This window comes from Leuresthes tenuis, unplaced genomic scaffold (assembly GCF_036924035.1).
Source record: "Leuresthes tenuis unplaced genomic scaffold, fLeuTen1.0.hap1 SCAF_22, whole genome shotgun sequence".
NCBI classification, from domain to species: Eukaryota; Metazoa; Chordata; class Actinopteri; order Atheriniformes; family Atherinopsidae; genus Leuresthes; species Leuresthes tenuis.
Genome location: NW_027325376.1, coordinates 23,416,973 through 23,561,151, shown reverse-complemented (window position 1 = coordinate 23,561,151; position 144,179 = coordinate 23,416,973).

Here is a 144,179-nt window from a genome sequence, read left to right as displayed (position 1 = left end):
GCTGGACATTCACACCTACTTGCAGCCGAACACCACCTCTCCCGCTTTTGATGATGTATTGTCCGGCATTCTAGTCTCTTCTAACACATTTTTCAGCAATTATGGTCGGACATTCACACCTACTCACAGCCGAACACTTCCTCTCCCGCATTTGATGGTGTATAGCAGGGCATTCTCACCCTTTCTCATCAGCTTTTTGCAAATTATGATCTCACATTCACACCTACTTGCAGTCGAACAGCTCTGCTCCCGCTTTTGATTATGTTTGGTTGGATATTCGAACCTTTTCTTAACTGCTTTTTACAAACTTTGGTCGGACGTTCACACCTTCTTGCAGCCGAACACCTCCACTTCCACTTTTGATGGTATATATTCGGGCATTCGAACCTTTTCTTACCCGCTTTTTACAAACCATGGTCGGACTTTCACACCTTCTTGTAGCCGAACAACTCCGCTCCCGCTATTGATTGTGTACAGTCGGGTATTTTAACCTTTTCTTACCCGCTTTTTACCAACTATGGTCGGACATTTACACCTTCTTACAGCGGAACACCTCCGCTCCCTCTTTTGATGGTCTATGTTTGGGCATTCGAACCTTTTCTTACCCGCTTTTTACAAACTATGGTCGGACATTCAAACCTTCTTCTAGCCGAACACATCCACTCCTGCTTTTGATGATGTATGGTTTGGCATTCGCACCCTTTTTTTACCCATTTTTCAGGAATTATGGGTGGACATTCAGACCTTCTTGCAGCCGAAAACCTCCGCTCCCTCTTTTGATCATGCATTGTCGGGCATTCGCACCTTGTCTTACCCGCTTTTTATAAACTTTAGTTGGACATTCACACCTTCTTGCAGCTGAACGACCTCCGCTCCCTGTTTTGATCATGTATGGTCTGGCAATACTACCTTTTCTTACCCGTTTGTGAGTAATTAATCCCAAAATATTGAGCATAAAATAAGTCTTTATGCTGATGATGTATTACTTTTCCTTCAGAACTCACAGACGTCTCTCACTCACACGATCACACTCATAAATAAATTCTCAACACTTTCTGACTACTCTATCAACTGGTCTAAGACCACAGTTCTGCCCATTAACTGTAGGGTCCATAATATACCTGCGATCACTTTACAGTCAGGAAATATTAGATATTTAGGCATAAACATTTCCTCCAGGCTCTCAGAGCTAACAAAGCTAAATTATGTGCAATTATTAAAGACAGTAGAGGACGATCTCTCTCGTTGGAAGTCCTTACCTATATCACTTATGGGGAGAATTACATCCATTAAAATGATGATACTACCAAAAGTTAACTATTTGTTCTCAATGATCCCCATAAAACCATCTGCTACTTGGTTTAAGTAACTAGATTCATGCATCTCCAAATTTCTGTGGAAAAACAAACCACCACGTATTAGTTTAAAAACCCTACAGAAGACCAAGGACAATGGTGGATTAGATTTACCTCATTTTCAGCACTATTCCTTAGCCAATAGGTTACAATATATATCAAAATGGTTTAAACCTTGTTTTTGTCACAGTTCCCAGAGACGTTGTAATCGTTGAGGATTCTATATTCACCCCCTCATTAGAGGCACGTGTTGCAGATTGATGACACTGAATCTTCTTCTCTGTTCATTGCTGGCATCATTCCCAGCATCGTAAGTGTTCGTGGCATTGTTAGCCTCTTCTTCTGGATTTTGATATCGAGAATCCTTTTGTATTTCTGGTTTGTCAGTACTCTCTCTTCGTTCACCGGCGTCTTCGTCTTTTTGTCCTTGAGTTTGGTGATTTTTTCTTCTTTTGATGCCTTGACACAATGTGACAGGTGATACCACGTGGGAGATCCTGTAACTTGGACTGCTGTCCCTGTGCTGCGAAATGGCTGTGCTGCTCAAATGGTCTCTCCTTCATCATGGTTACATGCTGCCATTCCGACATCTCGCCATTCCGACATGGGTCTCCAATTGTCGGAATGGCGACACTTAATTTTTTATCAAACGTCCCACCATTCCGACACTTTTTTCCTCCTATGGTCGGAATGGCGGTATGTTTTTTTTTTTTTTAACATACCGCCATTCCGACAGTTCCTTTTAATAGCCTATTTTTTACCCAAAACATTTTGCACTAATGATATGCCGGCGCAAATACGCCCTAAAGTTTGGCGCACAAGCTCTGCACATGCAGAGGCCACAGCCTCGCAAACAAACTTTAATAATCTATTATCAAAATCCCCTGAATTTCAAATATAAAAATACAGATATTAATGTAACTCTGGCGAGACTGAAACTGATTAAGCAGAAATACATTGTCAGTGAGCTGTCACAGCAGCCAGCTGGAGCGGAGCTCTCCACAGAGCCCATGCGTCTTTTGCACGCTGTCATCATATGCAAAAGTAATAATTGCAATAACAGATATCACGGCTACGGCACAGGACACAGTTGCGAGCACTCTGCCTTGCCTTGCCAATAGGAGAAGAGAGAAATGACAGCATAGAACGTATAAAACACAACAAAATGCAGTAAAACCGTTTATTCATGTTATTCACGTGATTTATGAGTACTCGCTCCAATTTTGGGAAGCGCGGATGGGCTTTGCGCATTTGGCACAAACACACAGCCGTTGCGCAAGGCTTTATACAGCCTGTTGATATCTTAAGGACGTAACTGGTCACACCTGGGAGTAAATGTCATGTAGAGATTGTTTTTACATGACATTACAGCTGAACATATAGCTTTCATCCACAAACCAATGTGGGAGAGCCCGAAGACGCATGTGCCAGACATAGGCATGCGTAAAACCAATTTTGACCACTTCATACTGTTTATTTGCTTTCTTTTAGTTAATTTTCATTTCTTTTGGATTCTTGTGCGTGTTATGGAGCCGTTTTGGTCCATGTTTGTAAGCCTTTTTTTCCTGGATTAAATTTTCGGAAGTTGAAACAAGTGGCATTGGAGTGTGTGATTGAAAACCACCGCGGACTGCTTCTCCTCCTCCAGTTGCCGAGACTTTGTGTTTTTAATAACGCTTGTCTATAAACATGTGTTAAACATATAAATTGCATGAACAGAAAGAAGGGACTCACCTGTTGAGTAACACACATTTCCTTATACAGAAAGCCTTGTCGGAATGGTGGGACATTTGAATGTCGGAATTGTGGGACGTTTGCATGTCGGAATGGTGGTATGTCGGAATGGTGGTATGTCGGAATGGTGGGATGTCGGAATAGCGGGATGTTGGAATGGCGGGATTTCGGAATGGGTGTTGCCACCCCCTTCATCATATACACTTTTATTTATACATCACCTTCCACCATGAAGCGTTGTCCCTTTTTGTTTCTCTCTTTGTTCTTAAAATGCTGCTATGCATGTCTAAACCAATCCATTAAATTAGATCATTTTGTCAGTAAAGCGATCTACATTGTGCTTGGTCGCAAAGCTGCTCATCTGTGGTAAACAGCTCTTCAGAAAGGCATTCTTCAATTGATTTCACTAATTTCATGTAATAATTTTGTGATTTCCTACAAAACTACACTTCTTATCCCATCTGTCTGAGTATTTAATATTGTCTGGATCCCGTTAAAACATGTATTTTTCCCATCTAATTCCTTGTTTGCTTTAAAACAAGAATTCCCCATTTTCTATCCCTTCAGTAGCCAACCAGTTTGTATGGAGTACACTGGAGCAACTTGACTGATCAGTAAAACACTGCTTTTGTTGTCACCGCAAGGCATCCCCCGTCGGTTGTTTCACTGAGACACTACTGAGTAACTATAACTCAACACAGTTTATACACATAACATTCATATACATACTAACAAACAAACAAACAATTATTTATCGCGATTTTCTCATCTCTGTTTGAACGTACACCCAGGTAAATATTCCTGTAGTCTTCTCATACCGACTATGGACCCATTCATTGTTTAACTTCACTGTTTTGCAAATCCTAATTGAATATTACACATTGACATTGAACTTTACTGGATAAGCAGGTCTTCATTGCATTCAGCAACCTATATGTGAGCATCTATTACACATCTTCTTTGCATTTATCAGCAGCAAGCAATTCTTCATTGCACATGCATATGAAAATAGTAAAACAATTCCAATGCGTTAGCGAAACCTTCTATATCAGGAGTGTCCATCATGATGCTGGGAATAGAACCTCTTTCCCATATAGTTCAACCTTCATTACTCAACTGATCATAACTCCGCAATGAGCACATTTCAAAGTATCATTCCTCTACATGTATTCAAAAATCTATGTGTAAATGTTTAATATTTCTTATATTTGTTGATGTCATTCTGTGTGCATGTGGCCTAAACCCAATCTCTGTGTGGCAATTTTAATTAAAACAAGTTGAACTCTGCCTCTGATCATTTAAAAAAGGTGTGTACCAATATCAACCTTTCTCAGGTAATTACTGATCCTACAAAACCAAAGAGATCCTTCAAGGTTGTCCCTGATTGGCTCAATCTTAACAAATCAAAGGTAGAATATCCGCAGTATCTGAACTTGGTGTTAGTTATCACTGCTCAATAGCCTGTATCAGAATTGCAAAAATGAAAACATTAGGTCCACGCTTGGTATCCAGATCCTGAAACATCTCCATGAGCAGGCTTTTTTTTAACTGATCTGTTGAATAGTTATATGACACTGTTAAAATCTCAGATGAAGATCTAGCACTTGACCATTTTTGTAAATCTTCTAATTCCATAGTTGATAAACATACCCCTTTTAAAAAGTATAGAACTTAGAACACGTCTAGTCCCTGACTTTCGGCAGAACTGTCTTCTTTACTTTTTTTTTTTTTTCCCCTTGTCCTGTTCAGCATTATGTCAGAAGAATTGTAGTCTGAATACCTTTGATGCCAAACAGATTTGCTTTGCCAAGGGAAGTTTTATAAATGTAAAGCTCCCCTTGATGCCCATTTATTTATTTCTGTTTACAATATATGACATGAACTGAACTGAACCGGACCGGGGGACAAGGAAAGAAGAAGAGGAAAGAAGAGGAAACAGAACAAAAATAGAATCCAGGGGAATCCAGCCTTAGCGCCACCAGGAGCACCTGAAAGCAGACAAGCAGAGAAAAAACAAACACACTAACAAACAAAAACAAGCACAAGAAGCGGCAATCGCATACAACACAGCTGTGGATATAGATGACCTGAGACGACATGATAATACATCAACTGCTTAGCGACCATGCTACTGGACTAATGAATGTGTGTGTGTGTGTGTGTGTGTGTGAGAACATGCAACACCCATGGCACAGGACCTACATGATAACCGTGCTTAGTTATGAGTGTATAAGCGTACAGGGCCACAATCCACAGCCCCCCCCAAGCAATCAGAAGCAGGCAGAGAGGGCCACAAGACCCAGGCCACCAGCAGCCCCCACAGAGCACAGAACCCAGGCAGCCCACCGCAGGGGCAACCACGCATCCACCCAGAAGACTGCAGAGGAAGCCCCCGGAAAGAGCCCCCATAAGCATAGGGCAGAGGCCCTCCGGGAGCCAGGGGCAACAGCCCACCGACCCCGCCAGGCCCCAGCCGCCCAGACATGGGCCGTGCACTGGACCCGGGCCCCAGGGGCCCGAGCGCCCCCAAACCCCCCGGCAGAGGCCCCACCCAATACCCAGGAGGGCAAAGCGCCCCAGACAGCCACAAAGTGGGTCAGCGCCTGCCCCAGCGCCCCTTGCCAAGTGCCCTGGGAGTCAAGACGTGCCCACAGGTGGGTGAAGTCGCGAGCAGTGGGGAGAGGCAACGCTGACGCCCCATCGGGAGAAGCACAGGCAGGCCAGGCGACAGCAAGTCCCAGATCCAGGCCCAATCATTACCACACACACTTTCACGTCCCATACATCCACACATCCACACGTCCTACCTCCCTCGACTCTGCTGGGGTATAGTGCAGCGGGCACACCAGGAGGCCAGCAACCCCCCAGCCACCACAGACCCCGAACCAGCAGAACAATTAATTAATCCTCCTGGCCCCTCCTGCCCCGAGCAGACACCAGGAAGCAGGGGTGTGCGAAGAAGACCCCTCCCCTCACCCTTCTGGCTCTTCAATATTTTCTAATAGTGAGCAATTAAAATTGAGGGGCAGCCAAACTTGTAGAACTGGGAGCGCGGCACTCTGGGCAGCCTACATACCCAAAGAGCCCCGCCCACCAGATGCCACTCAGTGTAACCACCCCCCAAGACCTAATGTGTGTGTGTGAGTGTGTTTGATAAGTAGTAATGTCTAAGGTGTAATTAAAACAGGGGCAGGGAACTGCAGAGTGCAACCAAAGGGGACCACCTACGTGGCCCCATCCACTACACCCCACCGAACACACACGCCCCCAAAACCCTTCATGTGTGAGTGTGTGCTGTGTACAGGAGCCAGAAGGGAGAGGGGTATGGGGATATATACCGGGGGAGCTACTCTCCCCCAGAGAGGGCAGCCAGGGACTGGCTGCAATAGGCATCCCCGCTACCTGGGAGCCAACAATGGGCAGGAGGGCCTGATGTCCACCAGGCTCGGGGCCTGCAGCGACCATATTCCGGGAGCTACTGTACCCCCAGAAGGTACCCATACCGCCCCACCCCACTCAACCCAACCCCACCCAGGAGGACCACTACAAAAAACAAACAAACAACATCAAAAAACAAACAAACTAACAACCCGGTCACACCAGTCGCAGCAGCCCGGGCCTGAGACCCACCATCACCCAGCAACCCACCACCACCACTATGTGATAAAACTAATCAGAGGGGACCAGAGAGAATGAAATTCAGCCAATTGATGTTTTGAGGAGGCAGACATTGTTTCCATGCTAATATAATCTAAAAGAAAATTTCTAAACTGGTTAATACACAGATTGTTCTTCGCTTTCCAGTTCATGAGAATAGTTTTCTTTGCGATACATAACACTGTGACAACCATGTGTGCTGAGTTAATTTCCATGTTGATGTTGTCTAAGTCACCCAGTATGCACAGTGTGGGGCATGCAGGGATGCTACACTTTAGCCATGTTGATAGGTCCTCACAGACTTCAAGCCAGAACTTCTGGACAGGCGCAGAAAACCACAAAGCGTGTGCATAATCATCAGGTGTGTTATCTGTGCAATGTGAGCAGATGTTTGAGTGTGTTAGACCCATCCTGAACATCCTTTGTCCTGTATAGTGTGTTCTATGAAGGATTTTGTATTGTATGAGCTGTAAATTAGGATTTCGAGTCTTTATGAAGGTGTTCAAACATATTTGTGGTTAGAAGCTATGACCAGAACTGATGGATAAATCTGCCTCCCATTTTGAGGATGGAAGAGACATTGTGTCATCTATCTTAGACAATAATTTATATATTTTTGATAGTAGTTTTGGGGTACAGATGCTTAGAAATTCTGCTACCCTAGTCGGGGGTTGTAAGTCTGGTTGGTGGAGGATATATCCATCCATCCATCCATCATCTGCCGCTTATCCGGGGGTCGGGTCGCGGGGGCAGCAGTTTGAGCAGAGAAACCCAGACGTCTCGGTCCCCGGCCACTTCCTCCAGCTCTTCCGGGGGGACCCCGAGGCGTTCCCAGGCCAGCCGAGAGACATAGTCTCTCCAACGTGTCCTGGGTCTCCCCTGGGGTCTCCTCCCAGTGGGACGTGCCCGGAACACCTCCCCAGGGAGGCGCCCAGGGGGCATCCTAACCAGATGCCCGAGCCACCTCATCTGACTCCTCTCAATGCGGAGGAGCAGCGGTTCTACTCCGAGCCCCTCCCGGATGACTGAGCTTCTCACCCTATCTCTAAGGGAGAGCCCAGACACCCTGCGGAGGAAACCCATTTTGGCCGCTTGTATTCGCGATCTTGTTCTTTCGGTCACTACCCACAACTCGTGACCATAGGTGAGGATGGGAACGTAGATTGACCAGTAAGTAGAGAGCTTCGCCTTCTGGCTCAGCTCCCTCTTCACAACGACGGGTCGGTGCAGAGCCTGCAACACTGCAGGCGCCGCACCGATCCCCCCGTCAATCTCCCGCTCCATTCGTCCGTCACTCGTGAACAAGACCCCGAGATACTTGAACTCCTCCTCTTGGGGAAGGATCTCATTCCCGACCCGAAGAGAGCATTCCACCCTTTTCCGGCTGAGAACCATAGTCTCGGATTTGGAGGTGCTGATTCTCATCCCAGCCGCTTCACACTCGGCTGCGAATCACTCCAGTGAGAGCTGAAGGTCACGGCCTGACGACGCTAACAGAACCACATCATCTGCAAAAAGCAGAGACCCGATTCTGAGGTCGCCAAATGGGACACCCTCAACGCCCTGGCTCCGCCTAGAAATTCTGTCCATAAAAGTTAGGAACAGAATCGGTGACAAAGGGCAGCCCTGACGGAGTCCAACTCTCACCGGAAACGTATCCGACTTACTGCCGGCAATGCGGACCAAACTCTGGCACCGGTCATACAGAGACCGAACGGCCCCTATCAAGGGGTCCGGCACTCCATATTCCCGGAGCACCCCCCACAGGACTCCACGAGGGACACGGTCGAACGCTTTCTCCAAGTCCACAAAACACATGTAGACTGGTTGGGCGAACTCCCATGCACCCTCCAGGATCCTGCCGAGGGTATAGAGCTGGTCCACTGTTCCACGGCCAGGACGAAAGCCACACTGCATCTCCTGAATCCGAGGCTCGATTATCCGATGGATCCTCCTCTCCAATACCCCCGAATAGACCTTACCAGGGAGGCTGAGGAGTGTGATACCCCTATAGTTGGAACACACCCTCCGGTCCCCCTTTTTAAAGAGGGGGACCACCACCCCAATCTGCCAGTCCAGAGGCACTGTCCCCGATGTCCACGCGATACTGCAGAGGCGTGTCAGCCAAGACAGCCCTACAACATCCAGAGCCTTGAGAAACTCAGGACAGACCTCATCCACCCCCGGGGCCTTGCCACCGAGGAGCTTTTTAACCACCTCGGCAACCTCAGCCCCAGAAATGGGAGGCCCCGTCTCCGAGCTCTCCGACTCTGCCTCTTCCGAGCACGTGTTGGTAGGATTGAGGAGTTCCTCGAAGTACTCCCCCCACCGACTCACAACATCCCTAGTTGAGGTCAGCAAAGCCCCGTCCCCACTGTAAACAGTGTTGACTGTGAGCCGCTTCCCCCCCCTGAGACGCCGGATGGTGGACCAGAATCTTTTCGAGGCCGTCCGGAAATCGTTCTCCATGGTCTCACCGAACTCCTCCCAGGCCCGAGTTTTTGTCTCAGCAACCGCCGAAGCCGTGGCCCGTCTGGCCCGTCGGTACCTATCAGCTTCTTCCAGGGTCCCACTGGCCAAAAAGGCCCGATAGGACTCCTTCTTCAGCTTGACGGCTTCCCTCACCACTGGTGTCCACCAGCAGGTTCGAGGGTTGCCGCCACGACAGGCACCGACCACCTTACGGCCACAACTCCGACCAGCTGCCTCGGCAATGGAGTCACGGAACATGGCCCATTCAATGTCCCCCACCTCAAATATGGTTGAAGCTCTGCCGGAGGTGGGAGTTAAAGCTCCTTCTGACGGGGGATTCTGACAAACGCTCCCAGCAGACCCTCACAATACGTATGGACACCCTTATACCTGAACATGGTGTTCGTTATGGACAGTCTATGACTGGCACAGCAGTCCAACAACATAACACCACTCTGATTCAGATCGGGGGGGCCGTTCCTCCCAATCACACCCCTCCAGGTCTCACTGTCATTGCCCACGTGAGCATTGAAGTCCCCCAGCAGAATGAGGGAGTCTCCGGTAGGAGCATTCTCCAGTGCCTCCCCCAGAGACTCCAAAAAGGATGGGTACTCTGAACTGCTGTTTGGCGCATAGGCACAAACAACAGTCAGGACTCGTCCCCCCACCCAAGGCGGAGGGAGGCTACCCTCTCGTTCACTGGGGTAAACCCCAATGTACTGGCACACAGCCGGGGGGCAATAAGTATGCCCACACCTGCTCTGCGCCTCTCACCACGGGCAACTCCAGAGTGGAAGAGAGTCCAACCCCTCTCAAGAGTACTGGTTCCAGATCCCAAGCCGTGCGTCGAGGTGAGTCCGACTATATCTAACGGTCTGATGAAGTTTCAACAATAAACAACAAACTTTGTATTATGAGAAAGAACCAGACTCATTCTTCAGGAATCCGAAAATAAGCTCTATTTTACGAGTTATGCACGAATTCGGATTCTCCTATAAAACGAATTCCTTAACTCAAACCAAGTTAAGACTGCTTTGTCCTTCATATTTATTCATGTCTAATCAAGTTTCAATGATAAACAACGTTGTACTTTGTAGAATGAGAAAGAACTTCTTCAGCAATAAGCATCTCTCGACAAATGATGAAATACAGATTTTGCTATAAAATTAATTGCTATCAGCCTGACTTAAAACTGTTTGTCTTCCTTATTTATCCACTTCAAATCAAGTTTCAACAATTAAAAAAAATTTGTAGTTTGAGAAAGAACAACTTAATCTTGAGCAATCAGTATAAAAAGAGGGTAAGCAAAGGTGCGAATGTCAAACCATACATGATCAAAACAGGGAGCGGAGGTGTTTGGCTGAGACAAGGTGTGAATGTCCACCCATAATTAATGAAAAGCGGGCAACAAGTAGGTTCGAATGCCAAACCATACATCATCAAAAGCAGGAGTGGATATGTTCGGCTACAAGAAGGTTTGAACGTCTGACCATAGTTTGTAAAAAGCGGGTAAGAAAAGGTTCGAATGCCCGAACATACACCATCAAAGGAGGGAGCGGAGGTGTTCCGCTGTAAGACGGTGTGAATGTCCGACCATAGTTGGTAAAAAACGGGTAAGAAAAGGTTAAAATACCCGACTGTACACAATCAGTAGCGGGAGCGGATGTGTTTGGCTACAAGAATGTGTGAAAGTCCAACCATAGTTTGCAAAAAGCGGGTGAGAAAAGGTGCGAATGTCCAACCATACATGATCAAAACAGGGAGCGGAGGTGTTTGGCTGTGACAAGGTGTGAATGTCCACACAAAATTAATGAAAAGCGGGTAAAAAGTAGGTTTGAATGCCCAAGCATACATCATCAAAAGAAGGAGTGGATGTGTTCGGCTACAAGAAGGTTTGAATGTCCGACCATAGTTTGTAAAAAGCGGGTAAGAAAAGGTTAAAATGCCTGACTATACACCATCAAAAGCGGGAGCGGAGATGTTCCGCTGTAAGACGGTGTGAATGTCCGACCATAGTTGGTAAAAAGTGGGTAAGAAAAGGTTAAAATACCCGACTGTACACAATCAATAGCGGGAGCGGAGTTGTTCGGCTACAAGAAGGTGTGAAAGTCCAACCATCGTTTGTAAAAAGCTGGTAAGAAAAGGTTCGAATGCCCGAATATATACCATCAAAAGCGGAAGCGGAGGTGTTCGGTTGCAAGAAGGTGTGAACGTCACACCAAAGTTCCTAAAAAGCAGTAAAGAAAAGGTTCGAATATCCAAACATAATTAAAAGCGAGAGAGATTGTGTTCAGCTGCAAGTAGGTGTGAATATCCAGCCATAATTACTCACAAACGGATAAGAAAATGTAGTATTGCCAGACCATACATGATAAAAACAGGGAGCGTAGGTGGTTTAGCTGCAAAAAGGTGTGAATGTCCAACTAAAGTTCAAATATATTAACAAAAGCGGGAGGAGAGGTCTTCGGATTAGAGTGGTTGAGAATTTCCAACCATAATCTATAAAATGCGGTGAAAAAAAAAGGTGTGAAGGAATGAATTCTATAGCAAAATCCGAAATCATGCATAACTCCGCAAAAGGAACGTATTGCTCAACCAAAGGGATGCTTCTTTCTCATTCAGGGTAATATGAGGAACTTTATGCTTGATACATTTTAGACATGGATAACTATGAATGACAAAGCAATTTTAACTTGGTTAGAGCAAAGCAATTAATTTTATAGGAAAATCCGAAATCGAGCAGGACTCATGAAAGTAAGCTTATTCTCGGATTCCTGATCCTCCAGTGTTGCTCTTTCCTATACTGCAAAATACAGCCTTGTTCTTTGTTGAAATCGATATAGACATTGATAAATATGAAGGACAAAGCAGTTTCCACTTTGTTTGAGTAAAGGAATTCATTTTATAGCAAAATCCCAAATCAAGCAGAACGTATGAAAATAAGTTTGTTTTCGGATTCCTGATCCTTCAGTGTTGCTATTTCTTCTACTGCAAAATACAATGTTGTTCTTTGTTTAAGTAAATCTAGACATTGATAAATATGAAGGACAAAGCAGTTTTGACTTGGTTTGAGTGAAGGAATTCATTTTATACATAAAATCCCAAATCATGCAGAACGTATGAAAATAAGCTTATTCTCTGATTCCTGATCCTTCAGTGTTGCTTTTTCTTCTACTGCAAAATACAATGTTGTTCTTTGTTGAAGTCGATCTAGACATTGATAAATATGAAGGACAAAGCAGTTTTAACTTGGTTTGAGTGAAGGAATTCATTTTATACATAAAATCCCAAATCATGCAGAACGTATGAAAATAAGCTTATTCTCGGATTACTGATCCTTCAGTGTTGCTCTTTCTTCTACTGCAAAATCCAGTGTTGTTCTTTGTTGAAGTCAATCTAGACATTGATAAATATGAAGGACAAAGCAGTTTTAACATAGTTTGAGTGAAGGCATTCATTTATAGTAAAATCAATAATCGTGCAGAACTCATGAAAATAAGCTTATTCTCGGATTCCTAAAACTTTTGATTTGCTCTTTCTTTACTGCAAAGTACAATGTTGTTCTTTGTTGAAGTCGATCTACACATTGATAAATATGAAGGACAAAGCAGTTTTCACTTGGTTTGAGTGAAGGATTTGCAGCTGAAAACCTCCCGCTCCCGCTTTTGATTGTGTATAGTCGGGCTTTCGAGCCTTTTCTTACCCGGTTTTTAGAAATTATGGTTGGACATTCAGACCGTGCAGCCGAAGACCTCCACTCCCTCTTTTGATCATACATTGTCGGGCATTCGCACCTTGTCTTACCCGCTTTTTACAAACTATAGTCAGACATTCACACCTTGCAGCTGAACCACCTCAGCTCCCTGTTTTGATCATGTATGGTCTGGCAATACTACCTTTCCTTACCCGTTTGTGAGTAATTATGGCTGGACATTCACACCTACTTGCAGTCGAACAGCTCTGCTCCCGCTTTTGATGGTATATATTCGGGCATTCGAACCTTTTCTTACCCGTTTTTTACAAACCATGGTCGGACTTTCACACATTCTTGTAGCCAAACACATCCGCTCCCGCTATTGATTGTGTACAGTCGGGTATTTTAACCTTTTCTTACCCACTTTTTACCAACTATGGTCGGACATTCATACCTTCTTACAGCGGAACACCTCCGCTCCCTCTTTTGATGGTGTATGTTTGGGCCTTCAAACCTTTTCTTACCCGCTTTTTACAAACTATGCTCGGACATTCAAACCTTCTTCTAGCCGAACACATCCACTCCTTCTTTTGATGATGTATGCTTGGGCATTCAAACCTAATTTTTTGCCCGCTTTTCATTAATTTTGGGTGGACATTCACACCTTGTCACAGCCAAACACCTCCGCTCCCTGTTTTGATCATGTATGGTTGGACATTCGCACCTTTTCTCACCCGCTTTTTGCAAACTATGGTTGGCTGTTCACAGCTTCCTCTCCACCATACTTGTATGTTGGGATGTTCACACCCAGTTGCATCCGAAGACCTCCGCCCCCACTTTTGTTGATATTTAGTTGGTCATTCGCAGCTTACCCGCTTTTGGCAAACTATGGCCTTCTTGCAGCCAAACACCTCTGATCTCGCTTTTGATGATGTAAGGTTGGGCATTCAGACCTTGCTTCACCTGCTTTTCACCAAATATAGTCGGACATTCACACCTTTCTTGCAGCCGAACACTTCCGCTCCACCTTTTAGTGTTCTATCACACCTTTTTTTCACTGAATTTTATAGATTATGGTTGGAAATTCTCAACCACTCTCATCCGAAGACCTCTCCTCCCGCTTTTGTTAATATATTTGAACTTTAGTCGGACATTCACACCTTCTTGCAGCTGAACCACCTCCGCTCCCTGTTTTGATCATGTATGGTCTGGCAATACTACCTTTTCTTACCCGTTTGTGAGTAATTATGGCTGGACATTCACACTTACTTGCAGCCGAACACCACCTCTCTCGCTTTTGATGATGTATGGACCGGCATTCTTACCTTTTCTAACACATTTTTCAGAAATTACAGTCGGAGATTCACACCTACTCACAGCCGAACAACTCCGCTCCCGCATTTGATGGTGTGCAGTCGGACATTCTCACCCTTTCTCATCAGCTTTTTGCAAATTATGATCTGACATTCACACCTACTTGCAGTCGAAAAGCTATGCTCCCGCTTTTGATTATGTTTGGTTGGATATTCAAACCTTTTCTTAACTGCTTTTTACAAACTTTGGTAGGACGTTCAAACTTTCAAGCAGCCGAACACCTCCGCTTCTGCTTTTGATGTTGTATATTCGGGCATACAAACCTTTTCTTACCCACTTTTTACAAACCATGGTCAGACTTTCACTCTTTGTTGCTGAACAACTCCGCTCCCTCTTTTGATTGTGTACAGTCGGGTATTTTCACCTTTTCTTACCTGCTTTTTACAAACTTTGGTCGGACATTCAAACCTTCTTGTAGCCGAACACATCCACTCCTGCTTTTGATGATGTATGGTTGGGCATTCGCACCTTTTCTTACCCATTTTTCAGTAATTATTGGTGAACATTCAGACCTTCTTGCAGCTGAACACCTCTGCTCCCTCTTTTGATCATACATTGTCGGGCATTCGCACCTTGTCTTACCCGCTTTTTACAAACTTTAGTCAGACATTCACACCTTGCAGCTGAACCACCTCCGCTCCCTGTTTTGATCATGTATGGTCTGGCAATACTACCTTTTCTTACCCATTTGTGAGTAATTATGGCTGGACATTCACACCTACTTGCAGCCGAACACCACCTCTCCCGCTTTTGATGATGTATTGTCCGGCATTCTAGTCTCTTCTAACACATTTTTCAGCAATTATGGTCGGACATTCACACCTACTCACAGCCGAACACTTCCTCTCCCGCATTTGATGGTGTATAGCAGGGCATTCTCACCCTTTCTCATCAGCTTTTTGCAAATTATGATCTCACATTCACACCTACTTGCAGTCGAACAGCTCTGCTCCCGCTTTTGATTATGTTTGGTTGGATATTCGAACCTTTTCTTAACTGCTTTTTACAAACTTTGGTCGGACGTTCACACCTTCTTGCAGCCGAACACCTCCACTTCCACTTTTGATGGTATATATTCGGGCATTCGAACCTTTTCTTACCCGCTTTTTACAAACCATGGTCGGACTTTCACACCTTCTTGTAGCCGAACAACTCCGCTCCCGCTATTGATTGTGTACAGTCGGGTATTTTAACCTTTTCTTACCCGCTTTTTACCAACTATGGTCGGACATTTACACCTTCTTACAGCGGAACACCTCCGCTCCCTCTTTTGATGGTCTATGTTTGGGCATTCGAACCTTTTCTTACCCGCTTTTTACAAACTATGGTCGGACATTCAAACCTTCTTCTAGCCGAACACATCCACTCCTGCTTTTGATGATGTATGGTTTGGCATTCGCACCCTTTTTTTACCCATTTTTCAGGAATTATGGGTGGACATTCAGACCTTCTTGCAGCCGAAAACCTCCGCTCCCTCTTTTGATCATGCATTGTCGGGCATTCGCACCTTGTCTTACCCGCTTTTTATAAACTTTAGTTGGACATTCACACCTTCTTGCAGCTGAACGACCTCCGCTCCCTGTTTTGATCATGTATGGTCTGGCAATACTACCTTTTCTTACCCGTTTGTGAGTAATTAATCCCAAAATATTGAGCATAAAATAAGTCTTTATGCTGATGATGTATTACTTTTCCTTCAGAACTCACAGACGTCTCTCACTCACACGATCACACTCATAAATAAATTCTCAACACTTTCTGACTACTCTATCAACTGGTCTAAGACCACAGTTCTGCCCATTAACTGTAGGGTCCATAATATACCTGCGATCACTTTACAGTCAGGAAATATTAGATATTTAGGCATAAACATTTCCTCCAGGCTCTCAGAGCTAACAAAGCTAAATTATGTGCAATTATTAAAGACAGTAGAGGACGATCTCTCTCGTTGGAAGTCCTTACCTATATCACTTATGGGGAGAATTACATCCATTAAAATGATGATACTACCAAAAGTTAACTATTTGTTCTCAATGATCCCCATAAAACCATCTGCTACTTGGTTTAAGTAACTAGATTCATGCATCTCCAAATTTCTGTGGAAAAACAAACCACCACGTATTAGTTTAAAAACCCTACAGAAGACCAAGGACAATGGTGGATTAGATTTACCTCATTTTCAGCACTATTCCTTAGCCAATAGGTTACAATATATATCAAAATGGTTTAAACCTTGTTTTTGTCACAGTTCCCAGAGACGTTGTAATCGTTGAGGATTCTATATTCACCCCCTCATTAGAGGCACGTGTTGCAGATTGATGACACTGAATCTTCTTCTCTGTTCATTGCTGGCATCATTCCCAGCATCGTAAGTGTTCGTGGCATTGTTAGCCTCTTCTTCTGGATTTTGATATCGAGAATCCTTTTGTATTTCTGGTTTGTCAGTACTCTCTCTTCGTTCACCGGCGTCTTCGTCTTTTTGTCCTTGAGTTTGGTGATTTTTTCTTCTTTTGATGCCTTGACACAATGTGACAGGTGATACCACGTGGGAGATCCTGTAACTTGGACTGCTGTCCCTGTGCTGCGAAATGGCTGTGCTGCTCAAATGGTCTCTCCTTCATCATGGTTACATGCTGCCATTCCGACATCTCGCCATTCCGACATGGGTCTCCAATTGTCGGAATGGCGACACTTAATTTTTTATCAAACGTCCCACCATTCCGACACTTTTTTCCTCCTATGGTCGGAATGGCGGTATGTTTTTTTTTTTTTTAACATACCGCCATTCCGACAGTTCCTTTTAATAGCCTATTTTTTACCCAAAACATTTTGCACTAATGATATGCCGGCGCAAATACGCCCTAAAGTTTGGCGCACAAGCTCTGCACATGCAGAGGCCACAGCCTCGCAAACAAACTTTAATAATCTATTATCAAAATCCCCTGAATTTCAAATATAAAAATACAGATATTAATGTAACTCTGGCGAGACTGAAACTGATTAAGCAGAAATACATTGTCAGTGAGCTGTCACAGCAGCCAGCTGGAGCGGAGCTCTCCACAGAGCCCATGCGTCTTTTGCACGCTGTCATCATATGCAAAAGTAATAATTGCAATAACAGATATCACGGCTACGGCACAGGACACAGTTGCGAGCACTCTGCCTTGCCTTGCCAATAGGAGAAGAGAGAAATGACAGCATAGAACGTATAAAACACAACAAAATGCAGTAAAAACGTTTATTCATGTTATTCACGTGATTTATGAGTACTCGCTCCAATTTTGGGAAGCGCGGATGGGCTTTGCGCATTTGGCACAAACACACAGCCGTTGCGCAAGGCTTTATACAGCCTGTTGATATCTTAAGGACGTAACTGGTCACACCTGGGAGTAAATGTCATGTAGAGATTGTTTTTACATGACATTACAGCTGAACATATAGCTTTCATCCACAAACCAATGTGGGAGAGCCCGAAGACGCATGTGCCAGACATAGGCATGCGTAAAACCAATTTTGACCACTTCATACTGTTTATTTGCTTTCTTTTAGTTAATTTTCATTTCTTTTGGATTCTTGTGCGTGTTATGAGCCGTTTTGGTCCATGTTTGTAAGCCTTTTTTTCCTGGATTAAATTTTCGGAAGTTGAAACAAGTGGCATTGGAGTGTGTGATTGAAAACCACCGCGGACTGCTTCTCCTCCTCCAGTTGCCGAGACTTTGTGTTTTTAATAACGCTTGTCTATAAACATGTGTTAAACATATAAATTGCATGAACAGAAAGAAGGGACTCACCTGTTGAGTAACACACATTTCCTTATACAGAAAGCCTTGTCGGAATGGTGGGACATTTGAATGTCGGAATTGTGGGACGTTTGCATGTCGGAATGGTGGTATGTCGGAATGGTGGTATGTCGGAATGGTGGGATGTCGGAATAGCGGGATGTTGGAATGGCGGGATTTCGGAATGGGTGTTGCCACCCCCTTCATCATATACACTTTTATTTATACATCACCTTCCACCATGAAGCGTTGTCCCTTTTTGTTTCTCTCTTTGTTCTTAAAATGCTGTTATGCATGTCTAAACCAATCCATTAAATTAGATCATTTTGTCAGTAAAGCGATCTACATTGTGCTTGGTCGCAAAGCTGCTCATCTGTGGTAAACAGCTCTTCAGAAAGGCATTCTTCAATTGATTTCACTAATTTCATGTAATAATTTTGTGATTTCCTACAAAACTACACTTCTTATCCCATCTGTCTGAGTATTTAATATTGTCTGGATCCCGTTAAAACATGTATTTTTCCCATCTAATTCCTTGTTTGCTTTAAAACAAGAATTCCCCATTTTCTATCCCTTCAGTAGCCAACCAGTTTGTATGGAGTACACTGGAGCAACTTGACTGATCAGTAAAACACTGCTTTTGTTGTCACCGCAAGGCATCCCCCGTCGGTTGTTTCACTGAGACACTACTGAGTAACTATAACTCAACACAGTTTATACACATAACATTCATATACATACTAACAAACAAACAAACAATTATTTATCGCGATTTTCTCATCTCTGTTTGAACGTACACCCAGGTAAATATTCCTGTAGTCTTCTCATACCGACTATGGACCCATTCATTGTTTAACTTCACTGTTTTGCAAATCCTAATTGAATATTACACATTGACATTGAACTTTACTGGATAAGCAGGTCTTCATTGCATTCAGCAACCTATATGTGAGCATCTATTACACATCTTCTTTGCATTTATCAGCAGCAAGCAATTCTTCATTGCACATGCATATGAAAATAGTAAAACAATTCCAATGCGTTAGCGAAACCTTCTATATCAGGAGTGTCCATCATGATGCTGGGAATAGAACCTCTTTCCCATATAGTTCAACCTTCATTACTCAACTGATCATAACTCCGCAATGAGCACATTTCAAAGTATCATTCCTCTACATGTATTCAAAAATCTATGTGTAAATGTTTAATATTTCTTATATTTGTTGATGTCATTCTGTGTGCATGTGGCCTAAACCCAATCTCTGTGTGGCAATTTTAATTAAAACAAGTTGAACTCTGCCTCTGATCATTTAAAAAAGGTGTGTACCAATATCAACCTTTCTCAGGTAATTACTGATCCTACAAAACCAAAGAGATCCTTCAAGGTTGTCCCTGATTGGCTCAATCTTAACAAATCAAAGGTAGAATATCCGCAGTATCTGAACTTGGTGTTAGTTATCACTGCTCAATAGCCTGTATCAGAATTGCAAAAATGAAAACATTAGGTCCACGCTTGGTATCCAGATCCTGAAACATCTCCATGAGCAGGCTTTTTTTTAACTGATCTGTTGAATAGTTATATGACACTGTTAAAATCTCAGATGAAGATCTAGCACTTGACCATTTTTGTAAATCTTCTAATTCCATAGTTGATAAACATACCCCTTTTAAAAAGTATAGAACTTAGAACACGTCTAGTCCCTGACTTTCGGCAGAACTGTCTTCTTTACTTTTTTTTTTTTTTCCCCTTGTCCTGTTCAGCATTATGTCAGAAGAATTGTAGTCTGAATACCTTTGATGCCAAACAGATTTGCTTTGCCAAGGGAAGTTTTATAAATGTAAAGCTCCCCTTGATGCCCATTTATTTATTTCTGTTTACAATATATGACATGAACTGAACTGAACCGGACCGGGGGACAAGGAAAGAAGAAGAGGAAAGAAGAGGAAACAGAACAAAAATAGAATCCAGGGGAATCCAGCCTTAGCGCCACCAGGAGCACCTGAAAGCAGACAAGCAGAGAAAAAACAAACACACTAACAAACAAAAACAAGCACAAGAAGCGGCAATCGCATACAACACAGCTGTGGATATAGATGACCTGAGACGACATGATAATACATCAACTGCTTAGCGACCATGCTACTGGACTAATGAATGTGTGTGTGTGTGTGTGTGTGTGTGAGAACATGCAACACCCATGGCACAGGACCTACATGATAACCGTGCTTAGTTATGAGTGTATAAGCGTACAGGGCCACAATCCACAGCCCCCCCCAAGCAATCAGAAGCAGGCAGAGAGGGCCACAAGACCCAGGCCACCAGCAGCCCCCACAGAGCACAGAACCCAGGCAGCCCACCGCAGGGGCAACCACGCATCCACCCAGAAGACTGCAGAGGAAGCCCCCGGAAAGAGCCCCCATAAGCATAGGGCAGAGGCCCTCCGGGAGCCAGGGGCAACAGCCCACCGACCCCGCCAGGCCCCAGCCGCCCAGACATGGGCCGTGCACTGGACCCGGGCCCCAGGGGCCCGAGCGCCCCCAAACCCCCCGGCAGAGGCCCCACCCAATACCCAGGAGGGCAAAGCGCCCCAGACAGCCACAAAGTGGGTCAGCGCCTGCCCCAGCGCCCCTTGCCAAGTGCCCTGGGAGTCAAGACGTGCCCACAGGTGGGTGAAGTCGCGAGCAGTGGGGAGAGGCAACGCTGACGCCCCATCGGGAGAAGCACAGGCAGGCCAGGCGACAGCAAGTCCCAGATCCAGGCCCAATCATTACCACACACACTTTCACGTCCCATACATCCACACATCCACACGTCCTACCTCCCTCGACTCTGCTGGGGTATAGTGCAGCGGGCACACCAGGAGGCCAGCAACCCCCCAGCCACCACAGACCCCGAACCAGCAGAACAATTCATTAATCCTCCTGGCCCCTCCTGCCCCGAGCAGACACCAGGAAGCAGGGGTGTGCGAAGAAGACCCCTCCCCTCACCCTTCTGGCTCTTCAATATTTTCTAATAGTGAGCAATTAAAATTGAGGGGCAGCCAAACTTGTAGAACTGGGAGCGCGGCACTCTGGGCAGCCTACATACCCAAAGAGCCCCGCCCACCAGATGCCACTCAGTGTAACCACCCCCCAAGACCTAATGTGTGTGTGTGAGTGTGTTTGATAAGTAGTAATGTCTAAGGTGTAATTAAAACAGGGGCAGGGAACTGCAGAGTGCAACCAAAGGGGACCACCTACGTGGCCCCATCCACTACACCCCACCGAACACACACGCCCCCAAAACCCTTCATGTGTGAGTGTGTGCTGTGTACAGGAGCCAGAAGGGAGAGGGGTATGGGGATATATACCGGGGGAGCTACTCTCCCCCAGAGAGGGCAGCCAGGGACTGGCTGCAATAGGCATCCCCGCTACCTGGGAGCCAACAATGGGCAGGAGGGCCTGATGTCCACCAGGCTCGGGGCCTGCAGCGACCATATTCCGGGAGCTACTGTACCCCCAGAAGGTACCCATACCGCCCCACCCCACTCAACCCAACCCCACCCAGGAGGACCACTACAAAAAACAAACAAACAACATCAAAAAACAAACAAACTAACAACCCGGTCACACCAGTCGCAGCAGCCCGGGCCTGAGACCCACCATCACCCAGCAACCCACCACCACCACTATGTGATAAAACTAATCAGAGGGGACCAGAGAGAATGAAATTCAGCCAATTGATGTTTTGAGGAGGCAGACATTGTTTCCATGCTAATATAATCTAAAAGAAAATTTCTAAACTGGTTAATACACAGATTGTTCTTCGCTTTCCAGTTCATGAGAATAGTTTTCTTTGTGATACATAACACTGTGACAACCATGTGTGCTGAGTTAATTTCCATGTTGATGTTGTCTAAGTCACCCAGTATGCACAGTGTGGGGCATGCAGGGATGCTACACTTTAGCCATGTTGATAGGTCCTCACAGACTTCAAGCCAGAACTTCTGGACAGGCGCAGAAAACCACAAAGCGTGTGCATAATCATCAGGTGTGTTATCTGTGCAATGTGAGCAGATGTTTGAGTGTGTTAGACCCATCCTGAACATCCTTTGTCCTGTATAGTGTGTTCTATGAAGGATTTTGTATTGTATGAGCTGTAAATTAGGATTTCGAGTCTTTATGAAGGTGTTCAAACATATTTGTGGTTAGAAGCTATGACCAGAACTGATGGATAAATCTGCCTCCCATTTTGAGGATGGAAGAGACATTGTGTCATCTATCTTAGACAATAATTTATATATTTTTGATAGTAGTTTTGGGGTACAGATGCTTAGAAATTCTGCTACCCTAGTCGGGGGTTGTAAGTCTGGTTGGTGGAGGATATATCCATCCATCATCTGCCGCTTATCCGGGGGTCGGGTCGCGGGGGCAGCAGTTTGAGCAGAGAAACCCAGACGTCTCGGTCCCCGGCCACTTCCTCCAGCTCTTCCGGGGGGACCCCGAGGCGTTCCCAGGCCAGCCGAGAGACATAGTCTCTCCAACGTGTCCTGGGTCTCCCCTGGGGTCTCCTCCCAGTGGGACGTGCCCGGAACACCTCCCCAGGGAGGCGCCCAGGGGGCATCCTAACCAGATGCCCGAGCCACCTCATCTGACTCCTCTCAATGCGGAGGAGCAGCGGTTCTACTCCGAGCCCCTCCCGGATGACTGAGCTTCTCACCCTATCTCTAAGGGAGAGCCCAGACACCCTGCGGAGGAAACCCATTTTGGCCGCTTGTATTCGCGATCTTGTTCTTTCGGTCACTACCCACAACTCGTGACCATAGGTGAGGATGGGAACGTAGATTGACCAGTAAGTAGAGAGCTTCGCCTTCTGGCTCAGCTCCCTCTTCACAACGACGGGTCGGTGCAGAGCCTGCAACACTGCAGGCGCCGCACCGATCCCCCCGTCAATCTCCCGCTCCATTCGTCCGTCACTCGTGAACAAGACCCCGAGATACTTGAACTCCTCCTCTTGGGGAAGGATCTCATTCCCGACCCGAAGAGAGCATTCCACCCTTTTCCGGCTGAGAACCATAGTCTCGGATTTGGAGGTGCTGATTCTCATCCCAGCCGCTTCACACTCGGCTGCGAATCACTCCAGTGAGAGCTGAAGGTCACGGCCTGACGACGCTAACAGAACCACATCATCTGCAAAAAGCAGAGACCCGATTCTGAGGTCGCCAAATGGGACACCCTCAACGCCCTGGCTCCGCCTAGAAATTCTGTCCATAAAAGTTAGGAACAGAATCGGTGACAAAGGGCAGCCCTGACGGAGTCCAACTCTCACCGGAAACGTATCCGACTTACTGCCGGCAATGCGGACCAAACTCTGGCACCGGTCATACAGAGACCGAACGGCCCCTATCAAGGGGTCCGGCACTCCATATTCCCGGAGCACCCCCCACAGGACTCCACGAGGGACACGGTCGAACGCTTTCTCCAAGTCCACAAAACACATGTAGACTGGTTGGGCGAACTCCCATGCACCCTCCAGGATCCTGCCGAGGGTATAGAGCTGGTCCACTGTTCCACGGCCAGGACGAAAGCCACACTGCATCTCCTGAATCCGAGGCTCGATTATCCGATGGATCCTCCTCTCCAATACCCCCGAATAGACCTTACCAGGGAGGCTGAGGAGTGTGATACCCCTATAGTTGGAACACACCCTCCGGTCCCCCTTTTTAAAGAGGGGGACCACCACCCCAATCTGCCAGTCCAGAGGCACTGTCCCCGATGTCCACGCGATACTGCAGAGGCGTGTCAGCCAAGACAGCCCTACAACATCCAGAGCCTTGAGAAACTCAGGACAGACCTCATCCACCCCCGGGGCCTTGCCACCGAGGAGCTTTTTAACCACCTCGGCAACCTCAGCCCCAGAAATGGGAGGCCCCGTCTCCGAGCTCTCCGACTCTGCCTCTTCCGAGCACGTGTTGGTAGGATTGAGGAGTTCCTCGAAGTACTCCCCCCACCGACTCACAACATCCCTAGTTGAGGTCAGCAAAGCCCCGTCCCCACTGTAAACAGTGTTGACTGTGAGCCGCTTCCCCCCCCTGAGACGCCGGATGGTGGACCAGAATCTTTTCGAGGCCGTCCGGAAATCGTTCTCCATGGTCTCACCGAACTCCTCCCAGGCCCGAGTTTTTGTCTCAGCAACCGCCGAAGCCGTGGCCCGTCTGGCCCGTCGGTACCTATCAGCTTCTTCCAGGGTCCCACTGGCCAAAAAGGCCCGATAGGACTCCTTCTTCAGCTTGACGGCTTCCCTCACCACTGGTGTCCACCAGCAGGTTCGAGGGTTGCCGCCACGACAGGCACCGACCACCTTACGGCCACAACTCCGACCAGCTGCCTCGGCAATGGAGTCACGGAACATGGCCCATTCAATGTCCCCCACCTCAAATATGGTTGAAGCTCTGCCGGAGGTGGGAGTTAAAGCTCCTTCTGACGGGGGATTCTGACAAACGCTCCCAGCAGACCCTCACAATACGTATGGACACCCTTATACCTGAACATGGTGTTCGTTATGGACAGTCTATGACTGGCACAGCAGTCCAACAACATAACACCACTCTGATTCAGATCGGGGGGGCCGTTCCTCCCAATCACACCCCTCCAGGTCTCACTGTCATTGCCCACGTGAGCATTGAAGTCCCCCAGCAGAATGAGGGAGTCTCCGGTAGGAGCATTCTCCAGTGCCTCCCCCAGAGACTCCAAAAAGGATGGGTACTCTGAACTGCTGTTTGGCGCATAGGCACAAACAACAGTCAGGACTCGTCCCCCCACCCAAGGCGGAGGGAGGCTACCCTCTCGTTCACTGGGGTAAACCCCAATGTACTGGCACACAGCCGGGGGGCAATAAGTATGCCCACACCTGCTCTGCGCCTCTCACCACGGGCAACTCCAGAGTGGAAGAGAGTCCAACCCCTCTCAAGAGTACTGGTTCCAGATCCCAAGCCGTGCGTCGAGGTGAGTCCGACTATATCTAACGGTCTGATGAAGTTTCAACAATAAACAACAAACTTTGTATTATGAGAAAGAACCAGACTCATTCTTCAGGAATCCGAAAATAAGCTCTATTTTACGAGTTATGCACGAATTCGGATTCTCCTATAAAACGAATTCCTTAACTCAAACCAAGTTAAGACTGCTTTGTCCTTCATATTTATTCATGTCTAATCAAGTTTCAATGATAAACAACGTTGTACTTTGTAGAATGAGAAAGAACTTCTTCAGCAATAAGCATCTCTCGACAAATGATGAAATACAGATTTTGCTATAAAATTAATTGCTATCAGCCTGACTTAAAACTGTTTGTCTTCCTTATTTATCCACTTCAAATCAAGTTTCAACAATTAAAAAAAATTTGTAGTTTGAGAAAGAACAACTTAATCTTGAGCAATCAGTATAAAAAGAGGGTAAGCAAAGGTGCGAATGTCAAACCATACATGATCAAAACAGGGAGCGGAGGTGTTTGGCTGAGACAAGGTGTGAATGTCCACCCATAATTAATGAAAAGCGGGCAACAAGTAGGTTCGAATGCCAAACCATACATCATCAAAAGCAGGAGTGGATATGTTCGGCTACAAGAAGGTTTGAACGTCTGACCATAGTTTGTAAAAAGCGGGTAAGAAAAGGTTCGAATGCCCGAACATACACCATCAAAGGAGGGAGCGGAGGTGTTCCGCTGTAAGACGGTGTGAATGTCCGACCATAGTTGGTAAAAAACGGGTAAGAAAAGGTTAAAATACCCGACTGTACACAATCAGTAGCGGGTGCGGAGTTGTTCGGCTACTAAAAGGTGTGAAAGTCCGACCATGGTTTGTAAAAAGCGGGTAAGAAAAGGTGCGAATGCCCGAAAATGTATGATCAAAAGAGGGAGCGGAGGTGTTCGGCTGCAAGAAGGTGTGAATGTACACCCATAATTACTGAAAAATGGGTAAGAAAAGGTGCGAATGCCCAACTATACATAATCAAAAGCAGGAGTGGATGTGTTCGGCTCCAAGAAGGGTTGAATGTCTGACAATAGTTTGTAAAAAGCAGGTAAGAAAAGGTTTGACTGCCCGAACATACTCCATCAAAAGAGGGAGCGGAGGTGTTCCGCTGTAAGACGGTGTGAATGTCCGACCATAGTTGGTAAAAAGCGGGTAAGAAAAGGTTAAAATACCTAACTGTACACAATCAATAGCGGGAGCGGAGTTGTTCGGCTACAAGAAGGTGTGAAAGTTCAACCATGGTTTGTAAAAAGCTGCTAAGAAAAGGTTCGAATGCCCAAATATATACCATCAAAAGCGGAAGCGGAGGTGTTCGGCTGCAAGAAGGTGTGAACGTCCGACCAAAGTTTGCAAAAAGCAGTTAAGAAAAGGTTCGAATGCCCGAATATATACCATCAAAAGCGGGAGCAGAGCTGTTCGACTGCAAGTAGGTGTGAATGTCCAGCCATAATTACTCACAAACGGGTAAGGAAAGGTAGTATTGCCAGACCATACATGATCAAAACAGGGAGCTGAGGTGGTTCAGCTGCAAGGTGTGAATGTCTGACTATAATTTGTAAAAAGCGGGTAAGACAAGGTGCGAATGCCCGACAATGTATGATCAAAAGAGGGAGTGGAGGTCTTCGGCTGCAAGGTCTGAATGTACAACCATAATTTCTAAAAACCGGGAAGGAAAGGCTCGAAAGCCCGACTATACACCATCAAAAGCGGGAGCAGAGTGGTTCAGCTGCAAGAAGGTCTGAGTGTCCATCAATAATTGCTTTAAAACATGAAAGAAAATTTTCGAATATCATCCGCACATGATCATAAGAAGGAGAGGAGGTGTTCAGCTGCAAGAAGGTGTGAATGTCCACCCATAATTACTGAAAAATGGGTAAAAAAGGTGCGAATGACCAACCATACATTATCAAAAGCAGGAGTGAATGTCAGATCATAATTTGCAAAAAGCTGATGCGAAAGGGTGAGAATGCCCGACTATACACCATCAAATGCGGGAGCGGAGGTGTTCGGCTCTGAGTAGGTGTGAATGTCCGACCATAATTGCTGAAAAATGTGTTAGAAAAGGAAAGAATGCCGGACCATACATCATCAAAAGCGAGAGAGGTGGTGTTCGGCTGCAAAAAGGTGTAAATGTTCGACTAAAGTTTGTAAAAAGCGGGTAAGACATGGTGCGAATGCCTGACAAGGTATGATCAAAAGCAAGAGCGGAGGTGTTCAGCTGCAAGAAGGTCTAAATGTCCATCAATAATTGCTAGAAAACATGAAAGAAAATTTTCTAAAATCAAACCGCACATGATCATAAGTGGGAGAGGAGGTGTTCAGCTGCAAGAAGGTGTGAATGTCCACCCATTATTCCTGACAAATGGGTAAAAAAAAGGTGCGAATGCCCAACCATACATCATCAAAAGCAGGAGTGGATGTGTTCGGCTACAAGAAGGTGTGAAGGTCCAACCAAAGTTTGTAAAAAGCAGTTAAGAAAAGGTTTGAATATCCAACCAAACATAATCAAAAGCGGGAGCATAGCTTTTCGACTGCAAGTAGGTGTGAATGTCAGATCATAATTTGCAAAAAGCTGATGAGAAAGGGTGAGAATGTCCGACTGCACACCATCAAATGCGGGAGCGGAGTTGTTCGGCTGTGAGTAGGTGTGAATCTCCGACCGTAATTTCTGAAAAATGTGTTAGAAAAGGTAGGAATGCCGGTCCATACATAATCAAAAGCGAGAGAGGTGGTGTTCGGCTGCAAGTAGGTGTGAATGTCCAGCCATAATTACTATCAAACGGGTAAGAAAAGGTAGTATTGCCATACCATACATGATCAAAACAGGGAGCGGAGGTGGTTCAGCTGCAAGAAGGTGTGAATGTCCGACTATATTTGGTGAAAAGCAGGTGAAGCAAGGTCTGAATGCCCAACCTTACATTATCAAAAGCGAGATCAGAGGTGTTTGGCTGCAAGAAGGCCATAGTTTGCCAAAAGCGGGTAAGCTGCGAATGACCGACTAAATATCAACAAAAGTGGGGGCGGAGGTCTTCGGATGCAACTGGGTGTGAACATCCCACCATACAAGTATGGTGGAGAGGAAGCTGTGAACAGCCGACCATAGTTTGCAAAAAGCGGGTGAGAAAAGGTGCGAATGTCCAACCATACATGATCAAAACAGGGAGCGGAGGTGTTTGGCTGTGACAAGGTGTGAATATCCACACAAAATTAATGAAAAGCGGGTAAAAAGTAGGTTTGAATGCCCAAGCATACATCATCAAAAGAAGGAGTGGATGTGTTCGGCTACAAGAAGGTTTGAATGTCCGAGCATAGTTTGTAAAAAGCGGGTAAGAAAAGGTTCGAATGCCCAAACATACACCATCAAAAGAGGGAGCGGAGGTGTTCCGCTGTAAGAAGGTGTGAATGTCCGACCATAGTTGGTAAAAAGTGGGTAAGAAAAGGTTAAAATACCAGACTGTACACAATCAATAGCGGGAGCGGATGTGTTTGGCTACAAGAATGTGTGAAAGTCCAACCATGGTTTGTAAAAAACGGGTAAGAAAAGGTGCGAATGCCCGACAATGTATGATCAAAAGAGGGAGCGGAGGTTTTTGGCTACAAGAAGGTTTGAATGTCCAACCATAGTTTGTAAAAAGCGGGTAAGAAAAGGTTAAAATGCCTGACTATACACCATCAAAAGCGGGAGCGGAGATGTTCCGCTGTAAGACGGTGTGAATGTCCGACCATAGTTGGTAAAAAGTGGGTAAGAAAAGGTTAAAATACCCGACTGTACACAATCAATAGCGGGAGCGGAGTTGTTCGGCTACAAGAAGGTGTGAAAGTCCAACCATCGTTTGTAAAAAGCTGGTAAGAAAAGGTTCGAATGCCCGAATATATACCATCAAAAGCGGAAGCGGAGGTGTTCGGTTGCAAGAAGGTGTGAACGTCACACCAAAGTTCCTAAAAAGCAGTAAAGAAAAGGTTCGAATATCCAAACATAATTAAAAGCGAGAGAGATTGTGTTCAGCTGCAAGTAGGTGTGAATATCCAGCCATAATTACTCACAAACGGATAAGAAAATGTAGTATTGCCAGACCATACATGATCAAAACAGGGAGCGTAGGTGGTTTAGCTGCAAAAAGGTGTGAATGTCCAACTAAAGTTCAAATATATTAACAAAAGCGGGAGGAGAGGTCTTCGGATTAGAGTGGTTGAGAATTTCCAACCATAATCTATAAAATGCGGTGAAAAAAAAAGGTGTGAAGGAATGAATTTTATAGCAAAATCCGAAATCATGCATAACTCCGCAAAAGGAACGTATTGTTCAACCAAAGGGATGCTTCTTTCTCATTCAGGGTAATATGAGGAACTTTATGCTTGATACATTTTAGACATGGATAACTATGAAGGACAAAGCAATTTTAACTTGGTTAGAGCAAAGCAATTAATTTTATAGGAAAATCCGAAATCGAGCAGGACTCATGAAAGTAAGCTTATTCTCGGATTCCTGATCCTCCAGTGTTGCTCTTTCCTATACTGCAAAATACAGCCTTGTTCTTTGTTGAAATCGATATAGACATTGATAAATATGAAGGACAAAGCAGTTTCCACTTTGTTTGAGTAAAGGAATTCATTTTATAGCAAAATCCCAAATCAAGCAGAACGTATGAAAATAAGCTTGTTTTCGGATTCCTGATCCTTCAGTGTTGCTATTTCTTCTACTGCAAAATACAATGTTGTTCTTTGTTTAAGTAAATCTAGACATTGATAAATATGAAGGACAAAGCAGTTTTGACTTGGTTTGAGTGAAGGAATTCATTTTATACATAAAATCCCAAATCATGCAGAACGTATGAAAATAAGCTTATTCTCTGATTCCTGATCCTTCAGTGTTGCTTTTTCTTCTACTGCAAAATACAATGTTGTTCTTTGTTGAAGTCGATCTAGACATTGATAAATATGAAGGACAAAGCAGTTTTAACTTGGTTTGAGTGAAGGAATTCATTTTATACATAAAATCCCAAATCATGCAGAACGTGTGAAAATAAGCTTATTCTCGGATTACTGATCCTTCAGTGTTGCTCTTTCTTCTACTGCAAAATCCAGTGTTGTTCTTTGTTGAAGTCAATCTAGACATTGATAAATATGAAGGACAAAGCAGTTTTAACATAGTTTGAGTGAAGGCATTCATTTATAGTAAAATCAATAATCGTGCAGAACTCATGAAAATAAGCTTATTCTCGGATTCCTAAAACTTTTGATTTGCTCTTTCTTTACTGCAAAGTACAATGTTGTTCTTTGTTGAAGTCGATCTACACATTGATAAATATGAAGGACAAAGCAGTTTTCACTTGGTTTGAGTGAAGGATTTGCAGCTGAAAACCTCCCGCTCCCGCTTTTGATTGTGTATAGTCGGGCTTTCGAGCCTTTTCTTACCCGGTTTTTAGAAATTATGGTTGGACATTCAGACCGTGCAGCCGAAGACCTCCACTCCCTCTTTTGATCATACATTGTCGGGCATTCGCACCTTGTCTTACCCGCTTTTTACAAACTATAGTCAGACATTCACACCTTGCAGCTGAACCACCTCAGCTCCCTGTTTTGATCATGTATGGTCTGGCAATACTACCTTTCCTTACCCGTTTGTGAGTAATTATGGCTGGACATTCACACCTACTTGCAGTCGAACAGCTCTGCTCCCGCTTTTGATGGTATATATTCGGGCATTCGAACCTTTTCTTACCCGCTTTTTACAAACCGTGGTCGGACTTTCACACCTTCTTGTAGCCAAACAACTCCGCTCCCGCTATTGATTGTGTACAGTTGGGTATTTTAACCTTTTCTTACCCGCTTTTTACCAACTATGGTCGGACATTCAAACCTTCTTGTAGCCGAAAACCTCCGCTCCCTCTTTTGATCATACATTGTCGGGCATTCGCACCTTTTCTTACCCGTTTTTTACAAACCATGGTCGGACTGTCACACATTCTTGTAGCCAAACACATCCGCTCCCGCTATTGATTGTGTACAGTCGGGTATTTTAACCTTTTCTTACCCGTTTTTTACCAACTATGGTCGGACATTCACACCTTCTTACAGCGGAACACCTCCGCTCCCTCTTTTGATGGTGTATGTTTGGGCATTCGAACCTTTTCTTACCCGCTTTTTACAAACTATGCTCGGACATTCAAACCTTCTTGTAGCCGAACACATCTACTCCTGCTTTTGATGATGTATGGTTGGGCATTCAAACCTACTTGTTGCCCGCTTTTCATTAATTTTGGGTGGACATTCACACCTTGTCACAGCCAAACACCTCCGCTCCCTGTTTTGATCATGTATGGTTGGACATTCGCACCTTTTCTCACCCGCTTTTTGCCAACTATGGTCGGCTGTTCACAGCTTCCTCTCCACCATACTTGTATGGTGGGATATTCACACCCACTTGCATCCGAAGACCTTTTGTTGATATTTAGTCGGTCATTCGCAGCTTACCCGCTTTTGGCAAACTATGGCCTTCATGCAGCCAAACACCTCTGATCTCGCTTTTGATGATGTAAGGTTGGGCATTCAGACCTTGCTTCATCTGCTTTTCACCAAATATAGTAGGACATTCACACCTTCTTGCAGCCGAACACTTCCGCTCCACCTTTTAGTGTTCTATCACACCTTTTTTTTCACCGCATTTTATAGATTATGGTTGGAAATTCTCAACCACTCTCATCCGAAGACCTCTCCTCCCGCTTTTGTTAATATATTTGAACTTTAGTTGGACATTTACACCTTCTTGCAGCTGAACCACCTCCGCTCCCTGTTTTGATCATGTATGGTATGGCAACACTACCTTTTCTTACCCGTTTGTTAGTAATTATGGCTGGACATTCACACCTACTTGCAGCCGAACACCACCTCTCCCGCTTTTGATGATGTATGGACCGGCATTCTTACCTTTTCTAACACATTTTTCAGCAATTATGGTCGGAGATTCACACTTACTCACAGCCGAACAACTCTGCTCCCGCATTTGATGGTGTATAGTCGGGCATTCTCACCCTTTCTCATCAGCTTTTTGCAAATTATGATCTGACATTCACACCTGCTTTTGATAATGTATGGTTGGGCATTCGCACCTTTTCTTACCCATTTTTCAGTAATTATGGGTGGACATTCACACCTTCTTGCAGCTGAACACCTCCTCTCCCGCTATTGATTGTGTACAGTCGGGTATTTTAACCTTTTCTTACCCGCTTTTTACCAAATATGGTCGGACATTCACACCGTCTTACAGCGGAACACCTCTGCTCCCGCTTTTGATGGTGTATAGTCAGGCGCTTGAACCTTTTCTTACCCGCTTTTTACAAACTATGGTCGGACATTCAAACCTTCTTGTAGCCGAAAACCTCCGCTCCCTCTTTTGATTATACATTGTTGGGCATTCGCACCTTATTTACAAACTATAGTCAGACATTCACACCTTGCAGCTGAGCCACCTCAGCTCCCTGTTTTGATAGTGTATGTTCGGGCATTCGAACCTATTCTTACCCCCTTTTTACAAACTATGCTCGGAGATTCACACCTACTCACAGCCGAACAACTCCGCTCCCGCATTTGATGATGTCTTGTCCGGCATTCTAGTCTCTTCTAACACATTTTTCAGCAATTATGGTCGGACATTCACACCTACTCACAGCCGAACACTTCCGCTCCCGCATTTGATGGTGTATAGCCGGGAATTCTCACCCTTTCTCATCAGCTTTTTGCAAATTATGATCTGACATTCACACCTACTTGCAGTCGAACAGCTCTGCTCCCGCTTTTGATTATGTTTGGTTGGATATTCTAACCTTTTCTTAACTGCTTTTTACAAACTTTGGTCGGACGTTCACACCTTCTTGCAGCCGAACACATCCACTTCCACTTTTGATGGTATATATTCGGGCATTCGAACCTTTTCTTACCCGCTTTTTACAAGCCGTGGTCGGACTTTCACACCTTCTTGTAGCCAAACAACTCCGCTCCCGCTATTGATTGTGTAGAGTCGGGTATTTTAACCTTTTCTTACCCGCTTTTTACCAACTATGGTCGGACATTCAAACCTTCTTGTAGCCGAAAACTTCCGCTCCCTCTTTTGATCATACATTGTCGGGCATTCGCACCTTTTCTTACCCGTTTTTTACAAACCATGGTCGGACTGTCACACATTCTTGTAGCCAAACACATCCGCTCCCGCTATTGATTGTGTACAGTCGGGTATTTTAACCTTTTCTTACCCGTTTTTTACCAACTATGGTCGGACATTCACACCTTCTTACAGCGGAACACCTCCGCTCCCTCTTTTGATGGTGTATGTTTGGGCATTCGAACCTTTTCTTACCCGCTTTTTACAAACTATGCTCGGACATTCAAACCTTCTTGTAGCCGAACACATCCACTCCTGCTTTTGATGATGTATGGTTGGGCATTCAAACCTACTTGTTGCCCGCTTTTCATTAATTTTGGGTGGATATTCACACCTTGTCACAGCCAAACACCTCCGCTCCCTGTTTTGATCATGTATGGTTGGACATTCGCACCTTTTCTCACCCGCTTTTTGCCAACTATGGTCGGCTGTTCACAGCTTCCTCTCCACCATACTTGTATGGTGGGATATTCACACCCACTTGCATCCGAAGACCTTTTGTTGATATTTAGTCGGTCATTCGCAGCTTACCCGCTTTTGGCAAACTATGGCCTTCATGCAGCCAAACACCTCTGATCTCGCTTTTGATGATGTAAGGTTGGGCATTCAGACCTTGCTTCATCTGCTTTTCACCAAATATAGTAGGACATTCACACCTTCTTGCAGCCGAACACTTCCGCTCCACCTTTTAGTGTTCTATCACACCTTTATTTTCACCGCATTTTATAGATTATGGTTGGAAATTCTCAACCACTCTCATCCGAAGACCTCTCCTCCCGCTTTTGTTAATATATTTGAACTTTAGTCGGACATTCACACCTTCTTGCAGCTGAACCACCTCCGCTCCCTGTTTTGATCATGTATGGTATGGCAATACTACATTTTCTTACCCGTTTGTTAGTAATTATGGCTGGACATTCACACCTACTTGCAGCCGAACACCACCTCTCCCGCTTTTGATGATGTATGGACCGGCATTCTTACCTTTTCTAACACATTTTTCAGCAATTATGGTCGGAGATTCACACTTACTCACAGCCGAACAACTCCGCTCCCGCATTTGATGGTGTATAGTCGGGCATTCTCACCCTTTCTCATCAGCTTTTTGCAAATTATGATCTGACATTCACACCTGCTTTTGATAATGTATGGTTGGGCATTCGCACCTTTTCTTACCCATTTTTCAGTAATTATGGGTGGACATTCACACCTTCTTGCAGCTGAACACCTCCTCTCCCGCTATTGATTGTGTACAGTCGGGTATTTTAACCTTTTCTTACCCGCTTTTTACCAAATATGGTCGGACATTCACACCGTCTTACAGCGGAAAACCTCTGCTCCCGCTTTTGATGGTGTATAGTCAGGCGCTTGAACCTTTTCTTACCCGCTTTTTACAAACTATGGTCGGACATTCAAACCTTCTTATAGCCGAAAACCTCCGCTCCCTCTTTTGATTATACATTGTTGGGCATTCGCACCTTATTTACAAACTATAGTCAGACATTCACACCTTGCAGCTGAGCCACCTCAGCTCCCTGTTTTGATAGTGTATGTTCGGAGATTCGAACCTATTCTTACCCCCTTTTTACAAACTATGCTCGGAGATTCACACCTACTCACAGCCGAACAACTCCGCTCCCGCATTTGATGATGTCTTGTCCGGCATTCTAGTCTCTTCTAACACATTTTTCAGCAATTATGGTCGGACATTCACACCTACTCACAGCCGAACACTTCCGCTCCCGCAATTGATGGTGTATAGCCGGGCATTCTCACCCTTTCTCATCAGCTTTTTGCAAATTATGATCTGACATTCACACCTACTTGCAGTCGAACAGCTCTGCTCCCGCTTTTGATTATGTTTGGTTGGATATTCGAACCTTTTCTTAACTGCTTTTTACAAACTTTGGTCGGACGTTCACACCTTCTTGCAGCCGAACACATCCACTTCCACTTTTGATGGTATATATTCGGGCATTCGAACCTTTTCTTACCCGCTTTTTACAAACCGTGGTCGGACTTTCACACCTTCTTGTAGCCAAACAACTCCGCTCCCGCTATTGATTGTGTACAGTCGGGTATTTTAACCTTTTCTTACCCGCTTTTTACCAACTATGGTCGGACATTTACACCTTCTTACAGCGGAACACCTCCGCTCCCTGTTTTGATTGTCTATGTTCGGGCATTCGAACCTTTTCTTACCCGCTTTTTGCAAACTATGGTCGGACATTCAAACCTTCTTGTAGCCGAACACATCCACTCCTGCTTTTGATGATGTATGGTTGGGCATTTTCACCTTTTCTTACCCATTTTTCAGTAATTATGGTTGGACATTCACACCTTCTTGCAGCCGAAAACCTCTGCTCCCTCTTTTGATCATACATTGTCGGGCATTCGCACCTTATCTTACCCGCTTTTTACAAACTATAGTCAGACATTCACACCTTGCAGCTGAACCACCTCCGCTCCCTGTTTTGATCATGTATGGTCTGGCAATACTACCTTTTCTTACCCGTTTGTGAGTAATTATGGCTGGACATTCACACCTACTTGCAGTCGAACAGCTCTGCTCCCGCTTTTGATTATGTTTGGTTGGATATTCGAACCTTTTCTTAACTGCTTTTTACAAACTTTGGTCGGACGTTCACACCTTCTTGCAGCCGAACACCTCCGCTTCCGCTTTTGATGGTATATATTCGGGCATTCGAACCTTTTCTTACCAGCTTTTTACAAACCATGGTTGGACTTTTACACCTTCTTGTAGCCGAACAACTCCGCTCCCCCTATTGATTGTGAACAGTCGGGTATTTTAACCTTTTCTTACCCGCTTTTTACCAACTATGGTCGGACATTCACACCGTCTTACAGCGGAACACCTCCGCTCCCGCTTTTGATGGTGTATTGTCAGGCATTTGAACCTTTTCTTACCCGCTTTTTACAAACTATGGTTGGACATTCAAACCTTCTTGTAGCCAAAAACCTCCGCTCCCTCTTTTGATCATACATTGTCGGGCATTCGCACCTTTTCTTACCCGTTTTTTACAAACCATGGTCGGACTTTCAAACCTTCTTGTAGCCCAACACATCCACTCCTGCTTTTGATGATGTATGTTTGGGCATTCGCACCTTTTCTTACCCATTTTTCAGTAATTATGGGTGGACATTCACACCTTCTTGCAGCTGAACAACTCCTCTCCCGCTTATGATGGTGTATAGTTGGGCTTTCAAGCCTTTTCTTACCCGGTTTTTACAAATTATAGTTGGACATTCAGACCTTCTTACAGCCGAAAACCTCCACTCCCTCTTTTGATCATACATTGTCGGGCATTAGCACCTTTTCTTACCCGCTTTTTACAAACCATAGTCGGACTTTCACATCTTTTAGTAGCCGAACAACTCCGCTCCCGCTATTGATTGTTTACAGTCGGGTATTTTAACCTTTTCTTACCCGCTTTTTACCAACTATGGTCGGACATTCACACCTTCTTACAGCGGAACACCTCCGCTCCCTCTTTTGATGGTGTATGTTCGGGCAGTCAAACTTTTTCTTACCCGCTTTTTACAAACTATGGTCAGACGTTCAACCCTTCTTGGAGCCGAACACATCCACTCCTGCTTTTGATTATGTATAGTTGGGCATTCGCACCTTTTCTTACCCATTTTTCAGTAATTATGGGTGTACATTCACACCTTCTTGCAGCCGAACACCTCCGCTCCCTCTTTTGATCATACATTTTCGGGCATTCGCACCTTTTCTTACCCGCTTTTTACAAACCATGGTTGGACTTTCACACCTTTTAGTAGCCGAACAACTCCGCACCCGCTACTGATTGTTTACAGTCGGGTATTTTAACCTTTTCTTACCCGTTTTTTACCAACTATGGTCGGACATTCACACCTTCTTACAGCGGAACACCTCCGCTCCCTCCTTTGATGGTGTATGTTCGGGCATTCGAACCTTTTCTTACCCGCTTTTTACAAACTATGGTCATACGTTCAAACCTTCTTGTAGCCGAACATATCCACTCCTGCTTTTGATGATGTATGGTTGGGCATTCGAACCTACTTGTTGCCCGCTTTTCATTAATTATGGGTGCACATTCACACCTTGTCTCAGCCAAACACCTCCGCTCCCTGTTTTGATCATGTATGGTTTGACATTCGCACCTTTGCTTACCCTCTTTTTATACTGATTGCTCAAGATTAAGTTGTTCTTTCTCAAACTACAAATTTTTTTTAATTGTTGAAACTTGATTTGAAGTGGATAAATAAGGAAGACAAACAGTTTTAAGTCAGGCTGATAGCAATTAATTTTATAGCAAAATCTGTATTTCGTCATTTGTCGAGAGATGCTTATTGCTGAAGAAGTTCTTTTTCATTCTACAAAGTACAACGTTGTTTATCATTGAAACTTGATTAGACATGAATAAATATGAAGGACAAAGCAGTCTTAACTTGGTTTGAGTTAAGGAATTCGTTTTATAGGAGAATCCGAATTCGTGCATAACTCGTAAAATAGAGCTTATTTTCGGATTCCTGAAGAATGAGTCTGGTTCTTTCTCATGATACAAAGTTTGTTGTTTATTGTTGAAACTTCATCAGACCGTTAGATATAGTCGGACTCACCTCGACGCACGGCTTGGGATCTGGAACCAGTACTCTTGAGAGGGGTTGGACTCTCTTCCACTCTGGAGTTGCCCGTGGTGAGAGGCGCAGAGCAGGTGTGGGCATACTTATTGCCCCCCGGCTGTGTGCCAGTACATTGGGGTTTACCCCAGTGAACGAGAGGGTAGCCTCCCTCCGCCTTGGGTGGGGGGACGAGTCCTGACTGTTGTTTGTGCCTATGCGCCAAACAGCAGTTCAGAGTACCTACCCTTTTTGGAGTCTCTGGGGGAGGCACTGGAGAATGCTCCTACCGGAGACTCCCTCATTCTGCTGGGGGACTTCAATGCTCACGTGAGGAACGGCCCCCCCGATCTGAATCAGAGTGGTGTTATGTTGTTGGACTTCTGTGCCAGTCATAGACTGTCCATAACGAACACCATGTTCAGGCATAAGGGTGTCCATATGTGCACTTGGCACCAGGACACCCTTGGCCGCAGTTCGATGATCGACTTTGTGGTTGTATCATCGGACTTGCGGCCGTATGTCCTGGACACTCGGGTGAAGAGAGGGGCGGAGCTATCAACTGATCACCACCTGGTGGTGAGTTGGCTCCGCTGGTGGGGGAGGATGCCGATCAGACCTGGCAGGCCCAAACGTATTGTGAGGGTCTGCTGGGAGCGTTTGTCAGAATCCCCCGTCAGAAGGAGCTTTAACTCCCACCTCCGGCAGAGCTTCAACCATATTTGAGGTGGGGGACATTGAATGGGCCATGTTCCGTGACTCCATTGCCGAGGCAGCTGGTCGGAGTTGTGGCCGTAAGGTGGTCGGTGCCTGTCGTGGCGGCAACCCTCCAACCTGCTGGTGGACACCAGTGGTGAGGGAAGCCGTCAAGCTGAAGAAGGAGTCCTATCGGGCCTTTTTGGCCAGTGGGACCCTGGAAGAAGCTGATAGGTACCGACGGGCCAGACGGGCCGCGGCTCAGGGGGGGGAAGCGGCTCACAGTCAACACTGTTTACAGTGGGGATGGGGCTTTGCTGACCTCAACTAGGGATGTTGTGAGTCGGTGGGGGGAGTACTTCGAGGAACTCCTCAATCCTACCAACACGTGCTCGGAAGAGGCAGAGTCGGAGAGCTCGGAGACGGGGCCTCCCATTTCTGGGGCTGAGGTTGCCGAGGTGGTTAAAAAGCTCCTCGGTGGCAAGGCCCCGGGGGTGGATGAGGTCCGTCCTGAGTTTCTCAAGGCTCTGGATGTTGTAGGGCTGTCTTGGCTGACACGCCTCTGCAGCATCGCGTGGACATCGGGGACAGTGCCTCTGGACTGGCAGATTGGGGTGGTGGTCCCCCTCTTTAAAAAGAGGGACCGGAGGGTGTGTTCCAACTATAGGGGTATCACACTCCTCAGCCTCCCTGGTAAGGTCTATTCGGGGGTATTGGAGAGGAGGATCCGTCGGATAATCGAGCCTCGGATTCAGGAGATGCAGTGTGGCTTTCGTCCTGGCCGTGGAACAGTGGACCAGCTCTATACCCTCGGCAGGATCCTGGAGGGTGCATGGGAGTTCGCCCAACCAGTCTACATGTGTTTTGTGGACTTGGAGAAAGCGTTCGACCGTGTCCCTCGTGGAGTCCTGTGGGGGGTGCTCCGGGAATATGGAGTGCCGGACCCCTTGATAGGGGCCGTTCGGTCTCTGTATGACCGGTGCCAGAGTTTGGTCCGCATTGCCGGCAGTAAGTCGGATACGTTTCCGGTGAGAGTTGGACTCCGTCAGGGCTGCCCTTTGTCACCGATTCTGTTCCTAACTTTTATGGACAGAATTTCTAGGCGGAGCCAGGGCGTTGAGGGTGTCCCATTTGGCGACCTCAGAATCGGGTCTCTGCTTTTTGCAGATGATGTGGTTCTGTTAGCGTCGTCAGGCCGTGACCTTCAGCTCTCACTGGAGTGATTCGCAGCCGAGTGTGAAGCGGCTGGGATGAGAATCAGCACCTCCAAATCCGAGACTATGGTTCTCAGCCGGAAAAGGGTGGAATGCTCTCTCCGGGTCGGGAATGAGATCCTTCCCCAAGAGGAGGAGTTCAAGTATCTCGGGGTCTTGTTCACGAGTGACGGACGAATGGAGCGGGAGATTGACGGGCGGATCGGTGCGGCGCCTGCAGTGTTGCAGGCTCTGCACCGACCCGTCGTTGTGAAGAGGGAGCTGAGCCAGAAGGCGAAGCTCTCTACTTACTGGTCAATCTACGTTGGCCGGGGACAGAGACGTCTGGGTTTCTCTGCTCAAGCTGCTGCCCCCGCGACTCGACCCCCGGATAAGCGGCAGATGAAGGATGGATGGATGTATATATCCTCCACCAACCAGACTTACAACCCCCGACTAGGGTAGCAGAATTTCTAAGCATCTGTACCCCAAAACTACTATCAAAAATATATAAATTATTGTCTAAGATAGATGACACAATGTCTCTTCCATCCTCAAAATGGGAGGCAGATTTATCCATCAGTTCTGGTCATAGCTTCTAACCACAAATATGTTTGAACACCTTCATAAAGACTCGAAATCCTAATTTACAGCTCATACAATACAAAATCCTTCATAGAACACACTATACAGGACAAAGGATGTTCAGGATGGGTCTAACACACTCAAACATCTGCTCACATTGCACAGATAACACACCTGATGATTATGCACACGCTTTGTGGTTTTCTGCGCCTGTCCAGAAGTTCTGGCTTGAAGTCTGTGAGGACCTATCAACATGGCTAAAGTGTAGCATCCCTGCATGCCCCACACTGTGCATACTGGGTGACTTAGACAACATCAACATGGAAATTAACTCAGCACACATGGTTGTCACAGTGTTATGTATCGCAAAGAAAACTATTCTCATGAACTGGAAAGCGAAGAACAATCTGTGTATTAACCAGTTTAGAAATTTTCTTTTAGATTATATGAGCATGGAAACAATGTCTGCCTCCTCAAAACATCAATTGGCTGAATTTCATTCTCTCTGGTCCCCTCTGATTAGTTTTATCACATAGTGGTGGTGGTGGGTTGCTGGGTGATGGTGGGTCTCAGGCCCGGGCTGCTGCGACTGGTGTGACCGGGTGGTTTGTTTGTTTGTTTTTTGTAGAGGTCCTCCTGGGTGGGGTTGGGTTGAGTGGGGTGGGGCGGGATGGGTACCTTCTGGGGTTACAGTAACTCCCGGAATATGGTCGCTGCAGGCCCCGAGCCTGGTGGACATCAGGCCCTCCTGCCCATTGTTGGCTCCCAGGTAGCGGGGATGCCTATTGCAGCCAGTCCCTGGCTGCCCTCTCTGGGGGACAGTAGCTCCCCCGGTATATATCCCCATACCCCTCTCCCTTCTGGCTCCTGTACACAGCACACACTCACACATGAAGGGTTTTGGGGGCGTGTGTGTTCGGTGGGGTGCAGTGGATGGGGCCACGTAGGTGGTCCCCTTTGGTTGCACTCTGCAGTTCCCTGCCCCTGTTTTAATTACACCTTAGACATTAGTACTTATCAAACACACTCACACACACACATTAGGTCTTTGGGGGTGGTTACACTGAGTGGCATCTGGTGGGCGGGGCTCTTTGGGTATGTAGGCTGCCCAGAGTGCCGCGCTCCCAGTTCTACAAGTTTGGCTGCCCCTCAATTTTAATTGCTCACTATTAGAAAATATTGAAGAGCCAGAAGGGTGAGGGGAGGGGTCTTCTTCGCACACCCCTGCTTCCTGGTGTCTGCTCGGGGCAGGAGGGGCCAGGAGGATTAATTAATTGTTCTGCTGGTTCGGGGTCTGTGGTGGCTGGGGGGTTGCTGGCCTCCTGGTGTGCCCGCTGCACTACACCCCAGCAGAGTCGAGGGAGGTAGGATGTGTGGATGTGTGGATGTATGGGACGTGAAAGTGTGTGTGGTAATGATTGGGCCTGGATCTGGGACTTGCTGTCGCCTGGCCTGCCTGTGTTTCTCCCGATGGGGCATCAGCGTTGCCTCTCCCCACTGCTCGCGACTTCACCCACCTGTGGGCACGTCTTGACTCCCAGGGCACTTGGCCAGGGGCGCTGGGGCAGGCGCTGACCCACTTTGTGGCTGTCTGGGGCGCTTGGCCCTCCTGGGTATTGGGTGGGGCCTCTGCCGGGGGGTTTGGGGGCGCTCGGGCTCCTGGGGCCCAGGTCCAGTGCACGGCCCATGTCTGGGCGGCTGGGGCCTGGCGGGGTAGGTGGGCTGTTGCCCCTGGTTCCCGGAGTGCCTCTGCCCTATGCTTATGGGAGCTCTTTCCGGGGGCTTCCTCTGCAGTCTTCTGGGTGGATGCGTGGTTGCCCCTGCGGTGGGCTGCCTGGGTTCTGTGCTCTGTGGGGGCTGCTGGTGGCCTGGGTCTTGTGGCCCTCTCTGCCTGCTTCTGATTGCTTGGGGGGGGCTGTGGATTGTGGCCCTGTACGCTTATACACTCATAACTAAGCACGGTTATCATGTAGGTCCTGTGCCATGGGTGTTGCATGTTCTCACACACACACACACACATTCATTAGTCCAGTAGCATGGTCACTAAGCAGTTGATGTATTATCATGTCGTCTCAGGTCATCTATATCCACAGCTGTGTTGTATGCGATTGCCGCTTCTTGTGCTTGTTTTTGTTTGTTTGTGTGTTTGTTTTTTCTCTGCTTGTCTGCTTTCAGGTGCTCCTGGTGGCGCTAAGGCTGGATTCCCCTCATAGGCCATGGATTGTTGTCTGTTTTGTTTTTTACAGGTGTAGCAGCTGGTTGTCTGGTTTTTGTTTCTATTATTGTTCTGTTTCCTCTTCTTTCCTCTTCTTCTTTCCTTGTCCCCCGGTCCGGTTCAGTTCAGTTCATGTCATATATTGTAAACAGAAATAAATAAACGGGCATCAAGGGGAGCTTTACATTTATAAAACTTCCCTTGGCAAAACAAATCTGTTTGGCATCAAAGGTATTCAGACTACAATTCTTCTGACATAATGCTGAACAGGACAAGGGGAAAAAAAAGTAAAGAAGACAGTTCTGCCGAAAGCCAGGGATAGACCTGTTCTAAGTTCTATACTTTTTAAAAGGGGCGTGTTTATCAACTATGGAATTAGAAGATTTACAAAAATGGTCAAGTGCTAGATCTTCATCTGGGATTTTAACAGTGTCATATAACTATTCAACAGATCAGTTAAAAAAAAGCCTGCTCATGGAGATGTTTCAGGATCTGGATACCAAGCGTGGACCTAATGTTTTCATTTTTGCAATTCTGATACAGGCTATTGAGCAGTGATAACTAACACCAAGTTCAGATACTGCGGATTTTCTACCTTTGATTTGTTAAGATTGAGCCAATCAGGGACAACCTTGAAGGATCTCTTTGGTTTTGTAGGATCAGTAATTACCTGAGAAAGGTTGATATTGGTACACACCTTTTTTAAATGATCAGAGGCAGAGTTCAACTTGTTTAAATTAAAATTGCCACACAGAGATTGGGTTTAGGCCACATGCACACAGAATGACATCAACAAATATAAGAAATATTAAACATTTACACATAGATTTTTAAATACATGTAGAGGGATGATACTTTGAAATGTGCTCATTGCGGAGTTATGATCAGTTGAGTAATGAAGGTTGAACTATTCTAGGAAAGAGGTTCTATTCCCAGCATCATGATGGACACTCCTGATATAGAAGGTTTCGCTAACGCATTGGAATTGTTTTACTATTTTCATATGCATGTGCAATGAAGAATTGCTTGCTGCTGATAAATGCAAAGAAGAACAGCTTACACATAGATGCTCACATATAGGCTGCTGAATGCAATGAAGACCTGCTTATCAAGTAAAGTTCAATGTCAATGTGTAATATTCAATTAGGATTTGCAAAACAGTGAAGTTAAACAATGAATGGGTCCATAGTCGGTATGAGAAGACTACAGGAATATTTACCTGGGTGTACGTTCAAACAGAGATGAGAAAATTGCGATAAATAACTATTTGTTTGTTTGTTAGTATGTATAGGAATGTTATGTGTATAAACTGTGTTGAGTTATAGTTACTCAGTAGTGTCTCAGTGAAACAACCGACGGGGGAAGCCTTGCGGTGACAACAAAAGCAGTGTTTTACTGATCAGTCAAGTTGCTCCAGTGTACTCCATACAAACTGGTTGGCTACTGAAGGGATAGAAAATGGGGAATACTTGTTTTAAAGCAAACAAGGAATTAGATGGGAAAAATACATGTTTTAACGGGACCCAGACAATATTAAATACTCAGACAGATGGGAGAAGAAGTGTAGTTTTGTAGGAAATCACAAGATTATTACATAGAATTAGTGAAATCAATTGAAGAATGCCTTTCTGAAGAGCTGTTTACCACAGATGAGCAGCTTTGCGACCAAGCACATTGTAGATCGCTTTACTGCCAAAATGATCTAATTTAATGGATTGGTTTAGACATGCATAACAGCATTTTAAGAACAAAGAGAGAAACAAAAAGGGACAACGCTTCATGGTGGAAGGGGATGTATAAATAACTGTGTATATGATGAAGGGGGTGGCAACACCCATTCCGAAATCCCGCCATTCCGACATCCCGCTATTCCGACATCCCACCATTCCGACATACCACCATTCCGACATACCACCATTCCGACATGCAAACGTCCCACCATTCCGACATCCCACCATTGCGACATCCCGCTATTCTGACGTTCAAATGTCCCACCATTCCGACAAGGCTTTCCGTATAAGGAAATGTGTGTTACTCAACAGGTGAGTCCCTTCTTTCTGTTCATGCAATTTATATGTTTAACACATGTTTATAGACAAGCGTTATTAAAAACACAAAGTCTCGGCAACTGGAGGAGGAGAAGCAGTCCGCGGTGGTTTTCAATCACACACTCCAATGCCACTTGTTTCAACTTCCGAAAATTTAATCCAGGAAAAAAAGGCTTACAGACATGGACCAAAACGGCTCCATAACACGCACAAGAATCCAAAAGAAACGAAAGTTAACTAAAAGAAAGCAAATAAACAGTATGAAGTGGTCAAAATTGGTTTTACGCATGCCTATGTGCGTCTGGCACATGCGTCTTCGGGCTCTCCCACGTTGGTTTGTGGATGAAAGCTATATGTTCAGCTGTAATGTCATGTAAAAACAATCTCTACATGACATTTACTCCCAGGTGTGACCAGTTAGGTCCTTAAGATATCAACAGGCTGTATAAAGCTACAACCGTTGCGGCTGTGTGTTTGTGCCAAATGCGCAAAACCCATCCGCGCTTCCCAAAATTGGAGTGAGTACTCATAAATCACGTGAATAACATGAATAAACGTTTTTACTGCATTTTGTTGTGTTTTATACGTTCTATGCTGTCATTTCTCTCTTCTCCTATTGGCAAGGCAAGGCAGAGTGCTCGCAACTGTGTCCTGTGCAGTAGCCGTGATATCTGTAATTGCAATTATTACTTTTGCATATGATGACAGCGTGCAAAAGACGCATGGGCTCTGTGGAGAGCTCCGCTCCAGCTGGCTGCTGTGACACCTCACTGACACTGTATTTCTGCTTAATCAGTTTCAGTCTCGCCAGAGTTACATTAATATCTGTATTTTTATATTTGAATTTCAGGGGATTTTGATAATAGATTATTAAAGTTTGTTTGCGAGGCTGTGGCCTCTGCATGTGCAAAGCTTGTGCGCCAAACTTTAGGGCGTATTTGCGCCGGCATATCATTAGTGCAAAATGTTTTGGATAAAAAATAGGCTATTAAAAGGAACTGTCGGAATGGCGGTATGTTAAAAAAAACAAAAAACATACCGCCATTCCGACCATAGGAGGGAAAAAGTGTCGGAATGGTGGGACGTTTGATAAAAAATTAAGTGTCGCCATTCCGACAATTGGAGACCCATGTCGGAATGGCGAGATGTCGGAATGGCAGCATGTAACCATGATGAAGGAGAGACCATTTGAGCAGCACAGCCATTTCGCAGCACAGGGACAGCAATCCAAGTTACAGGATCTCCCACGTGGTATCACCTGTCACATTGTGTCAAGGCATCAAAAGAAGAAAAAATCACCAAACTCAAGGACAAAAAGACAAAGACTCCGGTGAACGAAGACAGAGGACTGACAAACCAGAAATACAAAAGGATTCTCGATATCAAGATCCAGAAGAAGAGGCTAACAATGCCACGAACACTTACGATGCTGGGAATGATGCCAGCAATGAACAGAGAAGAAGATTCAGTGTCATCAATCTGCATTACGTGCCTCTAATGAGGGGGTGAATATAGAATCCTCAACGATTACAACGTCTCTGGGAACTGTGACAACAACAAGGTTTAAACCATTTTGATATATATTGTAACCTATTGTCTAAGGAATAGTGCTGAAAATGAGGTAAATCTAATCCACCACTGTCCTTGGTCTTCTGTAGGGTTTTTAAACTAATACGTGGTGGTTTGTTTTTCCACAGAAATTTGGAGATGCATGAATCTAGTGACTTAAACCAAGTAGCAGATGGTTTTATGGGGATCATTGAGAACAAATAGTTAACTTTTGGTAGTATCATCATTTTAATGGATGTAACTCTCCCCATAAGTGATATAGGTAAGGACTTCCAACGAGAGATCGTCCTCTACTGTCTTTAATAATTGCACATAATTTAGCTTTGTTAGCTCTGAGAGCCTGGAGGAAATGTTTATGCCTAAATATCTAATATTTCCTGACTGTAAAGTGATCGCAGGTATATTATGGACCCTACAGTTAATGGGCAGAACTGTGGTCTTAGACCAGTTGATAGAGTAGTCAGAAAGTGCTGAGAATTTATTTATGAGTGTGATCGTGTGACTGAGAGACGTCTGTGAGTTCTGAAGGAAAAGTAATACATCATCAGCATAAAGACTTATTTTATGCTCAATATTTTGGGATTAATTACTCACAAACGGGTAAGAAAAGGTAGTATTGCCAGACCATACATGATCAAAACAGGGAGCGGAGGTGGTTCAGCTGCAAGGTGTGAATGTCTGACTATAGTTTGTAAAAAGTGGGTAAGATAAGGTGCGAATGCCCGACAATGTAAGATCAAAAGAGGGAGCGGAGGTTTTCGGCTGCAAGAAGGTCTGAATGTCCACCCAAAATTCCTGAAAAATGGGTAAAAAAAGGGTGCGAATGCCAAACCATACATCATCAAAAGCAGGAGTGGATGTGTTCGGCTACAAGAAGATTTGAATGTCCATCAATAATTGCTTTAAAACATGAAAGAAAATTTTCGAATATCAAACCGCACATGATCATAAGCGGGAGAGGAGTTGTTCAGCTGCAAGAAGGTGTGAATGTCCACCCATAATTACTGAAAAATGGGTAAGAAAAGGTGAAAATGCCCAACCATACATCATCAAAAGCAGGAGTGGATGTGTTCGGCTACAAGAAGGTTTGAATGTCCGACCATAGTTTGTAAAAAGCGGGTAAGAAAAGGTTCGAATGCCCGAACATAGACCATCAAAAGAGGGAGCGGAGGTGTTCCGCTGTAAGAAGGTGTAAATGTCCGACCATAGTTGGTAAAAAGCCGGTAAGAAAAGGTTAAAATACCCGACTGTACACAATCAATAGCGGGAGCGGAGTTGTTTGGCTACAAGAAGGTGTGAAAGTCCGACCACGGTTTGTAAAAAGCGGGTAAGAAAAGGTTCGAATGCCCGAATATATACCATCAAAAGTGGAAGTGGATGTGTTCGGCTGCAAGAAGGTGTGAACGTCCGACCAAAGTTTGTAAAAAGCAGTTAAGAAAAGGTTCGAATATCCAACCAAACATAATCAAAAGCGGGAGCAGAGCTGTTCGACTGCAAGTAGGTGTGAATGTCAGATCATAATTTGCAAAAAGCTTATGAGAAAGGGTGAGAATGCCCGGCTATACACCATCAAATGCGGGAGCGGAAGTGTTCGGCTGTGAGTAGGTGTGAATGTCCGACCATAATTGCTGAAAAATGTGTTAGAAGAGACTAGAATGCCGGACAAGACATCATCAAATGCGGGAGCGGAGTTGTTCAGCTGTGAGTAGGTGTGAATCTCCGAGCATAGTTTGTAAAAAGGGGGTAAGAATAGGTTCGAATGCCCGAACATACACTATCAAAACAGGGAGCTGAGGTGGCTCAGCTGCAAGGTGTGAATGTCTGACTATAGTTTGTAAATAAGGTGCGAATGCCCAACAATGTATAATCAAAAGAGGGAGCGGAGGTTTTCGGCTACAAGGTTTGAATGTCCGACCATAGTTTGTAAAAAGCGGGTAAGAAAAGGTTCAAATGCCTGACTATACACCATCAAAAGCGGGAGCAGAGGTGTTCCGCTGTAAGACGGTGTGAATGTCCGACCATATTTGGTAAAAAGCGGGTAAGAAAAGGTTAAAATACCCGACTGTACACAATCAATAGCGGGAGAGGAGGTGTTCAGCTGCAAGAAGGTGTGAATGTCCACCCATAATTACTGAAAAATGGGTAAGAAAAGGTGCGAATGCCAAACCATACATTATCAAAAGCAGGTGTGAATGTCAGATCATAATTTGCAAAAAGCTGATGAGAAAGGGTGAGAATGCCCGACTATACACCATCAAATGCGGGAGCGGAGTTGTTCGGCTGTGAGTAAGTGTGAATCTCCGACCATAATTGCTGAAAAATGTGTTAGAAAAGGTAAGAATGCCGGTCCATACATCATCAAAAGCGGGAGAGGTGGTGTTCGGCTGCAAGTAGGTGTGAATGTCCAGCCATAATTACTAACAAACGGGTAAGAAAAGGTAGTATTGCCAGACCATACATGATCAAAACAGGGAGCGGAGGTGGTTCAGCTGCAAGAAGGTGTGAATGTCCGACTAAAGTTCAAATATATTAACAAAAGCGGGAGGAGAGGTCTTCGGATGAGAGTGGTTGAGAATTTCCAACCATAATCTATAAAATGCGGTGAAAAAAAAGGTGTGATAGAACACTAAAAGGTGGAGCGGAAGTGTTCGGCTGCAAGAAGGTGTGAATGTCCGACTATATTTGGTGAAAAGCAGGTGAAGCAAGGTCTGAATGCCCAACCTTACATCATCAAAAGCGAGATCAGAGGTTTTTGGCTGCATGAAGGCCATAGTTTGCCAAAAGCGGGTAAGCTGCGAATGACCGACTAAATATCAACAAAAGGTCTTCGGATGCAAGTGGGTGTGAATATCCCACCACACAAGTATGGTGGAGAGGAAGCTGTGAACAGCCGACCATAGTTGGCAAAAAGAGGGTGAGAAAAGGTGCGAATGTCCAACCATACATGATCAAAACAGGGAGCGGAGGTGTTTGGCTGTGACAAGGTGTGAATGTCCACCCAAAATTAATGAAAAGCGGGCAACAAGTAGGTTTGAATGCCAAACCATACATCAACAAAAGCAGGAGTGGATGTGTTCGGCTACAAGAAGGTTTGAATGTCCGAGCATAGTTTGTAAAAAGCGGGTAAGAAAAGGTTCGAATGCCCAAACATACACCATCAAAAGAGGGAGCGGAGGTGTTCCGCTGTAAGAAGGTGTGAATGTCCGACCATAGTTGGTAAAAAACGGGTAAGAAAAGGTTAAAATACCCGACTGTACACAATCAATAGCGGGAGCGGATGTGTTTGGCTACAAGAATGTGTGACAGTCCGACCATGGTTTGTAAAAAACGGGTAAGAAAAGGTGCGAATGCCCGACAATGTATGATCAAAAGAGGGAGCGGAGGTTTCGGCTACAAGAAGGTTTGAATGTCCGACCATAGTTTGTAAAAAGCGGGTAAGAAAAGGTTCAAATGCCTGACTATACACCATCAAATACACATAATTACTACAAAAGTATTGCCAGACCATACATGATCAAAACAGGGAGCTGAGGTGGTTCAGCTGCAAGGTGTGAATGTCTGACTATAGTTTGTAAAAAGCGGGTAAGACAAGGTGCGAATGCCCGACTATACACAATCAAATGCGGGAGCGGGAGGTTTTCAGCTGCAAATCCTTCACTCAAACCAAGTGAAAACTGCTTTGTCCTTCATATTTATCAATGTCTAGATCGACTTCAACAAAGAACAACATTGTACTTTGCAGTAAAGAAAGAGCAAATCAAAAGTTTTAGGAATCCGAGAATAAGCTTATTTTCATGAGTTCTGCACGATTATTGATTTTACTATAAATGAATGCTTTCACTCAAACCAAGTTAAAACTGCTTTGTCCTTCATATTTATCAATGTCTAGATCGACTTCAACAAAGAACAACATTGTATTTTGCAGTAGAAGAAAAAGCAACACTGAAGGATCAGGAATCCGAGAATAAGCTTCTTTTCATACGTTCTGCATGATTTGGGATTTTATGTATAAAATGAATTCCTTCACTCAAACCAAGTGAAAACTGCTTTGTCCTTCATATTTATCAATGTCTAGATTTACTTCAACAAAGAACAACGTATTTTGCAGTAGTAGAAAGAGCAACACTTGAAGGAACAGAAATCCGAGAATAAGCTTATTTTCATACGTTCTGCATGATTTGGGATTTTATGTATAAAATGAATTCCTTTACTCAAACTATGTTAAAACTGCTTTGTCCATATTTATCAATGTCTAGATTGACTTCAACAAAGAACAACATTGTATTTTTCAGTAGAGGAAATAGCAACACTGAAGGATCAGGAATCCGAAAACACGCTTATTTTCATACGTTCTGCTTGATTTGGGATTTTGCTATAAAATTAATTCCTTCACTCAAACAAAGTGGAAACTGCTTTGTCCTTCATATTTATCAATGTCTATATCGATTTCAACAAAGAACAAGGCTGTATAGGAAAGGCAGCATAGGAAAGAGCAACACTGGAGGATCAGGAATCCGAGAATAAGCTTACTTTCATGAGTCCTGCACGATTTCGGATTTTCCTATAAAATGAATTGCTTTGCTCAAACCAAGTTAAAATTGCTTTGTCCTTCATAGTTATCCATGTCTAAAATGTATCAAGCATAAAGTTCCTCATATTACCCTGAATGAGAAAGAAGCATCCCTTTGGTTATACTACAAATACTACATTTTCTTACCCGTTTGTGAGTAATTATTGCTGGATATTCACACCTACTTGCAGCTGAACACAATCTCTCTCGCTTTTAATTATGTTTGGATATTCGAACCTTTTCTTTACTGCTTTTTGCCAACTTTGGTCGGACGTTCACACCTTCTTGCAGCCGAACACCTCCGCTTCCACTTTTGATGGTATATATTCGGGAATTCGAACCTTTTCTTACCAGCTTTTTACAAACGATGGTTGGACTTTCACACCTTCTTGTAGCCTAAACAACTCCGCTCCCGCTATTGATTGTGTACAGTCGGGTATTTGAACCTTTTCTTACCCGCTTTTTACCAACTATGGTCGGACATTCAAACCTTCTTGTAGCCAAAAACCTCCGCTCCCTCTTTTGATCATACATTGTCGGGCATTCGCACCTTTTCTTACCCGCTTTTTACAAACTATAGTCAGACATTCACACCTTGGTGCTGAACCACCTCAGCTCCCTGTTTTGATCATGTATGGTCTGGCAATACTACCTTTTCTTACCCGTTTGTGAGTAATTATGGCTGGACATTCACACCTACTTGCAGTCGAACAGCTCTGCTCCCGCTTTTGATTATGTTTGGTTGGATATTCGAACCTTTTCTTAACTGCTTTTTACAAACTTTGGTCGGACGTTCACACCTTCTTGCAGCCGAACACTTCCGCTTCCGCTTTTGATGGTATATATTCGGGCATTCGAACCTTTTCTTACCAGCTTTTTACAAACCATGGTTGGACTTTCACACCTTTTTGTAGCCGAACAACTCCACTCACCCTATTGATTGTGTACAGTCGGGTATTTTAACCTTTTCTTACCCGCTTTTTACCAACTATGGTCGGACATTCACACCGTCTTACAGCGGAACACCTCCGCTCCCGCTTTTGATGGTGTATAGTCAGGCATTTGAACCTTTTCTTACCCGCTTTTTACAAACTATGGTCGGACATTCAAACCTTCTTGTAGCCAAAAACCTCCGATCCATCTTTTGATCATACATTGTCGGGCATTCGCACCTTTTCTTACCCGTTTTTTACAAACCATGGTCGGACTTTCACACATTCTTGTAGCCAAACACATCCACTCCCGCTATTGATTGTGTATAGTCGGGTATTTTAACCTTTTCTTACCCACTTTTTACCAACTATGGTCGGACATTCACACCTTACAGCGGAACACCTCCGCTCCCTCTTTTGATGGTGTATGTTTGGGCATTCGAACCTTTTCTTACCCGCTTTTTACAAACTATGCTCGGACATTCAAACCTTCTTGTAGCCGAACACATCCACTCCTTCTTTTGATGATGTATGCTTGGGCATTCAAACCTACTTTTTACCCGCTTTTCATTAATTTTGGGTGGACATTCACACCTTGTCACAGCCAAACACCTCCGCTCCCTGTTTTGATCATGTATGGTTGGACATTCGCACCTTTTCTCACCCGCTTTTTGCAAACTATGGCCTTCATGCAGCCAAACACCTCTGATCTCGCTTTTGATGATGTAAGGTTGGGCATTCAGACCTTGCTTCACCTGCTTTTCACCAAATATAGTCGGACATTAAAACCTTCTTGCAGCCGAACACTTCCACTCCACCTTTTAGTGTTCTATCACACCTTTTTTTCACCGAATTTTATAGATTATGGTTGGAAATTCTCAACCACTCTCATCCGAAGACCTCTCCTCCCGCTTTTGTTAATATATTTGAACTTTAGTCGGACATTCACACCTTCTTGCAGCTGAACCACCTCCGCTCCCTGTTTTGATTATGTATGGTCTGGCAATACTACCTTTTCTTACCCGTTTGTGAGTAATTATGGCTGGACATTCACACCTACTTGCAGCCGAACACCACCTCTCTCGCTTTTGATGATGTATGGACCGGCATTCTTACGTTTTCTAACACATTTTTCAGAAATTACGGTCGTAGATTCACACCTACTCACAGCCGAACAACTCCGCTCCCGCATTTGATGGTGTGCAGTCGGACATTCTCACCCTTTCTCATCAGCTTTTTGCAAATTATGATTTGACATTCACACCTACTTGCAGTCGAAAAGCTATGCTCCCGCTTTTGATTATGTTTGGTTGGATATTCAAACCTTTTCTTAACTGCTTTTTACAAACTTTGGTTGGACATTCAAACCTTCTTGGAGCCGAACACATCCACTCCTGCTTTTGATTATGTATAGTTGGGCATTCGCACCTTTTCTTACCCATTTTTCAGTAATTATGGGTGTACATTCACACCTTCTTGCAGCCGAACACCTCCGCTCCCTCTTTTGATCATACATTTTCGGGCATTCGCACCTTTTCTTACCCGCTTTTTACAAACCATGGTCGGACTTTCACACCTTTTAGTAGCCGAACAACTCCGCATCCGCTACTGATTTTGTACAGTCGGGTATTTTAACCTTTTCTTACCCGTTTTTTACCAACTATGGTCGGAAATTCACACCTTCTTACAGCGGAACACCTCCGCTCCCTCCTTTGATGGTGTATGTTCGGGCATTCGAACCTTTTCTTACCCGCTTTTTACAAACTATGGTCAGACGTTCAAACCTTCTTGTAGCCGAACATATCCACTCCTGCTTTTGATGATGTATGGTTGGGCATTCGAACCTACTTGTTGCCCGCTTTTCATTAATTATGGGTGGACATTCAAACCTTGTCTCAGCCAAACACCTCCGCTCCCTGTTTTGATCATGTATGGTTTGACATTCGCACCTTTGCTTACCTTCTTTTTATACTGATTGCTCAAGATTAAGTTGTTCTTTCTCAAACTACAAATTTTTTTTAATTGTTGAAACTTGATTTGAAGTGGATAAATAAGGAAGACAAACAGTTTTAAGTCAGGCTGATAGCAATTAATTTTATAGCAAAATCTGTATTTCGTCATTTGTCGAGAGATGCTTATTGCTGAAGAAGTTCTTTCTCATTCTACAAAGTACAACGTTGTTTATCATTGAAACTTGATTAGACATGAATAAATATGAAGGACAAAGCAGTCTTAACTTGGTTTGAGTTAAGGAATTCGTTTTATAGGAGAATCCGAATTCGTGCATAACTCGTAAAATAGAGCTTATTTTCGGATTCCTGAAGAATGAGTCTGGTTCTTTCTCATAATACAAAGTTTGTTGTTTATTGTTGAAACTTCATCAGACCGTTAGATATAGTCGGACTCACCTCGACGCACGGCTTGGGATCTGGAACCAGTACTCTTGAGAGGGGTTGGACTCTCTTCCACTCTGGAGTTGCCCGTGGTGAGAGGCGCAGAGCAGGTGTGGGCATACTTATTGCCCCCCGGCTGTGTGCCAGTACATTGGGGTTTACCCCAGTGAACGAGAGGGTAGCCTCCCTCCGCCTTGGGTGGGGGGACGAGTCCTGACTGTTGTTTGTGCCTATGCGCCAAACAGCAGTTCAGAGTACCTACCCTTTTTGGAGTCTCTGGGGGAGGCACTGGAGAATGCTCCTACCGGAGACTCCCTCATTCTGCTGGGGGACTTCAATGCTCACGTGGGCAATGACAGTGAGACCTGGAGGGGTGTGATTGGGAGGAACGGCCCCCCCGATCTGAATCAGAGTGGTGTTATGTTGTTGGACTTCTGTGCCAGTCATAGACTGTCCATAACGAACACCATGTTCAGGCATAAGGGTGTCCATATGTGCACTTGGCACCAGGACACCCTTGGCCGCAGTTCGATGATCGACTTTGTGGTTGTATCATCGGACTTGCGGCCGTATGTCCTGGACACTCGGGTGAAGAGAGGGGCGGAGCTGTCAACTGATCACCACCTGGTGGTGAGTTGGCTCCGCTGGTGGGGGAGGATGCCGATCAGACCTGGCAGGCCCAAACGTATTGTGAGGGTCTGCTGGGAGCGTTTGTCAGAATCCCCCGTCAGAAGGAGCTTTAACTCCCACCTCCGGCAGAGCTTCAACCATATTTGAGGTGGGGGACATTGAATGGGCCATGTTCCGTGACTCCATTGCCGAGGCAGCTGGTCGGAGTTGTGGCCGTAAGGTGGTCGGTGCCTGTCGTGGCGGCAACCCTCCAACCTGCTGGTGGACACCAGTGGTGAGGGAAGCCGTCAAGCTGAAGAAGGAGTCCTATCGGGCCTTTTTGGCCAGTGGGACCCTGGAAGAAGCTGATAGGTACCGACGGGCCAGACGGGCCACGGCTTCGGCGGTTGCTGAGGCAAAAACTCGGGCCTGGGAGGAGTTCGGTGAGACCATGGAGAACGATTTCCGGACGGCCTCGAAAAGATTCTGGTCCACCATCCGGCGTCTCAGGGGGGGGAAGCGGCTCACAGTCAACACTGTTTACAGTGCGGACGGGGCTTTGCTGACCTCAACTAGGGATGTTGTGAGTCGGTGGGGGGAGTACTTCGAGGAACTCCTCAATCCTACCAACACGTGCTCGGAAGAGGCAGAGTCGGAGAGCTCGGAGACGGGGCCTCCCATTTCTGGGGCTGAGGTTGCCGAGGTGGTCAAAAAGCTCCTCGGTGGCAAGGCCCCGGGGTGGATGAGGTCCGTCCTGAGTTTCTCAAGGCTCTGGATGTTGTAGGGCTGTCTTGGCTGACACGCCTATGCAGTATCGCGTGGACATCGGGGACAGTGCCTCTGGACTGGCAGATTGGGGTGGTGGTCCCCCTCTTTAAAAAGGGGGACCGGAGGGTGTGTTCCAACTATAGGGGTATCACACTCCTCAGCCTCCCTGGTAAGGTCTATTCGGGGGTATTGGAGAGGAGGATCCGTCGGATAATCGAGCCTCGGATTCAGGAGATGCAGTGTGGCTTTCGTCCTGGCCGTGGAACAGTGGACCAGCTCTATACCCTCGGCAGGATCCTGGAGGGTGCATGGGAGTTCGCCCAACCAGTCTACATGTGTTTTGTGGACTTGGAGAAAGCGTTCGACCGTGTCCCTCGTGGAGTCCTGTGGGGGGTGCTCCGGGAATATGGAGTGCTGGACCCCTTGATAGGGGCTGTTCGGTCTCTGTATGACTGGTGCCAGAGTTTGGTCCGCATTGCCGGCAGTAAGTCGGATACGTTTCCGGTGAGAGTTGGACTCTGTCAGGGCTGCCCTTTGTCACCGATTCTGTTCCTAACTTTTATGGACAGAATTTCTAGGCGGAGCCAGGGCGTTGAGGGTGTCCCATTTGGCGACCTCAGAATCGGGTCTCTGCTTTTTGCAGATGATGTGGTTCTGTTAGCGTCGTCAGGCCGTGACCTTCAGCTCTCACTGGAGTGATTCGCAGCCGAGTGTGAAGCGGCTGGGATGAGAATCAGGACCTCCAAATCCGAGACTATGGTTCTCAGCCGGAAAAGGGTGGAATGCTCTCTCCAGGTCGGGAATGAGATCCTTCCCCAAGAGGAGGAGTTCAAGTATCTCGGGGTCTTGTTCACGAGTGACGGACGAATGGAGCGGGAGATTGACGGGCGGATCGGTGCGGCGCCTGCAGTGTTGCAGGCTCTGCACCGACCCGTCGTTGTGAAGAGGGAGCTGAGCCAGAAGGCGAAGCTCTCTACTTACTGGTCAATCTACGTTCCCATCCTCACCTATGGTCACGAGTTGTGGGTAGTGACCGAAAGAACAAGATCGCGAATATAAGCGGCCGAAATGGGTTTCCTCCGCAGGGTGTCTGGGCTCTCCCTTAGAGATAGGGTGAGAAGCTCAGTCATCCGGGAGGGGCTCGGAGTAGAACCGCTGCTCCTCCGCATTGAGAGGAGTCAGATGAGGTGGCTCGGGCATCTGGTTAGGATGCCCCCTGGGCGCCTCCCTGGGGAGGTGTTCCGGGCACGTCCCACTGGGAGGAGACCCCGGGGGAGACCCAGGACACGTTGGAGAGACTATGTCTCTCGGCTGGCCTGGGAAGGCCTCGGGGTCCCCCCGGAAGAGCTGGAGGAAGTGGCCGGGGACAAAGACGTCTGGGTTTCTCTGCTCAAGCTGCTGCCCCCGCGACCCGACCCCCGGATAAGCGGCAGATGATGGATGGATGGATGGATATATCCTCCACCAACCAGACTTACAACCCCCGACTAGGGTAGCAGAATTTCTAAGCAGCTGTACCCCAAAACTACTATCAAAAATATATAAATTATTGTCTAAGATAGATGACACAATGTCTCTTCCATCCTCAAAATGGGAGGCAGATTTATCCATCAGTTCTGGTCATAGCTTCTAACCACAAATATGTTTGAACACCTTCATAAAGACTCGAAATCCTAATTTACAGCTCATACAATACAAAATCCTTCATAGAACACACTATACAGGACAAAGGATGTTCAGGATGGGTCTAACACACTCAAACATCTGCTCACATTGCACAGATAACACACCTGATGATTATGCACACGCTTTGTGGTTTTCTGCGCCTGTCCAGAAGTTCTGGCTTGAAGTCTGTGAGGACCTATCAACATGGCTTAAGTGTAGCATCCCTGCATGCCCCACACTGTGCATACTGGGTGACTTAGACAACATCAACATGGAAATTAACTCAGCACACATGGTTGTCACAGTGTTATGTATCGCAAAGAAAACTATTCTCATGAACTGGAAAGCGAAGAACAATCTGTGTATTAACCAGTTTAGAAATTTTCTTTTAGATTATATTAGCATGGAAACAATGTCTGCTTCCTCAAAACATCAATTGGCTGAATTTCATTCTCTCTGGTCCCCTCTGATTAGTTTTATCACATAGTGGTGGTGGTGGGTTGCTGGGTGATGGTGGGTCTCAGGCCCGGGCTGCTGCGACTGGTGTGACTGGGTGGTTTGTTTGTTTGTTTTTTGTAGAGGTCCTCCGGGGTGGGGTTGGGTTGAGTGGGGTGGGGCGGGATGGGTACCTTCTGGGGGTACAGTAGCTCCCGGAATATGGTCGCTGCAGGCCCCGAGCCTGGTGGACATCAGGCCCTCCTGCCCATTGTTGGCTCCCAGGTAGCGGGGATGCCTATTGCAGCCAGTCCCTGGCTGCCCTCTCTGGGGGAGAGTAGCTCCCCCGGTATATATCCCCATACCCCTCTCCCTTCTGGCTCCTGTACACAGCACACACTCACACATGAAGGGTTTTGGGGGCGTGTGTGTTCGGTGGGGTGTAGTGGATGGGGCCACGTAGGTGGTCCCCTTTGGTTGCACTCTGCAGTTCCCTGCCCCTGTTTTAATTACACCTTAGAAATTACTACTTATCAAACACACTCACACACACACATTAGGTCTTGGGGGGTGGTTACACTGAGTGCCATCTGGTGGGCGGGGCTCTTTGGGTATGTAGGCTGCCCAGAGTGCCGCGCTTCCAGTTCTACAAGTTTGGCTGCCCCTCAATTTTAATTGCTCACTATTAGAAAATATTGAAGAGCCAGAAGGGTGAGGGGAGGGGTCTTCTTCGCACACCCCTGCTTCCTGGTGTCTGCTCGGGGCAGGAGGGGCCAGGAGGATTAATTAATTGTTCTGCTGGTTCGGGGTCTGTGGTGGCTGGGGGGTTGCTGGCCTCCTGGTGTGCCCGCTGCACTACACCCCAGCAGAGTCGAGGGAGGTAGGATGTGTGGATGTGTGGATGTATGGGACGTGAAAGTGTGTGTGGTAATGATTGGGCCTGGATCTGGGACTTGCTGTCGCCTGGCCTGCCTGTGTTTCTCCCGATGGGGCATCAGCGTTGCCTCTCCCCACTGCTCGCGACTTCACCCACCTGTGGGCACGTCTTGACTCCCAGGGCACTTAGCCAGGGGCGCTGGGGCAGGCGCTGACCCACTTTGTGGCTGTCTGGGGCGCTTGGCCCTCCTGGGTATTGGGTGGGGCCTCTGCCGGGGGGTTTGGGGGCGCTCGGGCTCCTGGGGCCCAGGTCCAGTGCACGGCCCATGTCTGGGCGGCTGGGGCCTGGCGGGGTCGGTGGGCTGTTGCCCCTGGTTCCCGGAGTGCCTCTGCCCTATGCTTATGGGGGCTCTTTCCGGGGGCTTCCTCTGCAGTCTTCTGGGTGGATGCGTGGTTGCCCCTGCGGTGGGCTGCCTGGGTTCTGTGCTCTGTGGGGGCTGCTGGTGGCCTGGGTCTTGTGGCCCTCTCTGCCTGCTTCTGATTGCTTGGGGGGGGCTGTGGATTGTGGCCCTGTACGCTTATACACTCATAACTAAGCACGGTTATCATGTAGGTCCTGTGCCATGGGTGTTGCATGTTCTCACACACACACACACACATTCATTAGTCCAGTAGCATGGTCACTAAGCAGTTGATGTATTATCATGTCGTCTCAGGTCATCTATATCCACAGCTGTGTTGTATGCGATTGCCGCTTCTTGTGCTTGTTTTTGTTTGTTTGTGTGTTTGTTTTTTCTCTGCTTGTCTGCTTTCAGGTGCTCCTGGTGGCGCTAAGGCTGGATTCCCCTCATAGGCCATGGATTGTTGTCTGTTTTGTTTTTTACAGGTGTAGCAGCTGGTTGTCTGGTTTTTGTTTCTATTTTTGTTCTGTTTCCTCTTCTTTCCTCTTCTTCTTTCCTTGTCCCCCGGTCCGGTTCAGTTCAGTTCATGTCATATATTGTAAACAGAAATAAATAAATGGGCATCAAGGGGAGCTTTACATTTATAAAACTTCCCTTGGCAAAACAAATCTGTTTGGCATCAAAGGTATTCAGACTACAATTCTTCTGACATAATGCTGAACAGGACAAGGGGAAAAAAAAGTAAAGAAGACAGTTCTGCCGAAAGCCAGGGATAGACCTGTTCTAAGTTGTATACTTTTTAAAAGGGGCGTGTTTATCAACTATGGAATTAGAAGATTTACAAAAATGGTCAAGTGCTAGATCTTCATCTGGGATTTTAACAGTGTCATATAACTATTCAACAGATCAGTTAAAAAAAAGCCTGCTCATGGAGATGTTTCAGGATCTGGATACCAAGCGTGGACCTAATGTTTTCATTTTTGCAATTCTGATACAGGCTATTGAGCAGTGATAACTAACACCAAGTTCAGATACTGCGGATTTTCTACCTTTGATTTGTTAAGATTGAGCCAATCAGGGACAACCTTGAAGGATCTCTTTGGTTTTGTAGGATCAGTAATTACCTGAGAAAGGTTGATATTGGTACACACCTTTTTTAAATGATCAGAGGCAGAGTTCAACTTGTTTAAATTAAAATTGCCACACAGAGATTGGGTTTAGGCCACATGCACACAGAATGACATCAACAAATATAAGAAATATTAAACATTTACACATAGATTTTTGAATACATGTAGAGGAATGATACTTTGAAATGTGCTCATTGCGGAGTTATGATCAGTTGAGTAATGAAGGTTGAACTATTCTAGGAAAGAGGTTCTATTCCCAGCATCATGATGGACACTCCTGATATAGAAGGTTTCGCTAACGCATTGGAATTGTTTTACTATTTTCATATGCATGTGCAATGAAGAATTGCTTGCTGCTGATAAATGCAAAGAAGAACAGCTTACACATAGATGCTCACATATAGGCTGCTGAATGCAATGAAGACCTGCTTATCAAGTAAAGTTCAATGTCAATGTGTAATATTCAATTAGGATTTGCAAAACAGTGAAGTTAAACAATGAATGGGTCCATAGTCGGTATGAGAAGACTACAGGAATATTTACCTGGGTGTACGTTCAAACAGAGATGAGAAAATTGCGATAAATAATTGTTTGTTTGTTTGTTAGTATGTATAGGAATGTTATGTGTATAAACTGTGTTGAGTTATAGTTACTCAGTAGTGTCTCAGTGAAACAACCGACGGGGGAAGCCTTGCGGTGACAACAAAAGCAGTGTTTTACTGATCAGTCAAGTTGCTCCAGTGTACTCCATACAAACTGGTTGGCTACTGAAGGGATAGAAAATGGGGAATACTTGTTTTAAAGCAAACAAGGAATTAGATGGGAAAAATACATGTTTTAACGGGACCCAGACAATATTAAATACTCAGACAGATGGGAGAAGAAGTGTAGTTTTGTAGGAAATCACAAAATGATTACATAGAATTAGTGAAATCAATTGAAGAATGCCTTTCTGAAGAGCTGTTTACCACAGATGAGCAGCTTTGCGACCAAGCACATTGTAGATCGCTTTACTGCCAAAATGATCTAATTTAATGGATTGGTTTAGACATGCATAACAGCATTTTAAGAACAAAGAGAGAAACAAAAAGGGACAACGCTTCATGGTGGAAGGTGATGTATAAATAACTGTGTATATGATGAAGGGGGTGGCAACACCCATTCCGAAATCCCGCCATTCCGACATCCCGCTATTCCGACATCCCACCATTCCGACATACCACCATTCCGACATACCACCATTCCGACATGCAAACGTCCCACCATTCCGACATCCCACCATTGCGACATCCCGCTATTCTGACGTTCAAATGTCCCACCATTCCGACAAGGCTTTCCGTATAAGGAAATGTGTGTTACTCAACAGGTGAGTCCCTTCTTTCTGTTCATGCAATTTATATGTTTAACATGTTTATAGACAAGCGTTATTAAAAACACAAAGTCTCGGCAACTGGAGGAGGAGAAGCAGTCCGCGGTGGTTTTCAATCACACACTCCAATGCCACTTGTTTCAACTTCCGAAAATTTAATCCAGGAAAAAAAGGCTTACAAACATGGACCAAAACGGCTCCATAACACGCACAAGAATCCAAAAGAAACGAAAGTTAACTAAAAGAAAGCAAATAAACAGTATGAAGTGGTCAAAATTGGTTTTACGCATGCCTATGTGCGTCTGGCACATGCGTCTTCGGGCTCTCCCACGTTGGTTTGTGGATGAAAGCTATATGTTCAGCTGTAATGTCATGTAAAAACAATCTCTACATGACATTTACTCCCAGGTGTGACCAGTTAGGTCCTTAAGATATCAACAGGCTGTATAAAGCTACAACCGTTGCGGCTGTGTGTTTGTGCCAAATGCGCAAAACCCATCCGCGCTTCCCAAAATTGGAGTGAGTACTCATAAATCACGTGAATAACATGAATAAACGTTTTTACTGCATTTTGTTGTGTTTTATACGTTCTATGCTGTCATTTCTATCTTCTCCTATTGGCAAGGCAAGGCAGAGTGCTCGCAACTGTGTCCTGTGCAGTAGCCGTGATATCTGTAATTGCAATTATTAATTTTGCATATGATGACAGCGTGCAAAAGACGCATGGGCTCTGTGGAGAGCTCCGCTCCAGCTGGCTGCTGTGACAGCTCACTGACACTGTATTTCTGCTTAATCAGTTGCAGTCTCGCCAGAGTTACATTAATATCTGTATTTTTATATTTGAAATTCAGGGGATTTTGATAATAGATTATTAAAGTTTGTTTCGAAGGCTGTGGCCTCTGCATGTGCAAAGCTTGTGCGCCAAACTTTAGGGCGTATTTGCGCCGGCATATCATTAGTGCAAAATGTTTTGGGTAAAAAATAGGCTATTAAAAGGAACTGTCGGAATGGCGGTATGTTAAAAAAAACAAAAAACATACCGCCATTCCGACCATAGGAGGAAAAAAGTGTCGGAATGGTGGGACGTTTGATAAAAAATTAAGTGTCGCCATTCTGACAATTGGAGACCCATGTCGGAATGGCGAGATGTCGGAATGGCAGCATGTAACCATGATGAAGGAGAGACCATTTGAGCAGCACAGCCATTTCGCAGCACAGGGACAGCAGTCCAAGTTACAGGATCTCCCACGTGGTATCACCTGTCACATTGTGTCAAGGCATCAAAAGAAGAAAAAATCACCAAACTCAAGGACAAAAAAGACAAAGACTCCGGTGAACGAAGACAGAGGACTGACAAACCAGAAATACAAAAGGATTCTCGATATCAAGATCCAGAAGAAGAGGCTAACAATGCCACGAACACTTACGATGCTGGGAATGATGCCAGCAATGAACAGAGAAGAAGATTCAGTGTCATCAATCTGCATTACGTGCCTCTAATGAGGGGGTGAATATAGAATCCTCAACGATTACAACGTCTCTGGGAACTGTGACAACAACAAGGTTTAAACAATTTTGATATATATTGTAACCTATTGTCTAAGGAATAGTGCTGAAAATGAGGTAAATCTAATCCACCACTGTCCTTGGTCTTCTGTAGGGTTTTTAAACTAATACGTGGTGGTTTGTTTTTCCACAGAAATTTGGAGATGCATGAATCTAGTGACTTAAACCAAGTAGCAGATGGTTTTATGGGGATCATTGAGAACAAATAGTTAACTTTTGGTAGTATCATCATTTTAATGGATGTAACTCTCCCCATAAGTGATATAGGTAAGGACTTCCAACGAGAGATCGTTCTCTACTGTCTTTAATAATTGCACATAATTTAGCTTTGTTAGCTCTGAGAGCCTGGAGGAAATGTTTATGCCTAAATATCTAATATTTCCTGACTGTAAAGTGATCGCAGGTATATTATGGACCCTACAGTTAATGGGCAGAACTGTGGTCTTAGACCAGTTGATAGAGTAGTCAGAAAGTGCTGAGAATTTATTTATGAGTGTGATCGTGTGACTGAGAGACGTCTGTGAGTTCTGAAGGAAAAGTAATACATCATCAGCATAAAGACTTATTTTATGCTCAATATTTTGGGATTAATTACTCACAAACGGGTAAGAAAAGGTAGTATTGCCAGACCATACATGATCAAAACAGGGAGCGGAGGTGGTTCAGCTGCAAGGTGTGAATGTCTGACTATAGTTTGTAAAAAGCGGGTAAGATAAGGTGCGAATGCCCGACAATGTATGATCAAAAGAGGGAGCGGAGGGTTTTGGCTACAAGAAGGTTTGAATGTCCGACCATAGTTTGTAAAAAGCGGGTAATAAAAGGTTACCATACATCATCAAAAGCAGGAGTGGATGTGTTCGGCTACAAGAAGATTTGAATGTCCATCAATAATTGCTTTAAAACATGAAAGAAAATTTTCGAATATCAAACCGCACATGATCATAAGCGGGAGAGGAGTTGTTCAGCTGCAAGAAGGTGTGAATGTCCACCCATAATTACTGAAAAATGGGTAAGAAAAGGTGAAAATGCCCAACCATACATCATCAAAAGTAGGAGTGGATGTGTTCGGCTACAAGAAAGTTTGAATGTCCGACCATAGTTTGTAAAAAGCGGGTAAGAAAAGGTTCGAATGCCCGAACATAGACCATCGAAAGAGGGAGCGGAGGTGTTCCGCTGTAAGAAGGTGTAAATGTCCGACCATAGTTGGTAAAAAGCGGGTAAGAAAAGGTTAAAATACCCGACTGTACACAATCAATAGCGGGAGCGGAGTTGTTTGGCTACAAGAAGGTGTGAAAGTCCGACCACGGTTTGTAAAAAGCGGGTAAGAAAAGGTTCGAATGCCCGAATATATACCATCAAAAGTGGAAGTGGATGTGTTCGGCTGCAAGAAGGTGTGAACGTCCGACCAAAGTTTGTAAAAAGCAGTTAAGAAAAGGTTCGAATATCCAACCAAACATAATCAAAAGCGGGAGCAGAGCTGTTCGACTGCAAGTAGGTGTGAATGTCAGATCATAATTTGCAAAAAGCTGATGAGAAAGGGTGAGAATGCCCGGCTATACACCATCAAATGTGGGAGCGGAAGTGTTCGGCTGTGAGTAGGTGTGAATGTCCAACCATAATTGCTGAAAAATGTGTTAGAAGAGACTAGAATGCCGGACAAGACATCATCAAATGCGGGAGCGGAGTTGTTCGGCTGTGAGTAGGTGTGAATCTCCGAGCATAGTTTGTAAAAAGGGGGTAAGAATAGGTTCGAATGCCCGAACATACACTATCAAAACAGGGAGCTGAGGTGGCTCAGCTGCAAGGTGTGAATGTCTGACTATAGTTTGTAAATAAGGTGCGAATGCCCAACAATGTATAATCAAAAGAGGGAGCGGAGGTTTTCGGCTACAAGAAGGTTTGAATGTCCGACCATAGTTTGTAAAAAGCGGGTAAGAAAAGGTTCAAATGCCTGACTATACACCATCAAAAGCGGGAGCAGAGGTGTTCCGCTGTAAGACGGTATGAATGTCCGACCATATTTGGTAAAAAGCGGGTAAGAAAAGGTTAAAATACCCGACTGTACACAATCAATAGCGGGAGAGGAGGTGTTCAGCTGCAAGAAGGTGTGAATGTCCACCCATAATTACTGAAAAATGGGTAAGAAAAGGTGCGAATGCCAAACCATACATCATCAAAAGCAGGTGTGAATGTCAGATCATAATTTGCAAAAAGCTGATGAGAAAGGGTGAGAATGCCCGACTATACACCATCAAATGCGGGAGCGGAGTTGTTCGGCTGTGAGTAAGTGTGAATCTCCGACCATAATTGCTGAAAAATGTGTTAGAAAAGGTAAGAATGCCGGTCCATACATCATCAAAAGCGGGAGAGGTGGTGTTCGGCTGCAAGTAGGTGTGAATGTCCAGCCATAATTACTAACAAACGGGTAAGAAAAGGTAGTATTGCCAGACCATACATGATCAAAACAGGGAGCGGAGGTGGTTCAGCTGCAAGAAGTAGTGAATGTCCGACTAAAGTTCAAATATATTAACAAAAGCGGGAGGAGAGGTCTTCGGATGAGAGTGGTTGAGAATTTCCAACCATAATCTATAAAATGCGGTGAAAAAAAAGGTGTGATAGAACACTAAAAGGTGGAGCGGAACTGTTCGGCTGCAAGAAGGTGTGAATGTCCGACTATATTTGGTGAAAAGCAGGTGAAGCAAGGTCTGAATGCCCAACCTTACATCATAAAAAGCGAGATCAGAGATGTTTGGCTGCATGAAGGCCATAGTTTGCCAAAACAGGGTAAGCTGCGAATGACCGACTAAATATCAACAAAAGGTCTTCGGATGCAAGTGGGTGTGAATATCCCACCATACAAGTATGGTGGAGAGGAAGCTGTGAAAAGCCGACCATAGTTGGCAAAAAGCGGGTGAGAAAAGGTGCGAATGTCCAACCATACATGATCAAAACAGGGAGCGGAGGTGTTTGGCTGTGACAAGGTGTGAATGTCCACCCAAAATTAATGAAAAGCGGGAAACAAGTAGGTTTGAATGCCCAACCATACATCATCAAAAGCAGGAGTGGATGTGTTCGGCTAGAAGAAGGTTTGAATGTCCGAGCATAGTTTGTAAAAAGCGGGTAAGAAAAGGTTCGAATGCCCAAACATACACCATCAAAAGAGGGAGCGGAGGTGTTCCGCTGTAAGAAGGTGTGAATGTCCGACCATAGTTGGTAGAAAACGGGTAAGAAAAGGTTAAAATACCCGACTGTACACAATCAATAGCGGGAGCGGATGTGTTTGGCTACAAGAATGTGTGACAGTCCGACCATAGTTTGTAAAAAACGGGTAAGAAAAGGTGTGAATGCCCGACAATGTATGATCAAAAGAGGGAGCGGAGGTTTTCGGCTACAAGAAGGTTTGAATGTCCGACCATAGTTTGTAAAAAGCGGGTAAGAAAAGGTTCAAATGCCTGACAATACACCATCAAAAGCGGGAGCGGAGATGTTCCGCTGTAAGACGGTGTGAATGTCCGACCATAGTTGGTAAAAAGCGGGTAAGAAAAGGTTAAAATACCCGACTGTACACAATCAATAGCGGAAGCGGAGGTGTTCGGCTGCAAGAAGGTGTGAACGTCCGACCAAAGTTTGTAAAAAGCAGTTAAGAAAAGGTTCGAATATCCAACCAAACATAATCAAAAGCGGGAGCAGAGCTGTTCGACTGCAAGTAGGTGTGAATGTCCAGCCATAATTACTCACAAACGGGTAAGAAAAGGTAGTATTGCCAGACCATACATGATCAAAACAGGGAGCTGAGGTGGTTCAGCACCAAGGTGTGAATGTCTGACTATAGTTTGTAAAAAGCGGGTAAGATAAGGTTCAAATGCCTGACTATACACCATCAAAAGCGGGAGCGGAGATGTTCCGCTGTAAGACGGTGTGAATGTCCGACCATAGTTGGTAAAAAGCGGGTAAGAAAAGGTTAAAATACCCGACTGTACACAATCAATAGCGGGAGCGGAGTTGTTCGGCTACAAGAAGGTGTGAAAGTCCAACCATCGTTTGTAAAAAGCAGGTAAGAAAAGGTTCGAATGCCCGAATATATACCATCAAAAGCGGAAGCGGAGGTGTTCGGCTGCAAGAAGGTGTGAACGTCCGACCAAAGTTTGTAAAAAGCAGTTAAGAAAAGGTTCGAATATCCAACCAAACATAATCAAAAGCGGGAGCAGAGCTGTTCGACTGCAAGTAGGTGTGAATGTCCAGCCATAATTACTCACAAACGGGTAAGAAAAGGTAGTATTGCCAGACCATACATGATCAAAACAGGGAGCTGAGGTGGTTCAGCACCAAGGTGTGAATGTCTGACTATAGTTTGTAAAAAGCGGGTAAGATAAGGTTCAAATGCCTGACTATACACCATCAAAAGCGGGAGCGGAGATGTTCCGCTGTAAGACGGTGTGAATGTCCGACCATAGTTGGTAAAAAGCGGGTAAGAAAAGGTTAAAATACCCGACTGTACACAATCAATAGCGGGAGCGGAGTTGTTCGGCTACAAGAAGGTGTGAAAGTCCAACCATCGTTTGTAAAAAGCAGGTAAGAAAAGGTTCGAATGCCCGAATATATACCATCAAAAGTGGAAGTGGATGTGTTCGGCTGCAAGAAGGTGTGAACGTCCGACCAAAGTTGGCAAAAAGCAGTAAAGAAAAGGTTCGAATATCCAAACATAATTAAAAGCGAGAGAGATTGTGTTCAGCTGCAAGTAGGTGTGAATATCCAGCCATAATTACTCACAAACGGGTAAGAAAATGTAGTATTGCCAGACCATACATGATCAAAACAGGGAGCGGAGGTGGTTTAGCTGCAAAAAGGGGTGAATGTCCAACTAAAGTTCAAATATATTAACAAAAGCGGGAGGAGAGGTCTTCGGATTAGAGTGGTTGAAATTTCCAACCATAATCTATAAAATGCGGTGAAAAAAAGGAATGAATTTTATAGCAAAATCCGAAATCATGCATAACTCCGCAAAAGGAACGTATTGCTCAACCAAAGGGATGCTTCTTTCTTATTAAGGGTAATATGAGGAACTTTATGCTTGATACATTTTAGACATGGATAACTATGAAGGACAAAGCAATTTTAACTTGGTTTGAGCAAAGCAATTCATTTTATAGGAAAATCCGAAATCGTGCAGGACTCATGAAAATAAGCTTATTCTCGGATTCCTGATCCTCCAGTGTTGCTCTTTCCTATACTGCAAAATACAGCCTTGTTCTTTGTTGAAGTCGATCTAGACATTGATAAATATGAAGGACAAAGCAGTTTTAACTTGGTTTGAGTGAAGGAATTCATTTTATACATAAAATCCCAAATCATGCAGAACGTATGAAAATAAGCTTATTCTAGGATTCCTGATCCTTCAGTGTTGCTCTTTCTTCTACTGCAAAATCCAGTGTTGTTCTTTGTTGAAGTCAATCTAGACATTGATAAATATGAAGGACAAAGCAGTTTTAACATAGTTTGAGTGAAAGCATTCATTTATAGTAAAATCAATAATCGTGCAGAACTCATGAAAATAAGCTTATTCTTGGATTCCTAAAACTTTTGATTTGCTCTTTCTTTACTGCAAAGTACAATGTTGTTCTTTGTTGAAGTCGATCTAGACATTGATAAATATGAAGGACAAAGCAGTTTTCACTTGGTTTGAGTGAAGGATTTGCAGCTGAAAACCTCCCGCTCCCGCTTTTGATTGTGTATAGTCGGGCTTTCGAGCCTTTTCTTACCCGGTTGTAGAAATTATGGTTGGACATTCAGACCTTGCAGCCGAAGACCTCCACTTCCTCTTTTGATCATACATTGTCGGGCATTCGCACCTTGTCTTACCCGCTTTTTACAAACTATAGTCAGACATTCACACCTTGCAGCTGAACCACCTCAGCTCCCTGTTTTGATCATGTATGGTCTGGCAATACTACCTTTTCTTACCCGTTTGTGAGTAATTAATCCCAAAATATTGAGCATAAAATAAGTCTTTATGCTGATGATGTATTACTTTTCCTTCAGAACTCACAGACGTCTCTCAGTCACACGATCACACTCATAAATAAATTCTCAGCACTTTCTGACTACTCTATCAACTGGTCTAAGACCACAGTTCTGCCCATTAACTGTAGGGTCCATAATATACCTGCGATCACTTTACAGTCAGGAAATATTAGATATTTAGGCATAAACATTTCCTCCAGGATCTCAGAGCTAACAAAGCTAAATTATGTGCAATTATTAAAGACAGTAGAGGACGATCTCTCGTTGGAAGTCCTTACCTATATCACTTATGGGGAGAGTTACATCCATTAAAATGATGATACTACCAAAAGTTAACTATTTGTTCTCAATGATCCCCATAAAACCATCTGCTACTTGGTTTAAGTCACTAGATTCATGCATCTCCAAATTTCTGTGGAAAAACAAACCACCACGTATTAGTTTAAAAACCCTACAGAAGACCAAGGACAGTGGTGGATTAGATTTACCTCATTTTCAGCACTATTCCTTAGACAATAGGTTACAATATATATCAAAATGGTTTAAACCTTGTTGTTGTCACAGTTCCCAGAGACGTTGTAATCGTTGAGGATTCTATATTCACCCCCTCATTAGAGGCACGTAATGCAGATTGATGACACTGAATCTTCTTCTCTGTTCATTGCTGGCATCATTCCCAGCATCGTAAGTGTTCGTGGCATTGTTAGCCTCTTCTTCTGGATCTTGATATCGAGAATCCTTTTGTATTTCTGGTTTGTCAGTCCTCTGTCTTCGTTCACCGGAGTCTTTGTCTTTTTGTCCTTGAGTTTGGTGATTTTTTCTTCTTTTGATGCCTTGACACAATGTGACAGGTGATACCACGTGGGAGATCCTGTAACTTGGATTGCTGTCCCTGTGCTGCGAAATGGCTGTGCTGCTCAAATGGTCTCTCCTTCATCATGGTTACATGCTGCCAATCCGACATCTCGCCATTCCGACATGGGTCTCCAATTGTCAGAATGGCGACACTTAATTTTTTATCAAACGTCCCACCATTCCGATACTTTTTTCCTCCTATGGTCGGAATGGCGGTATGTTTTTTGTTTTTTTTAACATACCGCCATTCCGACAGTTCCTTTTAATAGCCTATTTTTTACCCAAAACATTTTGCACTAATGATATGCCGGCGCAAATACGCCCTAAAGTTTGGCTTTGCACATGCAGAGGCCACAGCCTCGCAAACAAACTTTAATAATCTATTATCAAAATCCCCTGAATTTCAAATATAAAAATACAGATATTAATGTAACTCTGGCGAGACTGAAACTGATTAAGCAGAAATACAGTGTCAGTGAGCTGTCACAGCAGCCAGCTGGAGCGGAGCTCTCCACAGAGCCCATGCGTCTTTTGCACGCTGTCATCATATGCAAAAGTAATAATTGCAATTACAGATATCACGGCTACTGCACAGGACACAGTTGCGAGCACTCTGCCTTGCCTTGCCAATAGGAGAAGAGAGAAATGACAGCATAGAACGTATAAAACACAACAAAATGCAGTAAAAACGTTTATTCATGTTATTCACGTGATTTATGAGTACTCACTCCAAGGACCTAACTGGTCACACCTGGGAGTAAATGTCATGTAGAGATTGTTTTTACATGACATTACAGCTGAACATATAGCTTTCATCCACAAACCAACGTGGGAGAGCCCGAAGACGCATGTGCCAGACGCACATAGGCATGCGTAAAACCAATTTTGACCACTTCATACTGTTTATTTGCTTTCTTTTAGTTAACTTTTGTTTCTTTTGGATTCTTGTGCGTGTTATGGAGCCGTTTTGGTCCATGTTTGTAAGCCTTTTTTTCCTGGATTAAATTTTCGGAAGTTGAAACAAGTGGCATTGGAGTGTGTGATTGAAAACCACCGCGGACTGCTTCTCCTCCTCCAGTTGCCGAGACTTTGTGTTTTTAATAACGCTTGTCTATAAACATGTGTTAAACATATAAATTGCATGAACAGAAAGAAGGGACTCACCTGTTGAGTAACACACATTTCCTTATACGGAAAGCCTTGTCGGAATGGTGGGACATTTGAACGTCAGAATAGCGGGATGTCGCAATGGTGGGATGTCGGAATGGTGGGACGTTTGCATGTCGGAATGGTGGTATGTCGGAATGGTGGTATGTCGGAAAGGTGGGATGTCGGAATAGCGGGATGTCGGAATGGCGGGATTTCGGAATGGGTGTTGCCACCCCCTTCATCATATACACAGTTATTTATACATCACCTTCCACCATAAAGCGTTGTCCCTTTTTGTTTCTCTCTTTGTTCTTAAAATGCTGTTATGCATGTCTAAACCAATCCATTAAATTAGATCATTTTGGCAGTAAAGCGATCTACAATGTGCTTGGTCGCAAAGCTGCTCATCTGTGGTAAACAGCTCTTCAGAAAGGCATTCTTCAATTGATTTCACTAATTCTATGTAATAATTTTGTGATTTCCTACAAAACTACACTTCTTCTCCCATCTGTCTGAGTATTTAATATTGTCTTGGTCCCGTTAAAACATGTATTTTTCCCATCTAATTCCTTGTTTGCTTTAAAACAAGTATTCCCCATTTTCTATCCCTTCAGTAGCCAACCAGTTTGTATGGAGTACACTGGAGCAACTTGACTGATCAGTAAAACACTGCTTTTGTTGTCACCGCAAGGCTTCCCCCGTCGGTTGTTTCACTGAGACACTACTGAGTAACTATAACTCAACACAGTTTATACACATAACATTCCTATACATACTAACAAACAAACAAACAATTATTTATCGTAATTTTCTCATCTCTGTTTGAACGTACACCCAGGTAAATATTCCTGTAGTCTTCTCATACCGACTATGGACCCATTCATTGTTTAACTTCACTGTTTTGCAAATCCTAATTGAATATTACACATTGACATTGAACTTTACTTGATAAGCAGGTCTTCATTGCATTCAGCAGCCTATATGTGAGCATCTATGTGTAAGCTGTTCTTCTTTGCATTTATCAGCAGCAAGCAATTCTTCATTGCACATGCATATGAAAATAGTAAAACAATTCCAATGCGTTAGCGAAACCTTCTATATCAGGAGTGTCCATCATGATGCTGGGAATAGAACCTCTTTCCCAGAATAGTTCAACCTTCATTACTCAACTGATCATAACTCCGCAATGAGCACATTTCAAAGTATCATTCCTCTACATATATTCAAAAATCTATGTGTAAATGTTTAATATTTCTTATATTTGTTGATGTCATTCTGTGTGCATGTGGCCTAAACCCAATCTCTGTGTGGCAATTTTAATTTAAACAAGTTGAACTCTGCCTCTGATCATTTAAAAAAGGTGTGTACCAATATCAACCTTTCTCAGGTAATTACTGATCCTACAAAACCAAAGAGATCCTTCAAGGTTGTCCCTGATTGGCTCAATCTTAACAAATCAAAGGTAGAAAATCCGCAGTATCTGAACTTGGTGTTAGTTATCACTGCTCAATAGCCTGTATCAGAATTGCAAAAATGAAAACATTAGGTCCACGCTTGGTATCCAGATCCTGAAACATCTCCATGAGCAGGCTTTTTTTTAACTGATCTGTTGAATAGTTATATGACACTGTTAAAATCCTAGATGAAGATCTAGCACTTGACCATTTTTGTAAATCTTCTAATTCCATAGTTGATAAACACGCCCCTTTTAAAAAGTATAGAACTTAGAACAGGTCTATCCCTGGCTTTCGGCAGAACTGTCTTCTTTACTTTTTTTTCCCCTTGTCCTGTTCAGCATTATGTCAGAAGAATTGTAGTCTGAATACCTTTGATGCCAAACAGATTTGTTTTGCCAAGGGAAGTTTTATAAATGTAAAGCTCCCCTTGATGCCCATTTATTTATTTCTGTTTACAATATATGACATGAACTGAACTGAACCGGACCGGGGGACAAGGAAAGAAGAAGAGGAAAGAAGAGGAAACAGAACAAAAATAGAAACAAAAACCAGACAACCAGCTGCTACACCTGTAAAAAACAAAACAGACAACAATCCATGGCCTATGAGGGGAATCCAGCCTTAGCGCCACCAGGAGCACCTGAAAGCAGACAAGCAGAGAAAAAACAAACACACAAACAAACAAAAACAAGCACAAGAAGCGGCAATCGCATACAACACAGCTGTGGATATAGATGACCTGAGACGACATGATAATACATCAACTGCTTAGTGACCATGCTACTGGACTAATGAATGTGTGTGTGTGTGTGTGAGAACATGCAACACCCATGGCACAGGACCTACATGATAACCGTGCTTAGTTATGAGTGTATAAGCGTACAGGGCCACAATCCACAGCCCCCCCCCAAGCAATCAGAAGCAGGCAGAGAGGGCCACAAGACCCAGGCCACCAGCAGCCCCCACAGAGCACAGAACCCAGGCAGCCCACCGCAGGGGCAACCACGCATCCACCCAGAAGACTGCAGAGGAAGCCCCCGGAAAGAGCCCCCATAAGCATAGGGCAGAGGCACTCCGGGAACCAGGGGCAACAGCCCACCGACCCCGCCAGGCCCCAGCCGCTCAGACATGGGCCGTGCACTGGACCTGGGCCCCAGGAGCCCGAGCGCCCCCAAACCCCCCGGCAGAGGCCCCACCCAATACCCAGGAGGGCCAAGCGCCCCAGACAGCCACAAAGTGGGTCAGCGCCTGCCCCAGCGCCCCTGGCCAAGTGCCCTGGGAGTCAAGACGTGCCCACAGGTGGGTGAAGTCGCGAGCAGTGGGGAGAGGCAACGCTGATGCCCCATCGGGAGAAACACAGGCAGGCCAGGCGACAGCAAGTCCCAGATCCAGGCCCAATCATTACCACACACACTTTCACGTCCCATACATCCACACATCCACACATCCTACCTCCCTCGACTCTGCTGGGGTGTAGTGCAGCGGGCACACCAGGAGGCCAGCAACCCCCCAGCCACCACAGACCCCGAACCAGCAGAACAATTAATTAATCCTCCTGGCCCCTCCTGCCCCGAGCAGACACCAGGAAGCAGGGGTGTGCGAAGAAGACCCCTCCCCTCACCCTTCAATATTTTCTAATAGTGAGCAATTAAAATTGAGGGGCAGCCAAACTTGTAGAACTGGAAGCGCGGCACTCTGGGCAGCCTACATACCCAAAGAGCCCCGCCCACCAGATGCCACTCAGTGTAACCACCCCCCAAGACCTAATGTGTGTGTGTGAGTGTGTTTGATAAGTAGTAATGTCTAAGGTGTAATTAAAACAGGGGCAGGGAACTGCAGAGTGCAACCAAAGGGGACCACCTACGTGGCCCCATCCACTACACCCCACCGAACACACACGCCCCCAAAACCCTTCATGTGTGAGTGTGTGCTGTGTACAGGAGCCAGAAGGGAGAGGGGTATGGGGATATATACCGGGGGAGCTACTCTCCCCCAGAGAGGGCAGCCAGGGACTGGCTGCAATAGGCATCCCCGCTACCTGGGAGCCAACAATGGGCAGGAGGGCCTGATGTCCACCAGGCTCGGGGCCTGCAGCGACCATATTCCGGGAGCTACTGTACCCCCAGAAGGTACCCATCCCGCCCCACCCCACTCAACCCAACCCCACCCCGGAGGACCTCTACAAAAAACAAACAAACAAACCACCCGGTCACACCAGTCGCAGCAGCCCGGGCCTGAGACCCACCATCACCCAGCAACCCACCACCACCACTATGTGATAAAACTAATCAGAGGGGACCAGAGAGAATGAAATTCAGCCAATTGATGTTTTGAGGAAGCAGACATTGTTTCCATGCTAATATAATCTAAAAGAAAATTTCACTGGTTAATACACAGATTGTTCTTCGCTTTCCAGTTCATGAGAATAGTTTTCTTTGCGATACATAACACTGTGACAACCATGTGTGCTGAGTTAATTTCCATGTTGATGTTGTCTAAGTCACCCAGTATGCACAGTGTGGGGCATGCAGGGATGCTACACTTAAGCCATGTTGATAGGTCCTCACAGACTTCAACCCAGAACTTCTGGACAGGCGCAGAAAACCACAAAGCGTGTGCATAATCATCAGGTGTGTTATCTGTGCAATGTGAGCAGATGTTTGAGTGTGTTAGACCCATCCTGAACATCCTTTGTCCTGTATAGTGTGTTCTATGAAGGATTTTGTATTGTATGAGCTGTAAATTAGGATTTCGAGTCTTTATGAAGGTGTTCAAACATATTTGTGGTTAGAAGCTATGACCAGAACTGATGGATAAATCTGCCTCCCATTTTGAGGATGGAAGAGACATTGTGTCATCTATCTTAGACAATAATTTATATATTTTTGATAGTAGTTTTGGGGTACAGCTGCTTAGAAATTCTGCTACCCTAGTCGGGGGTTGTAAGTCTGGTTGGTGGAGGATATATCCATCCATCCATCCATCATCTGCCGCTTATCCGGGGGTCGGGTCGCGGGGGCAGCAGCTTGAGCAGAGAAACCCAGACGTCTCTGTCCCCGGCCACTTCCTCCAGCTCTTCCGGGGGGACCCCGAGGCCTTCCCAGGCCAGCCGAGAGACATAGTCTCTCCAACGTGTCCTGGGTCTCCCCCGGGGTCTCCTCCCAGTGGGACGTGCCCGGAACACCTCCCCAGGGAGGCGCCCAGGGGGCATCCTAACCAGATGCCCGAGCCACCTCATCTGACTCCTCTCAATGCGGAGGAGCAGCGGTTCTACTCCGAGCCCCTCCCGGATGACTGAGCTTCTCACCCTATCTCTAAGGGAGAGCCCAGACACCCTGCGGAGGAAACCCATTTCGGCCGCTTGTATTCGCGATCTTGTTCTTTCGGTCACTACCCACAACTCGTGACCATAGGTGAGGATGGGAACGTAGATTGACCAGTAAGTAGAGAGCTTCGCCTTCTGGCTCAGCTCCCTCTTCACAACGACGGGTCGGTGCAGAGCCTGCAACACTGCAGGCGCCGCACCGATCTGCCCGTCAATCTCCCGCTCCATTCGTCCGTCACTCGTGAACAAGACCCCGAGATACTTGAACTCCTCCTCTTGGGGAAGGATCTCATTCCCGACCCGGAGAGAGCATTCCACCCTTTTCCGGCTGAGAACCATAGTCTCGGATTTGGAGGTGCTGATTCTCATCCCAGCCGCTTCACACTCGGCTGCGAATCACTCCAGTGAGAGCTGAAGGTCACGGCCTGACGACGCTAACAGAACCACATCATCTGCAAAAAGCAGAGACCCGATTCTGAGGTCGCCAAATGGGACACCCTCAACGCCCTGGCTCCGCCTAGAAATTCTGTCCATAAAAGTTAGGAACAGAATCGGTGACAAAGGGCAGCCCTGACGGAGTCCAACTCTCACCGGAAACGTATCCGACTTACTGCCGGCAATGCGGACCAAACTCTGGCACCGGTCATACAGAGACCGAACGGCCCCTATCAAGGGGTCCGGCACTCCATATTCCCGGAGCACCCCCCACAGGACTCCACGAGGGACACGGTCGAACGCTTTCTCCAAGTCCACAAAACACATGTAGACTGGTTGGGCGAACTCCCATGCACCCTCCAGGATCCTGCCGAGGGTATAGAGCTGGTCCACTGTTCCACGGCCAGGACGAAAGCCACACTGCATCTCCTGAATCCGAGGCTCGATTATCCGACGGATCCTCCTCTCCAATACCCCCGAATAGACCTTACCAGGGAGGCTGAGGAGTGTGATACCCCTATAGTTGGAACACACCCTCCGGTCCCCCTTTTTAAAGAGGGGGACCACCACCCCAATCTGCCAGTCCAGAGGCACTGTCCCCGATGTCCACGCGATACTGCAGAGGCGTGTCAGCCAAGACAGCCCTACAACATCCAGAGCCTTGAGAAACTCAGGACGGACCTCATCCACCCCCGGGGCCTTGCCACCGAGGAACTTTTTAACCACCTCGGCAACCTCAGCCCCAGAAATGGGAGGCCCCGTCTCCGAGCTCTCCGACTCTGCCTCTTCCGAGCACGTGTTGGTAGGATTGAGGAGTTCCTCGAAGTACTCCCCCCACCGACTCACAACATCCCTAGTTGAGGTCAGCAAAGCCCCGTCCGCACTGTAAACGGTGTTGACTGTGAGCCGCTTCCCCCCCCTGAGACGCCGGATGGTGGACCAGAATCTTTTCGAGGCCGTCCGGAAATCGTTCTCCATGGTCTCACCGAACTCCTCCCAGGCCCGAGTTTTTGCCTCAGCAACCGCCAAAGCCGCGGCCCGTCTGGCCCGTCGGTACCTATCAGCTTCTTCCAGGGTCCCACTGGCCAAAAAGGCCCGATAGGACTCCTTCTTCAGCTTGACGGCTTCCCTCACCACTGGTGTCCACCAGCAGGTTCGAGGGTTGCCGCCACGACAGGCACCGACCACCTTACGGCCACAACTCCGACCAGCTGCCTCGGCAATGGAGTCACGGAACATGGCCCATTCAATGTCCCCCACCTCAAATATGGTTGAAGCTCTGCCGGAGGTGGGAGTTAAAGCTCCTTCTGACGGGGGATTCTGACAAACGCTCCCAGCAGACCCTCACAATACGTTTGGGCCTGCCAGGTCTGATCGGCATCCTCCCCCACCAGCGGAGCCAACTCACCACCAGGTGGTGATCAGTTGACAGCTCCGCCCCTCTCTTCACCCGAGTGTCCAGGACATACGGCCGCAAGTCCGATGATACAACCACAAAGTCGATCATCGAACTGCGGCCAAGGGTGTCCTGGTGCCAAGTGCACATATGGACACCCTTATGCCTGAACATGGTGTTCGTTATGGACAGTCTATGACTGGCACAGAAGTCCAACAACATAACGCCACTCTGATTCAGATCGGGGGGGCCGTTCCTCCCAATCACACCCCTCCAGGTCTCACTGTCATTGCCCACGTGAGCATTGAAGTCCCCCAGCAGAATGAGGGAGTCTCCGGTAAGAGCATTCTCCAGTGCTTCCCCCAGAGACTCCAAAAAGGGTAGGTACTCTGAACTGCTGTTTGGCGCATAGGCACAAACAACAGTCAGGACTCGTCCCCCCACCCAAGGCGGAGGGAGGCTACCCTCTCGTTCACTGGGGTAAACCCCAATGTACTGGCACACAGCCGGGGGGCAATAAGTATGCCCACACCTGCTCTGCGCCTCTCACCACGGGCAACTCCAGAGTGGAAGAGAGTCCAACCCCTCTCAAGAGTACTGGTTCCAGATCCCAAGCCGTGCGTCGAGGTGAGTCCGACTATATCTAACGGTCTGATGAAGTTTCAACAATAAACAACAAACTTTGTATTATGAGAAAGAACCAGACTCATTCTTTAGGAATCCGAAAATAAGCTCTATTTTACGAGTTATGCACGAATTCGGATTCTCCTATAAAACGAATTCATTAACTCAAACCAAGTTAAGACTGCTTTGTCCTTCATATTTATTCATGTCTAATCAAGTTTCAATGATAAACAACGTTGTACTTTGTAGAATGAGAAAGAACTTCTTCAGCAATAAGCATCTCTCGACAAATGACGAAATACAGATTTTGCTATAAAATTAATTGCTATCAGCCTGACTTAAAACTGTTTGTCTTCCTTATTTATCCACTTCAAATCAAGTTTCAACAATTAAAAAAATTTTGTAGTTTGAGAAAGAACAACTTAATCTTGAGCAATCAGTATAAAAAGAAGGTAAGCAAAGGTGCGAATGTCAAACCATACATGATCAAAACAGGGAGCGGAGGTGTTTGGCTGAGACAAGGTGTGAATGTCCACCCATAATTAATGAAAAGCGGGCAACAAGTAGGTTCGAATGCCCAACCATACATCATCAAAAGCAGGAGTGGATATGTTCGGCTACAAGAAGGTTTGAACGTCTGACCATAGTTTGTAAAAAGCGGGTAAGAAAAGGTTCGAATGCCCGAACATACACCATCAAAGGAGGGAGCGGAGGTGTTCCGCTGTAAGAAGGTGTGAATGTCCGACCATAGTTGGTAAAAAACGGGTAAGAAAAGGTTAAAATACCCGACTGTACACAATCAGTAGCGGGTGCGGAGTTGTTCGGCTACTAAAAGGTGTGAAAGTCCGACCATGGTTTGTAAAAAGCGGGTAAGAAAAGGTGCGAATGCCCGAAAATGTATGATCAAAAGAGGGAGCGGAGGTGTTCGGCTGCAAGAAGGTGTGAATGTACACCCATAATTACTGAAAAATGGGTAAGAAAAGGTGCGAATGCCTAACTATACATAATCAAAAGCAGGAGTGGATGTGTTCGGCTCCAAGAAGGGTTGAATGTCTGACCATAGTTTGTAAAAAGCAGGTAAGAAAAGGTTTGACTGCCCGAACATATACCATCAAAAGCGGAAGCGGAGGTGTTCGGCTGCAAGAAGGTGTGAACGTCCGACCAAAGTTTGTAAAAAGCAGTTAAGAAAAGGTTCGAATATCCAACCAAACATAATCAAAAGCGGGAGCAGAGCTGTTCGACTGCAAGTAGGTGTGAATGTCCAGCCATAATTACTCACAAACGGGTAAGAAAAGGTAGTATTGCCAGACCATACATGATCAAAACAGGGAGCTGAGGTGGTTCAGCACCAAGGTGTGAATGTCTGACTATAGTTTGTAAAAAGCGGGTAAGATAAGGTGCGAATGCCCGACAATGTATGATAGAAGGGGGAGCAGAGGTTTTCGGCTGCAAGAAGGTCTGAATGTCCACCCAAAATTCCTGAGAAATGGGTAAAAAATAGGTGCGAATGCCAAACCATACATCATCAAAAGCAGGAGTGGATGTGTTCGGCTACAAGAAGATTTGAATGTCCATCAATAATTGCTTTAAAACATGAAAGAAAATTTTCGAATATCAAACCGCACATGATCATAAGCGGGAGAGGAGTTGTTCAGCTGCAAGAAGGTGTGAATGTCCACCCATAATTACTGAAAAATGGGTAAGAAAAGGTGAAAATGCCCAACCATACATCATCAAAAGCAGGAGTGGATGTGTTCGGCTACAAGAAAGTTTGAATGTCCGACCATGGTTTGTAAAAAGCGGGTAAGAAAAGGTTCGAATGCCCGAACATAGACCATCAAAAGAGGGAGCGGAGGTGTTCCGCTGTAAGAAGGTGTAAATGTCCGACCATAGTTGGTAAAAAGCGGGTAAGAAAAGGTTAAAATACCCGACTGTACACAATCAATAGCGGGAGCGGAGTTGTTTGGCTACAAGAAGGTGTGAAAGTCCGACCACGGTTTGTAAAAAGCGGGTAAGAAAAGGTTCGAATGCCCGAATATATACCATCAAAAGTGGAAGTGGATGTGTTCGGCTGCAAGAAGGTGTGAACGTCCGACCAAAGTTTGTAAAAAGCAGTTAAGAAAAGGTTCGAATATCCAACCAAACATAATCAAAAGCGGGAGCAGAGCTGTTCGACTGCAAGTAGGTGTGAATGTCAGATCATAATTTGCAAAAAGCTGATGAGAAAGGGTGAGAATGCCCGGCTATACACCATCAAATGTGGGAGCGGAAGTGTTCGGCTGTGAGTAGGTGTGAATGTCCGACCATAATTGCTGAAAAATGTGTTAGAAGAGACTAGAATGCCGGACAAGACATCATCAAATGCGGGAGCGGAGTTGTTCGGCTGTGAGTAGGTGTGAATCTCCGAGCATAGTTTATAAAAAGGGGGTAAGAATAGGTTCGAATGCCCGAACATACACTATCAAAACAGGGAGCTGAGGTGGCTCAGCTGCAAGGTGTGAATGTCTGACTATAGTTTGTAAATAAGGTGCGAATGCCCAACAATGTATAATCAAAAGAGGGAGCGGAGGTTTTCGGCTACAAGAAGGTTTGAATGTCCGACCATAGTTTGTAAAAGCGGGTAAGAAAAGGTTCAAGCGCCTGACTATACACCATCAAAAGCGGGAGCAGAGGTGTTCCGCTGTAAGACGGTGTGAATGTCCGACCATATTTGGTAAAAAGCGGGTAAGAAAAGGTTAAAATACCCGACTGTACACAATCAATAGCGGGAGAGGAGGTGTTCAGCTGCAAGAAGGTGTGAATGTCCACCCATAATTACTGAAAAATGGGTAAGAAAAGGTGCGAATGCCCAACCATACATTATCAAAAGCAGGTGTGAATGTCAGATCATAATTTGCAAAAAGCTGATGAGAAAGGGTGAGAATGCCCGACTATACACCATCAAATGCGGGAGCGGAGTTGTTCGGCTGTGAGTAAGTGTGCATCTCCGACCATAATTGCTGAAAAATGTGTTAGAAAAGGTAAGAATGCCGGTCCATACATCATCAAAAGCGGGAGAGGTGGTGTTCGGCTGCAAGTAGGTGTGAATGTCCAGCCATAATTACTAACAAACGGGTAAGAAAAGGTAGTATTGCCATACCATACATGATCAAAACAGGGAGCGGAGGTGGTTCAGCTGCAAGAAGGTGTGAATGTCCGACTAAAGTTCAAATATATTAACAAAAGCGGGAGGAGAGGTCTTCGGATGAGAGTGGTTGAGAATTTCCAAAAATAATCTATAAAATGCGGTGAAAAAAAAGGTGTGATAGAACACTAAAAGGTGGAGCGGAAGTGTTCGGCTGCAAGACGGTGTGAATGTCCTACTATATTTGGTGAAAAGCAGGTGATGCAAGGTCTGAATGCCCAACCTTACATCATCAAAAGCGAGATCAGAGGTGTTTGGCTGCATGAAGGCCATAGTTTGCCAAAAGCGGGTAAGCTGCGAATGACCGACTAAATATCAACAAAAGGTCTTCGGATGCAAGTGGGTGTGAATATCCCACCATACAAGTATGGTGGAGAGGAAGCTGTGAACAGCCGACCATAGTTGGCAAAAAGCGGATGAGAAAAGGTGCGAATGTCCAACCATACATGATCAAAACAGGGAGCGGAGGTGTTTGGCTGTGACAAGGTGTGAATGTCCACCCAAAATTAATGAAAAGCGGGCAACAAGTAGGTTTGAATGCCAAACCATACATCATCAAAAGCAGGAGTGGATGTGATCGGCTACAAGAAGGTTTGAATGTCCGAGCATAGTTTGTAAAAAGCGGGTAAGAAAAGGTTCAAATGCCTGACTATACACCATCAAAAGCGGGAGCGGAGGTGTTCCGCTGTAAGACGGTGTGAATGTCCAACCATAGTTGGTAAAAAGCGGGTAAGAAAAGGTTAAAATACCCGACTGTACATAATCAATAGCGGGAGCGGAGTTGTTCGGCTACAAGAAGGTGTGAAAGTTCAACCATGGTTTGTAAAAAGCTGCTAAGAAAAGGTTCGAATGCCCGAATATATACCATCAAAAGCGGAAGCGGAGGTGTTCGGCTGCAAGAAGGTGTGAAAGTCCGACCAAAGTTTGCAAAAAGCAGTTAAGAAAAGGTTCGAATGCCCGAATATATACCATCAAAAGAGGGAGCAGAGCTTTTTCGACTGCAAGTAGGTGTGAATGTCCAGCCATAATTACTCACAAACGGGTAAGGAAAGGTAGTATTGCCAGACCATACATGATCAAAACAGGGAGCTGAGGTGGTTCAGCTGCAAGGTGTGAATGTCTGACTATAGTTTGTAAAAAGCGGGTAAGACAAGGTGCGAATGCCCGACAATGTATGATCAAAAGAAGGAGTGGAGGTCTTCGGCTGCAAGGTCTGAATGTCCAACCATAATTTCTAAAAACCGGGTAAGAAAAGGCTCGAAAGCCCGACTATACACAATCAAAAGCGGGAGAGGGAGGTTTTCAGCTGCAAATCCTTCACTCAAACCAAGTGAAAACTGCTTTGTCCTTCATATTTATCAATGTCTAGATCGACTTCAACAAAGAACAACATTGTACTTTGCAGTAAAGAAAGAGCAAATCAAAAGTTTTAGGAATCCGAGAATAAGCTTATTTTCATGAGTTCTGCACGATTATTGATTTTACTATAAATGAATGCCTTCACTCAAACTATGTTAAAACTGCTTTGTCCTTCATATTTATCAATGTCTAGGTTGACTTCAACAAAGAACAACACTGGATTTTGCAGTAGAAGAAAGAGCAACACTGAAGGATCAGTAATCCGAGAATAAGCTTATTTTCATACGTTCTGCATGATTTGGGATTTTATGTATAAAATGAATTCCTTCACTCAAACCAAGTTAAAACTGCTTTGTCCTTCATATTTATCAATGTCTAGATCGACTTCAACAAAGAACAACATTGTACTTTGCAGTAAAGAAAGAGCAAATCAAAAGTTTTAGGAATCCGAGAATAAGCTTATTTTCATGAGTTCTGCACGATTATTGATTTTACTATAAATGAATGCCTTCACTCAAACTATGTTAAAACTGCTTTGTCCTTCATATTTATCAATGTCTAGATTGACTTCAACAAAGAACAACACTGGATTTTGCAGTAGAAGAAAGAGCAACACTGAAGGATCAGTAATCCGAGAATAAGCTTATTTTCATACGTTCTGCATGATTTGGGATTTTATGTATAAAATGAATTCCTTCACTCAAACCAAGTTAAAACTGCTTTGTCCTTCATATTTATCAATGTCTAGATCGACTTCAACAAAGAACAACATTGTATTTTGCAGTAGAAGAAAAAGCAACACTGAAGGATCAGGAATCCGAGAATAAGCTTATTTTCATACGTTCTGCATGATTTGGGATTTTATGTATAAAATGAATTCCTTCACTCAAACCAAGTGAAAACTTCTTTGTCCTTCATATTTATCAATGTCTAGATTTACTTCAACAAAGAACAACATTGTATTTTGCAGTAGAAGAAATAGCAACACTGAAGGATCAGGAATCCGAAAACAAGCTTATTTTCATACGTTCTGCTTGATTTGGGATTTTGCTATAAAATTAATTCCTTCACTCAAACAAAGTGGAAACTGCTTTGTCCTTCATATTTATCAATGTCTATATCGACTTCAACAAAGAACAAGGCTGTATTTTGCAGTATAGGAAAGAGCAACACTGGAGGATCAGGAATCCGAGAATAAGCTTACTTTCATGAGTCCTGCACGATTTCGGATTTTCCTATAAAATGAATTGCTTTGCTCAAACCAAGTTAAAATTGCTTTGTCCTTCATAGTTATCCATGTCTATAATGTATCAAGCATAAAGTTCCTCATATTACCCTGAATGAGAAAGAAGCATCCCTTTGGTTGAGCAATACGTTCCTTTTGCGGAGTTATGCATGATTTCGGATTTTGCTATAAAATTCATTCCTATTGATTGTGTACAGTCGGGTATTTTAACCTTTTCTTACCCGCTTTTTACCAACTATGGTCGGACATTCACACCGTCTTACAGCGGAACATATCCGCTCCCGCTTTTGATGGTGTATAGTTAGGCATTTGAACCTTTTCTTACCCGCTTTTTACAAACTATTGTCGGACATTCAAACCTTCTTGTAGCCGAAAACCTCTGCTCCCTCTTTTGATTATACATTGTCGGGCATTCGCACCTTATCTTACCCGCTTTTTACAAACTATAGTCAGACATTCACACCTTGGTGCTGAACCACCTCAGCTCCCATTTTGATCATGTATGGTCTGGCAATACTACCTTTTCTTACCCGTTTGTGAGTAATTATGGCTGGACATTCACACCTACTTACAGTCGAACAGCTCTGCTCCCGCTTTTGATTATGTTTGGTTGGATATTCGAACCTTTTCTTAACTGCTTTTTCCAAACTTTGGTCGGACGTTCACACCTTCTTGCAGCCGAACACCTCCGCTTCCGCTTTTGATGGTATATATTCGGGCATTCGAACCTTTTCTTACCAGCTTTTTACATACCATGGTTGGACTTTCACACCTTCTTGTAGCCGAACAACTCCGCTCCCCCTATTGATTGTGTACAGTCGGGTATTTTAACCTTTTCTTACCCGCTTTTTACCAACTATGGTCGGACATTCACACCGTCTTACAGCGGAAAACCTCCGCTCCCGCTTTTGATGGTGTATAGTCAGGCATTTGAACCTTTTCTTACCCGCTTTTTACAAACTATGGTCGGACATTCAAACCTTCTTGTAGCCAAAAACCTCCGCTCCCTCTTTTGATCATACATTGTCGGGCATTCGCACCTTTTCTTACCCGTTTTTTACAAACCATGGTCGGACTTTCACACATTCTTGTAGCCAAACACATCCGCTCCCGCTATTGATTGTGTACAGTCGGGTATTTTAACCTTTTCTTACCCACTTTTTACGAACTATGGTCGGACATTCACACCGTCTTACAGCGGAACATCTCCGCTCCCGCTTTTGATGGTGTATAGTCAGGCATTTTGTTAGAAAAATTCTCTGTAAAATTAGGCTCAGAGTCGCTGGATACGATTAATTAACACAAAACATTTATTTCTTGCAAGAAAGAGACAAGTCCGCACAAATCCACACAACCTGTCGGGAAGACCGCTCAGAGTTGTCTCCCGACCAAATGGTGCTCCAGCTATTTATGTTGTTTATGCTTGCTGATCACACAATGTTATGAGAAAAGGCGCTTTTCTCACCATTCATTATTATGGGAAGGAACATTCAATGTTATGGGGAAAGGTGCTTCTCTCCCCATTCCTTGTTATGGGAAGGAACATAAGAGGTGCTTCTCACCAGTTAATATTATGGGAAAGACTAGTACCAGAGTCAAAACTCTTTTGCTTGAATCATATAAGGTGAACAGATGGAGGGACTCTTCTGTCATAGTATAACTATATAATTTTTCCAACATTCCCTCCTGTTTATGCTATGAAGTATTAAAACTGTACAATTAACATTGAATGTATTTCTATCGTTCGCAGTGCATAGGAGCGAAAAACCCATTTGCTTTATTTACGGGAAAATTCTCCTATGGCCCCATTCTCTTCTTGGCGACCGACCGCTTAGTCACTTTCTCAGTATCAAAGGTCGCACTCCGAACCGTTAATTTCAATGAATGGTGATGGACCTAGGTGTGACCAGCAAACACAAAATGGATACAACCAAAAATACATGGAAATAAGGACAAAAATCAAAACTATGACTAAATGATTAATGGACAAAATTAATACAATGGAATAATAAAAATGGAAATATGACACAAACAAAAAATTAATGAAATGAAAATAAGAATAATAAATGAAAATATGATTATATGCAATTAATAAATAATATGAAATTGATATTAAATGGAAAAATTAATAAAATGAAAAATAATAATAAATGAAAATCAAGAACAGTCAAACAATAATAATAATAATAATACAATGCAGTTTATTCAGTCCACTCTGCAATCGTCTGCTTCTGGCCGAACATCAGTCCGGCTGGGTCTGGAACTGCTAAGCTATCTTGGAAGGAGAGGTTACTAGCACTTCACTTCCCGGAAGAGGTCTTTACCACCTCTTATTCCCTAACTAATCCTCTTTTAGGACACTTCAGGACATAATTCAGCCATACAGTGGTTGGAGGCTGTAGATTGTTAGACGTTACTTGGTGGAATGAACTCTTCAAATCAGCTTTTCATTCAGTTGGGGTGGAGCGCTTAGCTTTGCCGTCCACCCTTTTGTACACATGTGGATAAAAATTTGTGATTGTTCCGCCATCATCTTGGCATGATGGGAATTCCAGAATTCCAGAAACCTGGTCAGTTACCTGACTTTGAGTCCTGTAGTGGTTCTGCTGCTGATGCAGTTAATTTAACCTGTGGACAAATGTTAGCAGGAAAAAGCAACATATCATCTTTACAATGCTCTACATTCAGGAATTGCCTTTTATTAGGTCCAATTCCCATGTTCATTGGTCTTTCATATGAACGCAAAAATAATCATTAAAGAAATCATTTAGAATTCACTCGGGGTCATTCAAAGTACTTTGAACTTTAAAGGTTATCATCGTCTCCATCGTCCACGTGTAGCTCGTTGTCATCATCTCCCTCTATCTGTTGATACATTATGCAGGTAAGGGTGGTTTCAATCAGTCTTTGGGACAGTCCTGTCAAGCATGTGATACAACATCAAGCACAGGTGGCTACTATGGCTGTGACAACAGACAAAGACCAAACCACTTCTCCATCATGTCAGTGAAGGGGTCGTTGATTTTCTATCAGCTCTGCAGAGAGTGAGGCGAGTCCCTCTTTGTGATTCTGCCATCTGCGGAAGTATTGTTAGGAATAAAGGAACAGGATAAAGTTCCAAACATTTTAATTGTTCAGCAATGCCTTGTGGATGTAATTTATCCAATAAACATTTTTATTTATTGTTGCCCATCAGAAAAGAAAAGATTCAAAGTCTGAAGTTACTTGATTTCTAGCTCAGAACTCCAATGCTATCTAAGTACACTCTGTTGTCAGATGAACCTCCAGACGCAGTTGAACGCTTGAGACGTTGCAGCTTCTCACCCAAGGCCTTAAAGTCCCCCACAGGGAACAGATGGAAAGGCATCAGTAGTTGGGCTATTGTGCAGCTGCCAGTTAGGCAGAAGGACGGACCTCAGTTTCATACCCCCACACAGCCACCAGAGGTCTGCTCTCATGGAAGTCTGGTTCCGAAACCAAGATGCTGAGTAGTTACCTGCGTCCTGAGTGACAATAGATGGATTTTTTTACAATAATCTGACATGAGTGTACCCACATTCTTACCTGTACCCCTGTGGATGAAACATATATAATTATCCTTCTAAGCCAACGCTGAGGGCAGTACATCTCTTTTCTTAACTGCTGGGAACAACAAAGAAAGAGTTTTACATTGCTCTGTGTTAGGTACAAAAGATTCATTATGCAATTGTAATGCAATTGTAATGCTTCATTTCTAAATTTATGTTCTGGCTTTAGCACCTTCAATACAATTAGATTGGTTATTTTGTCATGCTGTACACATTCTAACAAAATTCCAACTGATACACTGGCGATTCTTAAAATAATTGAGCATAAGTCAATGTCAGTCACCCCATCTATTCCTGCAACAAAAAATAGGTTGACAAGTTGCCTGTTGGACCTGAGGGACCTCCTATCTCTGTGGTCAGTCTCGGTCTGTGTGATTCATTGTTATGCATTATCTTTTAGTTTTTTTATTAATCTGTGCTTAATCCCATAGAATTAGGAATACGATAATAAGAATAATGATTAACAATACACAACTGGTTCCTTTTAACCTACAAATCCTGGTAATTTAAATGGATGCCACGGCTGCTGTCTGTCTATCCCTTTCTTATTTTAGCCACACCCTATGTTCTCGTTTTAGCCGTTGTTTTCTTCACTGAGGTTGAGACGAACCCCCTCCTGTTGAGAGAACTCCCCTTTGTAGTCAGACTCATGCCTCAGAGAACGGTGGTGGGTAACTAATCTTTCCCTACTTCTGCAGGTCGTGGCCTTACTGGTTTATAGTGTGATGAGGATCCAGGATATATTAGTTTAGCTGCTGTGGTTTCTGTAAGCAGTACCTGATATGGACCTTCCCACCTTGGGCTGGACCAGTTCTCTTTCTTTATCACTTTGATGAGGATCCAGTCTCCAGGTTTTAGAGATTCCTCCACAGGGTCACCTGGAACAGACACTAGACAGAATAGATCTCTCTACTTGTTAACATTTTAACCATGTATCCTGCTAAGGTTTCTTCTCTTTCTTCATCATGTCTGGTGAATAGTTCTGTGGTAGTAAAAATGGTCATACATTTTACATCCTCTCAAATAGAGTTAATTCTGTGCTAGTTAGAGTAATATGTATGTTTAGGACTACTAGTGGTAAACAGTAACCCAATTCTTCCCAGTTTCTTCAGTCTTGCACAGTGGTTTCTGAGATCCTTTTTTGTTTTCAAGTTCTTCGCCATTTGTTTACAAAGTGCGTCCCTGTTATCACTGTAGATTTTTTCAGGAATTCCAAATCTAGGTAATATTTAATTCACCAGTGTTGAGGGTACATCTGCCTGTGCATCTGGAAATACTTCACTTAATTTGGTAAAACATCACTAATCACCAGGGAGACCCCTTTATTTAATTCAATGAAATCCATACAAATGTGTTGAAAAGGGTCCTCCGGCCTCGGGAACTGTCCTCGTCCCGGTCCTAGGCCATATGTATGGATCATATTTTGCACATATTTGACATGTTAGACAAAAATTCTTTATTATCATATTATGATTTTATTATAATTAAAACCATACACTGCAAAAACCTTGTTCATTGTTGCTACCAGCCCTCCTGTAGAGACATGCCGTGCTCCATGGCTCGATACTGAAGCATATTTAAACAAACTCTTTGGCAGTATAAGTTCTACATTTCATAGTAAATGGCACCTTTATTCTTCCAGATCTTGTAGACCTTGTAAGTGTATATTTGGTTTTGCATGCGTGGTCCAATTTAATGGACTAGTATATGCATCCAGTTTCTCAGAATACTCTATTCCTGGCTCCACCTTCTCCCAATCTGAGGCTTCTTCACATGCAGTCACAAACATCCCTAAACGCCTCCAGTGGTCGTCTGTGGGTTTGGAGAGTGACATATGGGGTGCATAACATGATCTTAAAAACTTTCTCATGCTGTGGGAGAGTACGCAGCTGACTGCACAACAACCCTCTTTATTCCAGTATAAGTGTTTTAACTTTAGCATGTTTTAACTTTCTCATTTGTTTAAAAAATAAAATATGTCCTCCCCTTGAGTATATTCGCAAGACACAGTGCAGTGTACTTCATGTGGTGACCTGAGGGTGAGCTCTCCTGAGTCGTGTTATTTTGCCTTCTGAAGGAGAGGAAGCGTGATAGCGCTGGGGCCTGTGGACACAAGATCCAAACTATACCAGTATGAAGGTGGTCTCGCGTCATGCTGAATCATTGTTTGAGCGGACTTCATTCAAACTACAGTTAACCCTTTTTCTTCTGGAACTATTCTTAGCTTCAATAAATGGAGTAAATCCCTTCCCAGTAAGTTACAGGGACACAGAGTGGACAAGACAACCTGACAATCAGCACTTACCCCACTCCGTGTATCTGTTACTGTCAAGAGTTTTGATAAACGCTCAGGATGGCTCTTACCATTTGCTGATTTGACCCAAATAATTTCTTTGGATTCCTCAACTCCCGGAATGTCATCAGGATGGATTACAGTTCGTTTTGCACCTGTGTCGCATAGAAAAGTTACCTCCGTCCCGGAAACATTCAATCTAATCTCAGGTTTGATGTCATACTATAAGATAAGTTCAATTCCCTCTAAGTTTAACACTTTTTCTGGCTTTTCTGCTTCTATCCTGGTTTACAGCTCCTGTTTTTTTTTTTCTTATCTAGTCATAACTGACTCCCAAACTCTTCCTCTATCTTACTCTTGCTCCTGCAGTCCCTCGCCCAATGCCCCCTCCTTCCACACAGCCGACATGTATCTCCTCCTGCTCTGTCCCTCCTTCTCCGTCACTGCTCCTGTTGTGATCTGTGTTCTTGCTTTCCCTCTTTATTCCATTGCTGTGCAAACACATTAAGATGACTGTTTATTGTCATGTTCCAAGTCACACAAAATTACTCTCTGCATTTGACCCATCTAGTTTGGCACCTGTTGAACACACAGGCACAACCTTTCTGTTTAATTTAATTCATATTTATCTGCAATTTTAGAAACTGCTAATAGTATTAATATATTACTCCATATATTACGCTGATTTATTGCAGCTGTCTTTAAATTTCTCTTTAAGAAAGCTATTGTTTGATATCTGACTCACATAGCATATTTCATTGCTGTGTTGGTTTTTTAAAAAATATATTTTATATATAAAATATATAAATATATTTATATATCTATATATATATACTAATACTCACTTTAACCCATTCTGTGAGATAAATGCTTTAATCTCTGATGAATATGATGTTAGTTCATAAGTTTTAGGGAAGTTAGTCAATCAGAAGTAATGAAGCATTACTTAACTTAACATCAATATGTTAAATTCTCTATTTCCGGCTCATGTTTCCGATACACTTATGATTTTGTCGCAGAAGAGCTAATCTCAAATTTAGAAAATGTTTCAGTTTGGCTTGAAAATCATCTGCACCTGAAGGGTTTGACTGTCTGGTCTCAGACCTGCTTCAGGTGGAAATTATTTCATTTTTAATGCCTTTAACTTTGTCATTAAAGAATATTCCGACTTCATTACCCTTATATGTAGAAATGAGTTCTAAATGCAACCTGGAGGGTTTGTTAATCTGTTTACTGTAGCAAGCAAGACATGAGAGTTGTTTTTTTTATGATTTCAGAAAATAACTCTCTCTTCATCTATGCAAAGTCACACACTGAGTTAGACCAAACATTTCAAAGACAGCAGTGAGTTCTTTAGCTTGCTTATTATGGCCTACATCTATGTGCACCTTCAAGTCCCCTGTTATGACTAAACAGTCAACAGCAGTGCACACAATTTAAAGAAATTCCAGTAAAATCATCAATAAAATCATTCTGCGGTGAGACAAAGTATTTAAGATAATTTTATCTCCCTTTTTAAATGACACTTGCTCGAATTAAAGACAAAAATAAATGTTTTATCTTGTGAGTGGGTATATTGGCCCTGAATATGGCACAAAGACCCTCTCCACTCTCAGTCTTGTTGTTTCATCTCTCAGTTAAACACATAAAATCAAGACTGTGAGAGGAAAGTATCAAAAGCATTGTTAGACAGGAAAAAGTCAGAAAGCTGTTGGTATACAACTTTTCCTAGGACTTTGCCTAAGAATGGCAGGTTTGATATGGAAATGATAAAAATCTCAGCTTGTAAAACATCTTTTGCTCAGACAGTTTTTCCTGTGAAAGGAGTAAAGATTTGAAATGCTCTGTTTGTTTGTCTGAGATCTTCTGAACTTTAACTCTTTAAGAGAGCTGCTAAATCTTAATACACAAACTTGTACAAATGTCTAGCTCTAATCCTTGTTGTTCTTTTTTTTTTTTTTGTTGTGTTTTTTTAAACTAGATTTACTTTGTACATTACTTTTGTCTTCCCCTTCTCTAGGATTGGACAATTTTACCATGTTCAATTCTCCCTCAAACCCAAATTTATTTTCTCATCTCTCTAAGTATTCAATATTATCGGGTTTTTTCTGAAACATGATTTTAGCACTCCCACTTAACTCCCGGTTAGCTTTAAAACAGGTATTTCCCATACTGTCCTTTTGCAGCTAATCAATTTTCAGTGGAGTTATTTTGAGTACTACTGAATGAAACACTACTTCTGTCGTTATGTCACGAGCAACAACCAGATTCCAATGTTCACTTCAACTCAATTAGTCAGTAATACATTTTTTCTGTCGTCACCATCAACAACATCACACACCAGCAGCTGTTTCACTCTTATACATACATAGCAAATAAAACAACACTGTAGCAAAGAAGGAAAAAATCACAATTTAACAAACAAATAATTCAGCAACCAGCCCTTTTAGCAAACCAACAATTCTATCACAAAGCAACAGTTCAACAATGACCTATACCTTCAGCAACAATACACACACACACACACACACAGCTGTTTTACTCCCATACATACATAGCAAATAAAACAACACTGCAGCAAAGACTTTAACAACCTTCGGAGGTTGGCAAAGACTTTAACAAACAATTCGACAAACAAACAATTTAACAACCAGCCCCTTTTTACAAACAAACAAATTAATTTCACAAACTATCAGGCCATTTAACAAACAAACGATTAGACGTATAACACTAACAAAAACTAACATGGATTTAAAACTTGCGATCTTTCATCGCAAACTCTCTTAAGAAAGATTCCGTTTTCTAACGCGCTGCGCGGAGTTATTTATTCCTGTAGTCTTCTCACACAGACTATGGACTAACCTTTTCTGACTGCATTTTTGTTGTCCTTGGTTAATCCCACCACTACACACGGTTACCAGTTAAAAGGTTGACCTTTTCTGACCGTTTCATATGTGGGTTAATCCAACACAACATACAGTTACCAGTTAAAAGGCTTTTTTCCTTTGCCTCACCTTTTCTGACTGCTATTATGTTTTCATGGGTTAATCCTATACACAGTTACCAGTTAAAAAGCTGACCTTTTCTGACTGCTTCTTTTATGGCTAATCCAACACAACCTACACACAGTTACCAGTTAAAAGGCTGACCTTTTCTGACTGCTATTAGGTTTTCATGGGTTAATCCTATACACAGTTACCAGTTAAAAAGCTGACTTTTTCTGACTGCTTCTTTTATGGGTTAATCCAGCACAATTTACACACAGTTACCAGTTAAAAAGATGACCTTTTCTGACCGCTCATTAGGGTTTTATGGGTTAATCCTATACACAGTTACCAGTTAAAAGGATGACCTTTTCTGACTGCTTCTTTTCTGGGTTAATCCAACACAACCTACATACGGTTACCAGTTAAAAGGCTTACTTTTTCTGACTGCTTCATTTGTGAGTGATCCAACATAACTTTTACACAGTTACCAGTTAAAAGGCTTCTTTACTAGGTTGCATTCGAAATAGTAATATTCTTAGGAAAATAGCAACGACTCCATCTATTTAAAAGCCTCCAGTTTTTATCACTATAACTGGAGCACCATTTTTTTTAACAATTGCTAGTTAATCAAAATTTTCCCTAATAATCACACTATTTCCAACCAACAATAGTAATACAAAGGGTTCCTTACCATATATCCACTGGTAAGTTAAACAACGAAGAATCCAGCGAGTCTGTCCACTGATTCAAAAATAGATTCTGTCACCTTTCCTCCAGCCAGTGGCAGCCGGCCTCTATCAGAAACTTTGCTGAGAGGACTTCAGTTAGGAATCCTGGACTCCCCCGTGCACGGTTTCAGCTCCGATTCTGGAAGGTGGAAAGGACTTAGAATCCGGCTCGAAGGACCATTATGTTAGAAAAATTCTCTGTAAAATTAGGCTCAGAGTCGCTGGATACGATTAATTAACACAAAACATTTATTTCTTGCAAGAAAGAGACAAGTCCGCACAAATCCACACAACCTGTCGGGAAGACCGCTCAGAGTTGTCTCCCGACCAAATGGTGCTCCAGCTATTTATGTTGTTTATGCTTGCTGATCACACAATGTTATGAGAAAAGGCGCTTTTCTCACCATTCATTATTATGGGAAGGAACATTCAATGTTATGGGGAAAGGTGCTTCTCTCCCCATTCCTTGTTATGGGAAGGAACATAAGAGGTGCTTCTCACCAGTTAATATTATGGGAAAGACTAGTACCAGAGTCAAAACTCTTTTGCTTGAATCATATAAGGTGAACAGATGGAGGGACTCTTCTGTCATAGTATAACTATATAATTTTTCCAACACATTTGAACCTTTTCTTACCCGCTTTTTACAAACTATGGTCGGACATTCAAACCTTCTTGTAGCCGAAAACCTCTGCTCCCTTTTTTGATTATACATTGTCGGGCATTCGCACCTTATCTTACCCGCTTTTTACAAACTATAGTCAGACATTGACACCTTGGTGCTGAACCACCTCAGCTCCCTGTTTTGATCATGTATGGTCTGGCAATACTACCTTTTCTTACCCGTTTGTGAGTAATTATGGCTGGACATTCACACCTACTTGCAGTCGAACAGCTCTGCTCCCGCTTTTGATTATGTTTGGTTGGATATTCGAACCTTTTCTTAACTGCTTTTTACAAACTTTGGTCGGACGTTCACACCTTGTCTCAGCCAAACACCTCCGCTCCCTGTGTTGATCATGTATGGTTTGACATTCGCACCTTTGCTTACCCTCTTTTTATACTGATTGCTCAAGATTAAGTTGTTCTTTCTCAAACTACAAAATTTTTTTAATTGTTGAAACTTGATTTGAAGTGGATAAATAAGGAAGACAAACAGTTTTAAGTCAGGCTGATAGCAATTAATTTTATAGCAAAATCTGTATTTCGTCATTTGTCGAGAGATGCTTATTGCTGAAGAATTTCTTTCTCATTCTACAAAGTACAACGTTGTTTATCATTGAAACTTGATTAGACATGAATAAATATGAAGGACAAAGCAGTCTTAACTTGGTTTGAGTTAAGGAATTCGTTTTATAGGAGAATACGAATTCGTGCATAACTCGTAAAATAGAGCTTATTTTCGGATTCCTGAAGAATGAGTCTGGTTCTTTCTCATAATACAAAGTTTGTTGTTTATTGTTGAAACTTCATCAGACCGTTAGATATAGTCGGACTCATCTCGACGCACGGCTTGGGATCTGGAACCAGTACTCTTGAGAGGGGTTGGACTCTCTTCCACTCTGGAGTTGCCCGTGGTGAGAGGCGCAGAGCAGGTGTGGGCATACTTATTGCCCCCCGGCTGTGTGCCAGTACATTGGGGTTTACCCCAGTGAACGAGAGGGTAGCCTCCCTCCGCCTTGGGTGGGGGGACTAGTCCTGACTGTTGTTTGTGCCTATGCGCCAAACAGCAGTTCAGAGTACCTACCCTTTTTGGAGTCTCTGGGGGAGGCACTGGAGAATGCTCCTACCGGAGACTCCCTCATTCTGCTGGGGGACTTCAATGCTCACGTGGGCAATGACAGTGAGACCTGGAGGGGTGTGATTGGGAGGAACGGCCCCCCCGATCTGAATCAGAGTGGTGTTATGTTGTTGGACTTCTGTGCCAGTCATAGACTGTCCATAATGAACACCATGTTCAGGCATAAGGGTGTCCATATGTGCACTTGGCACCAGGACACCCTTGGCCGCAGTTCGATGATCGACTTTGTGGTTGTATCATCGGACTTGCGGCCGTATGTCCTGGACACTCGGGTGAAGAGAGGGGCGGAGCTGTCAACTGATCACCACCTGGTGGTGAGTTGGCTCCGCTGGTGGGGGAGGATGCCGATCAGACCTGGCAGGCCCAAACGTATTGTGAGGGTCTGCTGGGAGCGTTTGTCAGAATCCCCCGTCAGAAGGAGCTTTAACTCCCACCTCCGGCAGAGCTTCAACCATATTTGAGGTGGGGGACATTGAATGGGCCATGTTCCGTGACTCCATTGTCGAGGCAGCTGGTCGGAGTTGTGGCCGTAAGGTGGTCGGTGCCTGTCGTGGCGGCAACCCTCGAACCTGCTGGTGGACACCAGTGGTGAGGGAAGCCGTCAAGCTGAAGAAGGAGTCCTATCGGGCCTTTTTGGCCAGTGGGACCCTGGAAGAAGCTGATAGGTACCAACGGGCCAGACGGGCCGCGGCTTCGGCGGTTGCTGAGGCAAAAACTCGGGCCTTGGAGGAGTTCGGTGAGACCATGGAGAACGATTTCCGGACGGCCTCGAAAAGATTCTGGTCCACCATCCGGCGTCTCAGGGGGGGGAAGCGGCTCACAGTCAACACTGTTTACAGTGGGGACGGGGCTTTGCTGACCTCAACTCGGGATGTTTGAGTCGGTGGGGGGAGTACTTCGAGGAACTCCTCAATCCTACCAACACGTGCTCAGAAGAGGCAGAGTCGGAGAGCTCGGAGACGGGGCCTCCCATTTCTGGGGCTGAGGTTGCCGAGGTGGTTAAAAAGCTCCTCGGTGGCAAGGCCCCGGGGGTGGATGAGGTCCGTCCTGAGTTTCTCAAGGCTCTGGATGTTGTAGGGCTGTCTTGGCTGACACGCCTCTGCAGTATCGCGTGGACATCGGGGACAGTGCCTCTGGACTGGCAGATTGGGGTGGTGGTCCCCCTCTTTAAAAAGGGGGACCGGAGGGTGTGTTCCAACTATAGGGGTATCACACTCCTCAGCCTCCCTGGTAAGGTCTATTCGGGGGTATTGGAGAGGAGGATCCATCGGATAATCGAGCCTCGGATTCAGGAGATGCAGTGTGGCTTTCGTCCTGGCCGTGGAACAGTGGACCAGCTCTATACCCTCGGCAGGATCCTGGAGGGTGCATGGGAGTTCGCCCAACCAGTCTACATGTGTTTTGTGGACTTGGAGAAAGCGTTCGACCGTGTCCCTTGTGGAGTCCTGTGGGGGGTGCTCCGGGAATATGGAGTGCCGGACCCCTTCATAGGGGCCGTTCGGTCTCTGTATGACCGGTGCCAGAGTTTGGTCCGCATTGCCGGCAGTAAGTCGGATACGTTTCCGGTGAGAGTTGGACTCCGTCAGGGCTGCCCTTTGTCACCGATTCTGTTCCTAACTTTTATGGACAGAATTTCTAGGCGGAGCCAGGGCGTTGAGGGTGTCCCATTTGGCGACCTCAGAATCGGGTCTCTGCTTTTTGCAGATGATGTGGTTCTGTTAGCGTCGTCAGGCCGTGACCTTCAGCTCTCACTGGAGTGATTCGCAGCCGAGTGTGAAGCGGCTGGGATGAGAATCAGCACCTCCAAATCCGAGACTATGGTTCTCAGCCGGAAAAGGGTGGAATGCTCTCTTCGGGTCGGGAATGAGATCCTTCCCCAAGAGGAGGAGTTCAAGTATCTCGGGGTCTTGTTCACGAGTGACGGACGAATGGAGCGGGAGATTGACGGGCGGATCGGTGCGGCGCCTGCAGTGTTGCAGGCTCTGCACCGACCCGTCGCTGTGAAGAGGGAGCTGAGCCAGAAGGAGAAGCTCTCTACTTACTGGTCAATCTACGTTCCCATCCTCACCTATGGTCACGAGTTGTGGGTAGTGACCGAAAGAACAAGATCGCGAATACAAGCGGCCGAAATGGGTTTCCTCCGCAGGGTGTCTGGGCTCTCCCTTAGAGATAGGGTGAGAAGCTCAGTCATCCGGGAGGGGCTCGGAGTAGAACCGCTGCTCCTCCGCATTGAGAGGAGTCAGATGAGGTGGCTCGGGCATCTGGTTAGGATGCCCCCTGGGCGCCTCCCTGGGGAGGTGTTCCGGGCACGTCCCACTGGGAGGAGACCCCGGGGGAGACCCAGGACACGTTGGAGAGACTATGTCTCTCGGCTGGCCTGGGAACGCCTCGGGGTCCTCCCGGAAGAGCTGGAGGAAGTGGCCGGGGACAGAGACGTCTGCGTTTCTCTGCTCAAGCTGCTGCCCCCGCGACCCGACCCCCGGATAAGCGGCAGATGATGGATGGATGGATATATCCTCCACCAACCAGACTTACAACCCCCGACTAGGGTAGCAGAATTTCTAAGCATCTGTACCCCAAAACTACTATCAAAAATATATAAATTATTGTCTAAGATAGATGACGTGATGTAGTGGATGGGGCCACGTAGGTGGTCCCCTTTGGTTGCACTCTGCAGTTCCCTGCCCCTGTTTTAATTACACCTTAGACATTACTACTTATCAAACACACTCACACACACAAATTAGGTCTTGGGGGGTGGTTACACTGAGTGGCATCTGGTGGGCGGGGCTCTTTGGGTATGTAGGCTGCCCAGAGTGCCGCGCTCCCAGTTCTACAAGTTTGGCTGCCCCTCAATTTTAATTGCTCACTATTAGAAAATATTGAAGAGCCAGAAGGGTGAGGGGAGGGGTCTTCTTCGCACACCCCTGCTTCCTGGTGTCTGCTCGGGGCAGGAGGGGCCAGGAGGATTAATTAATTTTTCTGCTGGTTCGGGGTCTGTGGTGGCTGGGGGGTTGCTGGCCTCCTGGTGTGCCCGCTGCACTACACCCCAGCAGAGTCGAGGGAAGTAGGATGTGTGGATGTGTGGATGTATGGGACGTGAAAGTGTGTGTGGTAATGATTGGGCCTGGATCTGGGACTTGCTGTCGCCTGGCCTGCCTGTGTTTCTCCCGATGGGGCATCAGCGTTGCCTCTCCCCACTGCTCGCGACTTCACCCACCTGTGGGCACGTCTTGACTCCCAGGGCACTTGGCCAGGGGCGCTGGGGCAGGCGCTGACCCACTTTGTGGCTGTCTGGGGCGCTTGGCCCTCCTGGGTATTGGGGGGGCCTCTGCCGGGGGGTTTGGGGGCGCTCGGGCTCCTGGGGCCCAGGTCCCGGAGTGCCTCTGCCCTATGCTTATGGGGGCTCTTTCCGGGGGCTTCCTCTGCAGTCTTCTGGGTGGATGCGTGGTTGCCCCTGCGGTGGGCTGCCTGGGTTCTGTGCTCTGTGGGGGCTGCTGGTGGCCTGGGTCTTGTGGCCCTCTCTGCCTGCTTCTGATTGCTTGGGGGGGGGCTGTGGATTGTGGCCCTGTACGCTTATACACTCATAACTAAGCACGGTTATCATGTAGGTCCTGTGCCATGGGTGTTGCATGTTCTCACACACACACACATTCATTAGTCCAGTAGCATGGTCACTAAGCAGTTGATGTATTATCATGTCGTCTCAGGTCATCTATATCCACAGCTGTGTTGTATGCGATTGCCGCTTCTTGTGCTTGTTTTTGTTTGTTTGTGTGTTTGTTTTTTCTCTGCTTGTCTGCTTTCAGGTGCTCCTGGTGGCGCTATGGCTGGATTCCCCTCATAGGCCATGGATTGTTGTCTGTTTTGTTTTTTACAGGTGTAGCAGCTGGTTGTCTGGTTTTTGTTTCTATTTTTGTTCTGTTTCCTCTTCTTTCCTCTTCTTCTTTCCTTGTCCCCCGGTCCGGTTCAGTTCAGTTCATGTCATATATTGTAAACAGAAATAAATAAATGGGCATCAAGGGGAGCTTTACATTTATAAAACTTCCCTTGGCAAAACAAATCTGTTTGGCATCAAAGGTATTCAGACTACAATTCTTCTGACATAATGCTGAACAGGACAAGGGGAAAAAAAAGTAAAGAAGACAGTTCTGCCGAAAGCCAGGGATAGACCTGTTCTAAGTTCTATACTTTTTAAAATGGGCGTGTTTATCAACTATGGAATTAGAAGATTTACAAAAATGGTCAAGTGCTAGATCTTCATCTGGGATTTTAACAGTGTCATATAACTATTCAACAGATCAGTTAAAAAAAAGCCTGCTCATGGAGATGTTTCAGGATCTGGATACCAAGCGTGGACCTAATGTTTTCATTTTTGCAATTCTGATACAGGCTATTGAGCAGTGATAACTAACACCAAGTTCAGATACTGCGGATTTTCTACCTTTGATTTGTTAAGATTGAGCCAATCAGGGACAACCTTGAAGGATCTCTTTGGTTTTGTAGGATCAGTAATTACCTGAGAAAGGTTGATATTGGTACACACCTTTTTTAAATGATCAGAGGCAGAGTTCAACTTGTTTAAATTAAAATTGCCACACAGAGATTGGGTTTAGGCCACATGCACACAGAATGACATCAACAAATATAAGAATTTTGAATATATGTAGAGGAATGATACTTTGAAATGTGCTCATTGCGGAGTTATGATCAGTTGAGTAATGAAGGTTGAACTATTCTGGGAAAGAGGTTCTATTCCCAGCATCATGATGGACACTCCTGATATAGAAGGTTTCGCTAACGCATTGGAATTGTTTTACTATTTTCATATGCATGTGCAATGAAGAATTGCTTGCTGCTGATAAATGCAAAGAAGAACAGCTTACACATAGATGCTCACATATAGGCTGCTGAATGCAATGAAGACCTGCTTATCAAGTAAAGTTCAATGTCAATGTGTAATATTCAATTAGGATTAGCAAAACAGTGAAGTTAAACAATGAATGGGTCCATAGTCGGTATGAGAAGACTACAGGAATATTTACCTGGGTGTACGTTCAAACAGAGATGAGAAAATTGCGATAAATAATTGTTTGTTTGTTTGTTAGTATGTATATGAATGTTATGTGTATAAACTGTGTTGAGTTATAGTTACTCAGTAATGTCTCAGTGAAACAACCGACGGGGGAAGCCTTGCGGTGACAACAAAAGCAGTGTTTTACTGATCAGTCAAGTTGCTCCAGTGTACTCCATACAAACTGGTTGGCTACTGAAGGGATAGAAAATGGGTAATACTTGTTTTAAAGCAAACAAGGAATTAGATGGGAAAAATACATGTTTTAACGGGACCCAGACAATATTAAATACTCAGACAGATGGGAGAAGAAGTGTAGTTTTGTAGGAAATCACAAAATTATTACATAGAATTAGTGAAATCAATTGAAGAATGCCTTTCTGAAGAGCTGTTTACCATAGATGAGCAGCTTTGCGACCAAGCACATTGTAGATCGCTTTACTGCCAAAATGATCTAATTTAATGGATTGGTTTAGACATGCATAACAGCATTTTAAGAACAAAGAGAGAAACAAAAAGGGACAACGCTTCATGGTGGAAGGTGATGTATAAATAACTGTGTATATGATGAAGGGGGTGGCAACACCCATTCCGAAATCCCGCCATTCCGACATCCCGCTATTCCGACATCCCACCATTCCGAAATCCCGCCATTCCGACATCCCGCTATTCCGACATCCCACCATTCCGACATCCCACCATTCCGACATACCACCATTCCGACATGCAAACGTCCCACCATTCCGACATCCCACCATTGCGACATCCCGCTATTCTGACGTTCAAATGTCCCACCATTCCGACAAGGCTTTCCGTATAAGGAAATGTGTGTTACTCAACAGGTGAGTCCCTTCTTTCTGTTCATGCAATTTATATGTTTAACACATGTTTATAGACAAGCGTTATTAAAAACACAAAGTCTCGGCAACTGGAGGAGGAGAAGCAGTCCGCGGTTGTTTTCAATCACACACTCCAATGCCACTTGTTTTAACTTCCGAAAATTTAATCCAGGAAAAAAAGGCTTACAAACATGGACCAAAACGGCTCCATAACACGCACAAGAATCCAAAAGAAACGAAAGTTAACTAAAAGAAAGCAAATAAACAGTATGAAGTGGTCAAAATTGGTTTTACGCATGCCTATGTGCGTCTGGCACATGCGTCTTCGGGCTCTCCCACGTTGGTTTGTGGATGAAAGCTATATGTTCAGCTGTAATGTCATGTAAAAACAATCTCTACATGACATTTACTCCCAGGTGTGACCAGTTAGGTCCTTAAGATATCAACAGGCTGTATAAAGCTACAACCGTTGCGGCTGTGTGTTTGTGCCAAATGCGCAAAACCCATCCGCGCTTCCCAAAATTGGAGTGAGTACTCATAAATCACGTGAATAACATGAATAAACGTTTTTACTGCATTTTGTTGTGTTTTATACGTTCTATGCTGTCATTTCTCTCTTCTCCTATTGGCAAGGCAAGGCAGAGTGCTCGCAACTGTGTCCTGTGCAGTAGCCGTGATATCTGTAATTGCAATTATTACTTTTGCATATGATGACAGCGTGCAAAAGACGCATGGGCTCTGTGGAGAGCTCCGCTCCAGCTGGCTGCTGTGACAGCTCACTGACACTGTATTTCTGCTTAATCAGTTTCAGTCTCGCCAGAGTTACATTAATATCTGTATTTTTATATTTGAAATTCAGGGGATTTTGATAATAGATTATTAAAGTTTGTTTGCGAGGCTGTGGCCTCTGCATGTGCAAAGCTTGTGCGCCAAACTTTAGGGCGTATTTGCGCCGGCATATCATTAGTGCAAAATGTTTTGGGTAAAAAATAGGCTATTAAAAGGAACTGTCGGAATGGCGGTATGTTAAAAAAAAAAAAAAAACATACCGCCATTCCGACCATAGGAGGAAAAAAGTGTCGGAATGGTGGGACGTTTGATAAAAAATTAAGTGTCGCCATTCCGACAATTGGAGACCCATGTCGGAATGGCGAGATGTCGGAATGGCAGCATGTAACCATGATGAAGGAGAGACCATTTGAGCAGCACAGCCATTTCGCAGCACAGGGACAGCAATCCAAGTTACAGGATCTCCCACGTGGTATCACCTGTCACATTGTGTCAAGGCATCAAAAGAAGAAAAAATCACCAAACTCAAGGACAAAAAGACAAAGACTCCGGTGAACGAAGACAGAGGACTGACAAACCAGAAATACAAAAGGATTCTCGATATCAAGATCCAGAAGAAGAGGCTAACAATGCCACGAACACTTACGATGCTGGGAATGATGCCAGCAATGAACAGAGAAGAAGATTCAGTGTCATCAATCTGCATTACGTGCCTCTAATGAGGGGGTGAATATAGAATCCTCAACGATTACAACGTCTCTGGGAACTGTGACAACAACAAGGTTTAAACCATTTTGATATATATTGTAACCTATTGTCTAAGGAATAGTGCTGAAAATGAGGTAAATCTAATCCACCACTGTCCTTGGTCTTCTGTAGGGTTTTTAAACTAATACGTGGTGGTTTGTTTTTCCACAGAAATTTGGAGATGCATGAATCTAGTGACTTAAACCAAGTAGCAGATGGTTTTATGGGGATCATTGAGAACAAATAGTTAACTTTTGGTAGTATCATCATTTTAATGGATGTAACTCTCCCCATAAGTGATATAGGTAAGGACTTCCAACGAGAGATCGTCCTCTACTGTCTTTAATAATTGCACATAATTTAGCTTTGTTAGCTCTGAGACCCTGGAGGAAATGTTTATGCCTAAATATCTAATATTTCCTGACTGTAAAGTGATCGCAGGTATATTATGGACCCTACAGTTAATGGGCAGAACTGTGGTCTTAGACCAGTTGATAGAGTAGTCAGAAAGTGCTGAGAATTTATTTATGAGTGTGATCGTGTGACTGAGAGACGTCTGTGAGTTCTGAAGGAAAATTTATACATCATCAGCATAAAGACTTATTTTATGCTCAATATTTTGGGATTAAATACTCACAAACGGGTAAGAAAAGGTAGTATTGCCAGACCATACATGATCAAAACAGGGAGCGGAGGTGGTTCAGCTGCAAGGTGTGAATGTCTGACTATAGTTTGTAAAAAGCGGGTAAGATAAGGTGCGAATGCCCGACAATGTATGATCAAAAGAGGGAGCGGAGGTTTTCGGCTGCAAGAAGGTCTGAATGTCCACCCAAAATTCCTGAAAAATGAGTAAAAAAAGGGTGCGAATGCCAAACCATACATCATCAAAAGCAGGAGTGGATGTGTTCGGCTACAAGAAGATTTGAATGTCCATCAATAATTGCTTTAAAACATGAAAGAAAATTTTCGAATATCAAACCGCACATGATCATAAGCGGGAGAGGAGTTGTTCAGCTGCAAGAAGGTGTGAATGTCCACCCATAATTACTGAAAAATGGGTAAGAAAAGGTGAAAATGCCCAACCATACATCATCAAAAGCAGGAGTGGATGTGTTCGGCTACAAGAAGGTTTGAATGTCCGACCATAGTTTGTAAAAAGCGGGTAAGAAAAGGTTCGAATGCCCGAACATAGACCATCAAAAGAGGGAGCGGAGGTGTTCCGCTGTAAGAAGGTGTAAATGTCCGACCATAGTTGGTAAAAAGCGGGTAAGAAAAGGTTAAAATACCCGACTGTACACAATCAATAGCGGGAGCGGAGTTGTTTGGCTACAAGAAGGTGTGAAAGTCCGACCACGGTTTGTAAAAAGCGGGTAAGAAAAGGTTCGAATGCCCGAATATATACCATCAAAAGTGGAAGTGGATGTGTTCGGCTGCAAGAAGGTGTGAACGTCCGACCAAAGTTTGTAAAAAGCAGTTAAGAAAAGGTTCGAATATCCAACCAAACATAATCAAAAGCGGGAGCAGAGCTGTTCGACTGCAAGTAGGTGTGAATGTCAGATCATAATTTGCAAAAAGCGGATGAGAAAGGGTGAGAATGCCCGGCTATACACCATCAAATGCGGGAGCGGAAGTGTTCGGCTGTGAGTAGGTGTGAATGTCCGACCATAATTGCTGAAAAATGTGTTAGAAGAGACTAGAATGCCGGACAATACATCATCAAATGCGGGAGCGGAGTTGTTCGGCTGTGAGTAGGTGTGAATCTCCGAGCATAGTTTGTAAAAAGCGGGTAAGAATAGGTTCGAATGCCCGAACATACACTATCAAAACAGGGAGCTGAGGTGGCTCAGCTGCAAGGTGTGAATGTCTGACTATAGTTTGTAAATAAGGTGCGAATGCCCAACAATGTATAATGAAAAGAGGGAGCGGAGGTTTTCGGCTACAAGAAGGTTTGAATGTCCGACCATAGTTTGTAAAAAGCGGGTAAGAAAAGGTTCAAATGCCTGACTATACACCATCAAAAGCGGGAGCAGAGGTGTTCCGCTGTAAGACGGTGTGAATGTCCGACCATATTTGGTAAAAAGCGGGTAAGAAAAGGTTAAAATACCCGACTGTACACAATCAATAGCGGGAGAGGAGGTGTTCAGCTGCAAGAAGGTGTGAATGTCCACCAATAATTACTGAAAAATGGGTAAGAAAAGGTGCGAATGCCCAACCATACATTATCAAAAGCAGGTGTGAATGTCAGATCATAATTTTCAAAAAGCTGATGAGAAAGGGTGAGAATGCCCGACTGTACACCATCAAATGCGGGAGCGGAGTTGTTCGGCTGTGAGTAAGTGTGAATCTCCGACCATAATTGCTGAAAAATGTGTTAGAAAAGGTAAGAATGCCGGTCCATACATCATCAAAAGCGGGAGAGGTGGTGTTCGGCTGCAAGTAGGTGTGAATGTCCAGCCATAATTACTAACAAACGGGTAAGAAAAGGTAGTATTGCCAGACCATACATGATCAAAACAGGGAGCGGAGGTGGTTCAGCTGCAAGAAGGTGTGAATGTCCGACTAAAGTTCAAATATATTAACAAAAGCGGGAGGAGACGTCTTCGGATGAGAGTGGTTGAGAATTTCCAACCATAATCTATAAAATGCGGTGAAAAAAAAGGTGTGATAGAACACTAAAAGGTGGAGCGGAAGTGTTCGGCTGCAAGAAGGTGTGAATGTCCGACTATATTTGGTGAAAAGCAGGTGAAGCAAGGTCTGAATGTCCAACCTTACATCATCAAAAGCGAGATCAAAGGTGTTTGGCTGCATGAAGGCCATAGTTTGCCAAAAGCGGGTAAGCTGCGAATGACCGACTAAATATCAACAAAAGGTCTTCGGATGCAAGTGGGTGTGAATATCCCACCATACAAGTATGGTGGAGAGGAAGCTGTGAACAGCCGACCATAGTTGGCAAAAAGCGGGTGAGAAAAGGTGCGAATGTCCAACCATACATGATCAAAACAGGGAGCGGAGGTGTTTGGCTGTGACAAGGTGTGAATGTCCACCCAAAATTAATGAAAAGCGGGCAACAAGTAGGTTTGAATGCCCAACCATACATCATCAAAAGCAGGAGTGGATGTGTTCGGCTACAAGAAGGTTTGAATGTCCGAGCATAGTTTGTAAAAAGCGGGTAAGAAAAGGTTCGAATGCCCAAACATACACCATCAAAAGAGGGAGCGGAGGTGTTCCGCTGTAAGAAGGTGTGAATGTCCGACCATAGTTGGTAAAACACGGGTAAGAAAAGGTTAAAATACCCGACTGTACACAAGGTGCGAATGCCCGACAATGTATGATCAAAAGAGGGAGTGGAGGTCTTCGGCTGCAAGGTCTGAATGTCCAACCATAATTTCTAAAAACCGGGTAAGAAAAGGCTCGAAAGCCCGACTATACACAATCAAAAGCTGGAGCGGGAGGTTTTCAGCTGCAAATCCTTCACTCAAACCAAGTGAAAACTGCTTTGTCCTTCATATTTATCAATGTCTAGATCGACTTCAACAAAGAACAACATTGTACTTTGCAGTAAAGAAAGAGCAAATCAAAATTTTTAGGAATCCGAGAATAAGCTTATTTTCATGAGTTCTGCACTATTATTGATTTTACTATAAATGAATGCCTTCACTCAAACTATGTTAAAACTGCTTTGTCCTTCATATTTATCAATGTCTAGATTGACTTCAACAAACAACAACACTGGATTTTGCAGTAGAAGAAAGAGCAACACTGAAGGATCAGTAATCCGAGAATAAGCTTATTTTCATACGTTCTGCATGATTTGGGATTTTATGTATAAAATGAATTCCTTCACTCAAACCAAGTTAAAACTGCTTTGTCCTTCATATTTATCAATGTCTAGATCGACTTCAACAAAGAACAACATTGTATTTTGCAGTAGAAGAAAAAGCAACACTGAAGGATCAGGAATCCGAGAATAAGCTTCTTTTCATACGTTCTGCATGATTTGGGATTTTATGTATAAAATTAATTCCTTCATTCAAACCAAGTGAAAACTGCTTTGTCCTTCATATTTATCAATGTCTAGATTTACTTCAACAAAGAACAACATTGTATTTTGCAGTAGTAGAAAGAGCAACACTGAAGGATCAGGAATCCGAGAATAAGCTTATTTTCATACGTTCTGCATGATTTGGGATTTTATGTATAAAATGAATTCCTTTACTCAAACTATGTTAAAACTGCTTTGTCCTTCATATTTATCAATGTCTAGATTGACTTCAACAAAGAACAACATTGTATTTTGCAGTAGAAGAAATAGCAACACTGAAGGATCAGGAATCCGAAAACAAGTTTATTTTCATACATTCTGCATGATTTGGGATTTTGCTATAAAATTAACACCTCCGCTTCCGCTTTTGATGGTATATATTCGGGCATTCGAACCTTTTCTTACCAGCTTTTTACAAACGATGGTTGGACTTTCACACCTTCTTGTAGCCGAACAACTCCGCTCCCCGCTATTGATTGTGTAGAGTCGGGTATTTTAACCTTTTCTTACCCGCTTTTTACCAACTATGGTCGGACATTCAAACCTTCTTGTAGCCGAAAACCTCTGCTCCCTCTTTTGATTATACATTGTCGGGCATTCGCACCTTATCTTACCCGCTTTTTACAAACTATAGTCAGACATTCACACCTTGGTGCTGAACCACCTCAGCTCCCTGTTTTGATCATGTATGGTCTGGCAATACTACCTTTTCTTACCCGTTTGTGAGTAATTATGGCTGGACATTCACACCTACTTGCAGTCGAACAGCTCTGCTCCCGCTTTTGATTATGTTTGGTTGGATATTCGAACCTTTTCTTAACTGCTTTTTACAAACTTTGGTCGGACGTTCACACCTTCTTGCAGCCGAACACCTCCGCTTCCGCTTTTGATGGTATATATTCGGGCATTCGAACCTTTTCTTACCAGCTTTTTACAAACCATGGTTGGACTTTCACACCTTCTTGTAGCCGAACAACTCCGCTCCCCCTATTGATTGTGTACAGTCGGGTATTTTAACCTTTTCTTACCCACTTTTTACCAACTATGGTCGGACATTCACACCTTCTTACAGCGGAACACCTCCGCTCCCTCTTTTGATGGTGTATGTTTGGGCATTCGAACCTTTTCTTACCCGCTTTTTACAAACTATGCTCGGACATTCAAACCTTCTTGTAGCCGAACACATCCACTCCTTCTTTTGATGATGTATGCTTGGGCATTCAAACCTACTTTTTGCCCGATTTTCATTAATTTTGGGTGGACATTCACACCTTGTCACAGCCAAACACCTCCGCTCCCTGTTTTGATCATGTATTGTTGGACATTCGCACCTTGTCTCACCCGCTTTTTGCAAACTATGGTCGGCTGTTCACAGCTTCCTCTCCACCATACTTGTATGGTGGGATATTCACACCCACTTGCATCCGAAGACCTTTTGTTGATATTTAGTCGGTCATTCGCAGCTTACCCGCTTTTGGCAAACTATGGCCTTCATGCAGCCAAACACCTCTGATCTCGCTTTTGATGATGTAAGGTTGGGCATTCAGACCTTGCTTCACCTGCTTTTCACCAAATATAGTCGGACATTCACACCTTCTTGCAGCCGAACACTTCCGCTCCACCTTTTAGTGTTCTATCACACCTTTAATTTCACCGCATTTTATAGATTATGGTTGGAAATTCTCAACCACTCTCATCCGAAGACCTCTCCTCCCGCTTTTGTTAATATATTTGAACTTTAGTCGGACATTCACACCTTCTTGCAGCTGAACCACCTCCGCTCCCTGTTTTGATCATGTATGGTCTGGCAATACTACCTTTTCTTACCCGTTTGTTAGTAATTATGGCTGGACATTCACACCTACTTGCAGCCGAACACCACCTCTCCCGCTTTTGATGATGTATGGACCGGCATTCTTACCTTTTCTAACACATTTTTCAGCAATTATGGTCGTAGATTCACACTTACTCACAGCCGAACAACTCCGCTCCCGCATTTGATGGTGTATAGTCGGGCATTCTCACCCTTTCTCATCAGCTTTTTGCAAATTATGATCTGACATTCACACCTGCTTTTGATAATGTATGGTTGGGCATTCGCACCTTTTCTTACCCATTTTTCAGTAATTATGGGTGGACATTCACACCTTGCAGCTGAACACCTCCTCTCCCGCTATTGATTGTGTACAGTCGGGTATTTTAACCTTTTCTTACCCGCTTTTTACCAAATATGGTCGGACATTCACACCTTGCAGCTGAGCCACCTCAGCTCCCTGTTTTGATAGTGTATGTTCGGGCATTCGAACCTATTCTTACCCCCTTTTTACAAACTATGCTCGGAGATTCACACCTACTCACAGCCGAACAACTCCGCTCCCGCATTTGATTATGTATTGTCCGGCATTCTAGTCTCTTCTAACACATTTTTCAGCAATTATGGTCGGACATTCACACCTACTCACAGCCGAACACTTCCGCTCCCGCATTTGATGGTGTATAGCCGGGCATTCTCACCCTTTCTCATCAGCTTTTTGCCAATTATGATCTGACATTCACACCTACTTGCAGTCGAACAGCTCTGCTCCCGCTTTTGATTATGTTTGGTTGGATATTCGAACCTTTTCTTAACTGCTTTTTACAAACTTTGGTCGGACGTTCACACCTTCTTGCAGCCGAACACATCCACTTCCACTTTTGATGGTATATATTCGGGCATTTGAACCTTTTCTTACCCGCTTTTTACAAACCGTGGTCGGACTTTCACACCTTCTTGTAGCCAAACAACTCCGCTCCCGCTATTGATTGTGTACAGTCGGGTATTTTAACCTTTTCTTACCCGCTTTTTACCAACTATGGTCGGACATTTACACCTTCTTACAGTGGAACACCTCCGCTCCCTCTTTTGATGGTCTATGTTCGGGCATTCGAACCTTTTCTTACCCGCTTTTTACAAACTATGGTCGGACATTCAAACCTTCTTGTAGCCGAACACATCCACTCCTGCTTTTGATGATGTATGGTTGGGCATTTTCACCTTTTCTTACCCATTTTTCAGTAATTATGGGTGGACATTCACACCTTCTTGCAGCGGAACAACTCCTCTCCCGCTTATGATCATGTGCGGTTTGATATTCGAAAATTTTCTTTCATGTTTTAAAGCAATTATTGATGGACATTCAAATCTTCTTGTAGCCGAACACATCCACTCCTGCTTTTGATGATGTATGGTTTGGCATTCGCACCCTTTTTTTACCCATTTTTAAGGAATTTTGGGTGGACATTCAGACCTTCTTGCAGCCGAAAACCTCCGCTCCCTCTTTTGATCATACATTGTCGGGCATTCGCACCTTATCTTACCCGCTTTTTACAAACTATAGTCAGACATTCACACCTTGCAGCTGAACCACCTCCGCTCCCTGTTTTGATCATGTATGGTCTGGCAATACTACCTTTTCTTACCCGTTTGTGAGTAATTAATCCCAAAATATTGAGCATAAAATAAGTCTTTATGCTGATGATGTATTACTTTTCCTTCAGAACTCACAGACGTCTCTCAGTCACACGATCACACTCATAAATAAATTCTCAGCACTTTCTGACTACTCTATCAACTGGTCTAAGACCACAGTTCTGCCCATTAACTGTAGGGTCCATAATATACCTGCGATCACTTTACAGTCAGGAAATATTAGATATTTAGGCATAAACATTTCCTCCAGGCTCTCAGAGCTAACAAAGCTAAATTATGTGCAATTATTAAAGACAGTAGAGAACGATCTCTCGTTGGAAGTCCTTACCTATATCACTTATGGGGAGAGTTACATCCATTAAAATGATGATACTACCAAAAGTTAACTATTTGTTCTCAATGATCCCCATAAAACCATCTGCTACTTGGTTTAAGTCACTAGATTCATGCATCTCCAAATTTCTGTGGAAAATCAAACCACCACGTATTAGTTTAAAAACCCTACAGAAGACCAAGGACAGTGGTGGATTAGATTTACCTCATTTTCAGCACTATTCCTTAGACAATAGGTTACAATATATATCAAAATGGTTTAAACCTTGTTGTTGTCACAGTTCCCAGAGACGTTGTAATCGTTGAGGATTCTATATTCACCCCCTCATTAGAGGCACGTAATGCAGATTGATGACACTGAATCTTCTTCTCTGTTCATTGCTGGCATCATTCCCAGCATCGTAAGTGTTCGTGGCATTGTTAGCCTCTTCTTCTGGATCTTGATATCGAGAATCCTTTTGTATTTCTGGTTTGTCAGTCCTCTGTCTTCGTTCACCGGAGTCTTTGTCTTTTTTGTCCTTGAGTTTGGTGATTTTTTCTTCTTTTGATGCCTTGACACAATGTGACAGGTGATACCACGTGGGAGATCCTGTAACTTGGACTGCTGTCCCTGTGCTGCGAAATGGCTGTGCTGCTCAAATGGTCTCTCCTTCATCATGGTTACATGCTGCCATTCCGACATCTCGCCATTCCGACATGGGTCTCCAATTGTCAGAATGGCGACACTTAATTTTTTATCAAACGTCCCACCATTCCGACACTTTTTTCCTCCTATGGTCGGAATGGCGGTATGTTTTTTGTTTTTTTTAACATACCGCCATTCCGACAGTTCCTTTTAATAGCCTATTTTTTACCCAAAACATTTTGCACTAATGATATGCCGGCGCAAATACGCCCTAAAGTTTGGCGCACAAGCTTTGCACATGCAGAGGCCACAGCCTTCGAAACAAACTTTAATAATCTATTATCAAAATCCCCTGAATTTCAAATATAAAAATACAGATATTAATGTAACTCTGGCGAGACTGCAACTGATTAAGCAGAAATACAGTGTCAGTGAGCTGTCACAGCAGCCAGCTGGAGCGGAGCTCTCCACAGAGCCCATGCGTCTTTTGCACGCTGTCATCATATGCAAAAGTAATAATTGCAATTACAGATATCACGGCTACTGCACAGGACACAGTTGCGAGCACTCTGCCTTGCCTTGCCAATAGGAGAAGAGAGAAATGACAGCATAGAACGTATAAAACACAACAAAATTCAGTAAAAACGTTTATTCATGTTATTCACGTGATTTATGAGTACTCACTCCAATTTTGGGAAGCGCGGATGGGCTTTGCGCATTTGGCACAAACACACAGCCGCAACGGTTGTAGCTTTATACAGCCTGTTGATATCTTAAGGACCTAACTGGTCACACCTGGGAGTAAATGTCATGTAGAGATTGTTTTTACATGACATTACAGCTGAACATATAGCTTTCATCCACAAACCAACGTGGGAGAGCCCGAAGACGCATGTGCCAGACGCACATAGGCATGCGTAAAACCAATTTTGACCACTTCATACTGTTTATTTGCTTTCTTTTAGTTAACTTTCGTTTCTTTTGGATTCTTGTGCGTGTTATGGAGCCGTTTTGGTCCATGTTTGTAAATCTTTTTTTCCTGGATTAAATTTTCGGAAGTTGAAACAAGTGGCATTGGAGTGTGTGATTGAAAACCACCGCGGACTGCTTCTCCTCCTCCAGTTGCCGAGACTTTGTGTTTTTAATAACGCTTGTCTATAAACATGTGTTAAACATATAAATTGCATGAACAGAAAGAAGGGACTCACCTGTTGAGTAACACACATTTCCTTATACGGAAAGCCTTGTCGGAATGGTGGGACATTTGAACGTCAGAATAGCGGGATGTCGCAATGGTGGGATGTCGGAATGGTGGGACGTTTGCATGTCGGAATGGTGGTATGTCGGAATGGTGGTATGTCGGAATGGTGGGATGTCGGAATAGCGGGATGTCGGAATGGCGGGATTTCGGAATGGGTGTTGCCACCCCCTTCATCATATACACAGTTATTTATACATCCCCTTCCACCATGAAGCGTTGTCCCTTTTTGTTTCTCTCTTTGTTCTTAAAATGCTGTTATGCATGTCTAAACCAATCCATTAAATTAGATCATTTTGGCAGTAAAGCGATCTACAATGTGCTTGGTCGCAAAGCTGCTCATCTGTGGTAAACAGCTCTTCAGAAAGGCATTCTTCAATTGATTTCACTAATTCTATGTAATAATTTTGTGATTTCCTACAAAACTACACTTCTTCTCCCATCTGTCTGAGTATTTAATATTGTCTGGGTCCCGTTAAAACATGTATTTTTCCCATCTAATTCCTTGTTTGCTTTAAAACAAGTATTCCCCATTTTCTATCCCTTCAGTAGCCAACCAGTTTGTATGGAGTACACTGGAGCAACTTGACTGATCAGTAAAACACTGCTTTTGTTGTCACCGCAAGGCTTCCCCCGTCGGTTGTTTCACTGAGACTACTGAGTAACTATAAGTCAACACAGTTTATACACATAACATTCATATACATACTAACAAACAAACAAACAATTATTTATCGCAATTTTCTCATCTCTGTTTGAACGTACACCCAGGTAAATATTCCTGTAGTCTTCTCATACCGACTATGGACCCATTCATTGTTTAACTTCACTGTTTTGCAAATCCTAATTGAATATTACACATTGACATTGAACTTTACTTGATAAGCAGGTCTTCATTGCATTCAGCAGCCTATATGTGAGCATCTATGTGTTAGCTGTTCTTCTTTGCATTTATCAGCAGCAAGCAATTCTTCATTGCACATGCATATGAAAATAGTAAAACAATTCCAATGCGTTAGCGAAACCTTCTATATCAGGAGTGTCCATCATGATGCTGGGAATAGAACCTCTTTCCTAGAATAGTTCAACCTTCATTACTCAACTGATCATAACTCCGCAATGAGCACATTTCAAAGTATCATCCCTCTACATGTATTCAAAAATCTATGTGTAAATGTTTAATATTTCTTATATTTGTTGATGTCATTCTGTGTGCATGTGGCCTAAACCCAATCTCTGTGTGGCAATTTTAATTTAAACAAGTTGAACTCTGCCTCTGATCATTTAAAAAAGGTGTGTACCAATATCAACCTTTCTCAGGTAATTACTGATCCTACAAAACCAAAGAGATCCTTCAAGGTTGTCCCTGATTGGCTCAATCTTAACATATCAAAGGTAGAAAATCCGCAGTATCTGAACTTGGTGTTAGTTATCACTGCTCAATAGCCTGTATCAGAATTGCAAAAATGAAAACATTAGGTCCACGCTTGGTATCCAGATCCTGAAACATCTCCATGAGCAGGCTTTTTTTTAACTGATCTGTTGAATAGTTATATGACACTGTTAAAATCCCAGATGAAGATCTAGCACTTGACCATTTTTGTAAATCTTCTAATTCCATAGTTGATAAACACGCCCCTTTTAAAAAGTATAGAACTTAGAACAGGTCTATCCCTGGCTTTCGGCAGAACTGTCTTCTTTACTTTTTTTTCCCCTTGTCCTGTTCAGCATTATGTCAGAAGAATTGTAGTCTGAATACCTTTGATGCCAAACAGATTTGTTTTGCCAAGGGAAGTTTTATAAATGTAAAGCTCCCCTTGATGCCCATTTATTTATTTCTGTTTACAATATATGACATGAACTGAACTGAACCGGAATGGGGGAAAAGGAAAGAAGAAGAGGAAAGAAGAGGAAACAGAACAAAAATAGAAACAAAAACCAGACAACCAGCTGCTACACCTGTAAAAAACAAAACAGACAACAATCCATGGCCTATGAGGGGAATCCAGCCTTAGCGCCACCAGGAGCACCTGAAAGCAGACAAGCAGAGAAAAAACAAACACACAAACAAACAAAAACAAGCACAAGAAGCGGCAATCGCATACAACACAGCTGTGGATATAGATGACCTGAGACGACATGATAATACATCAACTGCTTAGTGACCATGCTACTGGACTAATGAATGTGTGTGTGTGTGTGTGAGAACATGCAACACCCATGGCACAGGACCTACATGATAACCGTGCTTAGTTATGAGTGTATAAGCGTACAGGGCCACAATCCACAGCCCCCCCCCCCCCCCCCCCCCCCCCCCCCCCCCCGCAAGCAATCAGAAGCAGGCAGAGAGGGCCACAAGACCCAGGCCACCAGCAGCCCCCACAGAGCACAGAACCCAGGCAGCCCACTGCAGGGGCAACCACGCATCCACCCAGAAGACTGCAGAGGAAGCCCCCGGAAAGAGCCCCCATAAGCATAGGGCAGAGGCACTCCGGGAACCAGGGGTAACAGCCCACCGACCCCGCCAGGCCCCAGCCGCCCAGACATGGGCCGTGCACTGGACCTGGGCCCCAGGAGCCCGAGCGCCCCCAAACCCCCCGGCAGAGGCCCCACCCAATACCCAGGAGGGCCAAGCGCCCCAGACAGCCACAAAGTGGGTCAGCGCCTGCCCCAGCGCCCCTGGCCAAGTGCCCCTGGCCAAGTGCCCTGGGAGTCAAGACGTGCCCACAGGTGGGTGAAGTCGCGAGCAGTGGGGAGAGGCAACGCTGATGCCCCATCGGGAGAAACACAGGCAGGCCAGGCGACAGCAAGTCCCAGATCCAGGCCCAATCATTACCACACACACTTTCACGTCCCATAAATCCACACATCCACACATCCTACCTCCCTCGACTCTGCTGGGGTGTAGTGCAGCGGGCACACCAGGAGGCCAGCAACCCCCCAGCCACCACAGACCCCAAACCAGCAGAACAATTAATTAATCCTCCTGGCCCCTCCTGCCCCGAGCAGACACCAGGAAGCAGGGGTGTGCGAAGAAGACCCCTCCCCTCACCCTTCTGGCTCTTCAATATTTTCTAATAGTGAGCAATTAAAATTGAGGGGCAGCCAAACTTGTAGAACTGGGAGCGCGGCACTCTGGGCAGCCTACATACCCAAAGAGCCCCGCCCACCAGATGCCACTCAGTGTAACCACCCCCCAAGACCTAATGTGTGTGTGTGAGTGTGTTTGATAAGTAGTAATTTCTAAGGTGTAATTAAAACAGGGGCAGGGAACTGCAGAGTGCAACCAAAGGGGACCACCTACGTGGCCCCATCCACTACACCCCACCGAACACACACGCCCCCAAAACCCTTCATGTGTGAGTGTGTGCTGTGTACAGGAGCCAGAAGGGAGAGGGGTATGGGGATTAATACCGGGGGAGCTACTCTCCCCCAGAGAGGGCAGCCAGGGACTGGCTGCAATAGGCATCCCCGCTACCTGGGAGCCAACAATGGGCAGGAGGGCCTGATGTCCACCAGGCTCGGGGCCTGCAGCGACCATATTCCGGGAGCTACTGTACCCCCAGAAGGTACCCATCCCGCCCCACCCCACTCAACCCAACCCCACCCAGGAGGACCTCTACAAAAAACAAACAAACAACATCAAAAACAAACAAACAAACCACCCGGTCACACCAGTCGCAGCAGCCCGGGCCTGAGACCCACCATCACCCAGCAACCCACCACCACCACTATGTGATAAAACTAATCAGAGGGGACCAGAGAGAATGAAATTCAGCCAATTGATGTTTTGAGGAGGCAGACATTGTTTCCATGCTAATATAATCTAAAAGAAAATTTCTAAACTGGTTAATACACAGATTGTTCTTCGCTTTCCAGTTCATGAGAATAGTTTTCTTTGCGATACATAACACTGTGACAACCATGTGTGCTGAGTTAATTTCCATGTTGATGTTGTCTAAGTCACCCAGTATGCACAGTGTGGGGCATGCAGGGATGCTACACTTTAGCCATGTTGATAGGTCCTCACAGACTTCAAGCCAGAACTTCTGGACAGGCGCAGAAAACCACAAAGCGTGTGCATAATCATCAGGTGTGTTATCTGTGCAATGTGAGCAGATGTTTGAGTGTGTTAGACCCATCCTGAACATCCTTTGTCCTGTATAGTGTGTTCTATGAAGGATTTTGTATTGTATGAGCTGTAAATTAGGATTTCGAGTCTTTATGAAGGTGTTCAAACATATTTGTGGTTAGAAGCTATGACCAGAACTGATGGATAAATCTGCCTCCCCTTTTGAGGATGGAAGAGACATTGTGTCATCTATCTTAGACAATAATTTATATATTTTTGATAGTAGTTTTGGGGTACAGATGCTTAGAAATTCTGCTACCCTAGTCGGGGGTTGTAAGTCTGGTTGGTGGAGGATATATCCATCCATCCATCCATCATCTGCCGCTTATCCGGGGGTCGGGTCGGGTCGCACTCCCATGCACCCTCCAGGATCCTGCCGAGGGTATAGAGCTGGTCCACTGTTCCACGGCCAGGACGAAAGCCACACTGCATCTCCTGAATCCGAGGCTCGATTAACCGACGGATACTCCTCTCCAATACCCCCGAATAGACCTTACCAGGGAGGCTGAGGAGTGTGATACCCCTATAGTTGGAACACACCCTCCGGTCCCCCTTTTTAAAGAGGGGGACCACCACCCCAATCTGCCAGTCCAGAGGCACTGTCCCCGATGTCCACGCGATACTGCAGAGGCGTGTCAGCCAAGACAGCCCTACAACATCCAGAGCCTTGAGAAACTCAGGACGGACCTCATCCACCCCCGGGGCCTTGCCACCGAGGAGCTTTTTAACCACCTCGGCAACCTCAGCCCCAGAAATGGGAGGCCCCGTCTCCGAGCTCTCCGACTCTGCCTCTTCCGAGCACGTGTTGGTAGGATTGAGGAGTTCCTCGAAGTACTCCCCCCACCGACTCACAACATCCCTAGTTGAGGTCAGCAAAGCCCCGTCCCCACTGTAAACAGTGTTGACTGTGAGCCGCTCCCCCCCCCCTGAGACGCCGGATGGTGGACCAGAATCTTTTCGAGGCCGTCCGGAAATCGTTCTCCATGGTCTCACCGAACTCCTCCCAGGCCCGAGTTTTTGCCTCAGCAACCGCCGAAGCCGAGGCCCGTCTGGCCCGTCGGTACCTATCAGCTTCTACCAGGGTCCCACTGGCCAAAAAGGCCCGATAGGACTCCTTCTTCAGCTTGACGGCTTCCCTCACCACTGGTGTCCACCAGCAGGTTCGAGGGTTGCCGCCATGACAGGCACCGACCACCTTACGGCCACAACTCCGACCAGCTGCCTCGGCAATGGAGTCACGGAACATGGCCCATTCGGACTCAATGTCCCCCACCTCAAATATGGTTGAAGCTCTGCCGGAGGTGGGAGTTAAAGCTCCTTCTGACGGGGAATTCTGAAAAACGCTCCCAGCAGACCCTCACAATACGTTTGGGCCTGCCAGGTCTGATCGGCATCCTCCCCCACCAGCGGAGCCAACTCACCACCAGGTGGTGATCAGTTGACAGCTCCGCCCCCTCTTCACCCGAGTGTCCAGGACATACGGCCGCAAGTCCGATGATACAACCACAAAGTCGATCATCGAACTGCGGCCAAGGGTGTCCTGGTGCCAAGTGCACATATGGACACCCTTATGCCTGAACATGGTGTTCATTATGGACAGTCTATGACTGGCACAGAAGTCCAACAACATAACACCACTCTGATTCAGATCGGGGGGGCCGTTCCTCCCAATCACACCCCTCCAGGTCTCACTCTCATTGCCCACGTGAGCATTGAAGTCCCCCAGCAGAATGAGGGAGTCTCCGGTAGGAGCATTCTCCAGTGCCTCCCCCAGAGACTCCAAAAAGGGTAGGTACTCTGAACTGCTGTTTGGCGCATAGGCACAAACAACAGTCAGGACTCGTCCCCCCACCCAAGGCGGAGGGACGCTACCCTCTCGTTCACTGGGGTAAACCCCAATGTACTGGCACACAGCCGGGGGGCAATAAGTATGCCCACACCTGCTCTGCGCCTCTCACCACGGGCAACTCCAGAGTGGAAGAGAGTCCAACCCCTCTCAAGAGTACTGGTTCCAGATCCCAAGCCGTGCGTCGAGGTGAGTCCGACTATATCTAACGGTCTGATGAAGTTTCAACAATAAACAACAAACTTTGTATTATGAGAAAGAACCACACTCATTCATCAGGAATCCGAAAATAAGCTCTATTTTACGAGTTATGCACGAATTCGGATTCTCCTATAAAACGAATTCTTTAACTCAAACCAAGTTAAGACTGCTTTGTCCTTCATATTTATTCATGTCTAATCAAGTTTCAATGATAAACAACGTTGTACTTTGTAGAATGAGAAAGAACTTCTTCAGCAATAAGCATCTCTCGACAAATGACGAAATACAGATTTTGCTATAAAATTAATTGCTATCAGCCTGACTTAAAACTGTTTGTCTTCCTTATTTATCCACTTCAAATCAAGTTTCAACAATTAAAAAAATTTTGTAGTTTGAGAAAGAACAACTTAATCTTGAGCAATCAGTATAAAAAGAGGGTAAGCAAAGGTGCGAATGTCAAACCATACATGATCAAAACAGGGAGCGGAGGTGTTTGGCTGAGACAAGGTGTGAATGTCCACCCAAAATTAATGAAAAGCGGGCAACAAGTAGGTTTGAATGCCCAACCATACATCATCAAAAGCAGGAGTGGATATGTTCGGCTACAAGAAGGTTTGAACGTCTGACCATAGTTTGTAAAAAGCGGGTAAGAAAAGGTTCGAATGCCCGAACATACACCATCAAAGGAGGGAGCGGAGGTGTTCCGCTGTAAGAAGGTGTGAATGTCCGACCATAGTTGGTAAAAAACGGGTAAGAAAAGGTTAAAATACCCGACTGTACACAATCAGTAGCGGGTGCGGAGTTGTTCGGCTACTAAAAGGTGTGAAAGTCCGACCATGGTTTGTAAAAAGCGGGTAAGAAAAGGTGCGAATGCCCGAAAATGTATGATCAAAAGAGGGAGCGGAGGTGTTCGGCTGCAAGAAGGTGTGAATGTACACCCATAATTACTGAAAAATGGGTAAGAAAAGGTGCGAATGCCCAACTATACATAATCAAAAGCAGGAGTGGATGTGTTCGGCTCCAAGAAGGGTTGAATGTCTGACCATAGTTTGTAAAAAGCAGGTAAGAAAAGGTTTGACTGCCCGAACATACACCATCAAAAGAGGGAGCGGAGGTGTTCCGCTGTAAGAAGGTGTGAATGTCCGACCATAGTTGGTAAAAAGCGGGTAAGAAAAGGTTAAAATACCCGACTGTACACAATCAATAGCGGGAGCGGAGTTGTTCGGCTACTAAAAGATGTGAAAGTCCGACTATGGTTTGTAAAAAGCGGGTAAGAAAAGGTGCTAATGCCCGACAATGTATGATCAAAAGAGGGAGCGGAGGTGTTCGGCTGCAAGAAGGTCTGAATGTCCAACCATAATTTGTAAAAACCGGGAAGGAAAGGCTCGAAAGCCCGACTATACACCATCAAAAGCGGGAGCAGAGTGGTTCAGCTGCAAGAAGGTCTGAATGTCCATCAATAATTGCTTTAAAACATGAAAGAAAATTTTCGAATATCATCCGCACATGATCATAAGAAGGAGAGGAGGTGTTCAGCTGCAAGAAGGTGTGAATGTCCACCCATAATTCCTGAAAAATGGGTAAAAAAAGGTGCGAATGCCCAACCATACATTATCAAAAGCAGGTGTGAATGTCAGATCATAATTTGCAAAAAGCTGATGAGAAAGTGTGAGAATGCCCGATTATACACCATCAAATGCGGGAGCGGAGGTGTTCGGCTCTGAGTAGGTGTGAATGTCCGACCATAATTGCTGAAAAATGTGTTAAAAAAGGAAAGAATGCCGGACCATACATCATCAAAAGTGAGAGAGGTGGTGTTCGGCTGCAAAAAGGTGTAAATGTTCGACTAAAGTTTGTAAAAAGCGGGTAAGACATGGTGCGAATGCCTGACAAGGTATGATCAAAAGCAGGAGCGGAGGTGTTCAGCTGCAAGAAGGTCTAAATGTCCATCAATAATTGCTAGATAACATGAAAGAAAATTTTCGAAAATCAAACCGTACATGATCATAAGTGGGAGAGGAGGTGTTCAGCTGCAAGAAGGTGTGAATGTCCACCCATTATTCCTGACAAATGGGTAAAAAAAAGGTGCGAATGCCCAACCATACATCATCAAAAGCAGGAGTGGATGTGTTCGGCTACAAGAAGGTGTGAACGTCCAACCAAAGTTTGTAAAAAGCAGTTAAGAAAAGGTTTGAATATCCAACCAAACATAATCAAAAGCGGGAGCATAGCTTTTCGACTGCAAGTAGGTGTGAATGTCAGATCATAATTTGCAAAAAGCTGATGAGAAAGGGTGAGAATGTCCGACTGCACACCATCAAATGCGGGAGCGGAGTTGTTCGGCTGTGAGTAGGTGTGAATCTCCGACCGTAATTTCTGAAAAATGTGTTAGAAAAGGTAAGAATGCCGGTCCATACATCATCAAAAGCGAGAGAGGTGGTGTTCGGCTGCAAGTAGGTGTGAATGTCAAGCCATAATTACTCACAAACGGGTAAGAAAAGGTAGTATTGCCAGACCATACATGATCAAAACAGGGAGCGGAGGTGGTTCAGCTGCAAGAAGGTGTGAATGTCCGACTAAAGTTCAAATATATTAACAAAAGCGGGAGGAGAGGTCTTCGGATGAGAGTGGTTGAGAATTTCCAACCATAATCTATAAAATTCTGTGAAAAAAAGGTGTGATAGAACACTAAAAGGTGGAGCGGAAGTGTTCGGCTGCAAGAAGGTGTGAATGTCCGACTATATTTGGTGAAAAGCAGGTGAAGCAAGGTCTGAATGCCCAACCTTACATTATCAAAAGCGAGATCAGAGGTGTTTGGCTGCAAGAAGGCCATAGTTTGCCAAAAGCGGGTAAGCTGCGAATGACCAACTAAATATCAACAAAAGTGGGGGCGGAGGTCTTCGGTTGCAACTGGGTGTGAACATCCCACCATACAAGTATGGTGGAGAGGAAGCTGTGAACAGCCGACCATAGTTTGCAAAAAGCGGGTGAGACAAGGTGCGAATGTCCAACCATACATGATCAAAACAGGGAGCGGAGGTGTTTGGCTGTGACAAGGTGTGAATGTCCACCCAAAATTAATGAAAAGTGGGCAAAAAGTAGGTTTGAATGCCCAAGCATACATCATCAAAAGAAGGGGTGGATGTGTTCGGCTACAAGAAGGTTTGAATGTCCGAGCATAGTTTGTAAAAAGCGGGTAAGAAAAGGTTCGAATGCCCAAACATACACCATCAAAAGAGGGAGCGGAGGTGTTCCGCTGTAAGAAGGTGTGAATGTCCGACCATAGTTGGTAAAAAGTGGGTAAGAAAAGGTTAAAATACCCGACTGTACACAATCAATAGGGGGAGCGGAGTTGTTCGGCTACAAGAAGGTGTGAAAGTCCAACCATGGTTTGTAAAAAGCTGGTAAGAAAAGGTTCGAATGCCCGAATATATACCATCAAAAGCGGAAGCGGAGGTGTTCGGCTGCAAGAAGGTGTGAACGTCCGACCAAAGTTTGTAAAAAGCAGTTAAGAAAAGGTTCGAATATCCAACCAAACATAATCAAAAGCGGGAGCAGAGCTGTTCGACTGCAAGTATTTGTGAATGTCCAGCCATGATTACTCACAAACGGGTAAGAAAAGGTAGTATTGCCAGACCATACATGATCAAAACAGGGAGCTGAGGTGGTTCAGCACCAAGGTGTGAATGTCTGACTATAGTTTGTAAAAAGCGGGTAAGATAAGGTGCGAAAGCTCGACAATGTATAATCAAAAGAGGGAGCAGAGGTTTTCGGCTACAAGAAGGTTTGAATGTCCAACCATAGTATGTAAAAAGCGGGTAAGAAAAGGTTCAAATGCCTGACTATACACCATCAAAAGCGGGAGCGGAGATGTTCCGCTGTAAGACGGTGTGAATGTACGACCATAGTTGGTAAAAAGCGGGTAAGAAAAGGTTTAAATACCCGACTGTACACAATCAATAGCGGGAGCGGAGTTGTTCGGCTACAAGAAGGTGTGAAAGTCCAACCATCGTTTGTAAAAAGCTATTAAGAAAAGGTTCGAATGCCCGAATATATACCATCAAAAGCGGATGCGGAGGTGTTCGGCTGCAAGAAGGTGTGAACGTCCGACCAAAGTTGGCAAAAAGCAGTAAAGAAAAGGTTCGAATATCCAAACATAATTAAAAGCGAGAGAGATTGTGTTCAGCTGCAAGTAGGTGTGAATATCCAGCCATAATTACTCACAAACGGGTAAGAAAATGTAGTATTGCCAGACCATACATGATCAAAACAGGGAGCGGAGGTGGTTTAGCTGCAAAAAGGGGTGAATGTCCAACTAAAGTTCAAATATATTAACAAAAGCGGGAGGAGAGGTCTTCGGATTAGAGTGGTTGAAATTTCCAACCATAATCTATAAAATGCGGTGAAAAAAAAAGGTGTGAAGGAATGAATTTTATAGCAAAATCCGAAATCATGCATAACTCCGCAAAAAGGAACGTATTGCTCAACCAAAGGGATGCTTCTTTCTCATTCAGGGTAATATGAGGAACTTTATGCTTGATACATTTTAGACATGGATAACTATGAAGGACAAAGCAATTTTAACTTGGTTTGAGCAAAGCAATTCATTTTATAGGAAAATCCGAAATCGTGCAGGACTCATGAAAGTGAGAGGCACTGATGCCCCATCGGGAGAAACACAGGCAGGCCAGGCGACAGCAAGTCCCAGATCCAGGCCCAATCATTACCACACACACTTTCACGTCCCATAAATCCACACATCCACACATCCTACCTCCCTCGACTCTGCTGGGGTGTAGTGCAGCGGGCACACCAGGAGGCCAGCAACCCCCCAGCCACCACAGACCCCAAACCAGCAGAACAATTAATTAATCCTCCTGGCCCCTCCTGCCCCGAGCAGACACCAGGAAGCAGGGGTGTGCGAAGAAGACCCCTCCCCTCACCCTTCTGGCTCTTCAATATTTTCTAATAGTGAGCAATTAAAATTGAGGGGCAGCCAAACTTGTAGAACTGGGAGCGCGGCACTCTGGGCAGCCTACATACCCAAAGAGCCCCGCCCACCAGATGCCACTCAGTGTAACCACCCCCCAAGACCTAATGTGTGTGTGTGAGTGTGTTTGATAAGTAGTAATTTCTAAGGTGTAATTAAAACAGGGGCAGGGAACTGCAGAGTGCAACCAAAGGGGACCACCTACGTGGCCCCATCCACTACACCCCACCGAACACACACGCCCCCAAAACCCTTCATGTGTGAGTGTGTGCTGTGTACAGGAGCCAGAAGGGAGAGGGGTATGGGGATTAATACCGGGGGAGCTACTCTCCCCCAGAGAGGGCAGCCAGGGACTGGCTGCAATAGGCATCCCCGCTACCTGGGAGCCAACAATGGGCAGGAGGGCCTGATGTCCACCAGGCTCGGGGCCTGCAGCGACCATATTCCGGGAGCTACTGTACCCCCAGAAGGTACCCATCCCGCCCCACCCCACTCAACCCAACCCCACCCAGGAGGACCTCTACAAAAAACAAACAAACAACATCAAAAACAAACAAACAAACCACCCGGTCACACCAGTCGCAGCAGCCCGGGCCTGAGACCCACCATCACCCAGCAACCCACCACCACCACTATGTGATAAAACTAATCAGAGGGGACCAGAGAGAATGAAATTCAGCCAATTGATGTTTTGAGGAGGCAGACATTGTTTCCATGCTAATATAATCTAAAAGAAAATTTCTAAACTGGTTAATACACAGATTGTTCTTCGCTTTCCAGTTCATGAGAATAGTTTTCTTTGCGATACATAACACTGTGACAACCATGTGTGCTGAGTTAATTTCCATGTTGATGTTGTCTAAGTCACCCAGTATGCACAGTGTGGGGCATGCAGGGATGCTACACTTTAGCCATGTTGATAGGTCCTCACAGACTTCAAGCCAGAACTTCTGGACAGGCGCAGAAAACCACAAAGCGTGTGCATAATCATCAGGTGTGTTATCTGTGCAATGTGAGCAGATGTTTGAGTGTGTTAGACCCATCCTGAACATCCTTTGTCCTGTATAGTGTGTTCTATGAAGGATTTTGTATTGTATGAGCTGTAAATTAGGATTTCGAGTCTTTATGAAGGTGTTCAAACATATTTGTGGTTAGAAGCTATGACCAGAACTGATGGATAAATCTGCCTCCCCTTTTGAGGATGGAAGAGACATTGTGTCATCTATCTTAGACAATAATTTATATATTTTTGATAGTAGTTTTGGGGTACAGATGCTTAGAAATTCTGCTACCCTAGTCGGGGGTTGTAAGTCTGGTTGGTGGAGGATATATCCATCCATCCATCCATCATCTGCCGCTTATCCGGGGGTCGGGTCGGGTCGCACTCCCATGCACCCTCCAGGATCCTGCCGAGGGTATAGAGCTGGTCCACTGTTCCACGGCCAGGACGAAAGCCACACTGCATCTCCTGAATCCGAGGCTCGATTAACCGACGGATACTCCTCTCCAATACCCCCGAATAGACCTTACCAGGGAGGCTGAGGAGTGTGATACCCCTATAGTTGGAACACACCCTCCGGTCCCCCTTTTTAAAGAGGGGGACCACCACCCCAATCTGCCAGTCCAGAGGCACTGTCCCCGATGTCCACGCGATACTGCAGAGGCGTGTCAGCCAAGACAGCCCTACAACATCCAGAGCCTTGAGAAACTCAGGACGGACCTCATCCACCCCCGGGGCCTTGCCACCGAGGAGCTTTTTAACCACCTCGGCAACCTCAGCCCCAGAAATGGGAGGCCCCGTCTCCGAGCTCTCCGACTCTGCCTCTTCCGAGCACGTGTTGGTAGGATTGAGGAGTTCCTCGAAGTACTCCCCCCACCGACTCACAACATCCCTAGTTGAGGTCAGCAAAGCCCCGTCCCCACTGTAAACAGTGTTGACTGTGAGCCGCTCCCCCCCCCCTGAGACGCCGGATGGTGGACCAGAATCTTTTCGAGGCCGTCCGGAAATCGTTCTCCATGGTCTCACCGAACTCCTCCCAGGCCCGAGTTTTTGCCTCAGCAACCGCCGAAGCCGAGGCCCGTCTGGCCCGTCGGTACCTATCAGCTTCTACCAGGGTCCCACTGGCCAAAAAGGCCCGATAGGACTCCTTCTTCAGCTTGACGGCTTCCCTCACCACTGGTGTCCACCAGCAGGTTCGAGGGTTGCCGCCATGACAGGCACCGACCACCTTACGGCCACAACTCCGACCAGCTGCCTCGGCAATGGAGTCACGGAACATGGCCCATTCGGACTCAATGTCCCCCACCTCAAATATGGTTGAAGCTCTGCCGGAGGTGGGAGTTAAAGCTCCTTCTGACGGGGAATTCTGAAAAACGCTCCCAGCAGACCCTCACAATACGTTTGGGCCTGCCAGGTCTGATCGGCATCCTCCCCCACCAGCGGAGCCAACTCACCACCAGGTGGTGATCAGTTGACAGCTCCGCCCCCTCTTCACCCGAGTGTCCAGGACATACGGCCGCAAGTCCGATGATACAACCACAAAGTCGATCATCGAACTGCGGCCAAGGGTGTCCTGGTGCCAAGTGCACATATGGACACCCTTATGCCTGAACATGGTGTTCATTATGGACAGTCTATGACTGGCACAGAAGTCCAACAACATAACACCACTCTGATTCAGATCGGGGGGGCCGTTCCTCCCAATCACACCCCTCCAGGTCTCACTCTCATTGCCCACGTGAGCATTGAAGTCCCCCAGCAGAATGAGGGAGTCTCCGGTAGGAGCATTCTCCAGTGCCTCCCCCAGAGACTCCAAAAAGGGTAGGTACTCTGAACTGCTGTTTGGCGCATAGGCACAAACAACAGTCAGGACTCGTCCCCCCACCCAAGGCGGAGGGACGCTACCCTCTCGTTCACTGGGGTAAACCCCAATGTACTGGCACACAGCCGGGGGGCAATAAGTATGCCCACACCTGCTCTGCGCCTCTCACCACGGGCAACTCCAGAGTGGAAGAGAGTCCAACCCCTCTCAAGAGTACTGGTTCCAGATCCCAAGCCGTGCGTCGAGGTGAGTCCGACTATATCTAACGGTCTGATGAAGTTTCAACAATAAACAACAAACTTTGTATTATGAGAAAGAACCACACTCATTCATCAGGAATCCGAAAATAAGCTCTATTTTACGAGTTATGCACGAATTCGGATTCTCCTATAAAACGAATTCTTTAACTCAAACCAAGTTAAGACTGCTTTGTCCTTCATATTTATTCATGTCTAATCAAGTTTCAATGATAAACAACGTTGTACTTTGTAGAATGAGAAAGAACTTCTTCAGCAATAAGCATCTCTCGACAAATGACGAAATACAGATTTTGCTATAAAATTAATTGCTATCAGCCTGACTTAAAACTGTTTGTCTTCCTTATTTATCCACTTCAAATCAAGTTTCAACAATTAAAAAAATTTTGTAGTTTGAGAAAGAACAACTTAATCTTGAGCAATCAGTATAAAAAGAGGGTAAGCAAAGGTGCGAATGTCAAACCATACATGATCAAAACAGGGAGCGGAGGTGTTTGGCTGAGACAAGGTGTGAATGTCCACCCAAAATTAATGAAAAGCGGGCAACAAGTAGGTTTGAATGCCCAACCATACATCATCAAAAGCAGGAGTGGATATGTTCGGCTACAAGAAGGTTTGAACGTCTGACCATAGTTTGTAAAAAGCGGGTAAGAAAAGGTTCGAATGCCCGAACATACACCATCAAAGGAGGGAGCGGAGGTGTTCCGCTGTAAGAAGGTGTGAATGTCCGACCATAGTTGGTAAAAAACGGGTAAGAAAAGGTTAAAATACCCGACTGTACACAATCAGTAGCGGGTGCGGAGTTGTTCGGCTACTAAAAGGTGTGAAAGTCCGACCATGGTTTGTAAAAAGCGGGTAAGAAAAGGTGCGAATGCCCGAAAATGTATGATCAAAAGAGGGAGCGGAGGTGTTCGGCTGCAAGAAGGTGTGAATGTACACCCATAATTACTGAAAAATGGGTAAGAAAAGGTGCGAATGCCCAACTATACATAATCAAAAGCAGGAGTGGATGTGTTCGGCTCCAAGAAGGGTTGAATGTCTGACCATAGTTTGTAAAAAGCAGGTAAGAAAAGGTTTGACTGCCCGAACATACACCATCAAAAGAGGGAGCGGAGGTGTTCCGCTGTAAGAAGGTGTGAATGTCCGACCATAGTTGGTAAAAAGCGGGTAAGAAAAGGTTAAAATACCCGACTGTACACAATCAATAGCGGGAGCGGAGTTGTTCGGCTACTAAAAGATGTGAAAGTCCGACTATGGTTTGTAAAAAGCGGGTAAGAAAAGGTGCTAATGCCCGACAATGTATGATCAAAAGAGGGAGCGGAGGTGTTCGGCTGCAAGAAGGTCTGAATGTCCAACCATAATTTGTAAAAACCGGGAAGGAAAGGCTCGAAAGCCCGACTATACACCATCAAAAGCGGGAGCAGAGTGGTTCAGCTGCAAGAAGGTCTGAATGTCCATCAATAATTGCTTTAAAACATGAAAGAAAATTTTCGAATATCATCCGCACATGATCATAAGAAGGAGAGGAGGTGTTCAGCTGCAAGAAGGTGTGAATGTCCACCCATAATTCCTGAAAAATGGGTAAAAAAAGGTGCGAATGCCCAACCATACATTATCAAAAGCAGGTGTGAATGTCAGATCATAATTTGCAAAAAGCTGATGAGAAAGTGTGAGAATGCCCGATTATACACCATCAAATGCGGGAGCGGAGGTGTTCGGCTCTGAGTAGGTGTGAATGTCCGACCATAATTGCTGAAAAATGTGTTAAAAAAGGAAAGAATGCCGGACCATACATCATCAAAAGTGAGAGAGGTGGTGTTCGGCTGCAAAAAGGTGTAAATGTTCGACTAAAGTTTGTAAAAAGCGGGTAAGACATGGTGCGAATGCCTGACAAGGTATGATCAAAAGCAGGAGCGGAGGTGTTCAGCTGCAAGAAGGTCTAAATGTCCATCAATAATTGCTAGATAACATGAAAGAAAATTTTCGAAAATCAAACCGTACATGATCATAAGTGGGAGAGGAGGTGTTCAGCTGCAAGAAGGTGTGAATGTCCACCCATTATTCCTGACAAATGGGTAAAAAAAAGGTGCGAATGCCCAACCATACATCATCAAAAGCAGGAGTGGATGTGTTCGGCTACAAGAAGGTGTGAACGTCCAACCAAAGTTTGTAAAAAGCAGTTAAGAAAAGGTTTGAATATCCAACCAAACATAATCAAAAGCGGGAGCATAGCTTTTCGACTGCAAGTAGGTGTGAATGTCAGATCATAATTTGCAAAAAGCTGATGAGAAAGGGTGAGAATGTCCGACTGCACACCATCAAATGCGGGAGCGGAGTTGTTCGGCTGTGAGTAGGTGTGAATCTCCGACCGTAATTTCTGAAAAATGTGTTAGAAAAGGTAAGAATGCCGGTCCATACATCATCAAAAGCGAGAGAGGTGGTGTTCGGCTGCAAGTAGGTGTGAATGTCAAGCCATAATTACTCACAAACGGGTAAGAAAAGGTAGTATTGCCAGACCATACATGATCAAAACAGGGAGCGGAGGTGGTTCAGCTGCAAGAAGGTGTGAATGTCCGACTAAAGTTCAAATATATTAACAAAAGCGGGAGGAGAGGTCTTCGGATGAGAGTGGTTGAGAATTTCCAACCATAATCTATAAAATTCTGTGAAAAAAAGGTGTGATAGAACACTAAAAGGTGGAGCGGAAGTGTTCGGCTGCAAGAAGGTGTGAATGTCCGACTATATTTGGTGAAAAGCAGGTGAAGCAAGGTCTGAATGCCCAACCTTACATTATCAAAAGCGAGATCAGAGGTGTTTGGCTGCAAGAAGGCCATAGTTTGCCAAAAGCGGGTAAGCTGCGAATGACCAACTAAATATCAACAAAAGTGGGGGCGGAGGTCTTCGGTTGCAACTGGGTGTGAACATCCCACCATACAAGTATGGTGGAGAGGAAGCTGTGAACAGCCGACCATAGTTTGCAAAAAGCGGGTGAGACAAGGTGCGAATGTCCAACCATACATGATCAAAACAGGGAGCGGAGGTGTTTGGCTGTGACAAGGTGTGAATGTCCACCCAAAATTAATGAAAAGTGGGCAAAAAGTAGGTTTGAATGCCCAAGCATACATCATCAAAAGAAGGGGTGGATGTGTTCGGCTACAAGAAGGTTTGAATGTCCGAGCATAGTTTGTAAAAAGCGGGTAAGAAAAGGTTCGAATGCCCAAACATACACCATCAAAAGAGGGAGCGGAGGTGTTCCGCTGTAAGAAGGTGTGAATGTCCGACCATAGTTGGTAAAAAGTGGGTAAGAAAAGGTTAAAATACCCGACTGTACACAATCAATAGGGGGAGCGGAGTTGTTCGGCTACAAGAAGGTGTGAAAGTCCAACCATGGTTTGTAAAAAGCTGGTAAGAAAAGGTTCGAATGCCCGAATATATACCATCAAAAGCGGAAGCGGAGGTGTTCGGCTGCAAGAAGGTGTGAACGTCCGACCAAAGTTTGTAAAAAGCAGTTAAGAAAAGGTTCGAATATCCAACCAAACATAATCAAAAGCGGGAGCAGAGCTGTTCGACTGCAAGTATTTGTGAATGTCCAGCCATGATTACTCACAAACGGGTAAGAAAAGGTAGTATTGCCAGACCATACATGATCAAAACAGGGAGCTGAGGTGGTTCAGCACCAAGGTGTGAATGTCTGACTATAGTTTGTAAAAAGCGGGTAAGATAAGGTGCGAAAGCTCGACAATGTATAATCAAAAGAGGGAGCAGAGGTTTTCGGCTACAAGAAGGTTTGAATGTCCAACCATAGTATGTAAAAAGCGGGTAAGAAAAGGTTCAAATGCCTGACTATACACCATCAAAAGCGGGAGCGGAGATGTTCCGCTGTAAGACGGTGTGAATGTACGACCATAGTTGGTAAAAAGCGGGTAAGAAAAGGTTTAAATACCCGACTGTACACAATCAATAGCGGGAGCGGAGTTGTTCGGCTACAAGAAGGTGTGAAAGTCCAACCATCGTTTGTAAAAAGCTATTAAGAAAAGGTTCGAATGCCCGAATATATACCATCAAAAGCGGATGCGGAGGTGTTCGGCTGCAAGAAGGTGTGAACGTCCGACCAAAGTTGGCAAAAAGCAGTAAAGAAAAGGTTCGAATATCCAAACATAATTAAAAGCGAGAGAGATTGTGTTCAGCTGCAAGTAGGTGTGAATATCCAGCCATAATTACTCACAAACGGGTAAGAAAATGTAGTATTGCCAGACCATACATGATCAAAACAGGGAGCGGAGGTGGTTTAGCTGCAAAAAGGGGTGAATGTCCAACTAAAGTTCAAATATATTAACAAAAGCGGGAGGAGAGGTCTTCGGATTAGAGTGGTTGAAATTTCCAACCATAATCTATAAAATGCGGTGAAAAAAAAAGGTGTGAAGGAATGAATTTTATAGCAAAATCCGAAATCATGCATAACTCCGCAAAAAGGAACGTATTGCTCAACCAAAGGGATGCTTCTTTCTCATTCAGGGTAATATGAGGAACTTTATGCTTGATACATTTTAGACATGGATAACTATGAAGGACAAAGCAATTTTAACTTGGTTTGAGCAAAGCAATTCATTTTATAGGAAAATCCGAAATCGTGCAGGACTCATGAAAGTGAGAGGCACTGATGCCCCATCGGGAGAAACACAGGCAGGCCAGGCGACAGCAAGTCCCAGATCCAGGCCCAATCATTACCACACACACTTTCACGTCCCATAAATCCACACATCCACACATCCTACCTCCCTCGACTCTGCTGGGGTGTAGTGCAGCGGGCACACCAGGAGGCCAGCAACCCCCCAGCCACCACAGACCCCAAACCAGCAGAACAATTAATTAATCCTCCTGGCCCCTCCTGCCCCGAGCAGACACCAGGAAGCAGGGGTGTGCGAAGAAGACCCCTCCCCTCACCCTTCTGGCTCTTCAATATTTTCTAATAGTGAGCAATTAAAATTGAGGGGCAGCCAAACTTGTAGAACTGGGAGCGCGGCACTCTGGGCAGCCTACATACCCAAAGAGCCCCGCCCACCAGATGCCACTCAGTGTAACCACCCCCCAAGACCTAATGTGTGTGTGTGAGTGTGTTTGATAAGTAGTAATTTCTAAGGTGTAATTAAAACAGGGGCAGGGAACTGCAGAGTGCAACCAAAGGGGACCACCTACGTGGCCCCATCCACTACACCCCACCGAACACACACGCCCCCAAAACCCTTCATGTGTGAGTGTGTGCTGTGTACAGGAGCCAGAAGGGAGAGGGGTATGGGGATTAATACCGGGGGAGCTACTCTCCCCCAGAGAGGGCAGCCAGGGACTGGCTGCAATAGGCATCCCCGCTACCTGGGAGCCAACAATGGGCAGGAGGGCCTGATGTCCACCAGGCTCGGGGCCTGCAGCGACCATATTCCGGGAGCTACTGTACCCCCAGAAGGTACCCATCCCGCCCCACCCCACTCAACCCAACCCCACCCAGGAGGACCTCTACAAAAAACAAACAAACAACATCAAAAACAAACAAACAAACCACCCGGTCACACCAGTCGCAGCAGCCCGGGCCTGAGACCCACCATCACCCAGCAACCCACCACCACCACTATGTGATAAAACTAATCAGAGGGGACCAGAGAGAATGAAATTCAGCCAATTGATGTTTTGAGGAGGCAGACATTGTTTCCATGCTAATATAATCTAAAAGAAAATTTCTAAACTGGTTAATACACAGATTGTTCTTCGCTTTCCAGTTCATGAGAATAGTTTTCTTTGCGATACATAACACTGTGACAACCATGTGTGCTGAGTTAATTTCCATGTTGATGTTGTCTAAGTCACCCAGTATGCACAGTGTGGGGCATGCAGGGATGCTACACTTTAGCCATGTTGATAGGTCCTCACAGACTTCAAGCCAGAACTTCTGGACAGGCGCAGAAAACCACAAAGCGTGTGCATAATCATCAGGTGTGTTATCTGTGCAATGTGAGCAGATGTTTGAGTGTGTTAGACCCATCCTGAACATCCTTTGTCCTGTATAGTGTGTTCTATGAAGGATTTTGTATTGTATGAGCTGTAAATTAGGATTTCGAGTCTTTATGAAGGTGTTCAAACATATTTGTGGTTAGAAGCTATGACCAGAACTGATGGATAAATCTGCCTCCCCTTTTGAGGATGGAAGAGACATTGTGTCATCTATCTTAGACAATAATTTATATATTTTTGATAGTAGTTTTGGGGTACAGATGCTTAGAAATTCTGCTACCCTAGTCGGGGGTTGTAAGTCTGGTTGGTGGAGGATATATCCATCCATCCATCCATCATCTGCCGCTTATCCGGGGGTCGGGTCGGGTCGCACTCCCATGCACCCTCCAGGATCCTGCCGAGGGTATAGAGCTGGTCCACTGTTCCACGGCCAGGACGAAAGCCACACTGCATCTCCTGAATCCGAGGCTCGATTAACCGACGGATACTCCTCTCCAATACCCCCGAATAGACCTTACCAGGGAGGCTGAGGAGTGTGATACCCCTATAGTTGGAACACACCCTCCGGTCCCCCTTTTTAAAGAGGGGGACCACCACCCCAATCTGCCAGTCCAGAGGCACTGTCCCCGATGTCCACGCGATACTGCAGAGGCGTGTCAGCCAAGACAGCCCTACAACATCCAGAGCCTTGAGAAACTCAGGACGGACCTCATCCACCCCCGGGGCCTTGCCACCGAGGAGCTTTTTAACCACCTCGGCAACCTCAGCCCCAGAAATGGGAGGCCCCGTCTCCGAGCTCTCCGACTCTGCCTCTTCCGAGCACGTGTTGGTAGGATTGAGGAGTTCCTCGAAGTACTCCCCCCACCGACTCACAACATCCCTAGTTGAGGTCAGCAAAGCCCCGTCCCCACTGTAAACAGTGTTGACTGTGAGCCGCTCCCCCCCCCCTGAGACGCCGGATGGTGGACCAGAATCTTTTCGAGGCCGTCCGGAAATCGTTCTCCATGGTCTCACCGAACTCCTCCCAGGCCCGAGTTTTTGCCTCAGCAACCGCCGAAGCCGAGGCCCGTCTGGCCCGTCGGTACCTATCAGCTTCTACCAGGGTCCCACTGGCCAAAAAGGCCCGATAGGACTCCTTCTTCAGCTTGACGGCTTCCCTCACCACTGGTGTCCACCAGCAGGTTCGAGGGTTGCCGCCATGACAGGCACCGACCACCTTACGGCCACAACTCCGACCAGCTGCCTCGGCAATGGAGTCACGGAACATGGCCCATTCGGACTCAATGTCCCCCACCTCAAATATGGTTGAAGCTCTGCCGGAGGTGGGAGTTAAAGCTCCTTCTGACGGGGAATTCTGAAAAACGCTCCCAGCAGACCCTCACAATACGTTTGGGCCTGCCAGGTCTGATCGGCATCCTCCCCCACCAGCGGAGCCAACTCACCACCAGGTGGTGATCAGTTGACAGCTCCGCCCCCTCTTCACCCGAGTGTCCAGGACATACGGCCGCAAGTCCGATGATACAACCACAAAGTCGATCATCGAACTGCGGCCAAGGGTGTCCTGGTGCCAAGTGCACATATGGACACCCTTATGCCTGAACATGGTGTTCATTATGGACAGTCTATGACTGGCACAGAAGTCCAACAACATAACACCACTCTGATTCAGATCGGGGGGGCCGTTCCTCCCAATCACACCCCTCCAGGTCTCACTCTCATTGCCCACGTGAGCATTGAAGTCCCCCAGCAGAATGAGGGAGTCTCCGGTAGGAGCATTCTCCAGTGCCTCCCCCAGAGACTCCAAAAAGGGTAGGTACTCTGAACTGCTGTTTGGCGCATAGGCACAAACAACAGTCAGGACTCGTCCCCCCACCCAAGGCGGAGGGACGCTACCCTCTCGTTCACTGGGGTAAACCCCAATGTACTGGCACACAGCCGGGGGGCAATAAGTATGCCCACACCTGCTCTGCGCCTCTCACCACGGGCAACTCCAGAGTGGAAGAGAGTCCAACCCCTCTCAAGAGTACTGGTTCCAGATCCCAAGCCGTGCGTCGAGGTGAGTCCGACTATATCTAACGGTCTGATGAAGTTTCAACAATAAACAACAAACTTTGTATTATGAGAAAGAACCACACTCATTCATCAGGAATCCGAAAATAAGCTCTATTTTACGAGTTATGCACGAATTCGGATTCTCCTATAAAACGAATTCTTTAACTCAAACCAAGTTAAGACTGCTTTGTCCTTCATATTTATTCATGTCTAATCAAGTTTCAATGATAAACAACGTTGTACTTTGTAGAATGAGAAAGAACTTCTTCAGCAATAAGCATCTCTCGACAAATGACGAAATACAGATTTTGCTATAAAATTAATTGCTATCAGCCTGACTTAAAACTGTTTGTCTTCCTTATTTATCCACTTCAAATCAAGTTTCAACAATTAAAAAAATTTTGTAGTTTGAGAAAGAACAACTTAATCTTGAGCAATCAGTATAAAAAGAGGGTAAGCAAAGGTGCGAATGTCAAACCATACATGATCAAAACAGGGAGCGGAGGTGTTTGGCTGAGACAAGGTGTGAATGTCCACCCAAAATTAATGAAAAGCGGGCAACAAGTAGGTTTGAATGCCCAACCATACATCATCAAAAGCAGGAGTGGATATGTTCGGCTACAAGAAGGTTTGAACGTCTGACCATAGTTTGTAAAAAGCGGGTAAGAAAAGGTTCGAATGCCCGAACATACACCATCAAAGGAGGGAGCGGAGGTGTTCCGCTGTAAGAAGGTGTGAATGTCCGACCATAGTTGGTAAAAAACGGGTAAGAAAAGGTTAAAATACCCGACTGTACACAATCAGTAGCGGGTGCGGAGTTGTTCGGCTACTAAAAGGTGTGAAAGTCCGACCATGGTTTGTAAAAAGCGGGTAAGAAAAGGTGCGAATGCCCGAAAATGTATGATCAAAAGAGGGAGCGGAGGTGTTCGGCTGCAAGAAGGTGTGAATGTACACCCATAATTACTGAAAAATGGGTAAGAAAAGGTGCGAATGCCCAACTATACATAATCAAAAGCAGGAGTGGATGTGTTCGGCTCCAAGAAGGGTTGAATGTCTGACCATAGTTTGTAAAAAGCAGGTAAGAAAAGGTTTGACTGCCCGAACATACACCATCAAAAGAGGGAGCGGAGGTGTTCCGCTGTAAGAAGGTGTGAATGTCCGACCATAGTTGGTAAAAAGCGGGTAAGAAAAGGTTAAAATACCCGACTGTACACAATCAATAGCGGGAGCGGAGTTGTTCGGCTACTAAAAGATGTGAAAGTCCGACTATGGTTTGTAAAAAGCGGGTAAGAAAAGGTGCTAATGCCCGACAATGTATGATCAAAAGAGGGAGCGGAGGTGTTCGGCTGCAAGAAGGTCTGAATGTCCAACCATAATTTGTAAAAACCGGGAAGGAAAGGCTCGAAAGCCCGACTATACACCATCAAAAGCGGGAGCAGAGTGGTTCAGCTGCAAGAAGGTCTGAATGTCCATCAATAATTGCTTTAAAACATGAAAGAAAATTTTCGAATATCATCCGCACATGATCATAAGAAGGAGAGGAGGTGTTCAGCTGCAAGAAGGTGTGAATGTCCACCCATAATTCCTGAAAAATGGGTAAAAAAAGGTGCGAATGCCCAACCATACATTATCAAAAGCAGGTGTGAATGTCAGATCATAATTTGCAAAAAGCTGATGAGAAAGTGTGAGAATGCCCGATTATACACCATCAAATGCGGGAGCGGAGGTGTTCGGCTCTGAGTAGGTGTGAATGTCCGACCATAATTGCTGAAAAATGTGTTAAAAAAGGAAAGAATGCCGGACCATACATCATCAAAAGTGAGAGAGGTGGTGTTCGGCTGCAAAAAGGTGTAAATGTTCGACTAAAGTTTGTAAAAAGCGGGTAAGACATGGTGCGAATGCCTGACAAGGTATGATCAAAAGCAGGAGCGGAGGTGTTCAGCTGCAAGAAGGTCTAAATGTCCATCAATAATTGCTAGATAACATGAAAGAAAATTTTCGAAAATCAAACCGTACATGATCATAAGTGGGAGAGGAGGTGTTCAGCTGCAAGAAGGTGTGAATGTCCACCCATTATTCCTGACAAATGGGTAAAAAAAAGGTGCGAATGCCCAACCATACATCATCAAAAGCAGGAGTGGATGTGTTCGGCTACAAGAAGGTGTGAACGTCCAACCAAAGTTTGTAAAAAGCAGTTAAGAAAAGGTTTGAATATCCAACCAAACATAATCAAAAGCGGGAGCATAGCTTTTCGACTGCAAGTAGGTGTGAATGTCAGATCATAATTTGCAAAAAGCTGATGAGAAAGGGTGAGAATGTCCGACTGCACACCATCAAATGCGGGAGCGGAGTTGTTCGGCTGTGAGTAGGTGTGAATCTCCGACCGTAATTTCTGAAAAATGTGTTAGAAAAGGTAAGAATGCCGGTCCATACATCATCAAAAGCGAGAGAGGTGGTGTTCGGCTGCAAGTAGGTGTGAATGTCAAGCCATAATTACTCACAAACGGGTAAGAAAAGGTAGTATTGCCAGACCATACATGATCAAAACAGGGAGCGGAGGTGGTTCAGCTGCAAGAAGGTGTGAATGTCCGACTAAAGTTCAAATATATTAACAAAAGCGGGAGGAGAGGTCTTCGGATGAGAGTGGTTGAGAATTTCCAACCATAATCTATAAAATTCTGTGAAAAAAAGGTGTGATAGAACACTAAAAGGTGGAGCGGAAGTGTTCGGCTGCAAGAAGGTGTGAATGTCCGACTATATTTGGTGAAAAGCAGGTGAAGCAAGGTCTGAATGCCCAACCTTACATTATCAAAAGCGAGATCAGAGGTGTTTGGCTGCAAGAAGGCCATAGTTTGCCAAAAGCGGGTAAGCTGCGAATGACCAACTAAATATCAACAAAAGTGGGGGCGGAGGTCTTCGGTTGCAACTGGGTGTGAACATCCCACCATACAAGTATGGTGGAGAGGAAGCTGTGAACAGCCGACCATAGTTTGCAAAAAGCGGGTGAGACAAGGTGCGAATGTCCAACCATACATGATCAAAACAGGGAGCGGAGGTGTTTGGCTGTGACAAGGTGTGAATGTCCACCCAAAATTAATGAAAAGTGGGCAAAAAGTAGGTTTGAATGCCCAAGCATACATCATCAAAAGAAGGGGTGGATGTGTTCGGCTACAAGAAGGTTTGAATGTCCGAGCATAGTTTGTAAAAAGCGGGTAAGAAAAGGTTCGAATGCCCAAACATACACCATCAAAAGAGGGAGCGGAGGTGTTCCGCTGTAAGAAGGTGTGAATGTCCGACCATAGTTGGTAAAAAGTGGGTAAGAAAAGGTTAAAATACCCGACTGTACACAATCAATAGGGGGAGCGGAGTTGTTCGGCTACAAGAAGGTGTGAAAGTCCAACCATGGTTTGTAAAAAGCTGGTAAGAAAAGGTTCGAATGCCCGAATATATACCATCAAAAGCGGAAGCGGAGGTGTTCGGCTGCAAGAAGGTGTGAACGTCCGACCAAAGTTTGTAAAAAGCAGTTAAGAAAAGGTTCGAATATCCAACCAAACATAATCAAAAGCGGGAGCAGAGCTGTTCGACTGCAAGTATTTGTGAATGTCCAGCCATGATTACTCACAAACGGGTAAGAAAAGGTAGTATTGCCAGACCATACATGATCAAAACAGGGAGCTGAGGTGGTTCAGCACCAAGGTGTGAATGTCTGACTATAGTTTGTAAAAAGCGGGTAAGATAAGGTGCGAAAGCTCGACAATGTATAATCAAAAGAGGGAGCAGAGGTTTTCGGCTACAAGAAGGTTTGAATGTCCAACCATAGTATGTAAAAAGCGGGTAAGAAAAGGTTCAAATGCCTGACTATACACCATCAAAAGCGGGAGCGGAGATGTTCCGCTGTAAGACGGTGTGAATGTACGACCATAGTTGGTAAAAAGCGGGTAAGAAAAGGTTTAAATACCCGACTGTACACAATCAATAGCGGGAGCGGAGTTGTTCGGCTACAAGAAGGTGTGAAAGTCCAACCATCGTTTGTAAAAAGCTATTAAGAAAAGGTTCGAATGCCCGAATATATACCATCAAAAGCGGATGCGGAGGTGTTCGGCTGCAAGAAGGTGTGAACGTCCGACCAAAGTTGGCAAAAAGCAGTAAAGAAAAGGTTCGAATATCCAAACATAATTAAAAGCGAGAGAGATTGTGTTCAGCTGCAAGTAGGTGTGAATATCCAGCCATAATTACTCACAAACGGGTAAGAAAATGTAGTATTGCCAGACCATACATGATCAAAACAGGGAGCGGAGGTGGTTTAGCTGCAAAAAGGGGTGAATGTCCAACTAAAGTTCAAATATATTAACAAAAGCGGGAGGAGAGGTCTTCGGATTAGAGTGGTTGAAATTTCCAACCATAATCTATAAAATGCGGTGAAAAAAAAAGGTGTGAAGGAATGAATTTTATAGCAAAATCCGAAATCATGCATAACTCCGCAAAAAGGAACGTATTGCTCAACCAAAGGGATGCTTCTTTCTCATTCAGGGTAATATGAGGAACTTTATGCTTGATACATTTTAGACATGGATAACTATGAAGGACAAAGCAATTTTAACTTGGTTTGAGCAAAGCAATTCATTTTATAGGAAAATCCGAAATCGTGCAGGACTCATGAAAGTGAGAGGCACTGATGCCCCATCGGGAGAAACACAGGCAGGCCAGGCGACAGCAAGTCCCAGATCCAGGCCCAATCATTACCACACACACTTTCACGTCCCATAAATCCACACATCCACACATCCTACCTCCCTCGACTCTGCTGGGGTGTAGTGCAGCGGGCACACCAGGAGGCCAGCAACCCCCCAGCCACCACAGACCCCAAACCAGCAGAACAATTAATTAATCCTCCTGGCCCCTCCTGCCCCGAGCAGACACCAGGAAGCAGGGGTGTGCGAAGAAGACCCCTCCCCTCACCCTTCTGGCTCTTCAATATTTTCTAATAGTGAGCAATTAAAATTGAGGGGCAGCCAAACTTGTAGAACTGGGAGCGCGGCACTCTGGGCAGCCTACATACCCAAAGAGCCCCGCCCACCAGATGCCACTCAGTGTAACCACCCCCCAAGACCTAATGTGTGTGTGTGAGTGTGTTTGATAAGTAGTAATTTCTAAGGTGTAATTAAAACAGGGGCAGGGAACTGCAGAGTGCAACCAAAGGGGACCACCTACGTGGCCCCATCCACTACACCCCACCGAACACACACGCCCCCAAAACCCTTCATGTGTGAGTGTGTGCTGTGTACAGGAGCCAGAAGGGAGAGGGGTATGGGGATTAATACCGGGGGAGCTACTCTCCCCCAGAGAGGGCAGCCAGGGACTGGCTGCAATAGGCATCCCCGCTACCTGGGAGCCAACAATGGGCAGGAGGGCCTGATGTCCACCAGGCTCGGGGCCTGCAGCGACCATATTCCGGGAGCTACTGTACCCCCAGAAGGTACCCATCCCGCCCCACCCCACTCAACCCAACCCCACCCAGGAGGACCTCTACAAAAAACAAACAAACAACATCAAAAACAAACAAACAAACCACCCGGTCACACCAGTCGCAGCAGCCCGGGCCTGAGACCCACCATCACCCAGCAACCCACCACCACCACTATGTGATAAAACTAATCAGAGGGGACCAGAGAGAATGAAATTCAGCCAATTGATGTTTTGAGGAGGCAGACATTGTTTCCATGCTAATATAATCTAAAAGAAAATTTCTAAACTGGTTAATACACAGATTGTTCTTCGCTTTCCAGTTCATGAGAATAGTTTTCTTTGCGATACATAACACTGTGACAACCATGTGTGCTGAGTTAATTTCCATGTTGATGTTGTCTAAGTCACCCAGTATGCACAGTGTGGGGCATGCAGGGATGCTACACTTTAGCCATGTTGATAGGTCCTCACAGACTTCAAGCCAGAACTTCTGGACAGGCGCAGAAAACCACAAAGCGTGTGCATAATCATCAGGTGTGTTATCTGTGCAATGTGAGCAGATGTTTGAGTGTGTTAGACCCATCCTGAACATCCTTTGTCCTGTATAGTGTGTTCTATGAAGGATTTTGTATTGTATGAGCTGTAAATTAGGATTTCGAGTCTTTATGAAGGTGTTCAAACATATTTGTGGTTAGAAGCTATGACCAGAACTGATGGATAAATCTGCCTCCCCTTTTGAGGATGGAAGAGACATTGTGTCATCTATCTTAGACAATAATTTATATATTTTTGATAGTAGTTTTGGGGTACAGATGCTTAGAAATTCTGCTACCCTAGTCGGGGGTTGTAAGTCTGGTTGGTGGAGGATATATCCATCCATCCATCCATCATCTGCCGCTTATCCGGGGGTCGGGTCGGGTCGCACTCCCATGCACCCTCCAGGATCCTGCCGAGGGTATAGAGCTGGTCCACTGTTCCACGGCCAGGACGAAAGCCACACTGCATCTCCTGAATCCGAGGCTCGATTAACCGATGGATACTCCTCTCCAATACCCCCGAATAGACCTTACCAGGGAGGCTGAGGAGTGTGATACCCCTATAGTTGGAACACACCCTCCGGTCCCCCTTTTTAAAGAGGGGGACCACCACCCCAATCTGCCAGTCCAGAGGCACTGTCCCCGATGTCCACGCGATACTGCAGAGGCGTGTCAGCCAAGACAGCCCTACAACATCCAGAGCCTTGAGAAACTCAGGACGGACCTCATCCACCCCCGGGGCCTTGCCACCGAGGAGCTTTTTAACCACCTCGGCAACCTCAGCCCCAGAAATGGGAGGCCCCGTCTCCGAGCTCTCCGACTCTGCCTCTTCCGAGCACGTGTTGGTGGGATTGAGGAGTTCCTCGAAGTACTCCCCCCACCGACTCACAACATCCCTAGTTGAGGTCAGCAAAGCCCCGTCCCCACTGTAAACAGTGTTGACTGTGAGCCGCTCCCCCCCCCCTGAGACGCCGGATGGTGGACCAGAATCTTTTCGAGGCCGTCCGGAAATCGTTCTCCATGGTCTCACCGAACTCCTCCCAGGCCCGAGTTTTTGCCTCAGCAACCGCCGAAGCCGAGGCCCGTCTGGCCCGTCGGTACCTATCAGCTTCTACCAGGGTCCCACTGGCCAAAAAGGCCCGATAGGACTCCTTCTTCAGCTTGACGGCTTCCCTCACCACTGGTGTCCACCAGCAGGTTCGAGGGTTGCCGCCATGACAGGCACCGACCACCTTACGGCCACAACTCCGACCAGCTGCCTCGGCAATGGAGTCACGGAACATGGCCCATTCGGACTCAATGTCCCCCACCTCAAATATGGTTGAAGCTCTGCCGGAGGTGGGAGTTAAAGCTCCTTCTGACGGGGAATTCTGAAAAACGCTCCCAGCAGACCCTCACAATACGTTTGGGCCTGCCAGGTCTGATCGGCATCCTCCCCCACCAGCGGAGCCAACTCACCACCAGGTGGTGATCAGTTGACAGCTCCGCCCCCTCTTCACCCGAGTGTCCAGGACATACGGCCGCAAGTCCGATGATACAACCACAAAGTCGATCATCGAACTGCGGCCAAGGGTGTCCTGGTGCCAAGTGCACATATGGACACCCTTATGCCTGAACATGGTGTTCATTATGGACAGTCTATGACTGGCACAGAAGTCCAACAACATAACACCACTCTGATTCAGATCGGGGGGGCCGTTCCTCCCAATCACACCCCTCCAGGTCTCACTCTCATTGCCCACGTGAGCATTGAAGTCCCCCAGCAGAATGAGGGAGTCTCCGGTAGGAGCATTCTCCAGTGCCTCCCCCAGAGACTCCAAAAAGGGTAGGTACTCTGAACTGCTGTTTGGCGCATAGGCACAAACAACAGTCAGGACTCGTCCCCCCACCCAAGGCGGAGGGACGCTACCCTCTCGTTCACTGGGGTAAACCCCAATGTACTGGCACACAGCCGGGGGGCAATAAGTATGCCCACACCTGCTCTGCGCCTCTCACCACGGGCAACTCCAGAGTGGAAGAGAGTCCAACCCCTCTCAAGAGTACTGGTTCCAGATCCCAAGCCGTGCGTCGAGGTGAGTCCGACTATATCTAACGGTCTGATGAAGTTTCAACAATAAACAACAAACTTTGTATTATGAGAAAGAACCACACTCATTCATCAGGAATCCGAAAATAAGCTCTATTTTACGAGTTATGCACGAATTCGGATTCTCCTATAAAACGAATTCTTTAACTCAAACCAAGTTAAGACTGCTTTGTCCTTCATATTTATTCATGTCTAATCAAGTTTCAATGATAAACAACGTTGTACTTTGTAGAATGAGAAAGAACTTCTTCAGCAATAAGCATCTCTCGACAAATGACGAAATACAGATTTTGCTATAAAATTAATTGCTATCAGCCTGACTTAAAACTGTTTGTCTTCCTTATTTATCCACTTCAAATCAAGTTTCAACAATTAAAAAAATTTTGTAGTTTGAGAAAGAACAACTTAATCTTGAGCAATCAGTATAAAAAGAGGGTAAGCAAAGGTGCGAATGTCAAACCATACATGATCAAAACAGGGAGCGGAGGTGTTTGGCTGAGACAAGGTGTGAATGTCCACCCAAAATTAATGAAAAGCGGGCAACAAGTAGGTTTGAATGCCCAACCATACATCATCAAAAGCAGGAGTGGATATGTTCGGCTACAAGAAGGTTTGAACGTCTGACCATAGTTTGTAAAAAGCGGGTAAGAAAAGGTTCGAATGCCCGAACATACACCATCAAAGGAGGGAGCGGAGGTGTTCCGCTGTAAGAAGGTGTGAATGTCCGACCATAGTTGGTAAAAAACGGGTAAGAAAAGGTTAAAATACCCGACTGTACACAATCAGTAGCGGGTGCGGAGTTGTTCGGCTACTAAAAGGTGTGAAAGTCCGACCATGGTTTGTAAAAAGCGGGTAAGAAAAGGTGCGAATGCCCGAAAATGTATGATCAAAAGAGGGAGCGGAGGTGTTCGGCTGCAAGAAGGTGTGAATGTACACCCATAATTACTGAAAAATGGGTAAGAAAAGGTGCGAATGCCCAACTATACATAATCAAAAGCAGGAGTGGATGTGTTCGGCTCCAAGAAGGGTTGAATGTCTGACCATAGTTTGTAAAAAGCAGGTAAGAAAAGGTTTGACTGCCCGAACATACACCATCAAAAGAGGGAGCGGAGGTGTTCCGCTGTAAGAAGGTGTGAATGTCCGACCATAGTTGGTAAAAAGCGGGTAAGAAAAGGTTAAAATACCCGACTGTACACAATCAATAGCGGGAGCGGAGTTGTTCGGCTACTAAAAGATGTGAAAGTCCGACTATGGTTTGTAAAAAGCGGGTAAGAAAAGGTGCTAAT